The 127004-nt window shown below is 40.1% G+C and overlaps 3 protein-coding genes across 9 annotated transcripts; 2 read left to right on the forward strand and 1 right to left on the reverse strand.

The window, feature by feature from the left end:
• Positions 1–9950: 9950 nt before the first annotated feature.
• LOC102227880 (hippocalcin-like protein 1) lies at positions 9951–60201 on the forward strand. Its single transcript, XM_005809363.2, has 5 exons — positions 9951–10436; positions 47125–47298; positions 51016–51297; positions 55007–55112; positions 56827–60201. The coding sequence occupies exons 2-5, from the start codon at positions 47203–47205 to the stop codon at positions 56922–56924; spliced, it is 582 nt and encodes a 193-aa protein (XP_005809420.1). The 5' UTR covers positions 9951–10436; positions 47125–47202; the 3' UTR covers positions 56925–60201.
• Positions 51160–75291, reverse strand: LOC102229107 (keratinocyte-associated protein 3-like). Of its 5 annotated transcripts, none has more exons than XM_023345026.1 (7): positions 75184–75291; positions 73401–73597; positions 71715–71774; positions 68541–68732; positions 62606–62755; positions 62061–62502; positions 51160–51246 (listed from the first exon to the last, which is right to left on the reverse strand). In XM_023345026.1, the coding sequence occupies exons 1-7, from the start codon at positions 75194–75196 to the stop codon at positions 51233–51235; spliced, it is 1068 nt and encodes a 355-aa protein (XP_023200794.1). In that variant the 5' UTR covers positions 75197–75291; the 3' UTR covers positions 51160–51232. The 5 variants fall into 5 exon arrangements, with proteins under 5 accessions (XP_023200794.1, XP_023200795.1, XP_023200792.1 ...); XM_023345027.1 differs by lacking the exon at positions 51160–51246 and adding an exon at positions 58705–60406; XM_023345024.1 differs by lacking the exon at positions 51160–51246 and adding an exon at positions 60448–61864.
• Positions 75292–78371: 3080 nt separating this feature from the next.
• LOC102227625 (homeobox-containing protein 1-like) lies at positions 78372–96450 on the forward strand. 3 transcript variants are annotated; one of them, XM_023345211.1, is made up of 11 exons: positions 78372–79122; positions 81514–81961; positions 82135–82220; positions 85331–85441; positions 85681–85746; positions 86603–86830; positions 87459–87615; positions 90450–90532; positions 92600–92695; positions 93586–93704; positions 94706–96450. In XM_023345211.1, the coding sequence occupies exons 1-11, from the start codon at positions 79041–79043 to the stop codon at positions 94853–94855; spliced, it is 1626 nt and encodes a 541-aa protein (XP_023200979.1). In that variant the 5' UTR covers positions 78372–79040; the 3' UTR covers positions 94856–96450. The 3 variants fall into 3 exon arrangements, with proteins under 3 accessions (XP_023200979.1, XP_023200981.1, XP_023200980.1); XM_023345212.1 differs by lacking the exon at positions 85681–85746 and having other exon boundaries at positions 79041–79122; positions 94706–94855; XM_023345213.1 differs by lacking the exons at positions 85681–85746; positions 86603–86830 and having other exon boundaries at positions 78376–79122.
• The last annotated feature ends 30554 nt before the right edge of the window (positions 96451–127004 follow it).

Below are 127004 nucleotides of genomic sequence, written 5' to 3' on the forward strand. Positions count from 1 at the left end.
AAAAATGCAAATTTGCACAAACTGGTTAAATCTTATGCTGCACAGTCAGTTGTCTAAAACAATTTTGTTTTTTTAACTGTATGTTAATAAAGGCTTGCTGTTGGAAGGTAGGGATCAAAGCAGAACTGCAGCCACACTGGAGTTGCAGCTGAATGCAGGACAACGCCGCGGCTATTGTGATTTTTGAAAAGACAAATATCCCATTACATGTCCAGCTGGATACTGAGTTTCCCACTTCGTGGCTCCTGGGTCAAACGAAACCATTGAAAATACTCTGACACGTAACACTAATGTCTTTTTAATACTCCTGCCACTTGTAGAAGAATAACGGTCACTGCCTGATAGTGTTTTTTTTGTCTCTTGTTGCCTTTTTGTCAGTGATAAAAGCACGCAGCAGTAAACCCCAAGCTGTTACCTAGAAATGTGGTTGCAGCAACCCTAGGTCTGTTACCTGGATGCAGAGTCGTTGGGTTTGCTTGGCGTAGGGGCTTGCTGAAGACAACAGCAGCGCTGTGATAAAAGTTTGATTCTCGCAGGGCTGAATATTTAAATAATTAAAGACCAGACAGAATAATAATAAAAAAGAAACACATTTCATCTGCAACACTTTTAGAACTCTTCTTGACACAATTTCACAGCAGGATGTGTGATGTGGGGATTTTATCCAGGGAACAGCTAATAATAGAAATGCACATCTTCAAATTGAAGAAAATAATAGATTTATGGCTGGTTTACCATCTTGTTTAAATTGCCACACTGCTTGGTGTGTTGTGTTTGAAGGTACTGCTATTGTTAACACTCACTATGACAGAACAAAATAAGTTGTTTTTGTTGTTTGGTTTTTTTTTTTGCATGATCATCTGTTTTTTGTCTTGGTTGCTACAGTGCAGTTCCAATCATTTTCTATATTCCAAATGACATCATTCATATTCCACTAGAAAACACTAGAAAAGTCCCTGAGTTTTCTTTTAAAGAGGCAGTATTGTGTGTTTTCTAGACATGTAGTGCCATTTTACAGCAAAACCAAATAACTATGTCAATTTCAGTTATAAAGATGCTGAATATATCAAATATGACTTAAAAGAAATTTGACTTCTTAATCCAATGCCTTGAAATTGGGAATCCGTCTCTTTAAAAACTCCTGTTCTTTGTGAAACTCTGTTCTCAGGAAGTCATCACAACATGGTTCTGCTATTAACCCTTTAAGAATGTTTTTACCAGTGTTCACTGAGCAGTAGCTCCTTTATTGAGCTCAGCAGATGCACAGTTCCACCAGGTGTTTGCTAATTGCTGCTGGCTAGTCTGAAGGAGCTGAATGGGGGAGTAGTGGGACAGGGCACCTTTGTGAAGCAGAAGCTGGGAAACTGCAGCTCATAGGAGGAGCTTCATCCTCAAAGGTGGAGTTAGGTCCACCCCGGTGTTTTGCTCAGTTGAATGGTTGCCACGAGCGATTACAGGATTTCTTAAATATGCATTAAAGGATCAAAGCAACACTTTGATGCGGTAAAAGCATTATAACATGATGTAAGCCTCAAAAGAGTTAATGTTTTACATAATACCGCCCCTTTAAAGTGGACAAAGAATGAGTTTCATTAATATATTCTCATTGGTCCATAGTTTGAATTCCAGCATGTTTCCCTTTGGATCTGTGGCTTTCTCACCAACTCCAAATACATGCATGTTGGATTAATTTGCCCTCCTTTCTGAGATGGAAGGCAAAACCTCAGTTCGTAAGGTTTGCTGGTGACTTTTGAAATCTCCTGTGGTTTTTAGGCCGTTATCTTAGCAGAGAACCTTTTTAGACCAAAGGAGAGAAATACAAAGGAAGAGTATCGATTTAGGCGTTATTACCCTGTGCCTGACAGTACTCTGATTGATGGCCAAGCTCCTTTGGGTTGTTTTACAGTTGACTTTTTTCCCCCCTTTTTTAAGAGTTGACATTTTGCTCTTATTGTACCATATTTTAAGGCTACAGTTTGTACTATCTTTGTTTACAGTCGCTATGGCTGCAGACCATTTCCTATCCTTGTGGGGCAAGTGAAAATGTCACTCTCCACACGACTTTTCTGAGCAGATTCTCCTCAATTGTCATTTTTAAATTACAGCAGCATGCTAGATGTCATTCTAAATGTCTTTAACTGGCCCTGGTGTTGCTAATAGCGCTTTAAACAAATGTCATAATTCAAAACAAAAGTCAAGGTTTTGTTGTTAATTTGGCTCCTGGCAGTAAGGATGACCCCAAATACCCCATGCATATTCAGACTTGGGGTCACCAAATCCATATTACCTCAATGGGAAATATTTCTATCATTTCTATCAAAAAAGTCCTGACCCAAGATTGTGTTCTATAGCACCAAGATGTTAGCAGCCAATCCTATAAGTCCTTTAAGTTGTAAGGTAAGGCCTCCATTGGTCCAATTAATTTATCCAGCACGTCCCATAGATGCTGAATTGAATTCAGATCAAGAAAATATGGAGTGTTCCTGTTTAAAACCATGCTTGAACTATTTTCCTTAGTGACAAGGTGCATTAGCTTACTAAAACAAGCGACAATCATCAGCAGTACTTAGGTAGGTGGTAGTACCAAGTTAATATCCACATCATGCCAAGACCCAAAGTTGGCAGCCAAATGTTGTCCAAGCACATCACGACACTGGTGTGATGTAAAAGAAAACATGATTCATTAGAACACACCACCGACTTCCATTGCGCCTAACCTGGTTCTGATGTTCACTGATTGCTTTTGATAATTGACAAATGGGAAATATGGACGATCTCACTGGTCTGAGGCTATGCTACCCCATACAGTGGACCCCCATCTATTCCCGGTTCAGTATTCGCACTTTCGCCTATTTTCAAATTTTGCTGTGGGATCTCAACTTCAGTTATTCACTGAAAATCTGCCTTATGGATTGTTTTTGTGGAACATATCTAAAATATTCAAAATAAAGCGCAACTTGGGAAGATGAGGTACCTCAGCACAATTCTGCTTCACAAGCTATTGGCAGGTGTTTGCAAAGGAGCCAATTCATTTTCATTGGTGCTGATTGGCTGTACCACCAACACAGAGAAAAGAGAAATAGCAGATGCTAGCTTCGGCGGTACACCCAAGACTGTTTCTACCGTGAGTTACATGTGCACAATAAGATATAAAAGCAACAATCGGTAGTCATAAGCCTTTTTTATAAAGGGGTTGAAATAATTCCTGAATTTTAATACTCATGGATGGTTTTGGTGCCCTAACCATTACGAATACCAGGGTCCACTGTACACAGCAAGGTATTCTAATACCTTTCTCACAAATTCAGCAATAACTCTTTCAGCAATCTGAGCAACAACTTTTTGATTAAATCAGATCACACTTTCCAACATTTTCTATGCACGTCAAGGACCCATAGCCACAAGTCTTTGCTTGTCATTTTCTGTCCTTGGACCACTTTTGAGACCTCTGCGGACTGGAAATGCCCCACAAGGAGCTCCAGTTTTGGAGATACTCTGACCCAGTCGTCGAGACTTCACTTTTTTTTTCTGTTATTTTTTTAAACTTGCTCATTCCTTTACCTTTCTTTTTTTCTGCTTTTAACACATTACCTCAGAGGACGAAAAGTTTGTTTGCTTGTGTTGAGGTGGCATTATGAAGAGTCAGTTTTATTTACCTAGTGATGTTACACCTAACTTCTAGCAACATCTTGAGGTATTTCAGCAGATTTTTCAATGTTTTTTTATGACAAGTCGCAGAGCCGCAGTAAACAAACCTGGATGTGTAAAATTAGCTCCACTTTAATAATTCAGTTCATGGATTTATAGAATAAGGGCCGTGGGTTTTTTGTTTCATGCTGGTATAATTCTCTTATGAATTATTTATGCATGTTAAAGAATGAATATATGTTCTTAGACATCTTCAGATGATTACAAGCTGTACCTCTCATTCTGTGGGTGTGTTGATTGGATCTAGCTGTGAGGAAAAAATAGCCTTCTTTTCATCCTTTCAGTTGCTGTATTTAAGTACCGCATGGCTCTCTGTGGCGAAAGACAGTGAGAGAACAGCAGAAAGCTGAAACACCCATCAATAAATGATGAAATAAACTCATTGTTGCCAGAGTCATTCAAGAGCACCGGTCTTTGTCAAAAGCGAGGACCCGGCACTTTATCCTACTTTGGCTGAAGGTCAAACAGGTCCAATGGTGCTCTCCTGTTGGGAGCTGAGCTGTTTTTCTACAATCCTGGAATATGAAGGTCGGATTTCTGGGCCGCTGTTTCCCTCAGTGCCCATCCCGCCAGGGGAAGGAAGAGGAGATGGAGGATGCAACGCAACACGACCGCTGCGCCGTTACGCAAGGCCGGAGAAAGTGCAACAACAGCACTGAAACCTGGCTCAGGGTAGGGAAAGTGCAAATGGTAAAACATGCGGGAAGAAGGGGAGAATAGAAGGTGGAGGAGGTGGTGGTGTAATTCAATCACATCAGTGTCCTCATTTACAGGACAGAGCATCAGAGTTAAGAAGAACTAATGAAATAGGCAAAAAGCTGAGTCAGATGTTTGCCTCGTTCTCCCACCAAGGCGAAACCGCAGGGAGAGGGACGGAGGTGAGACCAGCGCCAAGTACCGTTCTGCAAACCTTCTTTGGGTTTTATAGGTTAAGAGGTCAGGGGCAGGGCAAAATGAATCATTCATCTCAGTTTCCATGAAAAGATTAAAATAGCCTGAAGAAAGTAGCTTGGTTAATCTGATGCAGGGGTTTCGTATTAGCTTTGCAAGTAGACACTAGATAAGGGCAAAAATGAGGGGAAAAAAAGAAAAGAAATTTCTGATTATTGTTTACCTGTTCTGATCTGCCTCCATCATTACTTAACTGAACTTGGCCCAAAATTGGTACAACTGTTTGTTTGCATAGTTTTTATTTTATTGTAAGGATGCATGGTAATGCATCTTATACCATTGACAAGTTTATTTCAGCGCAGATGGTGCAAGATTTGTTAGGAAACTGCATTTTGGGAGTTGTGGGGTAAAGAGGTGATCTCAAAGCCAAGAGTTATGAAAATGAGATTCTGCAGCTTGTGATGCTCCCATATCTCCTCTTTGAGGGTATTTTCACACCTAATAGTCCGGTAGGCTCGGTTCAATTAGGGACCAAAGTGGCCACATTTGTCTCGCTTTCACACTGCACTGTGTGAAATAAACTCAACCCTTTACAAAACCTATTTCCCACCTTGCCAGTGGTGCCACCGCACCAAGAAACAACAAGAAAACCAACAAAGACGACATGAGCGCACCATCCGTCTTCACAGGAGGTAAACAACAATGGAGTGGCATCAGACTTAAGAGGTTATACTATTTCTCTATTGTCAAAAGACCACAAGCTGTTTTTCGCATTTGTTTTGGTTGTATCTACCCAGAATGCCCAGCATTGCTTCCTGTTTTTGGGGCGGCATCTGCCTGGTATATGCATTCGAACCACACCAGAGTTCACTTAAACCGAAGCAAGATCTATCTATGTTTGGCAGACAAGAGGTAGCTTCTTTTGTCCTCATCGGAGCTTGATTACACATTCATACTTTCACTTTCTAGCCAAACAAGCTAGTTTGATTAAAGCAAACTAAACCACATTCACTGCCACTGACTACACTTCTACTTTTTGTGTAAAGTATGAACACATGTAGATCACCAAAAGTTGTTATTCGTCTGAAAATTACTTGACTTGTTTGCATTTTCTGTTCCTTGCCTTTATGTTTTCGCATCTGATTGATCAATCTTTGATGATCAGTGATCAAACTGAAACCAGGTGAAGACTTTATAATCATATTAATTACAGTTTTATTAAGCTTTCCATTCTCAAAGCCCTCCTCATGCAGTTTCAGTTCGTCTTTGTTGCTCCCAATTCCTGACATGCTTATTTCAGGAATGCATGAGGGTTTTTCTTTTTTCCCCCCTGAAAAGGTAGCGCTCATTATACAAGGCAGCTGAATCTTCAATGAGCAGCCAAATATTTCCGGCGATACCGCAGACTGTGACTCATCACTAACCGTTGGAGTTCATAAAACTTTCCTCCAGCTCTCTGATGCTCCGTGAGGTGTGACAAAGTTCCCCTGATGTCTGGATCAGATGCCATACCTCAGAATGGGCATCATGCGAATGTGTTTGTGTGGCACCCATTAAATAAAAAGTAGTTATACAGCTGGCAATGTGTTTACATCCCATCTGTCATGAGTTTTCAACTTTCAACATAAACATTAGAAAAGTAATAAAATGCCTTCAGAAACTGCTAAGTGTTTCATTTTACTGGCAGCAATAAAAATAGTAACAGCAGAGAACATCAACTCTAACAAGGAACCCGAGAAAGGCCATGTTTGGGGTGCTAGCAAAACAAGCTTGCTAACATGAGCACTCTAAATGTATTCTTTTCCCCTTTCATGTTACAGCTACAAGCGATTAGGAATGATAAAAACCTGTAGTGTTCGACATCAAGTCAGGTTTATTTATTTATTTATTATTAATTTTTTTTCCATTTTTTTTTCCGAAGAGTTTTTGCGGCGCTAGTGGCTCGTATTTTTTCTACAGTAGGCAGATAGGAAGGAGGGTGAGGAGAGGGGGGAAGACATGCGGCAACGGTCGCAGGGACCGGGAGTCGAACCGGCGACGTCCGCGTCGAGGACTAAGGCCTCCAAACGTGGGGCGTCACCACAGCACGCCCCAAGTCAGGTTTATTTTGATAGCAGTACATGATGAGCAGTACATCATGCTCATGTACTGCATGAGCAAGTACATGAACTCATGTACTCGCTCATGCAGCGAGTACATGAGCTTGATTGACAGCGCTAAGACCCTCCTCCTGGCTATGACTGGTTGTTGGTGCATTTCTTCAGACAACAATAATGTCTGAAGAACATCCTCCAATGGCTGTTTATTTGTTGTTTACTCAGTAAATAACCATGTTTGGTGTTGAGACAACCAATTAACACCTCAAGGCATGTGGAATTTGTATCCTATGATGAACCAGACTTGCCAAGAATTTTACAAAGTCATAATGTCTACATTTAGGCTTTCCCAAATTACTTAAAGCTGCAGTGTGTCACTTTTATAAACAATGTTTTTTATATATATATTTGTTAAAACTGTGACTATATCCTGACAATCTAATATGAGACATATTATATGCGAAAAATATTGAGCTCCTCCAATATGTCTGAAGAACATATTGGAGGAGCTCAGTATTTTTTTTCAAGATTGTGAATCTTTCCCCGTTGAAAGTCTACTTTAAAAACACCCATAACACTTCCCTGAATGATTAATCTGTTCACAGAATTACATGCCAGTATAAAGACCATGACTATGTTCAGCCATGGTACCGTTCAGTACCAATACAGGATTTCTACTCAACAAATAAACATGTTTTGTCTTGAAGATACTGACTGAAACCGACCAGAGTCCCACTGTGAAACCCTACTGACATGGCCTGTAAGACTAGATAGCAAGGAAGAAGCCATGACTCCAAAATCAACATTAAAATGATAGACTACAGTCTGCAAATACAGTCATGAAAACCAACTTTATTTATTTATCAAATTTTTTTTAATTTAAGATACATCCCTTGGGCTAATGTAATAAATATTGAAATGTTTGGCCATAATGACCCGATTAATTATTCTCAAATTTAGTAAATAGAGATTATTTTGATGACTCTAACTGATCTAAAATAAAGTGTATAGTCTGTAGATAATGTGTGTTTATATGCAGCCTAAGTAAATAACTAGTTTTAGCTGTACTAACCAACAACAAGCTGAGATTTGAGTTGCTAGCTAGCACACAAACATGTTAAACCAGCTTTAGCTTAACTAATGAGGCTAATTTAATGTTGTGAAAACTTTTAATACAAATATAACTACATATTTTATCCATGTATCTGAGAATTTTACCATTTGCCATAATCAGGACTAAATCATTTAAATGAATTTTAAAATGTGTTATATACTATTCATTACTGGACATATGCTATACTTTCAATGTTTTGTGTACTGAGCACCTACAGTGAAAATGTCTGTAGTGAGATCTTCACTCTAATATGTTTAGAACCACATAAGGAAACTCAAAATCGCAACAGGACAACTGAAATATATAACTAAACTACACACTAAAGGCCATTTCTGTGTTATGCACTTTCACAATCCTTTCAAGTACTCACACATCTCTCAACTCAGAGATGTGTGAGTACAACCTCGAAAATACTCCATCCTGTCATTTTTAGTCACTATAAAATACAGGAAAATGTTAAAGTTATTCCCGTGCGGCTAACGAAAAGAACTTAATTACCTGGTGTTCAGTAGGTGTGAACTCCTACAAAAGCAGACGTTTTTGACAGTTCACAGGTCTGGAGGATTCATCTTTGGAGCCAACGCGACATCATGAAGGAAGGGTATCAGGGTGATCTGAGACAACCAATTAGTGTGGTCAATCATTCAGGGAAGTGTTATGGGTATTTTTAAAGTCGACTTTCAACGGGGAAAGATTCACAATCTTCTCAGGAGTGGAAACACCAGCAAGTTGTGCTTCGGGGGAAAATGGAATCTGGCCTCAGTGTTTTTAAATGAATATTTTTGTTCCTTAAACTTCTTGACAGTATGATGAAATGTGTTTCCTGGGGTGATAGCGGCACCCCCTCCCCACCCCCTCTGTCAGTAAGTTTCTTTTTGTTTATACATTATAGCTTAAATAAATGTTGCAGGGTTTTTTTTTTTGTTTTGTTTTTTTTACTTTTGCGAGTAATCATTGAAAATGGAACCAATCTGCTCTCCTGTGAAAACATTGTTGTTTTCAGACAAAACCATGAACACAAAGTTCTTTTAGAGTTGACTGCAACTTAAACAACACACATTCTGTACAAGCTAAATTTTTAGGACAAAAATCCAAATGCATCACTCTTAAATGCATCATCCTAACATCCTGGTGGCAGCATCATGCTGTGGGGAAGCAGGTCAGAGTTGATAGGAAGATAGATGAAGCATAATATAGGGAAATGCTGGAAGAACAGATTTTAGAGACTGAAAATAGAGACTGGGGTTGAAGCGAATGCAAATGCATGATGCAGTTATTAAAGGGGCAGTATTATGTTGGGCTTTACATCACGTCATGTTATTCCCTCATCAATTACATACCCATGGTGTTGCTTTGATTCTTTCATGGATGTTTGAGAAATCCTTTAATCTCCCATGGCAACCACTTAGCTGTGCAAAATCCCTGGGTGGACGTAGCCCCGCCTTCCATGACAAAACTCCTCCTCTGCTCAATGCTGTTCAATGCTGGTAAAAACACTGTGAAAGGGTCACCATTTTGGATTATTTTAACTTGGACTGTCATAAAAATCCTAATAAAATACTAAGAAATTCACAACTGCATATTAGGGCCATTGTGACAGGAGTAGATTTTCACCAAAAAAAACCTCAGGAATGTTGAGATTAATCTAAAAAATTTTTTGAGGAAAACAAAAGTGAGTTTCTGAGTCTCAGAAATGTCCCTTTTATTTCTAGTAAAAATATTTTATTTCTGAGATGAATCTCAAAATACCAGCATTTCTTTAGCAAATTTTCGAATTCTAAAACAAATTTTTTCAGTTTAAAAAAAAAATAATTGTGCAGATTTACATTTTAAAACACCCCTTTCTTATCCCCCAGCTACAATTACTCTACGGATTTCTACGAAATTTGCTTTTTAATAGCTATGAATTCTTCTCCACTGATCCTACCTGACTAACCAGTCACTGGATCCCAGACTCATCTGGCAATAATAGACTTTATAGAGCAGGGGCGCTATTTTAACATCTGATCCACAATCAGGGACGAGAGACAGACGGAGTAAATAACAGTACAACAGACCCAGCGTGGCTTACTATCACTGTGCGCCGGTGCCACGCTCCCATCTGGAAAAGGAGACGCGGGTGGGAGGAGGAGGAGAAGGAGGGCTTTGCGCATCGTCGGTGCCAATAGGCGCAGCGCTATCTAATTAAACCCCTACCACGTAATCCCGGCCACACCGTCCCCAAGCCCCCCTCATTTTAAATCCACTCCGACGGCGCACATCACTCCAACCAACAGCGCTGCTGTCCTCCGCGTCCCGCTCCTCCGCGCTGTTGTCCCGGTATCTGCCTCTGGAGGAGAGCGAGCGCCCCAGCAGCTACAGCAGCACCATCACGGCTGCCTGCACGGTAACATGCTCTGCAGGCTTCGGCTGCTGTAGCTCCACAGACATATATACACCCTATATAGCTACTGGGACGTGTGTTGCAGTAGGGGTGTGTGTGTGTATGTGTGTGTGTGAGCGATAAGGAGATCTGGTTTTTATTATTATTATTATTCGGTCCCGGAGGAAAGCGTCCGGTGCGAGCCGAGCATCCCTCCACGCAGCAGGGGAGACCCTCCCGCTCCAGAGCCCCGTCGCTACAACCGGTAAGGAAAAGCGCTCAACATTAATCTGTACCGTTTTTGCAACTGTAATAACACCGGTGACCGGGACAGAAGGAGATCGGAGAGTGGAAACGGAGACGCTTTTGTTTTATCCGCGGAGGGGGGCAGAAATGTGCATTCCCGGGCTGCGTAAGGACAGAAAGAAGAAAAGAAAAAAATAGGGGGGGAGGTAGAAAAAAACAGTCCCGTACTGCCTCTCGGGGTCATCTCACCATATTAAAACACGTGCTTCGTGTTTCAGTGCGGCTTAGCGACAAATGCGGACAGCTCCTTTATTTGGCAGAGCCAATAACACGGGAGCAGAGTGGGCCTGCAGTTTTTATGAATGATCTGAACATGGGACAAGATGCTGCGGATCTGCCACCTTTCTCCACTAGAGCTGGATTCTATTTCATTTTAATAGAGAGAAAGAGATAGCATTTGTTTGTTGCAAATTAAAAACATATATATTTTCTGCAAGTTCAAATATCTATATGGTTAAATACAGGGCCAGATATAAAAGGATGAGGGCTACTGGGCTAGTGCCAGTTTTGGTGCCCTATTCTCCAAAAAAAAAAAAAAAAGAATAAAAAAATTAATAAATAATATATATATATTGTCTTAAGTTTCTTGTGTTTTCCTAAATCTTACCATTTGTTTACTAATCTCTGCCATGAAGTCTTTTGATCTGGTGGTTCTGATTGATTGTTATTTAGCCAGTATTTGCAAGGAGTACTCTGATTGGACGAAAAAGGCCTGCCTGTGATTGGCTGATGGTGTGGCTCCCTTATATGTGAAGTTGTAAACGCACAGGCCATACACTATTCTACATTCACAGATATGTGTGCTCATATTAGTGTCACTGCTCGTTCACGTTGCCGACACAAATTAGTGTCGTATGCAGAAGGTTGCTCTTACAACTATTCATGCTAGTTAGCATTCTGTCTCATGTAGCGACAGCTAGGCTTATGAATATCGGCTCGTTGATGCTCAATTCCCCTCAGTTGAATTCATAAAAATAAATTGTATGAACAGTTTTTATCAGTTATTTGTGACTTGTTGTTTTATTTGATGAAGTTTCTAGTTGTTTCTATACCTGTAGGTAGATACAGAGAGGTTATGGAGTACTGTGATTTAAAAAAAAAAAAAGAACAAGATAAAAGACACCTGAGCTCAGACTACCTTTGTGTTCACATACAACTCATAATATATCACCAGTGCAGTTTCAGTTGTTTCACAAAAAATGCTTTTTAACCCATCTTTGCTATACTTACTAGTGCATAAAAAACCTATTTAACCCTCCATAGCACAACACTCAGAAGGAGCGCAGCAGATATCACGGTCAGACGGTGGAGAAACGGTGGTGGTTTCTCCACCATCAGATCCCAAAATCACAAAAACAACAACAACCGTTGCTTACATCCATCATGTTGTGTTTCTGTTTCAGGATGTGCAGGGAAGATGGTTTTGGTGGTATTTGTTTGGCTATAATGCAGTGATAGTGACGCAGTGCTGGATCGGGAGGGTTAACTTGAGAAGAAAAGCAATGTCGGTGGTGTGCCAATTTTTGTCATGGTGTCAAAAGAGTAAGAAAATACTGTATATAGCCAATATCAGTAAGTATCAGTTACTTCAGCAATGGTAAGATAGGTTTTTGATATCAACCCAAATTTTCATATCGATGTATCGATACTCATAGAAGCTTCCCTGAGTCATTTTGCCTTTGTCATAGATAAGAAAAATGAGACTCTCCTAGTGATTGACAGCAGGTTTAAGAGCTAGGCAAACAAGATTAGAGTCAGGAGTCCCATACTCCCCACCTCATCTGAGACATACAACAGTGCATCCTTAGATTCTCAGCTGCCAGGGAAGCGCTCACGACCTGCGACTTAACAAGCCTGACTCTACCTCTGCCACGCTGCGTTGATAGCACAATACATTTGCCCCGCACATCTTCTTCTCCTAAATGCCACCCAGCTGTTGCACGCCTTCCGTGTATAATCCTCTGGGATTGAACAAGTTTCTGTCAGGCTTTGCGTCATGCGCAGGCAAGTGGAATTAGCGCTGAAAGTCATCTGTTTAGTCGTTTTAAAGAGGAGTCAGCCTTGTGTCACTGCCATCAGTCTCTACAGCAGGGTGATGGTGAAGTGAGCAGCCAATGCGTTTGACTCCAGGCTAATGGGAACATTGAGGTGTGGGGCCTTCCTCTCACAAAACCGACGTAGCGCGCTGCAGAGAGATGCTCAAACACGCTCGAATCAGGCAGGACTTTGCCGCCTATGCTTCGTTGGGTCGAGGCGTCGTTTAGGCCACATGTGCTTATGCTTGTCTAGTTGTTACATAAGAGGATAAATGTGCGCTGGAGCACTACTCTCTGTGTCACTTAGACTCATAAGTGCGCACACACAGGCAAAGCCTTCCTTCTGCTACACACCAGAGGAGATTTCAACAAGGAGGCATCATACCCCACAAACACAACAGATGTTGTGGTTAAGGTGCGTCAATGAGGGGCCCGGTTTGGCTTTTCTGCTGAGTGTACAATGCCTTTCTGTCTGTGTCCCGTTCTCTACGCTGTCACATTTACATGACCAATGCAGCTCTTCTCATATAAGCGACCTTGGTTTCATATGACGCTGCCAGAAATCTTGACACGCTGCCCCCTCTACTAGCATGCGTTGAATACATAAGTACCAAAGTGACTTTGAAACCAGGATTCATTCTTGTCACGTGACCACAGACAGAGGCACAACATCTCAGAGCTCCTTTTTCTAACCTACATTACACTGCTGTTGATTTACACAGGGGATAAGATTGTTGCTATGATTCCGGAAATCTCTGTTTTTCCATATTTTCAGGGGTTCAGAAACAACACAAGGGCCAAATCTTCTCCAGTGACAACTCTGAGGCTGTTTTAATTGGAAAATCATTAAACACTGGCAACAACAGTGCAACGGAATAAAATCTTACCCTGAAATTAATTTTATTGGGATTTGATGTGATTGACCAACACGAAGTAACGCATAATTGTAGAAGGAAAAGGCCGTATGGCTTTCAGTGTTTTTCTGCAACAAAAGTGACAAATATGGCATGTGTTTGTATGTAGTCCCACATAGTTTTTACGCAGTAAAATCACTTTCTATGGCTTTCTTTGAACATTAAACGTATTCCTGACACTCTTAGCATACAAGTCAGACTTTTGAGTCAACTATTAGTGTGACTAATTGTTGGGAGTATCAAATTCAAGAGGGAAGAATATAAAATTTGCATGCCATATGTTTCTGATTTTATTTATAACTGTGGTTCAGCAAGTAAAGTGGTCATCTTGCAATTGGGGGACTGTGGGTGCGATTTCAGCCCCCAAGTCATCTGTTGATGTGCCCCTGGGCAAGGCACTTAGCCCCAAGTTATGGTCCATGACTGTGTGCACACAAACAGCTTTTTGAGTGGTCAGTATGACTATGAACTCAGTCCATTTTAACATTTTCCTTTTTAGTTCATCAGTATGCACTGTTTTGTCTTTATGCATAAACACCCAATAAAACAGACTATAAGAAAAATACAAAAAGGTTTAAGACGTACAAACGACTGCAAAGTGCAGTAGATGTTTGGACCAATGGCGGCACAGAACAGAGGGGAAATGGAAGCTTTTCTTTTTCCACTGAGTTATATCACTTGTCAATTAGCAAACAGTGAGTAGTCACGCTCTCATCATCGTGATGCTGTGGTTTGCTTCCCATTTCCTGCCAATATCCAGTATTGACAATCCTCTTCACATCCTATGCCTTTTTCACTTCACTTTACTTGATATGTTTGTAAAACTAAGAGACAGAAAACACAGTTTGTCCTGTCATGAAACCAAATTGACAAAAGACTTTAATTGTGCACATTGAAGTCAAATGATTGACATTTTTCTCTTGAACACTGGCAATTTAAATATTGAGAGTGTATCTTGGCTTTAATTACTAAAAGCAAGAGAATGTCGTAGGGCGCCTCTACACATGTTTGAATTCACCATATAATTCGGAACTGATGTGAGTTTGGTAGCTAGCAAAAGTTCAGATTTTCCAACTCCAGCGTCAGCCAGGTTGGACATGCGTCGAATGCTCAAAATGCTGCAAACGCAAAATGCGCCATGAGACTTTGACATGCCCTAGACGCGCCTCCACATAAAAACTAAACCAGACGCCCCGACACTCAAATTGCGTTCGGTCTCAGCATTCGATTTACATAATCACATCAATCCAGTCAAATTTGCTGATTCAAATTTAATTGCATAAATTCACATATGATCTTGTCTGATAAAACGCAGTCAAATTCCATTTATAATCGCAGTTGGTTAAAGCTCAAAATGTTGCTTACAGCGACTGAAATGGAAAGCATTCATATTTATATTAATACAACCAAAATGATCAATCTCAGTATGGTGGTTTGTGTACCACATCATAAAATTGCGCCGTCTGCTCTTGTAATTTAGTAAAACACCGGATACTGTATAGTGCTTCTGTCTTGATCCTTTAAGTAATCTGGATTAATGTTGCAGTACTTTTAAAAAAAGAAAAGAATACAACGGGGAAGGTTGTGACATGCTGACTAGGACTGTGACGTCACTCCCAATTGTGTTTGACTTTTGGCTCCACATCTTTAAAAAGAGATTTAAAATTACCTGTCCATATTCTGAAGCCCCATCCATTTCCATAATGCAGAAAGAACATGCAAACATGCATGTAAAACATGTAATATGGTAGAATTTGTCTGAAATGGGTTTTTTTTTACTAGAAAAGGGCAATTTTGTTTACCGACACTTAACAATAATGTATTTTATTATGGTTTCAGTTGTGTTTTCTTTGTTTGTTTGTTTTGTTCATTGTTTTTGGCTGTTGTGTTTTATTTTCAATATTTAAAATGTCTTCCAGTTCCAGTGTTCTTTACTAAATTAAAATTTTTTGGACCGTGAGAGGCCGAATTTGTATTATTATGCCGTTGTCGATATATCACTTGAAAATGATTTAGAAACGACAACATTGTTGTTTATCGCAATACTCAAGCAATTTATCATCCAGCAAAATGTGCTATCGTGACAGGTCTGGTTATCAGAAATATTGTATTTTCAATATTTGAGTGCCGTGTGGCTGTCAGGGGTTCATCTGAGGTCTGTGTTTCGCAGTAATCTGGCCTGACCCTCCCTGCTGGGGGCGACTCCTGCCCTGTCAGACGCCCAGCCATCCCGGTGGTAGACTGAGAGAGCGACTGCTCTGCAGGGGGTGGATGATTCAGAGCGGAAAAGAACACTCCCAAGCCCAATTCTTCCAATCAGCCCGAGGTGAGGCTTGGATTGGGATTAGCTTGGAGCCAGCGGAGAATTTACGGGGCTGTAAAAACCATTTACCCTTCACAGAATTAGCTTTTTTATTTATTTTTCTTAATCAAACTTAAATTAAAATTTAGATCATGACACAAATTTTGATATCAGACACAGAGTTTTTATTTGGGGGGAAGCTATAAGAGAATCAAAAGACTGTCTATCTCAGGTTTGGGATAAACCTCAAAAATTGAAATTAAAAAAAAAAAGTTGCGAGGACTAATGACACAAAAATAGATTTATTTTTTGGAGCTTCGGAATAAGAACATGACCAGAGTCAAACATGGTGGTGCTTGCATCATGGTTTGGAGTCGCTTTGCTTCTCCGAAACTTGGACAACTTCCTGTAATGGATTTGTCGATTGTAATGAACCATGAAATTTTTGTGTTTTTATGACGTAAAGCATAAAAACATTATTGAAAAGCCTTGTTGCCTAAATGTGCCGTACAAGTAAGTTGGATTGACCTTCGCACTAAAGTGTTTAACAGTCAGAGACTGGAGCTAAATTCAGGAGCAAAATCCCATAAGAAGAAATTTTACGTTTCAACAAAAGGCAAAATTCGTTGAGAGCTTCTCATCGTAGCGAGATATAAAACTCACTTCTCGATAAAACAAGACTAGTTTTCTATGGCATGACAAGAAAGTATATCTCTTGAACAAAAAACGTTATGACTCGTTAAAAAGGCATTGCTATAACTCTCCTCATGACTCCGTTTCTTATAATTTAAAAATTCCAAGATGAGTTGCTTTTTTACCGTTACGCCTTTCCTGTTTGAGAGAGATGATATTTTAGTTTTAAAGAGATATAAATCTTGTTACACGTTTATAAAAGTCTTATGATAAAGTTTTCTTGTTTAAACAAGATTCTGCTCCTGAATGTACTTCCGAACAATTCCATACTTTCAGCTCCAGGGCATGTCAGTCGGAAAATGACTGGAAATACACCAGCAACTCCGACTCTGAATGGTTGAAAATAATAATGCAAATTGTTAGACAAGTTTATTTGTGAAGCACATTTCAGCAACAAGGCAGTTCAAAGTGCTTTACATCCCAAAAACATAACACACTAACCAACGTGTCACATACCATCAATCAATTATACATCAAATATATTGATCAATATTGCAGTTCTGAATCAAAGGTAACTCTAAGCAGGTGGGGGTTTAGCCTTGATTAAAAGGAACTCAAGTGTTTTGAAAGGTTTGCCGTTTTCTGGAAGTTTCTTTTGTGTTTTTGGTGCGTAGAAGCTAAATGCTGCTACAAAATTGACGCTCTTCTAAGGCCTAGTTAAAGTCTACAGTAATTGAGATGCAGTGGAATGTCCTTAAACGGAGTTCATTCTTAAATTCCTTTCAGTGCAGCTGAATTAAATTGTTCTGCAAGAAATTAAGGGGCCACATTTCCTCCATAACACTGTGAATAAATGACTCTCGATTGTTGTTTTTGATACCAACTGTGCTACAAACAGGCTAATTATTTTTTCCACTTGTGGCCAAGTTACCTTGGTTTGATATTCAACTCTCTTTGATGATCTGAAACATTCAAGTGTTAAAAAACAAAACAAACCAGGAAAAGCAGAAGATACCTGTGAGAGTGGAAATGCATTACCACAGAGAATTTGCTCTCAAGTGAATCATCCTGACAAAAACCAGGTATTAACATTCAGATCCCAGTTCACCAACAGACTGCAGCTGTCTGCTGTTCCACAAAGCAAATGAGACATGGAGGTTGAGCAGCACAGACCTCATCACGGGGAGGTCCAGCTTCCTCGTCTCCTGTGAATTCAGACGAAAAGACGAGAGTACGGAATAATCTGACCGGGCAATTGGTAGCGGCTCCAATCTTTTCTTCTTTTTCCCCCGCTTAAAACCCAAACACAGATTGAACAAGAAAGCACGGCCAAGGACGTTTGAAACAGAAGGGAATGAGGGGAAATCAAAAAGAAAGGAGGTAATGAGAAGTTTGGAGCAGAGGATTTAATAAGTAACAGTAATCGCGCTAGCTAGCCGCCGGTCTTCTCCTCCCGTAGCCATTAGGAGGCTGAGAGGGCAGCCAATTACTCCCAGAGCACTGCATGCTCCGCGGCTAATGATGCCGAGGGGTGTGTGTGTGTGTGTGTGTGCGTGTGCGTGTGTGTGTGTGTTCTGTTGTTGAATACACCTCTGCATTTGTTACAAAGGGCGTGGCTGAGAACACACTTCAACCAACACTTCTGCTGAGATCATAATTCTCCTGTACCATTAGCACTTGATCCTCACGTTTTCCCATACCTCTAAATGGTGGCTTTCTTCTTTTTTTTTCACTTGGTCTTTGAGGCAGTTTCAGAAAGAAAAAAGGGGCTCAATTAGTTCTGTTCCTTTAGATATAAAAGCATCTCCTGTCCCACTGACACTTTACTACTCAGGAAGATTTCTCTTGATCCAGATCTCTCTCACACTCCTAAAGAGTATACAAAAAATTCTGCAAATTCCTAGTAAAACTATTGACACCCCATCACTTTATATATCTATATATTTTTTTTTCCTGGAAATTTGGGAATTTTATTGATTATATAATCAGAAACCTGCATAGCATTTTCTTTCTCTCTCACCCCCAACATGTTAAAAGTTAACTTGAAATTAAAATTTTGTCTAGCGCTAGAGGGATAAATGGTTCGTCGTCTTTAGCCAACGACAAAAGAGAAATCCTACAACTGCTAAAATCTGATGCCACTCTATTTTTGTTTACATTTTGGTGAAGAAGGAAGTTGCACTCGTTTTTTCAGAGGTTTTTGTGTCATTTCCTTCGCCACAGGCGAGAAGGGGAACAGGTTTTTCAAAGAGTTTGGATCATTTGAAATTTTGGTCTTCAATCAAACGGAGTCTACCAGACAGCTTAAGGGTAGTAAGGGTGGATTTTATTAAGACGTATAAAGGTAAAGGGGGGGGGGGATAAAAATGCACATTATACTTTCCTCCTCCATCAATCAGTATCCTTCAGCTTTGCCAATGTGCATAATAAATATCCACAACATCCACCAGCTGTGACATATACATCCCAAGTGGATGCTGACCTCACATTTCCCATTTCTTTATGTCTGTATCCATCTCAAGATTGAGAAAGACCAGACAGAATGTTCCAGGTGGAAGAAAAAAAAATTAAACCAGTGACAGCATCAATTAGAGTCCGTTTTGCCTCCCTTGCCCACTCCCCGCTCCTCCCAGCCACTCCCCGCGCTGTCACCCTCTCAGGGTAATAACAGAGGGCCAATCAGAAATAGCAAAATCGATCTGGCGCCGGCTGGCTCGGATGCATTTACAAGCAGCCTTAATGACTGCAGACTCATTTCTCCGGGCCGCTGCTGCAATCGCACGGCGCAAGCTTCTTTTTTTCTTCCCCCTGCAGAGCCACAGGCAAAAAGAGCAGCGGAGTTTCCTCAATTGCAGTCTGCCTCTCAGGTCGCAGTGCAATAACGCTTCTGCGCTTTGGCCTTGCTTGTGAAAGAATTTTTTTTTCTTTCTTTCTCTTATTGAAAGCGAAACTGTAAATATGGCTCTCCAGCTTCTTTCATGCGTCCTGATTGAGAGCCTCATCAGTGGGATGTGATTGATGACTGCGTTATGTTTTTGCTTTGGATTCGGGGGTTCCTATCAATTGGTGGCGGGCGGAGCTGAACAACTGCGATTAAAACAAAAGGATAATGACGGAATTTAATTTCTTATAGCATTCATGTGAAGTGTAACTGGACCAGACAGTTTTTAGGATTTTATAATCGCTATGTGTATTTGCATAAATGTGAAAGCTACGTCTCGACTCAAAACTTCATTGGGGGATTTTAACAAAGACAAAAAAAAAAAAAAAAAAGATTTGTATTTATTTATTTGACGATAAATTGTCCCAGAAGTTATTGCGATAAATGATAATATTGTTGCTGTGAGACAATTTTTAAGTAATGGTAATGGCATAATGATGCCAGAACACATTCTCAAATATTAATAAACTTTAAATACTAATGAGCATTTAACTCCAGAACTGGAAGACATTTTAAATATCCAAAATAGATAAACAAAGCAACAGAAACAACGAACAGAATGAACTATGAAGTTTCTGTAAACAAACATGTCCTTCAAAAAAAATGGCCAGTTGAGACCAAAGAACCACACTGAAGACTTTTGGCATCTATGCGTTGGTAGAAGGAGGAAGAAAATGGAATGCAAATGGAAATTGAGCTCATTTTTATTTATCATGGGATTAATTGATTTATTGATTATTGTGAAACCCCTAGACCAGCGGTCCCCAACCTTTTTAGTCGCGCGGACCGGTCAGCCCTTGGCAATTTTGCTGCGGACCGGGGGAGGGGGGTGGGGTGCGCGTCGTAAGTATCGAGTCCGATGCCGTTGTTCTGGGGGGGCGGTGCGCCGCAGTACTCCGATGTTGTTTTGTTACTCATTCTGCTGCTAGTTGGCTCAATTTTGACGCGCAAGACGTAGCCGGTAAAATCCGGTTTAGGATTTTCAAAATAAAAGATCCGGAAGTAGTTCATTAGTTGTTGCGCGGACCGGTACCAAGTTTTTTTCCATTGGTAAACCTATAGTACACACCATTTAACATGGGGTCATGTGATGTAGCATATTAGCTAAGTGTGTTTTCTTAGAAATCTGGTTCTTTAAGAAAATAATACTTTGTGAAAATGCTAGCAAAGAGATAACAGCGGGTGTGTAAAAATGTTCCAACCCAAAGTGTTTGCATGTAAAGTTTTGCCTTCATTTATAAGTAGCAGAAGACAAGTGAAATGTTAATTGTGGGCCAGCTTCCTTAATTGTGATCAGAAATTATATTTTGTACCTTTCAAATACAGATTCAGGAAAGCACTTCAACTGTGCTCAAAATGTCACGAGCTGAAAGAATGATCACCTACACAGAAATGTAAGCAATTAGCCGGCTCCTTCAATTCAACAAAGCTTTTTAAGTCTTAGTATTTATATAAATATTCTGTATTTTTCACCAGGGAAGAGTTTGTTCTTTGCATGTAGAATGCACTTGGTAAATGCTTAAAACACTTAAGTCCGGGAGTCCTGTGGTTTCCAGCTGTATTCTACTCACAGATAATGGCTGTGGGGAAAAGCAGTGATTCTTTTACATTAGTTAGTGAAAAGCATAAGAAACAGTCAATGGAGCGGGTGCAATAAATACCAAGAAATGAAAAAAATGTCCAAATAAAATGAATGTTAAACTATAATCAATGGCTAAAAAGCAACAGCGGATACATCCATCCCTGAATTTGGTTCTTTTTTGGGGTTTTTTACCAATAAATAGCGATGCACAAACTGAGGATACTTTTGATTGTGATATTGTTAAATGTTGTCATGACAATATTTTGTTCACAACAAAACGTCTCGCTGACAATGACTACCACTGGTTCTGGCTGTCAAGTTGTCAACATAACACACTAAATCTCGAATGTACATGTGAAAGGGACGCAGTGCTTTGACACTAACTGAGAACATTGCAACATATAGATAGTAAGGGTATCACATTTCACAAGTCAGTGAAGAGTTTTTAAAAAACTTCTAAAAATATAGCGAGAGAGGGGGAAGTTGGTCTTGACTTTGGCAACCTTTACATGTAGATGTGCTGCAGAATTTGATGCGTTTCAGTTTAGCTAAAAAAAACAAAAGGCGACCCACACAGCAACTCTGACAGGGTATTAGTAGATCAGATGATTAAATTAGTTAATCAACCGCCGTTGTGCTCAGTTAAAATGAGCAAAATAAATATCAGCCATGGAAACACAATACTGTAACGGACTGAATGTTCTGTATATTGTATGGGAAATATTTACTTGTTTTTTGATGTTGAATTCTGATGCCCTGGTGCAGCTGTTGTCAGTCAGTTGCTACGGCAACAGGTGTACAATATAGCTGACACAGAGAGGCAGAAAAAAGAAGAGTGTTTTTGAGTTGTTCAACAATTTTTCTTTCTTTTGATAATACCTAGATCTCCAGGTTTAATTTTGTTAACAGAATTGCTGTACCCTGGCAGCGCTGCTATGGATGGCAAGTAAAAGAATTATCTTTTTGCCCTCCAGCTTTGTGCGTTATGCGTGAAATTTCCAGATGTAACCAATAACATGCAACGTGTCTATATGAGGTACACTTTGTGATTACTTGGTTTGAGCCTCGTTTACATTCAGAACTGGATTAATTATTTGTGGCAACAAGGCAACATTCCTCAGATGTGTCGGCGCAAATGGATACAGTATAATATTGTAACAAATCCTGCAGATTTCTCTGCTGCATATCTACGATGCAAATCTCCTGCTCCACCTCATCCCAAATGTATTTTATTGTATTCAGATCTGGTGATTGAGGATGCCATTGGGAGTACATTGCAACATTACAAATAATGCAAAAAAAGGGCCTGGTCCAAAGCCAGATAATTTCGGCCCCAAGCCGACTGCTCCCGAATTATGTAGCATTCAGTCAGTTTCTTCAACTAAGTTTCATCTTTTAATTGATGTGGCTGTTCCATTCTATTCTCAATATCAGAGAACAAATCGCAGCAATCAAATCACACAAATCTTAGCTTTCAAACAACCTGTTGATTGTAAAAACAACCATGCCCTGTGCAAAGCAGATGATCTGAGAAGCTTGATTTGTGCTCGACGAGTTTACAAAGTCTGCATGGAGCTACACGGTCAAATACATGATTTATGCAACGACCCCCGTTTGCATGACATTCATGGAGATCAAATATCTGCACTACACGCCTCTAAAAGTTTGGAGCTTTGGACAGTTCAGTTCAGTATGGAAAAACATGGCGGACAAGCAAGAGCTCCTCCCGGTGGAGGTTCGCAAACACAGACGTCCTAATGCCTTCACCCATAAATACCTCCTCCATACTTACGCCAAGTTGTTACTAACAACTGTTTTTTTTTTTTTTTTTACTTGTAAGCATGTTACAGTTACCATAGGTGCCCCACACTGCCTCCTAGAATCTAGCAGAAAATGGGCTACTGCGAGAAGGAGCTGCACAGGGTATAAGTCAGTGACGTGTTGACTTATCATGAAAAAATAATATATAATGATAAAATAATTTATATTGCTATTTTCACCCTGTGGTTTGAACTATAAAGTACCTATTTTTCATTTAGCTTAACCAACTTTGATAATTTTTTCTTCAAAATCGCTTTGCAACATGCAATGGGTCTATATTTGTAAATCTGATTATGATTAAGTCAGTGCCTCACCAGCTATGAACGTCACTGGTATAAATGCTGCAAATGTTTACGTAGAATGTACATGCATCAAGCACAAACCAAGCTTAAGGGGTCTAGACTATGATCATTTAAGTTTAGGTTCATATAGCAGAGATTTTGGTTATAAAGAACTTCATACTAAGATGCAGTATTTTTATCAAACACTCAATGGAAATGCCCTCACGGTGAAAACAGGAGAGTAAGAGTAGGCGCTAACCTGTGAGGAGATGACGTTATGCTCGGTAACAGCGGACTGATGTGTGAACAGAAATAACGTCAAGTGGCAGAACAAGAGAGCCTGAGAGCAAAAAGCAAAGAGCTGCTCGAGTGTGTGATCTCTGCATCAGAGCCCCAGAGCAAAATCTTCCACCACGATGCAAGCCACAGCGCTGCATTGTGGGATATCTCCATCGCTCCTCCGTCAGCTCAACACGGGGAGATGGCGAAGGGGAAATTCTGGCTGAGTTGGCTGAATCTCCGTGACCAAAGCCAGGGGGTAGTTTCACTGTTCATCATTTGTTCCCAAAGCTTCTTCGTCTGAGCCGAGGAAGCACACATGTGCACATGCACTGATCCGGAGAGGTTCTGCGGGAACAAGCAGTGGCGATCCGGCTTGTGAGAACACGAAGATGAGGCTAAATCCTCTTTATGTAAGCAATGTTCTTAGCTTTATTTTAAAATCATGACTTTCTGATGACAGCTTTCTCCTCACCCCACCCCTTCTGAACACACGGCATTCCTGCGACGCGGGAATGCAGATCAAAAGTCCAAATCGACGTAATCGCCAAGTGTGACACACCGAAGGGATTTGTGGATCTGCTGCTCGGGGCAGCTTTGCATTTCGTAACGATAACAGGATTTGATCTAAAGACATGCAGCGCATAGTGCAACAGTATTCATACAGATTTTTTTTTTTTAACCTTACAATCAAAGAAATTCATGGTATTTTATTAGGACTACATGTGAGAAAATAAAACAAAGTAGCACTTAAGTGTAAAGTGGAGGGAAAAGAATGTTTTGTTTTGATCAAATATGTTACAAATAAAAATTTGAAAAAGTGATTCATACCCCTAAGTAACTTCGTTGGAATCAGCTCAAAACAGTATTCCAAGATTTGATCGTTCCATCCCTCAACTTAAAATAGAATCACTCATACATTTACAAATCTACTGGCTTACTAAAAGCATTAAAGGGGCAGTATTATGTAAAATCAACATCATGGTGTGTTGTCTCCTCATCAAAACAATACCTGGACTGTTGCCTTAATTTTTTGATGCATGTTTGAGAAATCCTTGAGTCTCCCGTGGCAACCATTCCACTGGGCAAAGCATCTGGGTGGACCGAGCACCGCTTTTGAGGTGCACTTTTCAAGCTTCTGAGCTTCCGCCTCACAGAACAGCACCCCGAGTGATTCTCCCACTCAGCTCCTTCAAACTAGCCAGAAGCAATTAGCAAACACCTGGTGGAACTCACATCTGCTGTGCTCATTATAGGAGCTACTTGTCAGTGGTAAAAACATTGTTAAACGCTTGACAGAGGAATGATGTTGTGATGACTTCCTGAAAGTGGAGTTTCAGAACGAGCAGGAGTTTTTAAAGACAGAGACCCAATCTGAAGACTTTGAATCTAAAGTCATTTTTAAAATATACTCCATTTTTTATAACAACTGAAGGTGATAGTTACTTCATTGTAACTTTAAAATGACCAAGTGTCTGGAAAATACCTAATAATGCCCCTTTAATCAGAAATGTAGCCAAGTGACTCATGATGGAGGAGCTGATTATATTTTCGTCTTATGTGGGAGAATGTACAGACCCATTAAATAAATGGGGATATTATTGAAAAGTCAATTTATTTCAGAAACTTTATCACTGTGAAACACATAATAGAGTAATTATACACAGATGGATGTTTGAAAGCCTTTATTTCTGTCAACTATGATGGTTTTCTGCATATAGTTCATGAAGACGTGACAATTGTGTTACACCAGAAGAATAAAAAATTATATAGAAATGTGGGTTTAATTAGAAGTAAACTTAATACCTGCTTAAAGGTTATCAATTTCAAAAGGTGCTTTTAAACTGACAAATGAGACTCATCAGAATGCATGTTCTAATTTGTTTAATATGACTAATATTAGTTTAACACTTCAGAGTGACAAGACAAAAAAGGAATTTACGAACAATATGAAGCTAACTTTTCAGATTTCTATTTTTAAGAAATCTGAAAAGTTTCTTAAAAATACAAACTAACTTCTAACTTTTTCTTATTCCAGAAATGCACTTCTTTCCATTTAGTCTATGACATACAATATGAATAAAATTCATAAAAACCTCTGCGTGCAACACGACAAAATATAAGACTCAAGCTACATGCTAACGTCTGCAAAGCGCTGTATCTTTAGATGAAACGAAGCAATACGGCACACGCTCTGCGAGTCTAAGAACTGCCAGAAGCAGAGAGATTTTTCCATTTGATTCAGTCATTGCCTTCTCTTTTATGTGTCACACATTTCAGAAGGAGGTGTGATCACCATATGTCAGGGGCAGGGTGGAATACAGCCAAGACGTGCAATGGCAGCAAGGAAAATGAGATTGACAACCAGGGGTGCTTGGTTTGCTTTTGCTGGATCATTAGCAAAAAAAAAAAAAAAAACGCGAGATGCAAATAATGAGTGGGGGAAATGAAGTGGAAAAGCATGAGGGCAAGGATAATAACTGGAAGAGGAGTCATAACCTTGTGTTAGTGTTTGTGCCAGGAAGCAGCTGGAGAACGAGGAGGCTTCTGCCTCACCCATCTGCCTCCCACTCATCGGCACCGCCCAGTCAGTCGCTTTCTACTTCCACTATGGATTACTTTTTGCATATTTCAAACACGGGGCGGCACGAAGGCCCTGTACCATTTGGCTTACTTGTGGATAATTGTTTCAATGCAAACTCATTGGAAACATTTAAAATAATAAATAAATTTAAAAAACACACATATGCCAAGAAATGGCTTTGTGCCTCCTTCCTGACTGATAAATGTCAGTGTCAGCTGGAGATCTGGAGTTTTGTTTTAATTCCACCTTTTCCAAAACCTCACATTGTGGAAAAGATTCACAGTGCAAAAATAAAAAAACTTATTCTGGTTGTCTGCAAAATGCTGCAAATTTAAACTTAATGTAGCTAATTAATATGAAATGTACAGCAAATGTTTTCAGCCAAACTGTCATGTTAATTTCATGCACTTTTTCCCCTAATGGTTTCCATTTGGATGGGTTACCATACCAAATACAAATATTTTTCTTTTTTTGAATTCCATTGTAGCCTTATTTCTGAAATGGATTTCTTACTGAAGTCAAACATATTTGTGTTATCTTTAAATTAAACAAATGTGAAGTCCATTTGACATTAATGCACTGTAAATAAATTGTTGTGGTCCGAACACAGACCCCCGTGGTACACCACACAAAAAGACATAAAGTCCATATGCAACAATTTTTACAACGTGTTGAATTTTAGCAACATAATTCTTATCCAAATTAATTTCCTCATTTGTCTTCATCTAATATTGTTGAGAAATCCTTATTGTTAGAAATCTGAAAGCAGAGTAGAAAACAAAGGTTTGTGATTTGTTAAGTGTATTCTTTCTGACGATGTCAAGTACAAATGTTGGTAGCCGTGACTACAGAATCTGGGATAGCATCATCGTTCAGCCCAAATTAGATTTATTTCAAAGTACAACAAGGGAAGTGCCACATCTTGCCGAATGCGGTGACATCCACATGCACCGCTGTCTTTCTTTTCTCCGCTCCCATCACAGAACAATCCTTGACCTAAATAAGCCACTAATTGCCTCCAGCAACAAGAGAAGGAAGTTGATGCTGAGAGCATAATTACCATCTTCATTTTGAGTAGAGAGTTCTGCACATGGCTGTGACCGTGTCTTTGGGGTTCTTGCCCCCCTTGTGCCATTTGCTGTTCTGGGACACAAGCTAAAATTTGCTCTGGTGCCTAGAAAGCCCTTCACTCAGGAGGCCTCGTTCAGTAAAGGGATGCCCCCCTTTTCGAGAACCCTTGCAGAGCTGAAATGGAGTGCAGTAACCCTTTAAGTTCTCCGCGCCTGTGGGATAATTCACTTCCCGTGCAATGTGACACTGGCGGCAGGCTGAAAGGAGAGAGGTTTGATTGAGTGTCCTCTTTAACTTGCCCTTCGAATATCACTTACACTTACGAGCTTTTCTGCCCAGAGAGTCATAGACGTTTGTCTCAATGCAGGAAAGTTTGGATTTGGAATTTAAATTTAAAGCAGTTTTAAATGTCCTTGCTCACTTTTGACAATAGTGAAACGAGGGTACGCAACTTCTCCCCCACACAGCAATGAGCATATAAACCCACTTCTACAGAGTGAAAAAATGGTACTGGAAAGGCCATGCGTCGGCGTTCTGGTGGTCCGGCTGACACGAGCAGGACGAAAAGATCTAGAACAGCGATACCAAGGGAGCGCAGGCAGCAGCGAGTTTGGCCCAAGGCATTTAGCAAAGATCAGTGGCTTTTAGAAATGACAAATCGACATTGGGACTGGTTCAGGGAGGAAGGAAGGTGAACGGATGGATGGAGACGGGAGGAAGAGGGGGGGGAAAAGCAGGGTTAATGACAGGATTGGGAAAACGGGTGTTGTGTGTCAGCAGATCGATGGCTGCAAAGTATAGAAACTGTATCAGTATTCTCCTTCACCTCAGTGGCAGAAATAGCTGCTGTTGAGGCCCCCATGGGGAATCAGTGGATGCCATAGATTTGCTTGAACGACAGCATCACTGACGAAATAGCCAATGTATTTTATAGAAATCTTAGAATGCTGTTTTGAAAACCGCAGTTTCCAGTAATGTCAGGCTTACTGCGTTCTTAATGAGTCCACATGCATACCCTGCCACAGGGGTAATCACATTCTGTAATTTAATTGTCAAAGGTGTCCAGTAGTTTAGGTTCTAAGGAAGGAGACAAAGCCTGAATAGTGGCGTGGCTGGTAGTAGCATGTATGTCCTGGTTTCCACTCCTGGTCAGGGGTCTTTCTCCATGGAGTTTGCCATGTTCTCCTTGTGCATTGGCACTGTCTCTCCGACTTCCTCCGACATTCCAAAACCATGACTATTAGGTCAATTTGTCTCTCCAAGTTCCCCCAAGGTATGGGTGTGTGTGTTCGTCTATCCCTGTGTTGAAGTGTGATTAACAGACGACCAGTGGCGTTACTTTGTAACGCGTTACTGACGTAGGACCACTTTTTTCAGTAACGAGTAATCTAACACGTTGCTATTTCAAATCTAGTAGTCAGACTACAGTTACGTATCGAAATCACTTTGCGTTACTATTTTCTTTTGTAATTTAATTTTATTTCCTCTACGCGTCTTGGGGAGTGACCCCCGTTTCTATGCGACAGTATCAGCAGCGACAAAAACATAAACAATGGAGGGAGGAGGGAGATGTGCATTTTGTTGCTAGAAAAACGGGAACTATTATCAGTTTCTGTCGCCAAATCTGATTATTATAAGCAGCTTTGGGCTTCTTTTTTTTTCTAAAGTCGATTGCAGATTTAATGAGTCGCGGGTTGCACTCTTTCGGCTTGCAAATAAGCAGACATAAAACCCAGAATTTGTCTGACAACCAGTTAGTTTTAGTCAGACTCTCCCTGTCCATCATTTCCCGGATGATCCGTCCCACTGTGTCTTTGTTAATGTCAAGTTAATATATGACCTCTGAATTACGTCGCGCTTCACGTTGCGCTCCAGAAAACATCAAGACTAATATGAACAGCGCAATAAACGTGAAAATAGCCACAAGTGAACGAGTCCGTAAAGTTGTGCAACTATTAATATTAAGATAAGTGTCACAAATCTGTGCAGCCATCTGAGTTGTGAAGCCTCAGGAGGAGCTCTGTGCGCTCTGGCACCAAACGCAGGGCCGTAAAGCACAACCTGGACGCTGGGGGGGGAGGAAGGAGGGGGCCTAAAATCCTATTTATAGTTTTTCAGACAATACTGGACCACACAAAAACACGCACAAATTACTAAGATCAATGTAATTTCCACAGTTGGCAGAGCATTGTTGTTAACAGCTGCTAAAAGTAACTAAAAAAGTTACTTTTAATGTAACTTAGTTACTTTCCAAATCAAGTAATCAGTAATCTAACTAAGTTACTTTTTCAGGAAGTAATCAGTAATCCGATTAAAGTTACTTTTTCAAAGTAACTATGCCATCACTGCAGGCGACCTACTCAGGGCGTCCCCCACCCCTTACCCAATGACTGCTTCAGATAGGCAGCAGCAACCCCACCACTCTGTAAGAACCAGTGGCTACAGAGAACTAATGCTCCTCTTATATAAAACTCAAATTAATATAACATTTGTGGAGTGCAAGAATAATTGAGGTCACCAGCTCCTCCAGAGCCACCATGAACCTTTTAGGTACTTCTTTGAATAATGTTCTCAATGCATGGACTGTTAGTTTAGGTTGAAAACTACCGTTGGTAGGTTACCCATTGTGCCCTATTCTTTCCATTTTCAGATGTCTGGGTGTCTGAAAGTCTGGTTGTTAAAAAACAGCAGGGTTGTTAACCCAACTCTGCTTCCTTCCTGATCTTTTTGCTTTGCTTTCTTTTTGATTTGGCCTTCACATTGATGTTTGTTCACTGAAGTTCCTCCTCTGAGGTCTTTGCAGAACTGCTGTAATCTCAATGTGGTTAAGTTGCGAATATTTGTCATATAAATCCCCAATAAAAAACAAACGTTTATTGAAATCTGAAAATACTTTCGCAAGGCCTCCTTCCATTCTGAATGTGCAAGCTTTGCTCGGGGAAGGATTTTTAATAAGGGCCAGTCTTCTTGACAATGAGCCCACTTATAATGGAGTAATGTCTTAAATATTCCACAGGGCTAGGCTTAGCTGCTGAGGTTAATCTATCTCCAGCAGAAAGATGAGCAAACCTGTGGCTGTATGGACTTCTCACGGGAGCATGGCTGATGCCGATAAAATAGTGTGTCCAACAGGACGGGTGAGGGGGGGCTACAATTCAGCCAGTCAGCATCTGCAGCAGCTGAGCCTCGTGTCTGCAGTTTGCACAGCATGCAGCAAACCCTATGGATTTTCATATACCATTATCCTCTATGTGCTAGAATTACACACTTGCTAAAGGTCATAGAGCTGCACAGAGCAGATACTGAAAGAAACACAGAGGGAGGGGAAAAGGGCGAGGGGGGAGGAAGAGGAAAAAGTGGCACTAATTATCCGTCAATGTTTCTCTAGTTTTGCTTTATCTCTTTCATCTCCTTTCCCAAAATCCTCTGCATTTATGGCCCAAACTTTAACCCTGCAAATATTGCAATCCGCATCAGGTTTTAATTCCCTTTGGAGGGAATCGGTTCCTGGACTCCTCGAGTCCCTTCCCGCACAGACACATGGTGCACTACAGTCAAGATGCTGGCTGGAGTGCCCTTCCTCCCCTGCTGCGAGCGAACAGAACTTGAGCCGAACGCAGGTCTTTCCGAAACCAAGAGCTCAGAGCACTTAACCAAATGCTTGGATCCCTGCAACTCATTAAGAACAATTTGAGTTATAATGCGGCTGATATTTAAGCCATTATGTCAAACAAAACAAAAACAATACCAAAAACTAAATAAATAAAAAAGCCATAAGGCTATTAAAGCTTCCCACACTTTCCTGTTTGCGAGCACTCATCGTACTCTATTATGCCGCTCTTTCACAAATTGCTGGCGTAAACAGCGAGGGGATGCATTTAGAGGACTTTTTGGGTCTTGTTTGGTGTCAGAAGTGGGAACAGTAGAGCATTTACAGACTTTACAGACTTGGTCCTACATGACTTTTCTTTTGTGATTCATATCCCTCACATCTTGAATTCTTGTTCCAATACTACATGCAAATGTCCTGTGTAGTTCAGCATTTGCATACAGTGTCTCCAGCACACACAGAGAGGAGCAGCTACAACCGGTTAATGAATGCGCGCCTGCCACAGCACATTGAATTTGGTGTTACCGACCAGGGAGATGAGCTTCCCACTGTAAATATTTCATGAGGTGCAGTTCAAAGAAGGCTTTCCACAAGTCCGCCTCTTGAAAACTGTTAGATGAATATTATATACAAGATATCCCCCCTGTGCTCATATCTAGCATGCAAGGAAAGAGTGATCGTTCATTCTCGGATCCTGACAAAGACAGGGCTGTGAAAAGATATTTTTCCCACATTTCTTCTGCTTTTGTTGTTTTACATCATTCAGCAACTTTTAATGTCCGACAATGGCAGCGTCAGTAAACAAAAAGTGCAGTTTTCAAGCATTGATTTCATTCATTTAGGAGGGGGGGTGGGGGGGGAATATTCAAGCCATCCTAGTTGTATATGAAAACATATTTGTGCCCTTGTTAAATCATGAATGACTCTGATTTACTACATTTTTGGCATAGTTACAGCTAGACCTGTAGAATCAATTACTCATTAAAACAAAACCTGTCTGTAATCAGGAAGTAGGCTAACTAATCTGTAGGCAATCAATCGATATTATTTTTAAAGCACATTTCAGCAACAAGGCAAATGCAAGTGCTACATATATCATAAAAACATACAGCCAACAATTGAGAAATCAGTGACAAACATTGCATTTTGATGAGTGCCATCATAGAGATAATCAATACATGTCGAATATGTTGGTAAATTTTTCATACACACCATGCTCTGATGTAAAGAAATTCATGGATAGGTGACCGACATTGAGATCTGTTTGTCTGTAGAGGGTTACCACCCATTTATAAGGCTTCAAGACTCCAGTAAACCACAGCAAGGCGCGTTAATCACAAATGATTAACACAGAGAAACAGCGGTGAACCCTTCCAGGAGTGACTGACCTACTAAAATTACTCCAAGAGCACATCAATTTCCCATGCAGGAGGTCTGGAAATAACCCATTACATCTAAAGACCTGCCTCACTTAAGATTAGAGATCATGGTCCAAGCAATAAAAAAAAGAGACTGGGCAATAAATGAAGTCTGTGGAAGAGTGCCAAGGTGAAAACCATGAAGAACACAAAAGGCTGTCTCAGGTTTCCTACGAAACAATGATCTCTGTGTGTGGTGCTTGTGGTGGTCCACTGTGTGGTGGGGAAGCGAGACGTGCCGGTGTCATGGTTGGGGGTGGCTGATTGTGAGAAATCATGTGGGGTGGGAAGTTCATGGAGTTGGGATTGTAGTTTATTGAGAGGTTGAGACTGTTATTTTCCGGTGGTAACTCCAGTTGGCTGACTTGCTTGGACTATGTGGACTTCTTTTTGGCTCCATCTTTGGATGGAGTCCAGGTCCAGGGTCGTTGGACTTTGGGGTGGGTTGAGGACACGTCAGGCAGCACTTGCTGGATCCAGAGGCTGGGCTTCTTGGACCTGGGAGTAAAGTGTGTACAGGCAGTGCGATTGTGTGTAGGCGGTCCATTTATGTCAGGTTTAGGGGTGTGAGTGGGCGTGTGCGCAGGAGTGTGGGAACATGATTGTGTGTGCCTATTTATCTGTCAGGTTAGGTCTCCTGGATCATCTCAGGGCTCCCACCAAATGCGGGGCCTATTTTCCCCCCCGTCAAACTCCCTGTCAGTCGCTTGTGTCTCTGCCCACATGCCACAGCAATGGTGGTTCTCGGATTCCAGGGTTTGGTGCTCACATATGTGCTAACTCACTCCCGATGGCTGTTGGCTGGAAGAAACCTTATATACACAAGCATGCTCACCCACACCCACAGGTGTTTGGATTCAGGTGTTTACAGATACACACTATATACATATATAATTCGCCTGCGGTTGTCACTTAATGTATCTTGTATTAGTAACATGTACATTTTAGAGATGCAGTTGTTGTAATTGTTATAAATGATATGTTGTCGCTGTGGTCTCTCAGCTCTGTTTTATTTCTCCCTTTCTGCAGGTGTAGAAGCAGATTTCTAGGTGTTATCTTGTATGCTCTTTATCCTTCTCTCTGTTTTTGTTTCCCCTTCCCTTGCTGTCTTCAAATTTGAAATTAACCTAAATTTTTTAACTGTATATACACTGCTCAAAAAAATAAAGGGAACACTTAAACAACACAATATAACTCCAAGTAAATCAAACTTCTGTGAAATCAAACTGTCCACTTAGGAAGCAACACTGATTGACAATCAATGTCACCTGCTGTTGTGCAAATGGAACTTTGTACAGAACAAAGTATTCAATGAGAATATTTCTTTCATTCAGATCTAGGATGTGTTATTTGAGTGTTCCCTTTATTTTTTTGAGCAGTATATATAAATGGGGACCATATAAACATGGCTATATAGAGAACTTGAGAAAAACAACCTTATACCAACATTAAAACATGGCTGTTTTAATGAGTCGATCTGAGGCTGCTTTGCTTCCTCATGGTGACTTTTTTTAAATAATTGATAAATCCAATAATTCTGCTCTTTAGCAGAAAATTATGAAGGATCATGTCCGGCCATCTGTGAGATAACTGCTTCCTTTCCACAGTACAATTTGTAGTCCTGTGCACATTTGGTTTATTTTATGATTTTGCTAAAATCTATATCATCACTACGAGATGGGAAAGTTTAGAGATTTTCTTCATCTGAAAGCTGCATGCTGTTCCAGCCTGGATAGCTTTGTTGTGTTTATGTAACAAAGAAACCTTGTGTTACTCAGCTTGGTTTTTTTTTTTTTTTCTTCGCTCATAGCAAAAGGTCCTGATGCATCCTGATGAGTTCCGAGCAAAACATTGATCAGCGGAGGGTTGCTGTGAATCAAAAAAAATGAATGAAAATGGGGTGCTTGAAATCTTCGAGGCTCCTCAGCGGAGGACATTTATGTTTTGGCTGCGGGGTCCTTTATGGAAACAGAATTGTCCAAAAATGAATGCGCTGTTTGCAAAGTCTGGCCTCATCTCAAAAAGAGGTCTTCATGAAATTTTTATGCGTAAATAATAGGCCCCAAAAGAGATTTTCTTTAAAACTAAACAGATCAATATCAAGCAGCATGTACGTTTATAGAGATATACTGAACCAATATCCAATTTTCTTTGAGGTCTGACCTGCTAATTGACCAATTCCAATTTTTTTATTCTCGGTACTATAAGAGAACACAATGTTCTGGCTATTTCTCTCAAAGCAGTAGTAGTTTTAAATTCAACAGAAAATTAAATAGTTGAAAGACTAGTCCATAATGTACATTAAAAACTGCCACAGTGCATGTTGTTAGCTTCATATAAATGAAATGGAAATAGTTTTGATGTGTATTCTAATATACCTTTATTTCTACCAAAGCAGACATCGTTCATCGTAAACATGTCTTCTTCCCGACTGCTAAGCAGGTTTCTGGCAGAATTGGTTTGCAAGTTCTTCTGGTGCATTCCTTCCTCAAGAGATAAATGACCTTTTTGACTTTTTTTAGCCTGCATCATTCATATAATGATGAACAGGGAATAGATGCTTTCCTTTCTGTGCCATAAGTGATTTCCACGGATTGTTTTTATGCCTCTACTTCTGAGACCTTAAATGTTCCCCCATAATATTATTCTCCTCTTTCCTCTTATTTTTTTTATGTTCACTACTTTGACTGCAAGAAAGAAGATTGCACATCAAACAGACTGTGCTTGCACAGATTTATGCAAGGGGTAATAAATTGCTTTTTATTTAATAGCTATTTGAGTTACTATCAGGATTTGGATTTGCTCCAAAGACCCTCTGTGCACCAGAGGAGAGCGCCACACTAAGGACCCGCCCTCATTCTTATTTTTATCCCCGCCATTAATGTCTTTTCTTTCGCTAACTCTCTTGCCTTCATCTGTCTTCCCTCCTGTCTCCATCCTTCATTTCCTTGTGTTTTCTCAGTCACGGTTCTTCATCATTTTCCGCTGATGACTTGATTCTTATTGACCAGAAAGGACGAATCGAGAATGTAAAAAAATATGACAATTTCTCTTAAGGCTACATTTTCTGTAAGAAAAATAAATTAGTTTGCTAGCTAAAAAAATCTAATTAACATCATTTGTGTCAATACTAAAAAAAGACAAAAAGAAATTTTTCTACATGTGAAAAAGTAATTATCGCCTAAACTGAAACTTGTTGGAATGGCTGTGCTGATCAACACATATTATTATTATTATTATTGCAAAAGACATCAACCTTTGGCAATAACGGGCAGTGAGTCTTTTCTGGTCCACCCTTCTTTTGCTCTAGGCCATATTGTAGGGTGTTTGAGTTTGTTCAGTGACCACTCTGAAAAGTTCTTAGTTTTTTTTTTCTTTTTAAAAGTCCTTTAGATATGACCTTGGTGGTGCGCTTTGGATCATCGTCCTGCTTCATAACTACATGTGCTTAAGCTTCAGGTCTAAAATTAATTAGTACCGCTATTAAAAGGCTGCCTGGCAGTGGTCTTTACTTTGGCAGTCAGTCAATCAAGTTTATGTGCATAGCACATTTCAGCACCATGGCAGTTAAAAGGGCTTTGCATTGTAAAAACATAAAAAACAAATGCATTGTACGATCAACAGTTGTGAAAACCAATAATGGACATTACATTTGTCAAGAGCCATTGTTAAAATCATCAATCACCACATCAATAATGTTGATTAATGGTCCAGTTTCTATTAAAGGCAGCACTAAGTAGTTGGGTTTTTTGTCTTGATTTAAAGGCAGTGTTTCAGCAATTTTGCAGTTTTCTAGAAGTCTGTTCCAGATTTTGTGGTGCATAAAAGCTGAATGCTGCGTCTCCATGTTTGCATCTGGTTCTGGGTACTAAGACCAGAACCAGAAGACCTGAGGGGTCTGGAAGGTTGATACAAGAACAGCAGATCTTTTTTTACCCCTCCAGGGGGTCTTTTTTTGGGCTCTAGTGTCCCTTATATGACAGTAGGCTGACAGGAAACGGGGAAGGAGAAGGGGGAAGACATGCGGCAAATATTGTCGGGTCCGGGAGTCGAACCCGCGACGGCCGCGTCGAGGACTCAAGGCTTCCAAATATGGGTCGCGCTAACCCCTACGCCACCACGGCACGTCCTACAACAGCAGATCTTTAATGTATTGTGGAGCTAAGCTGTGATTTATAAACAATAGTATCTTAAACTCTATTCTCTGAGCTCCAGGGAGTGAGTGGAAGGACTTAAGAACTGGGTGATGTTCTTAATATTTCTGGTTTTAGTGAGAACGCCAGCAGCAGAGTTCTGGATCAGCTGCAGCTGGAGGATTGATTTGTTAGTCAGACCTGTGAAGATACTGCTGCAGTAATCAATGTGACTAAAGATAAACGCATGGATGAGTTTCTCTTGATCTTGCTGGAACATTGGTCATTTAATCCTGGAAATGTTTTTCAGGTGATAGAAGGCCGACTTTGTAACTCTCTTTATGTGACTGGTGGTTCAGGTCCAAGTCCATCACTATACCCAGATTTCAGGTCTGTTTGCTGGTTTCTCGCTGTAATGACTCACTCTGGATCGGGGGGCCCAAAGTCGGTCCTCGAGGGCCGGCATCCTGGCCCTCGAGGACCACCAGGAAGTTGCTACTTCCTGGTGGTAGTAACAACCTTTTCACCATGTCAATGTTCTTCTTAGGCCTTCTAACAGCCATCATTTTATCCAGGTGCGTTAAAACATGCAGGATGCCGGCCCCTGAGGACCGACTTTGGGCACCACTGCTCTAGATCATTCTTCTTTAGGTCCAAAGATAGGAGCCTGTCTCCCATTGATTCCATATGTGCTCTGCGTTATTGCAACTTTTCTTGAATTGCTTTATACTGGGGCAAGATTTGTGGTCAATTGACATAATTAAGTCTATTTTATATTGCCAGATTGATTCTAGCCAAGGCCTGGCTAATAAAACTGGACAAAAGCCATGTGGTTTGGGTATTTTTTCTTTTTACAACAGTAAGCAAAATTACACTCGCCCTTTGTATTTACTCAGATTATTTTTGCCTGATGTTAAATTATTTTTGATTATCTGAAATATTGAGTAATTTTCATGTCACTTCTCTTTCTGCATAGGACCTAGTCTGCCACTCAAACTTCAAACTAGAATTTAACAAGCAAGACTAATGAGGTTTTGAGTATGCCATTTGTCCTTTTATTGCCTACAGCAAACAGTTTCATTGCTCATTGGGTGTGAAAAGAGCAAATCAGACAAGAGACGCCTTCTGTTGAGTTCAGTTTTTTTTTTCAAAAGTTTTTTATTCCTTCAAATATATTCCTTTTCCATTTTTTATGGCAAAATGCACAAAAAGTCGGCAGTTCTGACAGTTTTAACATCCCAGAAACAGGAAAGAAAAAGCTGACGTGTTTCAGCAGTAAAACACGTCAGCTTTTTCCTTTTAAATAAAAACAACAAAAAAAGCTAACTGGTATTTGTTCTCCATCACGCTGTGTCTCATTTACAGTATAGAGTCTCCAACTACAAAAACGTCCTAATTGTGTCACAGTGAATGCAGATTCTATTTAGACGGGAAATCAAAGTTTAGAAGGCACTGTCATCTTTTTTGTCTTTAATTATTTGTGCAGTTTCTTGGTAAAGAAGATCATTCAGACTCCCTCAGCTAGTTGGTGTCATCAACAAAGTACATGGGTATTTTTAATTAAGCATCATAAAGGTACGCACTTCAAATTCCAATGATTTTAACAGTTTGTACAGAGACTGACATTTAAAAGATTATAATCTAACCCAAGATTTTAAACAGTCTGACCGCTGTCTTAATGGTTAGTCAGTTTTTGTGGCAACTGTCTCTGAATGAGGTTAAAGACTTTTTATATCTTTTTTTTTCCAACTACCAACAGTACACTGTTTTGGATCAGCCTTACTGCTCTTAATCATTTTATTAGACAGATTAGAGGGTTTTTTTAAAATAGTAATTGATTCTAGTTTTTGGGAAATTGCTGCAGCTGAAATTAAGTGCATGTCTGTTTTTATTCACATTATTTTATTACAAATTTATTAAGCAAACTTAATTTATTTCCCATTTTATCACACATCTATGATGTTGCAATTATTGTGAAGCACGATGGTCAGATGAGATTGCTGTTAATGCAATACATTTTGATTTGATTAGATTTTTTTAAGGTGTTATTGGCTCTAGTGGCCTTTATTTGATAGTTAATTGACAAGAAAGTGGGAGAAAGGGGAAGACAAAGGTCACCAGGCCGGGAATCGAACCTGCGACAGCCGCGTCGAGGACTAAGGCCTCTTTATGTGGGTTGTGCTTAACCCTTGCGCCACCACAGCACACCCAGTGATTATATATTTGTCTGAGAAAGCAGAGCCCTTAGCTTAAATAGCTGGAAGCAACAACTAGGGGTGGACATGTATTTGCCTCCCAACAAATTTTTGTAGAACAATCTAATTTTTATATTAGACAAAAATGTCCTGCAGAAACGGAAAAAAGCAATGTACACAATTTTCCAGATAATGATTTCAAGATGAAAAGTCTGCATTCGAATTCCAGATTGCGGGTTTTCTGCATGGAGTTGGCATGTTCTCTCTGGGTTCTCCGTCTACCTCCCACTATCCAGAAACATGACTGTTTGCTTAATTAGCCTCTCTGAAATGCCCTGAGGTATGAGAGTGTGTGTGCTTGGTTGTTTGTCCTGTGTGTTTCTGTATTGCCCCTGGCGACCCGTCTCTTGCCCAAAGGCAGCTGGAGATGTCCACCGGTCAGTTATTTGGGGCTGCTTTACGATTTGTCATAATTGACTGAATCACAAACTCTGCTCTCTGAGTGACAGTCCTTCAGGAAAAGGTCTGGCTTTAAGCTCAAACACAATTGGATTACATAGCAGGGCAGGAGCTGTGTTTCCATTACAAATAACAAACTTCCACAATTGCAGGATTTCCATTCAATAAGAAACCCAATTAAAATCCATCCATCCATTTTCTTACACCTTTATCCCATTGGGGTCGGGAGGGGTGCTGGTGCCTATATCCAGCTGTCAACGAGTGAGAGGCGGGGTCACCCTGGACGGGTCGCCAGTCCATCGCAGGTCATTAAAATCCCATGTGAATAAATTTGTTCACGTGATAAGTCTGTAACCCTGTCCGTGTGAGATGACCTCACTATTTCCGAAAGCTATGGGCTGTGTTTGAAGGGTTGTTGTCAGAGTGAAGGTTGAGGAGTCAGACACACGGTGTTTGAGGTCATGGTTGAGACTGTTACATTTATTCAGCATGCTAGACAGCAGCTTCACCTTCTGAACTTTAAGCAATCACTGCGTGTTAACATAACTCACATTAAGGCGGTTTTCCAAATACAGTATATATTAAAAAGAACAATATAAAATTAAATACTCGGTGATTAAACCTAAAAAATTATTACTGAGGTTATTAAGTCATTCAAGCAACCGGGAAGTACCAGCAAAGCTTACAGCTGATATTTATAAGACGGTCTTGGTGAGATGAACCAACATCTCACTAACTTCATAAATAAAAAAAATAAATACTCAATGCAAAATAATTGGCTATAGTGAGCAGCTAGCGATCATTGTATCTTACCTTATAACCATAATTTAACACCGATTGAAATCCTGCCAGCTCACGGTAGCAGAAGCCAAAGTACGGTGTTCAATAAAGGACAAACTACTACTTCAACTGCTGTAACCCAAAGAAAGAACAATTATGACACCTTGGTGGTTTCTGCTGACATATTTAAGCCACTGCCCTACAAGACATTATAAAGATGTTGGAAGATCAGGACCATGATCTTCTTACTACTTCCTGTTGTCTTCTTTGCCGTCTGTGCAAGTGGCAACATCCGGTTGTTGATCACGTGACTTGTGTGATACAAAAAAAAGTGTACCCATAGCAGCTTTGCAAAAAAAAAAAGAAACACCTCATCCTAGCACCCAAACTCTTGAAATTTAGAAATTCGGAGGTTTCCATTAAGCAGATTTGGTTACAAAATGTTAAATTTATGGTCTACTTTTCGTTGAAGGTAAACATAGAAAAATCGCCATCTGGCACTGTGTAGCGACCTGCCATGTGGCCTGTTAAGTCTGTTTGCGCCAGCCCCAATGCTTTCTCCTTCATGAAGGCTTTTTTGTGTGACCCAGTCGGTGAGAGTGTAACGGAACAAAGCAGAGGAAGATTTAATCTACCTGCAGAGGTGGCCGTAACAAGCGTATCAGCGAGCCGCAGAATGGGGCCAGTTACGCAGAAGAGGACCTGAAAAGGTCACGAAATCTTCAACAAATCCTCTCTGAGTGCACTCAGAGTGAGATAAGGCAGACAACCAGCGGCCATCCGTTCTGTCCCGTTTGACGGGGACAATCAGCAGGTCATCAGGAAGCTACGAAGGGAACAAAAGCAAATCTTTGGCCCAAAATTGTTTTAAAAAAGACAGGAAACTGTGAGGGAGCGAGATGGGGGTGGAAGAAAGAAATGGAAATAAAAAGGGATGAAACTCAAGAGCTGCCCTTCGTCTCAGGTGGGCTCTCAAAACGCCGGCCTTAACAGAGCGACAGGAGACAACAGGTTGAAAACACACAAAAAAAAGGATCGATAGCTCCCACTAGTTTGCTTGGACGAGTGCTTGCTGCTTTGCTCCAGCCATGCGTACCGCTTCCAGACCAACCCCCCCACTGCTGTCCGTTTTTTCTCCGGTCTTTTTCAGCTTTTTCCTTTCCCTTCTTTTCGTCTGCTTCTCCGTTATGCCTGAGTTGCTGGCAGGAGAAGTGGAGGCAGCGTTTTATCCTCCTATGAGCACATTAAACAGTTGACGGGGAGCGGCTTTCCAAAGTCTTAAACTGGACTTTTGAGTTAATCTCTTCTACCACTGCCTCCTCTCTTCAATCCCCAGTTCTGTACGCTGCACAATGCAATAAGTGGACTTTATTCTAAAACATGTATTCAAACTCATTACCTCAAAAAAAAAAAAGAAAGCAAATTTTCAAAAATTTTAAATGTTAGTACATGCAAGCTGTAAATCACAAGTTTAAACAACTCAACAAGCTTGGTAGTTGTGAGTTCGTTGTAATGACATGATATACATAACTCTACTGTAAAACCTAATTTGTTCTCCTTACTGAAAAAACATAAGTTTAAATTTGTTTAAACTAAAAATAATTAGAATAATAATAATTATAATGAGTGTAACTTCAGTAAACTTAATAAATTTGAAGATGTAATTATTTCAAACATCAAAAGCTTATGTAGCTGGTGATGGCAGTACTGTGGTAACGTTAGCGTCTCACTAACAAACAATTACTGGTAAACAGGAGAAACAAATACTAATCAGTTTTAACCTTTCATACCTATTTATTTTTTATTATGGCAGTGCCTCCAATGAACAAGAAAGATTTGAGCTGGTTTATTTTGAACTCACTAAGAGGAATGAATTGCCGCTTTTAAATCAAAATATATGTAGTAACAAAATTAGGACACAACTCACAGAGTTGAACATAAAAATAAATATTTAGAACATAAAAAAATATTACTAGGGCATATGATAAAAAATAATTGAAATTATGATGTGTTCCAACACAGTATTAATCCAAACTAATGAAATAAAAAAACACACAGAATACCACAGTCTGACAAAATGGTTCCCTTTAAGTTCAGTTCAGAACTTGACTACTCGAATAATGAACTCTTTTGAAAAAAAAAAGAAACCCGTTTGCAGGTCTGAGCCGCAGCTGGTGTTAGTTGGGACCACAAAAACACAAATGGTCGCTTCACTTGGAACCAAGAAGAAAATAAACATACCTGCTATAGTTTACTCACAGAGTTAGCTTAGGTGTGAGGCATGGATGAGGCCTTGTCCGTGACCAAGGGTTCAGTACCACTGAACAGCTGAGTTGAAAGGGGCCTCACAGCGCCGGCTACATGGAGAACACTGACCAAACTCAAAAATACAATTACTTGATTTAAACAGTTCCTCAACTTAAATAAATTAACTTATCAAGCATTTTTAATTTTTTTTATTCAAAAGTTCACACTGCTTGTTTTAGATGAGTACAAACAACAGGTTGATGAGAAGTTCTGTTCACTTGAAGCCTTTTATTAAAAAGAACATTCTGTTTTACGGTGTAGCTTTCTTTCTTCAAGATATTACATCCTAAGCTGGAATGATGCTCCATAGCAGACTTTTTTTTCTTCTTTTTTTATTAAAAATCTGATATTGGTCCAGCCACAGTCATCCACTTCTTCAACAATGGCAGTACCTCTCTCTTCACAGCTAGTCAATATGCTTAATGTTATTCTATTTCACAGCGCGGCCCAGAAAAATGACTTCAGCTGAATGTGGGAGGATTTCACTCAGCGGCCTGAATGACTTTCAATGAAACCTGCTTCAGTCCTGCTTAAGGAGCAGCTTATACAACTCCAGGAACTAAATTACTTTTCTTGTCCACTGTCGGGCTTTAGGCATCTCTGGAGGTTTCCCGGGCAATAAAGTGGTTTCATCCAAAAAATAAAATGAAATCTAATTATAAAGTTGGTGGAAAAAGTACCACAGCGACTTGTAGCGAAAGTAAAAAAGTAAACTGGTAAAGGTTTTTTTGTCAATGTAGTAAGATTGACTATTACTTGTCATGATAGTTATCCTGAATAACTATCAGGATAACTATCATTTCACCAATTATTTCACCATAACTGGTGAAATGTAAAGCTAAATAATTATATGTAATTATTTAACCTAGATATTTTTCACATTTTCAATGTGGTTCCCCTGTCTAGGTAAACAAATGGAGACAATTACAGAAAAAGTTACAGCCTGTAAACTTTCATTGGATTATGCGCTATTGTGACTCAAGAAAAGGTATATGTACGTTTTTAAACTCCTCTTCATTTCCTTTGATAATAAGTCAGTTTCTTCAATATATTGAAAACTTTTTAGAATTGAAGAAGAAAAGTTCTTTAGGTGGAGATCTAGTAGTAAGAGTGAGAGTCTTTCTGCATGGAGTTTGCATGTTCTCCCTGTGGGTTCTCTCCGGGTTCTCCAGCTTCCTCCCACAGTCCAAAAACATGACTGTCAGGTTAATTGGTCTCTCTAAATTCTTCCTAGGTGTGAGTGTGTGTGTACATGGTTGTTTGTCCTGTCTGTCTCTGTGTTGCCCTGCAACAGACTGGCGACCTGTCCAGGGTGACCCCGCCTCTCGCCCGGAATGTTAGCTGGAGATAGACACCGGCAACCCTCCCAACCCCTCTAGGTATAAGGGTGTTAGAAAATGGATGGATGGATGGCACCCGTACTCCAACAAAGTCCAAAATGGTGTGCTCGTTGCAGTGGCCCATGCACGGCTTGTGAAGAGATGTCAACGGAACTTTTTATGGCTTTTTTCTTGCCACTCTAGCATAAAAGCCAGACTTGTGGCCCACGACTGAAAAGGTAAATGGACTGAGTTTCTGTAGCTCTTTCCTGAGCGTAACGGCCACTCAAAGCACTTTGCACGACTGCCACATTCGCCCAGCTGCACTCACAAGCACACACATATTTATATGCCGATTTCCAGATTGGGAATTAGCATGAGGTCAAGTGCCTTGCCCATGAGCAGATCGACATGTGCCATCAACTGGACTCAAAGACACAACTTTTGGGTTGCAAGACTTTGAGTGTTTTTTTCCTTCTTACTTTTACTCACTTTTTAGTAATTATTACATTCGTTTAGCACAAATACTGCCACATGTGTTCTGATTTTAATTGGCCGTGAGTTCTTTGGTAGAAAATTGGACTAAGACATAATAGAATTTACTTTATTGATCCCCAAGGGGAAATAGCTTATTTGTTGAATAAGCTATTTGTTAAATATTAGCAAATACAACTATAACCATTGGCAATATAAAATGTATTTTAAAAAAGTAGACATAAGATTCATATTATAACTTTATTAATCTGATGTCTATAATATATTACCTTATCATCTCAATGGTTCATATGATTTTTTTTCTTGCAAGAAACTTGACAATTTTGCTCATTTTGCACTTGCTGTGCTAGCTAGCTAGCTTAAGAAGCGATGCAGCTTTATAAATTCGACAGGCAGCCAATCAGAAAGATGAACATGGCGACTTTCAGTAAGTTATTTTAACTTGTTTTTAATGTTGGAAAGGTCCAGCTGATTACATTACTGACTGTTTTAGAACTGAAATGAAAACTTGCTACCGTATTCGAAAAGCCGTGTCACGGTGGTTTTAAAATGTCCAAGCTAAACTGCAACTTTGCACCATTTCTCTCTGGTGGAAATGATTTACTCCCACCTTTACCGTCCTCACCCGTTCCACGGTCTTTTGTTCTTGCGTCGTCCATCCGTGCGTCCGGTTTCTCCCCTCTTCTCCGTCTCTTTCTCCTTTTTTCTCCTCTGCGCGAGAATCGTCAGCCGAGAGGTCACCGACCTGCTTAGCAGCAGCTGTGGAACACCATGACAGATGTTCGCGGAGTCTGCTTTTGGGTCGACTTACAGCAGGACGGAACACCAACAACAGGGCACTCAGACGGGGAAAGATGGATTAATGTTTTATGCCGCAGGATGCTGCTGAGGGCGTGCTGTGATTGCCAGACTCTGAGCTTCCATAGGTCAAAGCTAGTTTAAGAAAGATTTAAAGAAAAAAAACAATATCAAAACAGGGATGTAGTGGTGAGTCCATTGAAAAGGTCGCTGTGTTTGAACAGGATTTTGTTGTGCAGTTTTAGCTTTTGGACTTCTGGCAGTCTGCCAATCACTTTACACTCTGTTTCTTTCTGAAAATCTGTCTTTTGAGCTCCGTTAAATCTGTTACAGGGGTTTTGGAGAGAGAGAGTCTATTTAACGTGGGAAAAGGATGACATGGACAAGAGAAGCAAACAAAGGCGATTTTAGACGTAAAAGTTGAAGTGTGTTGAATGAGCCAGTGGTTTGAAAAGGGAAAGTTCATAGTACCTTCATCTTAAAAAGTATTACCTCAACATTAAACGCTGCTAAAATGTCTATTTACACTGTAAATTTCAGTACAAGTACAGTGACACGTTTTTACAGTTTCTTAAAGAGGCAATATGTAACTTGTCACTAGCCGCATTTTCATTACAAATGTGCACAAAACTTTGTCAATACCATGCTAATGTATAAAACACAATTTTGCAACTGTGGCGTTTCCATTAACTAAGAAACACAATTAAAATCCCACATGAATAAATTTGTTCATGCAATAAGTCATTAAGAAGCATGATGCTGCTATTTTCTGTTCTCTTCTTATTCGTGGTTTGCACCAGCAGCAACTTTTGATTGTTGGTCATGTGACTCATGTGATGTGAAAAAAGTTTTTCCATTGCAGTTTTGAGAAATAAACCAATTTTGATAGAGCAAAAAAAAAAAAAAACACCTCAATTTAGCGCCAAAATGTTTTATTAAAAAAAAACGTGTTATTTTGAAATTGCCATGTTTCCATTAAGCAAATTTATTTCTCAAATGTCAAATTGTCCAGTTATATCATCAAAGGAAAGGCAGTTACTCATGGGCCCATTCTACCAAATGGAGAACAGCAGGCTGTAAATTGGCATTACGTTCTATACATTTGTAGGTTCCACCAATGATTAGACTAGACCAAAATCTCTTGAGTATTGTTTCTAACACCAACGTGTTGTTTCCAAGCCGTTAAGAATTAATGCAGTTAGAAGGGTTGGATCCAACAGTTGCTGACAGTTCTGCCTGCAACAGCCTAGAAACGGGCTGCTGGCAGTCCTGTCAGTGCACCTGAGTTTAACTGTAATGCCTCTGGGATGAGCCATTTAATATGACACTAATTTTATTAACCGAGCGAAGAGGCGAGGGACGTGTGGGTTTTGTTTCTTTGTGCGCACGAAGCGTTCGCCAGTCATCAGTAAACACTGTTACCGCCCACACTGCAGCCCTTATGTGTTACACATGCTCTTTGACTCTTCTTCCAACACCCAGGGACCCTGTGCAGTCTGGAGAAGTCTGGAATCATTTCCATTGATTCAAACGTGTGGAGGAAAATTAGAGCAGACTTTTTTTTACTACAATATATTCCCTATCTGTCCATCCACCCATCCGTTTATCACTTGCCCGTCCATCCATCCATCCATCCATCCATCCATCCATCCATCCATCCATCCATCCATCCATCCATCCATCCATCCATCCATCCATCCATCCATCCATCCATCTCCACTCTGGTTTTTGCTCCTCATTGGAATCCTGTCCTCTGTTAGAAGATATGCAGTAAACTCACAGAGAATTTATAGTGTTTGCACCATTGTTCTCAAGTAGATGACATTTCTAGAAATTCTCACATGGAAAAGTGTAAAAGGTTTACAAAAAAAAACTTCCTGTACTGACTCTTTCACAGATTCAACGAAAACAACTTGATTTGGGTTTGTAAGACATCCCTCATTGCACTCTGATTAAAATAAACCCAGAACTGCTTTTGCAATGAAATACATCTGAAAGTTTCCCTCCGTCATCATGAGAGAAAAAAATAAAAACAGCAACAAAAAACAAAAAGACATTATGTTTAGCGGTGTCATTGCATAATTAAATCACTGAAATCGCATTTTGCCCAACAGGTTGTGCTGAGATAAGGATTAAGAGACGTGAACACAGCAGCGCTCGCGGCAGACAGCTGATTTCCCAAACTCAGCTGGCCGGATAAACCCTGTCCAAATGTGATCAGCGGGCTTGTGCCTGACGTCAGCGGCTGCGGGATTATTTAATGTTTTGTGCCGGCCAGGCCAGGCTGTGCTTCAACACTTGCTGACTTGCATAATATTGTGTGTCATGGAGGATTGGGACATTTTCCTGTGACAAGGCTTGCTTTGATTTCATTACAGTAGAAAGAATGGCGGTGTTTGATTCATGGCTGTGCTTTAATGGAGCAGAAATACATATTTTCTTCCATCCTTAATCTGCAAGAGCCTATTTTTAACCCTCCTGCGGTCTTAACTGATGGGTTTCATTTGACCCCACTAGCCGGGTAGCCGTGACCCCACGTACGCTTTTACCCCTGCCACTATGTTAAGTTCGCAAGAGAGTTAAAACCATCTCCAACTATGCTTGTTTACTAATTTATCACACAAATCTTTTCGTCTGTTCCTCGTGTTTGCGACTCCTGACCTCCCGTTTCCCTACTTCTGCCCAGCAGGTGTGGCACACAGCCTGGCTTCTGCGACAAGACAACGTTGTCATCAAGTGAAAGGACAACAAAAACTGTCCCGTTGCCATGGGGAAACAGAACAGCAAGCTGCGGCCCGAGATGCTGCAGGACCTCCGGGAGAACACAGAGTTCTCCGACCACGAGCTGCAGGAGTGGTACAAGGTACGCACGGCCATGACACTGAGTCGGCAGCAGGTAGCTGCTGCAGGTTTGGTTTAGTTTTCTTCTTGGTCTGTTCTGTATTTAGATCATTTCCCTTTTTTCTAATCAATCATAACCAGTTTTTATGTCCCTGCTAAAGAAAAGCATCACCCACCATATGATGATGATACCATCACCATGTGTACCATCTAAACTATGTAGACATGTACAAACCTCCCATTTTGTACATGAAAGAGAGTTTAAAATCATGGTGGAGGTGTCTTGTACGCCCTGTACTAATGATGGCATCATGGGTGTAGTGACTTGTGTCGCTATAGAGTGAGTGCGCTATGTACGTAAGCTTTAAGTCAGAGTAGTTGTCTGGGGTTCAATTCCCAACCTTGGGACCTTTGTTGCTCGTCTCCTCCCCTTCTATCTCTGACCATTTCCTGTTTGATTATTGTCAATAAAGGCCACTGGTGCCGCAATATATTAAAAATAATAGTAACTGCAAATACCCTTGCAATGAATTTATGCATTATAGTGATGTTTGAAGTATCATAGTCGTCTTAGAGACTTGAAACTCTTTTCATTAAATGTTTGAGTCTAGCTCTGTTGTATTTGGAATTTCTGCATAGGGAAACAGTTTATCTAAATGGATTTGCCTTTTTGTTCTTAAAGGCGACTGTCTTACTATCACCGTTACCTTCTTTTATAGCACTATTCAAGCAAAGCTGTGTTTTTGATGATGCCTCTTTAGATTCTGGTTTCTTTAGCAAACAGCAGTTCCACACGGTTTAAAACATGGGTTATTATCACCGCTATGGTGATACCAGAAGACCTGCCGGTGTTTATGAACATGGGCCCAAAATGCTGCTTATAGACTCAGCTTAAAATAGTGATTGTGAGTGCAGCTTCAAGCAGTGCTCTGACCTACATTTACCATGTACCAGGATAAAAGACTGCTGAAGTTCGTCCAGCACTAAAGCTCTAAAGATGATTGTTTTATTTTGTATTGCCTAAATTTTGTAAACCTAAAAGGTTTAAAAATGACACTCCCAAAAGAAGCGGTTGTTGGTCCCCATATGCTCATATCCAGCCCCTGATGAAAATAGTTCTTTCTTTGAGTTGGAATCTTTTCAATGCTGGAACCTAATTCTTTACTGGTGAAAAAGGGAAGCAACCAGTTAGTACTGGAACTATTTGGATGGAAAACCCCAGTATAGTAACTGCATTATTTTATGGTAAATACTCTGCTCTGTTCAAAACTAGTTAAAGTCACCCTCCAGTTTCCGTTTTCTCTTTCCAGGATCTCCGGAGCGGGAGCGAGCGCTGCTCAAAACAAATGAATCAAGTTTGAATTAAACTCTAATTTCTGTCATCTAAAATCCAAACCAACTATTCTTCTCTCACATGGTCAGCTCTATTCAGAGTGAGAAGGAGGAGGAGGGGAACAGTGCAAATTATAAAGGCACGGCAGGAAACCAAGTGATTTTGGTCTTTTAAAAAGTAAATTGTATGGAAAGTACAATTGGACCTGGTAACAAATTATGTATGGTTGAAGAGGCAGTGAGTATTCTACAGGGAGTGTGCCTGGATGGCCTTGCTTTTTCTGAAGAGCCATGTTTCATCAGCGATCTGGCGGCAGCCTTGACTTATTTGTCTCTGTCAGTGGCAGAGCAGCATCCTCTAGATTTACCCTTGGAATGACCAAGTGCAAGTCTAGCCAGGTTGATCCCATCAGTCGTCTCCTTTTATCCACATATTAGATTTATTTTCAAACATTATTTTAGGGTTTTCTCATATTATATACAAAAATTTATAAAAATTTGTATACTATTAGATGGACATCATCATCATCAAGTTATAGTAAAAGTAGAAATCAGTTAAATGTTCTCATAAGCCCCTTCTCCAGTGTCAAGTCTCAGTCTACTCAGGTCGGTTTTAGCCAAGTTGGCTAAAACTATTTGTAGGGTATATCTTACTATTTGGGCATGAATATGGGCAGGTACATGGGTGGGAATGTGGGAACGTGAGCGCACAGGATTTGTGGTATGATGATGGCGGCCAGTATTTGTTTGCTGCATCTTGCCCATTCCAGTTGACGCTGTTTGGATCGCAATTGATGAAAAGGGTTTGGGTCTCGAGGTTTGTCCGTGGCATTATCAGTTTGTAGCTCCCCATATCACTAACTGCTATGGTCTCGTTGCAGATTGAAAATGGTGTTTGAGCTGTTGTTATTGCTCGAGGAGTTTGCAAGTATCGCCTTGGCTCATCAATTGACCCTTCGCCAGTTAATGAATGCAGTTTGCTCCCAAACAAATCGATCACACGCAATACCCAGCTTGTACAAGCTCTGAGGTGGTTCCAACAATTCGGGAAGGAACCGTGCAGGAACCGCAAATAGAGATGCATCTGGCAGAGGCTGACTGGGGAAGAACTGGTTAAAGCCATGCCTGTAGAGAAGAGGCTGTAGACACCTGCAGGATCATTAGATTGGTTTGTTTTGTTTTTTGGAAGGTTATAGTGGAGTAATCATTAGTGTCGATGGGTTGGTAATGGTAACCTTGAGTAAAACTAACTTGTTCTTATGGTATCATAGTTCTAGTTTGAATAGCTTTCAGCTAACAGCTATTCAGAGTATTTCTACCATGTGAGCTCTAGAAGGTCCAGAGGTAAAAACAGCCATTTGGGTTATTTCTTGGAAGTTTCTGTTCACTCAAGTTCACTCTGAAAGCAGACCACATTTACCACATTTAGTGTGGTCTGAAAGCAGACCACTAAAGAAAGCAGACCACTAAATGTGGTCTGCTTTCAGAGTGAACTTGTCAGACCAAGGAATGTTGACAGTTGTTTTGAAATTCTTGTAGACCTCTTGAAATCCCTTACAAGACTTTGTGAGCTGCTATAATCGTCTTTCTGCAGGCCTCAGACAGCTCTTTGGGTTTGAGTCCCTTGAGTCCTGGCCCGTTGACCTTTGCCACATGTCTTCCCTCTCTCTCACAACCCATTTTCCTGTCTGAGCACTGCCTTAAAAAAATAACTTTAAAAAAACCCTTGCTACTAAATACCACTGTGTCAAAAGATGTTAGAGAGACCAGCTTTTTTCACACGACTGCTTATTCAACAGGATGTTGAAGAACTCTGACTTTTATGAAAAAGTGTCCAGGTCGTATTCTTTTGGAGGGGAAGCTCATGGGCTATAAATCGGAGCCTGTGGCCGGAAAGCCCGGGCAAACAACGGTGTTCTTTTATGACCCAAAAAATTTGCCAGACATGGGGGAATAAAAAAGATGGATTAACTGCACTGCCACAGGAACTCTCAGCCTTCAAGCAAAAGAATTTGTCTTATGATGTCCAGAACCTAATTCCTGGCTTCAAAATTGAGACGAGTTCATCACCTCTTTGGTTCTACTTTCAAGGTCTGTTAAAAGAACATCTCTAACAAAGCCTAAGACTGATGGGACTTTTACTTCCCTTTGCTTCCACAGCACAATCAGGCTTTATTAAATGTGTCTACTTCTTTGAAAAAAGATATAGCTTTTGCCCTCAGCTGTATAAGACCAAGCTCCTTTCCAACAGATCTACTGCAGTCCATTCACATTTCATAAAACCTTTACTGCACGAAGGCTACTTACACCAAAAAGCCTTTTTGAGTTCTTGTTTAAACTTAGAATATGTATCCAGTAAAATATCTGTTAAAAGTGCTAAAATAAAGTGTTAATCTCTTTATTCCAGGGTTTCTTGAAGGATTGCCCCAGCGGAACATTGAATGTGGAGGAGTTCAAAAAGATCTACGCCAATTTCTTTCCCTATGGAGATGCCTCCAAGTTCGCCGAGCACGTCTTCCGGACTTTCGACACCAACGGCGACGGGACGATAGACTTCCGGGAGTTCATCATCGCCTTGAGCGTCACGTCACGGGGGAAGCTGGAGCAGAAACTGAAATGGGCTTTCAGCATGTACGACCTGGATGGAAACGGATACATCAGCCGTGAGGAGATGCTGGAGATTGTTCAGGTGAGCAAAGTTTTGAAGTAGGAGTGATTCATGGTTCATGCACTCAGCTGTGGACTATCCCAGTTGTGCCACCAGAAATTTCAAGACACATTTTTTTCTGACTCATTATCAGACTTAAATAATTACTTTTTTTTTACTTTTCTACATTTGGTGTTCACTTTTGGTAAACAATATGAGCTTCCAAGCAAAGACCACTGTAATATCTGAGATCCTGTCCACAAAACAGATTATTTTTACATATTTTTTTTTGCTATTTTCTGTCGTTTCTCTAATACATATTTTTCTCAAAATATATATTTTGAAAAAACAATACAGTTGAAACCAGACATTTACAAAAAGACATACGATTTTATCTATTTAGATTTAAAAACAAATGTTTTTTTTTCTGTTTTAGGTCGGATTACGAAAATTATTTCTATCAGTCAGAATAATAACCAAGAATTTTTTCATAAACACTTCAACTCTGTAACTTGGAGCAAGACCCGTTAGCTGTCATACAAAAACACTTAAATCCAAGTCAATGGGATTTAAGTGGGTCCACAAGGACACCAGTGTCCTCATGATAGTTAAACGCTTAAACCTTTTGGGTCTCCTTCCACTAGCTTTTCATAATACCCATCCATCCATTCTTCCATTTTCTTACACCCTTGTCCCTAGTGGGGTCGGGAGGTGCTGGTGCCTATCTCCAGCACAGGTCGCCAGTCCATCGCAGGGTAACAGAGACAGACAGGACAAACAACCATGCATGCATTTACTCACACCTAGGGAGAATTTAGAGAGACCAATTAACCTGACAGTCATGTTTTTGGACCTGTGGGAGGAACCTGGAGTACCCAGAGAGAACCCACGCATGCACAGGGAAAACATGCAAACTCCATGCAGAAAGACCCCGGGTCGGGAATCGAACCCAGGATCTTCTTGTTGCAAGGCAACAGTGCTACCAACTGTTGTGCAGCCCTCCTCCGGACATAGTTAGTGAAATCAAGTCATGTTTCCAGGAAACATTCCTCTCACAAACACCTTTTCAGTTCTGCCACCAAATGAGATTTGACATCTGGGCTTGGTGATGCCCTCTCCAAAACACTGGCTTTATTGCTATTAATCCAGTCTCTCGATAATAGCACACTATGCTTTCAGTTATTGTTCGTTTAGAACACCTATTTGTAGGGTATTCTAAACCTACAAATAGGTGTTCTGTTTGTACAAGTTTTTACTTCCAGGCTGAAGTCTTGAAATCTTGCTTCAATATTTCCACGATACTTGCATCAATCTCTCCTGCAGCTAAACACTAACAAAATGATGTTGCCACCCCCATTCTTCACAGTCGGGGTGGTAGTCTTAGTTTTGCAAATCTTTGCATTAAATCCATTTTTCTAACTGGTAGCTGCAGCTTTAATTTCTTTAAAGCTGCAGTACTTCATTGCAAAGAGGAAACAGAGTGCTTGTTACAGAAACCTTCAGGTAGACCATGAAGCACCATGGTTCCTCAGAGATATGCATTAAGACAACGCGCTGAGGATCACTGCTGTGTGTTTTGTGCAAGTCTGTGTGGCTGTTTTATGGTTCTCTTGGATTAGCAAGTTAAATTTAACCAGCGTTTATCCCCGAGTGTGCAGAATAGCGGGATTATCCCTGAGCTCATAGAGGTTATGTTATACATAGAGGAGAAAAGAGGGGCCATTGTGTAATTGTGTGCCAGCAGAAGGAGAAAATGCTCCCATAAATCTGTTTGGCTGCTCACTAGCAGACTAACTTTACACACCCTAACCTGACACAGTGTGGTCAACTGAAGTATCCACAGAAATATGAACTAAACAATATTAAAGGAACATTATTTTTCTTTCAAGACTCTTTTCTACACACAAGACAAGCAGTATTGTTAAGACCATGACTGGATGCTTTGATTCTTGCTTACTATTTATTACTTGACAACATCAATCAGATCCTGATGGAGGGAAAGTCATTTCTGACTAGTCTGTCATGAGTCGTGGCAAGAATAGATCCCTGCTATAATCCCAAATTGTGAGACAGCGGAGAATTTATTAGGATAATTATCAGTCATATTTTGGTAGCAGTCCTGTCGTGATTGATAAGTATTGTAGCCAAGACTACGTAACCCAAGAACAAGTGAAAATCAAGGCCAGAGTCTAGCGAGACAGAGCCTAAACCAATACCTGTAGGGGCAGAGACCAAGTCGAGACCAAGACTCACATTACATGACACAATAAAATATGAAACATGATCAAAATTCTTCTCAAATTCATTTGAAAGATCCACATTCCCATAAAAACACCTAGATATTAAACACTCAGAGCCAAAATAGCCATAGCTTTAACGTGTACGGGAGCTGGACACAGCTAACATTAGCTAATATCGATATAATTCAAAATTTTGCTTCATGTGGCAAGTCTCATCCTTGTTTATTATGAGAAATTAATCAACTTCAGACCAAGTTGTCACCACATTGCTTGTCTCCTCAATCTCTCAAAGTTAACACAGCATTTGCTCACAACCCTCGGTATGCTATATTAGGTGACGTTAGTTTGCACACCAGGCTAGGTCTCAAACAGCTGACAAGAAACAAAAACTAGTTCCATAAAACATTCAGAATAGGCTGTACAGAATAGTAGCTAACTTAATCTGTATAGCTAATACACTGACAAATTTCTTGGGTAAAGAATTTTGGCAGGTTACTAATATAGCTAGCTTTGCTAACACATACACATTACTTACCTTTCTTTGTGCTTCGTTTCTAGTGAGAATAAAACTTTGACGCAGTCCCCATGTTTCTGAAAGAGTAAACACTGCAGAATTTAGAAGTAGCTGTATGCTATAAATTCCCTACTCGATTTTGTTTTACAAATATATTCTTTATAATTTATGTAGCTGAATTGTATTATACTGTAGATGTGGCAGACATCTTCTCTTGCCCCCAGACAAATCATCGCTCACTCTCTTTCGAGCAAAAGCGGGCGGTTTCGAGCAACCACAACCTTCAATGAGTTTGAAGGTTGTGGTTGTAACGTCGCACAACGTATGCTGCAAACACCCTAAGATTCTGTAGAATTTTACCCTACAGATTCTAGGCGCGGCAACATTTTTCACTTGTTCATTTTTTTCTTTGGAAATCTCGTACTTAAAAAATGTGTTTTCTTCTTCTCTGAAAACGCTGCGAGGTGTGATCTACGGTCGGTTTCACGCCCCCACCCTCCCGGAGGCGGAGAATTAATGGTGACATAAACTGATTCTAAATCCTTTTGCGAGCCTGGCTTACACTCTGGGCTTTCATGCTTCCGTACAGAGGTTAATTTAATGCCAACAGGGGACGGCAAGGCGCTGGTATCGGTCAACAGATAAAGATGTATCAGATCAATCCTCTAAAGCCCTGCTGGTAACCCCCCAGCCATTTCACAGACGCAGACGTACGCTTCATACTTGCACATGTGATTCATGTAATCCTCCTAGTATGATGGCACAAGCATTCTCCTGATTGTTGCCGAGGCCCCGGGAGTTACAAATGTTGTTGCAAGCGTGTAGCAGTCAGAGGAGGCTTATTAGCACCCAGAGATTCACAGTGACCCTGTTTGTCATCTCTGCTGTGCCTCGGCTAAGTCTCCGTAATGGCTCCCTGCTGGCTCAGATTCACTCTGTTTTCTCCTCTCTTGCCACCCCGTCTTTCTTCTCCTCCACTTTCATCCTGCACTTTCAGGCCATCTACAAGATGGTGTCATCCGTGATGAAGATGCCAGAGGATGAGTCCACGCCAGAGAAGAGAACGGATAAGATCTTCAGACAAATGGACCTCAATAATGACGGTGAGGCGGGGGGAACGGCACCGAGGCATGAATGATGAGGAAGGAGGGTTTCTTTTTTTTCATTTGGTTTGTGAAATTAGCTCATTTTATTTAGAGCAAGAGCTCGTGTAGCGGCGTATATTTTAGATTTTGGTCCACTATCCAACAGAGGTAACAATAAGCTAATTATTAGAATAGATAAAGGCACAACAAATTAGGAGAAAAAGGTGAAAAAAGGTTTTTTTTTTCTTCTTTAGCATTTTATCAAAAGACTAGTTTATTTTAAATAAGGTAAAACCCATATCAAACAAAAACGGAAGAATTTTTTATGACCAAATATTTATTTTACATTCTTCTTTTTCCATTATAAACACTGGATAGTACGACGTGGTCCTAGGGTTATTGTAGATAGAAAAAAGGAGAAGTTTAGAAGTTACTGCCCACAAAATCTGAAATTTTTTATAAAAAAACTTAGAAATGTGTGTCTGAGTTTGAAAAGTCACAATTTTGCTAGAAAAAAACTTGGAAATTTCCAAACCAGAAATTGTTGTCAAATACTTCTGAGATTAAACTCAAAGTTTCTTTTTTTTCCCAGCACATTTTTGACTTTCCAAACTCAGAAATGTACACGTTTTTCTTTTTTTTTTCTAGAAAAATGGTTTTTCCATTTGTAATGACTCTAATATAAAGTCGTTAAAAAAGGCTGTGTTCAAAAACGCAAATAAAATATCTAAGGAATAAAAATTCTGGATGCAAAGGTGAGAGGATTTTATTTAAAAAATTGCTAAACAATTTCTTTGTTTAGTAATGATTTTCTGTCTTTGATTCAACTCAAACACTTTGTTTCATAGATAAAGACAAGTAGCTTTCTGGTTTAATAATTTAGTAAAGTCAAATTCCACGGAAATCCTAACTAAACACATTTAAACGACTGAGTCAATGAGTTTCTCTAATTAAACGTTATGTGAATATTGAGCTTAACTAGAATTTTCTTTATAAGGTAATGATCTGACCTTACATGACCCTGGCACTCTGCAGCTCTCTCAAGTCGTTCGGGGTGTGAATGCTTGCTAAAAAATTAGAGACGCTTCTTACTTTCGGCTTTTATACAAAGTAGTTGCTGTACTGTAGGGAGATAAAGTGTAAATCCTCTGCTGATTTTGTAAGTTTCCTCACTACTGAAGCAATGAGCAGTGTCTAATTTTCTTAGTAGTTTCAATATATTGTAACTAAAGAAAATCTAGCTTTTTTTGGCTATTGATTAGCGCTCAATCTGGGCCTTCTCCGCCTTCTCAGCAAACAGAAGGAGACGTTGTGAACGGTGACGTCGATTTTCGCCGCTGTTTTAAGAGTTGTAGTCCGCATGCAGTTTTAGCAAAGGCAGCGGAGGGAGTGAACGAAGCTGTTTGGTCCGTTTTGGCCACGCTTCCAGTTAGCTTCTCAACATTAAACTAGTGCCTTACATGTGTCACGGACAAATGTTAGCGATTGGGTAAAATTCAACCCTAAGCAGAGACCGCGCCTCCTGGAAGTCACCTAAGAACCCAGACCATCTGAACGAAGTAAAGCATGCAGACTGTACGCTTCACAAGGGGCTGTTTTTTTAAATATTTTATCTCAGATGTAAACGCAGCAATTTTAACAACATAGATCTTTTTTTTTATTGTAAATTATACATAATAGCAGTATCAAGATCCTGGAAAATAATGTATTTTTGTTTCTCTTCTGTTTGCAGGCAAATTGTCGCTGGAGGAGTTTATCAAAGGTGCCAAAAGCGACCCCTCCATTGTCCGGCTACTCCAGTGCGACCCCAGCTCCGCCTCCCAGTTCTAAAGCCCCTCCCCCACATTCTGCTGCAAGCTTGTTTTTAACCCCCCACCGCCCTCTTCTCTATTTCTGTTGCTAATCAGAGCGTCCCTGACATCAATGCATGACGATTCACATCTCTCATATCTGTTTAGTTCTTGTGTGTAAGAATTTCATTTTACTTTTGGATTTTTTAGGGGGTTGGGGGGGAATGAAGGGACATGCTTACACACATAACGGTGTTGGGGTCCAGCAGGCGCCCACCGGAGTTCCCGACTGTCTGCATCAGGATGAGAACGGCGAGAGAGAGAGGCTCTGGAGTTCACCTCCGACGCGAGTGTATATTATCATGTACATAACTGTATGTCTATGTGTATCATAAGATGGATTCAGTTTGTCTTCACTCACTGTGTGGCACATACTACGAAAGGCAGTATTATGTAGCTTCCTGTTCCGATCTCAGTGGGAGCTGTTGGGATTTTATCGCTGTATGATCTTTCGCTGTGAAAAAGAAGGCCTAAGATTCCTTTTGATTTTTTTTGTAAATATCGACTGGTGTTTTTTTTTATGACCATTTTACTTCCCTCCCTTTCATTTGTACATATGTTTTTCCTTTTTTCATGTGATTTTATTTATTCATTTTTACTCTAAATGTGCTTTTACTTTGATATATTGTTTGAGATGACTGTATTCCAGTTTACAACGGCTGAGAGAGTGAACGGCGAATAATTCTTTTTTTAAATGGATTTTGGTCAAAATGAAGGATATTAATTCCCAGTGAAATAAGAGGATCTCATGATGCATCCGATCAACAGCACCAGTAGCACATATCGTTGTTTTACCACCATGTATTTACAGAGTATGGCTGTGCTTTCAATCTGAAGGGGTGTGTGTGTGTTGTGTGTGAATTCCGACTGTGTGCTTGAGGCTAACTTTTACAGTATTACCTTGTTGTGTTGTTTCTTATTAATACAGTATCTTGCAAGAAAGAAAATATCCGCACCCCTTTGAAGCTTTTCACATTTTCTCATGTTACAACACAAAAAAATGTCATGAATTTTGTTGGTGTTTTACGTGATGCACCCATCCATAATTTGGAGATTTTAAAAAAAATGAGCGTAATACTTATGTATAAGCTAAAAACATTAGTTTTTTGGGGGGCTTCTCTAGTCTTGCTGGCTAGATTTCTCCAATCTAGCCAGCCTCCAAAGTTACTTCCCTTGATCGATGCTCCTCATTTAACCGTCAGTTTAGGTGGATGGTGATGTGTTAGTAAAATTACGTAGTCTGGTACTCGAGCTGAGTGGGGAACATTGGTTCCATTTTCAGCTGGCTCTGTTTGCTTTCATACTGCACCGTCAAAGGAACCAAACGCTTTAAAAAACCTGTTCACCTCCTCGCCTGAGGTGGTGCTGCACCAAGAACCACTGGCGGAAACACACAAAAACTAGAGGTGAGCAATACTGCCTTTTTTAGCATTATCAAACGTCTGATTGCAAGAACATTTTTGTAGTTTTTCCTTTGAATTAGTTTCCTAAAAGCTAGGGCAGGATTTAGGCAAGTCTTTTTTATTTTTGCACTAAACAAAGGGCAAAAAAATTGTCATTTGAGAGCAAATCAAAACAAAATCTGTTTTCAGGTAGAGTTGAGAAACTACAATACAAGAAATGGAAAATTTCAAGTGGGGTTGTTAAACTACAGTTCTTGCCACGCTAGTATCAATGTGACACAGGTATTGATATTATCAATATTTTTAATAAATTCCCCCACCTAACAAAATCCTCTAAGTGCAACTTTAGAGAATGTAAACAAAAATAGGGTAGCATCTGATTTAAATGGTTGTAAAATTTCACTTTGGTTGTTGGTAAAAGACCAGAGGCAATTTCTCCTGCTAGCGTTCAACTCTTGCGTTTGCTTAAGTTGTATTTACCCAGGATGCCATGTGCTGTAATCTGCTTCCTGCTGTTGTAGTGGTCTCTGGTTTGCTTGCCGTTCACATATCCGTTCAAACCGCACCAGAGTTCACTTCAACCAAATCGATATCTAGGTTTTTAGATGGAGCAGAGTTCGATTGCCCATTCACTCCTCCTGAATCGAACCAGACTATACAGGCAAACGACGTAGAGTTCGATTTAAACAGACAACACAACGGTGATGATGGTAGGAAATTGTTGCCGTCCTACGGTTTTCTTCCACTTCACAAATATGCGCAACTTTTCTCTTGATCTGTCGCGTAAAATCCCAATAAAGTACATTGCAGTTTGTGGTTGTAATGTGTCAAAATCTTCACAAAAAAATGTTCATGAGGTACTAACCATTTTGCAAGTTACTGTAAGTATGCTAGAATTCCTTAATATCGAGCAGTAAACTTAAGATAGTTGTAACCTGTTACTATAATGCATGATCCCACAAGCAAGACACGGGCGACTTTCACAACCACAGTTTACGCAGAGCGATACCTTTTCGGAGCTCTGCATTTTTGAGGACTACGAGCTGTGGAGCAGCCCCCACTATCCTCCGCTCCCTCCATCCAATCTGTTTTGTTTTTTTCTCAGACAGAGAACTTACTAAGGGCTTGTTCATCACTCTTATGCTGAACGCTTTTCCAAGCGCCCAGATTGGTCTGCTTGAAGAGCAGTCGCACGAAAAGGCTCGTTTCAGGAGAAAAAGGATGCCGTTCGCTTGTTCTCGTCTGGGGATTTCAAGAGTGATTCAGTTTTCATGGGCAACTTTAAAGTCCATGTTTAGAGCACCTAATTGACAGCAAGAAAAAACACCTCAAAATGTGGGTTGTTCAAGTTTTAACAAGACATCGGTGAAACGTCTCAGTATAACCAGATTACTGTTGCCCTCTCAATGCAAAGAATGTATTTTACTCTGTCAAATCAATTTATCTTTAATGTTTTAGTTTTATCCGATATCTAATTGATTGCCACCGCGTTCAACTACTCCGACACGGATCTAAAAAAAGTCAGCTTGTACCAAATGTTTTGAACTGGAACTGCCTATCCAGCAGCATCTCTGCTTTGGGGATCCTTAAGTATCACTGCCTTCTGCTGGTAGGATAAGAAACAACAGTCAGAATTTCCTGACCCTCTACGGTTTATTCCTTTTTTTTTTGAGTTTCTATTATCACTGCCTCTCCTAACGAACTGGTATCTTGTCTTGAAGAAAATAAAATAAGCCCCTCCTCCTCTTTTATCCTTCCCCTATTCCTGCACTACTTTTCTGTTGCATGAAAACCTCGTACGAGGATGCAATGTTTGTTCTGTTGAACCTGACATTAAAAAGATATCAAAATATACCCTGTGTGTTTCGAAGCAGCATGTGTCGACCGCGTCCTCACTTCCGCACAGAAGAACGTCGTCGTCATCCCACGTTTCAAAAAGTATTAAAAGGGGCTTTATTAAGGCACACCAGACAGGTTTGAACGTAGCAACTGGCCAGTTTCTTTTTTTTTTTTACCCGTTTGGAGTTTAAACAGTCGTACCTGTCAGGTCACTGGCACACTGAAAGAAAACAATATTCAGACTGTAAACACATGCAAGGTGTACCTGAATACAAAATGATTTTAATTAAATAACAAACACAAAAAAACACTTTCTGTATTGACTGTAACAAAATTACATTTTCAACGCAAGAATAGTCAGTTACTTAAATCTCACGCAGTCGGTGAGAAACAAACTTTCCTAGAATGAACTCACAGATTAGGAATGTAGCGGTTCAGTACTTGTTTGTAAACTCAGATGTTGGGAGAGTGTGGGGGGGAATAATTAATAATTTTGGGGATGAGAATATTGGTGAGAAAATAAAAGCTGTTCACATTACACTCAACAAGGCAGTAAAACAACAGGTGAGTTAGCCAAACAGGTGAACACCACTAATTTAAACATTTATGCTTGTGACAACAGTAGTAAAATTCTAGAAAGCACTCAAATGTTCAAAAGTATCCAGTCAAGCTAAACCAAGTTGAGTCCAGCTCAGCTATCATATGTCAGGTATCAAAAATAATAAACACAACATGTCACTAGATAATGCTTCTGCGGCAACAAAAAAAAAAGAAAAAAGAAATTTAATCTGTGAAGACTTGCTTTAATGACTTGCTGGGACATTTTGAGTTTTGGCCTATACATGTTCTGCCTGGACAGAAAATGTGTTCCACCTCCCCCAGGCCACAATAACAAATTGACATTCTGTTCTTGTAGACACAGTTTGGGAGTTCTAGCAATTTGTCCTTGACATACAATGTGGTCTAAACTTGATTTTTGTGTCGTCTCCAAACACTGTCGTGGGATTGCTCAGAAATCTGGAGTGGGTTACGACACAACACCGACACCACATGTGGCAATGGGAGGGACCTTTGGAAAATTCCCCAAGAGTTTTCCACTTGAGTTCTTATGAAGTATTAAATGTCCTGATCAGACAGAACCACCTTAAGGAAAATAACTAAATACTCTGTTTTTGTGGCATATGTACAGGCCTTACCCTGACTAGCTTTTGGTGCATTAAGTCAAGCTAAACATAGTTGAGTCCAGCTCAGTCATCATTTCTTAGCAGCATTTGGTACAACTTTGAATTAAGAAAAACATTAAACAAACAAAACAAAGCATAAAAATATATATATATTTCCATGATGAAAAACAAACATATTGCTGGTTCTGGTCTTCTTTCGTGAAAGAACCAGCTTGCTAGCAGCTAAAGTTATCACTATCTCTGAAAGTGCTCTGGTAAATTTAGCTAACCTTATTTTTCAGCAAGGCATTTAAACTTTCAGTTCATAGCTGAAAATAAAACAGTCCTTCATGTCGTCAAGCCCATGGATACTGACACGTTCTCAGTTTAAAGTATTAAGTACAGTTTTCTCTAATATAATCTAACCATTACAAATAGAAAGATGAGCAATAACACACCCCGTATGCTGCATCTGGTACAAACTTCCTGTCCTTCCCAAACTTCCTGATGATGCCCTATGAAAATAAAAAATGTCTCCTTTCAATAAGGATACGGCTTTTGAAAGCCGATTTATCCCAGACACACAAAGGGAGTTCTGTCTGTGTGATGCTGGACACTTGAATACTACTGCAGCAACAAGTAAAGTGTATTTAAAGACAATTTGGCCTCACAAACACAACTATATCCAAATACTGGACCTGTCGGACGTACCTCTCCTCAGGTTGTGGTGCTCCCCCTGCCCTCTTTGTTGACTGCAGCTCCTCATTTCTTGGCGTTCTACATCCGACCAATCTCGGTGAGATTGCCGAAGAGGCTGCCTCTCAGAGGTGGGAAGACTTTGATTGTGGGAAGGAAGGGGCCTTTGAGGTGTGTGGCGCTCCAGTCTTGGAGGCGCAGTGGGATGCTTTGATGACTTGTTGTTGCTTCTTGGGGGGTCTTTATGATGCTTAGTTGGTTTACTGTGGTCTCCAGGAGGGTTGGTATAGAGTTGTGAACGTTCCTCGTGGCATATTGGTTGTTCTGTGTGACGTCTAGGTGATGTATTGTGGACACTAGGAGGTTCTGTGTAGACTCGTGAAGGGTCGTGTTGCCTTCTTGGGGGCTCGGTGTAGTGAGGTTGAGAAGTTTCCTTTGCCGACTTTGCCACATTGATCTAAACAAACAAATGGTAGGACAGTCATTTTCAATACTGCCGACAGAAGGATGACATTAACTTTGATGTTCACATATTTAAATTTGTATGGCTAAAGACTTACGGGTCTGGTATAGGGTTTTTTATGTCTCATGCTTTTGCGGCAACCAGACAGCCCCAAGAAGGAAACACAGGCAGCAAGGCAACGAGCAGAAAACACCATCTGAATGCTACATGATACAATCAGACCAACCCAGAGGATAATAGTGGTACTCTGGGGAAAAAATGGAAACACATTGGTTGGAAAAACACAATCTGGACCAAATCTAAAGCAAGAACAGGGGACACGGTCCGACATAAATGAGGATGCTGCTTGGATAATGGCGTGAAACAATGTTATCATATTATTCAGAGCTAGATGCCGAGGGGAGTAAAGAGCTTGGAAAGGCAAGTACGCATTGTGAATAAAAAAAATATGCCAGACAATGCATCTTCATAAAAGCAAAGCGAGGGAATTGAAAGCGTAAAAGCAGCCTTTTATTGTTAGGCTTGCTTTGTAAACGATAAAAAACATAAGAAGTTTATATCTGTGAGTCTGGAGGGTTTTATGAAAATCCATAATGAAATATACAGGAGTTGTTGGAGAAAACCCTTACATGACTATTACATCTACCCGCCGACAAACTGTGTGAATGAGAAACAAAAACTCCAACACACACTTTCTGAGACAGAATCTTCCCTCTGGAAGACATATAGGGGATCCCTTGGTAATGGGTGGCAACAATCTGCGGACTCAGCAGACAACGGAAAAGGTTAGTCACTTTTAAGGCGGCTTACGTCACATTTTATACAAAGATATAGCAGAAAGAATCAATTAACAGTACAAATAAGGTATTTTTTCAGAAAAGTCTTAGTTTTATGTTGAAATACAAAGATGCAAAGGCTGTCATAAATCTGAGCTATTACTACATGATTTCTCTCCAATCTTGGTTTGTAGTTTCATTTATGATAAATGATGGAAAACACAAAACCAAAAGTAGAAATCACAAGAATTGGCTGTAATATTTCATTATTTAAATCAAATTGTATTGGTGTATGCTGTTCCAGGCTAAACTGGCATGACACGTTCTTGACATCCTCTTTCCATTTACCTCAGATGTCTGTTATTACGCAATAGCCAGCCCCACCCATTCCTCACAACTCCCCTGGGCTGACTACTGACCAGTTCTCTGTCTAACAGGTCCGGAAAATCTCTGAGACCTGGGTATTACCCTAAAAGAGATCTATAAGAGATAATCTATTCAAACTGGTGGCGAAAGCGATTCGTCTAGCTCTAACTACCTCCGATCCAGAAGCTACGACCCTTTACAGTTAAGAAACAATCAGCTGAGTAGCCCTCGCAGCTGCATAATTCCAATAACCACTTCTGTTAACGGTAGCTCGCCTCCTAAAATATAACTCGCTCTTGGAACCAGCTAGATTAATTTTAGTGACTTGGATATAAGTCCCAGGGTCATTATTTACACTCACTAAAGGAAATTATGAAGCCACCTATTTACTAGAATCATGTACATTAGTTTTACCTCAATTAAAAGAACTGAAAAATAATTAAATGATTCAATTAATCCCAATGTCCACCAACCTCATTAGAATTTTATAGTATAAATTTATTAAGCATGCTTGAGCAGGGATATGTGACATACAAATCAATGATTAATTATATATAATTCAAGAGCAGTATAATAAAATCAACATGTATAACCATACTATCCTGTCTCTTTTCCCTAACCAATGTCGCAAATTCCGAGATGAACTTTTAGAGATCAGATTCAACTCACACCCAGTTGATGGTGGATCTTGGCAACAGATTCCAAAACTGGAATCCAGGACTGGAGTAACATCACACCCAACTTTATTTTCTGTGTAGTGCTGCAGCTTCCACGACCTTGTATGCAAGCGGCAGCAGTACTGACTTAGAGGTCAGGGATCATGAGAAGCCTCCATATTACCAAACTAATCCCAACTACTGGGGGCTTCCCACTTCAGTTTGATTTTAGATTACCAATACAATGCACCGTATCTGACTTTCAGTAGCAAGTTGGAAAGCTTGCTAAGTGTGATTTGCACATTTCCGTGCTCTGTCACTAGGTTAACTAGAGTTAGAAACGCAAACCAATAAAGTGTTTTTCCACTGATTATGCATGGCACTAATTTAATGAGATCATTAATGAGATTTAATGAGACCTCTAACGAGGCCATCTTGGGTTTTGAGGTCAGGGTTTCTGAGAACCTATAAAAAGGAGGAGTCAGTTGATTTGGTTTGGACTTGGAAGTCAGAGCAAACTGAATGTACCGGATGCAGCTAACATATATTAGCATAGGTATTGTTTGGTTTTAAGAAAATAATAAATAATAATCTTAATAATAATACAATAAAATTAAGCTAGTTTAATAAAATACAGATTTGGAGGTGGAAATATTTTGTAAACCTCACTGGAAGTTTAAGAAACAAAAGCAAAAATAATACTTTATTTGTGGAGGGGTTTTTTGTACAAACCTGCTTAACCATGTACATTTATTTTCTTTAAACACCGGATGTATGATGAGTCTGTATAGTTTAGCAGTACAAAAAGCCTCGGCACATGTCTCATTGTATTTTTATTACTTTGTTGACTTAGTGTGCCAAAACGCGGCTCTTACGTTTTAATTAAAAGGCCATGTCAGCAAATAAATGGTGCGTCGCATTAGTCACAGAGGAACAGGCTTGGATTTGGGAATGATGCCACACCCAAGTTGAGAGAATTAATAGTTAGGTTGAAAAACCAGAGAGATTTCCTCTTTGCTTTGGTGCCAACTAAGGGCAGCAACACAAGCCAAACCCTCTATTGTCACATTCACACTAAAGAAACGTGTTGCTAACACCAATTTGTACTACATTGTTTGTGCAGACGGTTTAATGATACTGTCATAGATGATGACTATCTCAGCTTTTACTGCGTTTTAGTGATATTGTGGCCATTTTGAATATTGTACTTGAAGGTGCTTAGTGACCTCCGAATTTAGTACAAAAAAAACCCCAGCAAAAGTGTTAATGTGTTATGGACTATATACACCATGTATGCAGAAATTATGTTTGACATACCAGAGGCTATAGTGTCAACACTAAACCTTAATTTTTCCTGTCAGAATATAATCTTTTAACTAGGAACGCACAATGTATTTTCAACAACATTCTATTGGTTGGTATTAGTCATTTTTAACATATTGATTTTGGACCAATGACAAAAATCAAGGCAATAGTAACATTTTTGCATCTTGTTGCTATTTATTTCTGGAAGACGTTGGTCATGTAATATTGGTTTGGTCATGTGAGAATGATAGTGATGCAGCAAAGGATTGTGGGGAGTTTAAGTGAAGCAGAGAAGCAGTGGTGAAGTTAGCGGTGCGGTTGTTTTCTTCAAATTGTCTAGAGGTAGTGAAATATATGTATTGATATCAGTAAGTATTGATTATTGGACAATATTTTCATATGGGTGCATGCCGACTTTAACCATACAAATAGTGACTTATCCAGGTATATGTGGTAGTGGCCCTTCAATATTCAATTGTCTTAAATTTTAATAGTAGTGGTATAGTCCAAATGCCATTCAAACCAAAAATGCAGTGAACTGATCAATGCTCATATGTTCTGAAAAAAAGTGTGTGAAAAATCTGAAACATAAATCTGACGTAAGGCAAGAATTTACAAAATTAAAAAAGAAAAGACAAGGAACACTGAGTATCATAATCAACTATTCAAAAAACACGTATCTCACCAATAAACACCAAACAACATCAGGTACACAAAAGAATGCACAGGAAATGTAACTATTACAGAATATCAACCAAGAGTCAATAGGTTGATCTTTCTCCAATCTATGAAAAACAAACTGCTTTTCGCTGAGCCTGTGAAGCTTTCATTTAATGCTCTGGAGAGTTAGATGGTCCAAAGTCAGTCAGAATTAAATTGTTTTTCAGCTCAAACTGCAGAGCAGCTTCTATTAATCTGTTTAAGATTTAAAATACAACCCAATTGGTTTAGACAGCTTCTTCCCTTAATAAAAGGAAAATAAAACAATTTTTTTTATGTACTCTGGTTACATTTGTTTGACGATCTGAAACATTTACTTGTGACAAAAGGGTAAGAGAGAAAGAAATCCGTAAGGTTGAAAATACTTTTTTCACAGCATTATATAGTAGCTTAAAGTTAAAGCTCAAAGGTTTCGGAATAAAAAAAGCAAATTAGGTCTGTGGAAGACATCTGTACACCACCCCACCTTTAAACAACCAGGAATATACTTCTACGCTATTACTGCACTTAACCTCAACTTTGAAGTTTCTACTCTACCCGGTCGATGAATGCCAGCTGTACAGTAAATACAGTGTTGACATGAGTATAGCAACTCAAAGTAGAAAAACACAATGGCTTTAGGGATTGTACATCTGTCCGGTTTCTGGCTTCGAGCTATTAGCAGCCGAAATCCGACTGAGCCACGAAATCCTGCGCACGTCTACAGCTGCTCTGCCATTAACCACCAGCACCAAGAATAAATCCAGCTTAAGACAAAGGTCCTATACTGAAAAAACAAAACAACTCAACAGTTGTTTTGATGTGTGTCAGCAGCTATGAGGCTAAACAGGGTTGACAGTCCATCAGTAGCACACAGGAACAGGAAGCAGCCTGGAGAGCACTGACCGGGTCAGGTCAGCGTTTCTGCCACCAGTCCATCAGCTGCAAAGCGTGACTGACTTTGTGACAGCGAGGATAGACGTCAAACCTCCTACTCATTGGCCAGTGCACTCGGACACAGAGAACAGTGTTAACTTTCCTGCTGGCGGTCTGGACTATCCAAAATTGTAATTGCTTCTCCATTAAATTATGAATTTTCTTTTGTTCAGTCTCACAAGACAGAACTAACGTGTATTACTAGACTGGTAGAAACCAGCCTCTTGTTCTACGCTTTGCTTCGTACAGAGGGTCTGGACCCTCAGCTTTTGAGAAACAGTGATTTGCTAAAAGCGACTCTTGAAGTTTAATTGCTCAATATTTGGAAGGGTGGCCAACACGGACTGAATGATGTTGTTCACTTCCTCCACTACCATTGAAAAAACTACAACCCTACATAGGTAGACTGCAATTCAAAACCAATGCAAATAATTGGCATAATCGTTCCGTTGGCTTGTTCTGAAAGAACAAGCTGTTCGTTCGACTGAAATTCTGCCATTGATTCGCGCTCAATGACAGAAATAGAAGACAGAACACCAAAGGGAGATGAAAATCAAGATAAGCTATTTAGGAAGACCCACCAAATCAAGAAAAACACTTAACCCAAACTTGTCTCATGACACGAGGTAGGCAAAGAGATCTCAAGAAGCAAAATTTTTCACCCCAATTACTTTAAGAAATTAAAGATAGGTGAGAAACTATCTAGTCTATCAGTCTTGAAAGGCTTTGGGCCTCCAATAAACCACAATTAGATCCATCTAAGTTCTAAACTTTTTCTGCAAGGCGTGGTGTTACCTTAAACGGGCCATTCATGCACAGAAAGCCTCAGAAAGTGGTTAAATTACTGAGAAGAACAGTTGGTATAAATTCCTCCACAGCAATGTAAAAAAAGGCCATCAGTTATGTTAACTTCTGATAGTTATTGACAAAGTGTGAATCTATTAAGTCGGGAGGCTAATTACTTTTTCAGAAAAAGCAAGGTAAGATTGGATCATTTCCCCCCCAAAATAAATAAAGTTATCATTTGAAAACTGCATCCTATATAAACTGGTTTGATTTTAAAATGGATTTGATAATCTGAAACATTTAAGTGTCTGACAAGACTGAAATACTTTTTCATTTCAGACACTGTACATTTCCACACCTTACATAAAGAAAAAACTGTTTTATAAAAACAAAATGCCCACTGATAACTGATTTTAATGTGGGCTCTTTATACAATAGACAAAGGTCATCTGACCAATGGCCCAGCTGCTGCTTTAATCTCTTGAGTCTGACAGAGCAACACACTCACATAGACACGGGTGGGGTCAAAAGGACACTCGTTGGTAATGCTGGAGTAGCCAATGACATTGGGAAAGCGGCAGTGAGTCAGGAGTACCCGCCTGCCGTTGACGATGGTCTTCACTAGAGACACGAAGAGCCCAATGGTGGAACCTCCAGCCATGAGCGATGAAACCAGACTGATGGAGAATAAGGACCATGTCTACGGAAGGAGAACATAGGTTTAGCTCTAGTATCCAACATTAGAACTCAGTGGGTTTATGTAAAATAACGCTAAAGACACAGTTGTAATCAGAACCGCCTGGTGTTCTAGCATACATGAAATCTACAAGGCTGCTTTATCAAAACAACATACCGACGTTTGCGATGGGTGTTACACTGAACACTATTTCAGTGCATCTAAATGAAACAAAATGATAAACTTCAAATTATTAATTTATTTTGTTTATAGAATGGTTGGTTGCCAGAGCTAGCCAGTTTGGGCTACTATGAAGAGTACGTAAAGAAAATGTGCCAACAGCAAGTCCTCTATCTAAACAACTGAACAATAACTGATAGGTGCAAAATAAAACCCCTGATTCGAAGTAAACCTTTGAAAGTACGTTATATTGACAAAAGAATAATTATTTAAAAAAAAATTATATTGACAAAAAAATATATAGAACAATAAACAATTATTTAAAACTTCACTAGCTGTTTTTTTTTAGATCATTCCTCCTGTCAGTGTTTTAAAGCAGTTTATCCTTCAGCATATCTATGATTACAGGTTTTTGTGTTATATCTCGCATTAATTTCACAACAAAGATCGGTATGCTGTTTTGATAAAGTATAGCCTGCAGACCTCTGGTATGCTATTCTGACAAGGAGTGCCAAAACGACAGAACACCCCTTTATTCTGATATCTGAAGGTCCCCTAAATGCTTATATGGAGTCTGTGTTTGTTATGCAATCTCAGTATAAATCTAGTTGTTGTGTGAACACGACAGAAGTTTGTTAGAGAATATTCAAGAACAAACATCAACTTGAAGACTAAGGAACACAGCAGATAGATCAGGGAGAAAGTTGCCTAGAGATTCAAAGCAGGGTTAGGTTATAAAACATTATCCCAGCCCTTGAATGAGTCAAACATCAGGAAGGTTTTTATTGGTTAAAACAAGTTAAATCCAATAAATCAAAACCAAATGAGTCCATTTCTTCTTCCACTTCACACATATGCACAACCTTGTGTTGGTCTGCAACGTAACATCCCAATAAAATACATGGGAAAGTGTGGGTGTCGCAGGACAAAATGCTACAAGTATTTTTTTTTTACAACAAGCTGCATCGGGTTACAGGAAACCTGTCGATATGTCATGGAAATTAAAATGGGTGCGTTACTGATGGCTCGTCAATGCTGACTCACTGTTGTGGCTCTCTGAAGACCAACTGAAACTGTGCTATCATCATCCGTCATCTTTTGTTTGCAGTGACAGCGTCATGTCATTACTAATCAGCATAAACGAGACATGCAGTATGATTAAAACAGTAGGTGGAACAGGAAGGCACCAGCAAGAGCTTGGAAGGATGGTTTGGACTTTTGTTAAATAAAAATAGAAAACAAGTAGAACTAGAAAGATGCACATAACCACCGTCATATTGCCCATTTCTAAAGGAAAACGTGTAGCCTTTGGCTACCAGGATGTTGGTTTTCTAAACCAAGTGTGATGTTTTCAAGCTAATTTCAACTTAAAGTTCTAAATTAGAAATGTTGGACAAGTTTTTATTTTTATTGCAAAGATGTTTTAGAAAAAACAATGAATTAAAGAACAATCAGCTGTTTATGCTTGTAGAGAAAAAGAACATCGATTACATAAAATGAGAACATATGAAAATAGGAAATAAAGACACGAGTACGCAATGCAGACAACAATGCAGTAATGAGCAATGTTGACAAGGGGAGCTATTTGACAAAAAGACAAAATCCGTGAGTAAGCAGAGCTTTAGAAAGACCAGAGATTAAGCACTAATTTTAAAAGATCCAAATCAGAACCAGGAAAGACTGGAGTGAGCACTTTTACTTTCCCAAAAAATTCTCAATGCAGGAAAAGTGGGTGAGCTTTCTTGAAAATAAGTAGGTTAAAACTAACAAAGTGGTTTTTGTTGTTGTTTCTAAACACGTTTTGTCCTTGCGTTATAAAGCAAACTAAAATCAGTGGAAGAAGCAAACAGTAATTAACTGTAGCAGCATTTTTCTCAATGTCTGAGCCAAACAAACTGTGAATATTTTATCTTCCTTTCTAACCGTCACGTGTAGCATTAACTCAAAGTGACTTTTAGGGTCAATTGACATGTTGAATAGTGAGCGGTTGAAAGAAGAAAGAAAATTGTGGCTTTTTATTTGTACTGGCTTTGAAACACGAGTGGCAGATTTTTTTTAAGATTGCCCCTCCTTTATAAAACATATTTTTCATGCAATATTTAAGAGTTCAAGGGTTTTTATATTGACTATAAAAATAAATGACACTGTCTAGGTGAGCTCATATGCTTTATAAAAAGAAAAAAAGAAGCCATTAGCTCTTTAAAAATGACTGAAATGACTCACCAGTCAAATCAAAGGTTAACGACAGATCAGATGATTTATAGTGAGGAACATATATCTTAAAGCAACCACAGCGCTGTAAGAGGAGCACTTTCATTCAGCTCTTGAGACGCTTAATGACTACTTGACATGAGATGGTTGAGGAGCCAAACGGATGCATGTTAACCTATCCCCACTCTCGCCAACAAAAGGAAACAGGGAGTTGGTTTAATCACGCTGAGGCCGACTCTGTTCAGCTGGTTGGCTCGTCAGGCTTGTTTGAGCTGCCGGACAGCTGACTGAGTAAACAGAGCAAAAAGCACTGCATGCACAGAGAGAGAGAGATGGAAAAACAAAAAACAAAAACAGACTCTTCCAGCTCCGCAGGGCCAGACTGAAACAACTTGCTTTAAATTATAAGTCATAAAGGGAGGAAAGCTGAGAAAATAAAGCGGTGCTATGAAATATCAATTTGTGCATGCACACGGCAGGACACGAGCACCGTATCAGAAATTAGATTTTTCATAAAAGGTAAATCAGAGCAGAAAGCAGGAGAGAAGATATGAAAACATCAGGGAGGGTGAAAGCATACCTGCAGGATCAAATAAAAGCTGAGGGAATACTAACCAGAGGTTTCCTCTTCTTGTTTTTTGACAGGATAATAGCTAGGATCCCAACGATGACACCCTGCAGGAGACAGACTGATGAGATTAAAAGAAAATTACCAAGAGCGCGTGTCTGCCAAAGACAAGTGATGGATTTGTCACATTTAACAAAAGTGATGCTAATGTATCCCAAAATTTAATTTCGCAAGCTCCAGCTCTCCTTTGGGTTCATCAAAATTCACAGAAGGATAACTTTGTAGCATGTAGATACTGCCATTGGAGTTTTCAATTGAGGCAGTATTAAGTACCAGAAGATAAGAACAAAAGCAACAACGTCATGTGGCTCAGTCATGTACTAAAATTCTTCAAATTATGAGTTTCTGTAGGCGTCACTAACTCAAATTCAGCAGGTGTCTAATAGCAGCTAGTTAGCGGTAGCAGAGAATGCCATGAAGATGTCGGCGTGCAACTCAAACTTTTGACACAATAGTCGCGAGAAATAAAAAACACATGCAATATGCAATATTAAATACTCCTGTTAAAAGAAAATTTACATGTGATTAACATATTAAAAGGACAACTTACTTTTTAAAGTGAATTTAAGATATTTTATGACCTTAATTTTAGATACGTGAATGCGACGGCTCCCTGAAATCCAAATACATTTTAGCAAACATTTACAAAGACTAAAAGAGTAAACAAAGAATTTTTTGACTAAACAATGAAGATGACATAATTACCTCAAATCATCACTTCTCCGCATGACAGAATTTTATTTTAAAAATATATGTTTTTTATATATGTTATAATGATCATTATTAGACCGTAAAAAATATTAGCTATATAAATACGCCACTCAGCCAGAACCAACCAATCAGAGCCAGGAGGGGGGTCTTAGCGCTGTTAATCACTGTCATGTACTTGCTGCTCACATATTCCCCACTTGCTCTTTCCTACGTTGTAGCTGGTTCACCACAATATAGCCTGCCACGAATGCTGAAACTAGTTAGCATTGCCATCAGTGACGCTGGAAAAAAAAATAAAAAATTCCGGACGGTAAGTTGTTTCACCACCATTAGCCTATTTAGCAGCAGTACACAAGGATGACTGACAGCACTAAGACCCGTCACCTGGCTCTGAGTTGGGTTGTTTTTGACCTAGAGCAGTGAACTTCTTAAGACGGCAACAGAAACTCAAGAAAGAGGCGGAGGAGCTTGATTTTTTCACCGACTGTCTCATGGTGACAGCTTTGACAAACATGGAAAAACAGATTTTCGTAAAAGTTACATACAGCAGCTCTAACTGACACTGAACAGGTTTAAGATGTTTTTTCTTCACACATCAGTTGTAGAATTTCAACTTGTGTATTAGAACATGTTTTTAAGAGAGAACAAAAACAAAAATGTGTCTATATCTTCATTAAAAAAAACAAACAAAAAAAACACGTATTAATCTTCTTTAGGATTTCAAAATAAAACTGTCCTTGCGAGACTTTTGTGGGAGGGGGGGTTGGGGGGGGCGTATAAAAAAAATTTATCCCAGTGTGTTGAAGACCATAAAGGCAAATAAGGAAAGCAAAAACAAACAATTCTGGTTCAGAAATTTTAACCTAGTAATTACAATTATTATCCAACAAACAAAGAAGAAAAACAAAAACGGGAAAAAACAATAATTCACTGCTTCTCCGCAGAGTCCGCCCAGCACTCACCAACATGCCGGAGAAGAGCGTGACCACGCTGGAGATGGCGTAGCCCATGCCTCGCACCTTCTCGTGCAGGTTGATTTGCTGGAGCACGATGCCGTGCACCACCGCCCCCAGCAGGAAGTTGACGTGACCGACAAGGATCAGGCTCAGACCCATCTTCATCAGGGCCGGCGGCTCCTCCAGGTTGTCGCAACACGTGCCTGGACGTGGAGAGCTCGGGGTTACACACCGAGTGACAGGAATCCCCGACAACGTTACGTCAGGCATAGACCTTGTCGTATTGATCAGCAGCTGGGTCAAACGCACCGCGGATGTCACCTGTGTTAATGATTGGCTGCTGAGCACATAACTACAGCACAGCTTGTGCACACAGAGACAGACCCAAACCAGACTACAGAACGCTCTGATGAGCTTTCCTAAAGGAACACGTTTTGGTTTGGACCACGGAAGACTGGTGCACATTGGTGGCACTTATGAAGGCTCTGAAAGCGTCGAATCTATTAGATATTAATTTGAAATTTTAATGTTCAGTCATGGTTAATGGTTTTGGCAAGAAATCCTACCTAAATATTAGATATGCATTTGACCGAAGTTGTTGGTCCAGGCTATTTTTAGACTCTTTCATAATGTTTGGTGAGGACGATGTCTTATGGGTTGAATTATGAATGAATAGATTATTTAAATTCATACTCAGTTTATGTTCATCTAGTTATAGCACTAATAGTAAAATCAAACTTGTTGGCAAGCTGAAGATTCAGTTTTCTACTAATACTAAACATAATTTCTTACTCTATATTGAAAGTGTTTTGTTTGGTATCACAGATTTCAAGACAAAAGACTCATATTTCTGATCAATCATGTGTTTCTTGCCAAGTTTCATATTCACACAAGTAAAACAATGTAGAACAAACCGCTTTTTTTTTTTGCCCTGTTTGTAATGGATGTAAAAACTGTATTCATACAATCTCAGATTCCAACAACAAAAAGGTTATAAAAGCAATAAGTATTTGTAATGCATACAACTGAATTCTGTAACTCGCATTAATTTTTTAAAGTTCTCTTTTAGTTGTGTTATGTCATTTGTTTAGTTTTAGGTTCTATGTTTTGGTTTTCTTCTTCTTTGTGTCCCTTGTTCTTGGATATGAAATATATTTTTTCAGAACTGCTGCACTACTTTTAAGAGAACTTCTAAATAAAGTTGTAAAAAAAGAAAAACATTATTTGAAGTTTAATTTCTTTCCACATTTTTCTGCTCACAATTCTACTCAGACATATTGACTAATATCTTTTTTAAGTGCTCATATGAAGTGTTTGCACATTGATAAACCCGTTTAATTGGTTACATTTCTTTTATCTGTGTAACCAAACCGAGTCTGATTTAAACCTTTACCCTGGCTACTGTTCCAATCTTTACATGTGAGGAATTCCACACTGACATTCCGTAACGACCTAAGACATCTCATGTCCCGAGGCAACCACCTGAGTTTGGCAGAGCAGTCCGACGTGATATTTAACTAATAAAGCTGCATATTCCTAACAGACCAGTCGTCTCTAAGTCAGAGTTTGAAACGAAGGCTAACAGCGCGGAGGCAAAAACGGTTAAAACAGCTGTAAAAAAAAAAAAGAAAGAAAAAGAAAGAAAAAAAAGCGTCATTATTATCGTTAAGATGTATTTTGAAAGAGGTTTATCAAAAATATAAACTCCTTGTGCCAAACCCAAAACTTAAACAAATACGGTGAAAGTGTTCCACACGCGGTGAAGGCGGACAGGTGAGTCTATAGTTACCTGCGAAGCCCATCTCTGTTAGGTCACCATGCGGTGCGTCTGGCGGCGGGTCTCAGCGCGTGCTCCCGCTCCTCTCAGGCCCGGACGCCTCCTCCTCAGTCCGGTCAGACAGCCGCAGTGACACCTGTGATTCTCTGGCTTTTCAAAATAAGAGATACACCCGCGGGAGTGCTGAGGTTCTCTCACTCTAAGAGACGGAGTGGCGTTGTTGTTGCGGGAAATTGAGAAAACAGCGACGGCGTTTCATTTCAAGGCGCGTTCAGTGTTGACTGAGCTGTTTGGCGAAGCGCCTCTCTCTTATTTTGAAAGTCCGTCTGCTAATTAGCAGTCCTCTGTGACAGCTTTTGTTAAGGTGTCGACACTTTCAAATCGTTTAGTGTGGCCTTTATCACAGTTCTTCTTGTACACATAAGCGAACTTTATGTAGCTGCTAAGATAATAACTGTTGGAGTTTACGAAAATTAAACAAGTTACATACATTTCATTATGGCAGATTTTAATTAAAGGAAATTCTGCAGGTTTAAGAGCAGTACTAAATGTATTTGATCAACAAAATTAGTTTCAATCTAACTAAAAATGAATATGATTTTATTTAAAGGGGCAGCATTATGTGTTTTCCAGGCACATAGTTCCATTTTATAGCACAGTCAAGTAACAATTACCATTTAAGTTTTTATAAAAATGCTGTATAAACCAAATATGACTAATAAGAAATTTGATTTTGCAATTTCACACATTTTGGGCCTCTGTCTCTTTCCTGCTCTTCCTGAAACTCTGCCTTCAGGAAGTTATCATAACATGGCTCTCTATTAACCGTTATACAACATTTTTACCAGTGTTGCAAGGAAAAGTAGCTCCTATAATGAGCTCAGCAGATGCCTGCTAATTGCCACTGGCTAGTCTGAAGGAGCTGAGTTGGGGATAATGAGGAAAAATGTTAAACAAGGTAATAATTAAACTTTTTGGCCTACATTTGATGGAAATTAGTGCTCATAGATGCCCTCCAAATTGAGACCTGTTAAAGCCTGGGAAGAGTCCTTTTACTGTAAATAGCAGTCTAGTTTCTGAAAGAAAATCAAATTCTCCTAAAAGGAACCCGAAACCTAATTTACACTATAAAATCCAGGGCAACTGGAATAAATGCTTTGAAATATGTGTAGGAAGCTTACACTGTGTTTGATACCTCTCAGGGATCAAATATTTATGACATTTCTGCCACCAAGTGGAGAAATAATGCTATGAGAGAAAGAGTGAAGTAGATCATTAGCGTCAGAAAATATTTATATGTTGTCTTAAGCACCTTTATCTTTATCTTGCATAATCATGTAGCTGGTTAGGTTCAAGAGACACTTTTTATAGGCTTTCTTCTGTAACTCATTAAGATGTTTATGTATTCAAAACCTTGCACTGATGTAAAAGATGACTTGCAGCCATCGAAAACGAGTCACTTTCTTGACCAGTTGTTCCAGACATTAGCTATTTTCTATTTGCTACCATGAAAGCTGACAAATCAAAATACATAATTTAAAAACTGCAAATGGGGAGCACAAACAAAATTTTGTTTGTCCTGGGAGAAAAATGTTCACTACAACTTTAGATGTTAGGAATTCATGCAGCATCTATGGGGTAGCAGCCAGTGCTCAGTCACCATGGTAACCGACTGTTGTATTAGCTAGTTGGTAGTGGTAGTCTATTGGTAAAAAAAATTAAATAAAATAAAACCAGCGATCTCTTCCAGTTGAAACCAGACGTTTATATGCATTTTTTAAAAGACACAACAGTTTCTGTCTCTCTATATGAAAGCGGATTAGACCAAACGTCTCATGTTTTAGGTTAGTTAGAGTTAAAATTATTTCTATTTGCTAACTGTCAAGAATAACGAGAGAAAGAATCTTTCAGAGATTTATTAATTAATGTCTTAAACCTTTATTTTTGAAGACATGTCCTGTGGTCTGTCACAGACTATTGTCACATTTGCAGAAAAAAGGAGTAACCTTGTAAGAATAGTAGCAGAATCCTGATGTGATGGACTGGAATGTGTTCATCATTAATCGGAGGTATATTTACTCTTTCTTCTCATATCTGTATATTGATATGCAGATGTATGTATATATCTGTATACATTGCAGACTTAAATATTAATGTTACATTTATGAAAAGTCTCCCAGCAGTTTCGACCATCAGGGGGAGTCTAGCGCTGCCCGTACTGTTGTAAGTTGTTTTTCTGCAAAGGCTTGTGAATACGTTTTGTTGCTAACTACATTTATACTTCTTGTTAGTAGATGAAGTCAGTAGCTCACATCAGACGATGCTAACGTTGCATATATTTTCAGAAATAAGTTAATGCATTGTTGAGTAAACATAGTTTTGGGCTTTGGAAAATTTGTTATTCAGAAATATTTGTTATAACAGCAAATTAAATAATTTTGCATCTGCTATTTGTTACCTTCATGTTCGTGTAAAGACCTCTTATAAACAATTGCTTGTAAGAAAACCATGTGATTGTTTAAAGTTTGGAGTCATCGTTCTGTGTGTATGCATGTACGCAACAATAACTCATTCAATACACACTATAGCAAATATATATTATCATAAAAAGTTGTTATAAAAACTTACTGTAGCCATCCACTGTAGCCACAGGCCACCTGTAATATTTATACTTGTCTTCTACCCTCAATCATAGGGTAGAAGACAAGTATAAGATTTCACACAGAGGGTTTTATTCAAAGAACTAACGTTGTTAGAGGTAGAGGATCTCAGAAATATGTATATAAAAAATGATACATATAGCACCAAGGGGTGCTGTATCTCATGCCCCCAAACGGCATAGGAAGTTGGCTTTTTTAATATACTCCATTAATTGCATGGAGACCTACTCTTCAATAACTTTAGAGACAAGGTAAGAGTTCTAATTACTGATATCAGCCTTATCTACACAAAATAAACAGTCTTTCTAGAAGTTTACGTTTTGTTGCATAAATGCAACAAAGAAATAATAAACCAAACATAATTTTTTTTGTAGTCATTATAACTTAATTTTATTGTTTATTATCCAATGCGCAGATGTGAATATAACTTCCCTGTGCGCATCGCCAACGTCAGAGCGCATCTACGTCAGAGCGTTTTGGCCAATCTGCAACAACGTCTTGTATGAACCGGAAAGGGTTTTCGGACTGTGGGGCCTGGCAGTGGTGTTGGGTCTTGAGAGTGGTGTTGGTGGGGCAGTTACGGTCCCCGTTGCTAGTAGTTAACAAGCTAAGTCGCTAAGTTGACTGCGTTTAAGTTTTTCGGTAAAACACAACCTATAGTTGCTTACAGCTAAGCATAAAAATATAGATATTTGTTGCTATTACATTTTCTAAATTGTTTGTTTTATCACTTTACCCACAGGGTGCAAGTCTTGGTAGATAGCTGAAATAAGTCAGCGTCAAGCTGTTCATAGACCAAATTGAGATTTCCGTTGCTCTACAAAATAAAAGCATACCGTCAGACCATTCATGTTTTGATCACAAAATGCTTCACAGCGTTAACACAAAGCTGGGAACAATGTAAACGCAACGCAAATTGAATCCGTATCTAAAAGTTATATCTTCTGGCCCAGTCCAGATACGACATGTATCATTTTCGCTTTTCTTTTTTTTTCTTCTTCTTTTTGAACAACTCGAAATCTCTAACAGGATTGTTTTTGTCGCTCAGGGGAACCAACCGGAGTTCATGTCGCTAGCTTGGCTAACCCAGCCTGCTAGCGAGTGATTTGCCAGCATGCTAATGGGGACAGTTTAACCGCAGCACACTGCAGTGAGTCTCTCCTGTCTTGAGTCCGTAGAGGTTCCAGCCGATCTGAAGTCCGCCGAGCCATGCGACAGTGGTCCGTCCCCACTGCGACCCTTCGCGCTGAGCCACTCCCGGGGTGCCTGTCCGTGTCACCCCCTCCGTCGGGTAAGTGGGGGAAACATCGGGAAGGATGAGAGGGGCTGTTGTTGTTTTGTTTTTTTAAAGGCAAAACTCAAGACAGTCGCTTACAGTTTTCCAGTGAAATAACATATTTACAGAGTAATGCGTTGATAATAACCAGTCGCCCAATTCTACCTTGTTTATTCACAAAGTTTATATATATATATATATATATATATATATATATATATATATATATATATATATATATATATATATATATATATATATATTATCCTGAAGTGCGTAAAAAAAAAGAATGTAGTTAGTTATGAATAATAAGAGACCGTGTCAAATTTCCTGTTGTACTCCAAACGACTGGCCATGATGTTGAAGAAAGCGTATGTTAATTTATGCATGCTGCGAGGATTTTACTTTAATTCTTCCCTGGGCAAACTGACCAAGGTTAGTCTCAAGTGTCTGTGCCAAGTGTTTGAAAGCTTGCCAGAACTTTGAGTGACCCACTGGTTCTACAGAGGTGAATGCAGTGTTTTATGTGCAATTTTATAAACCAGTGTTCTCTAACGCAACCTCCAGAGCCTTGGAAAAATATCCCAGCCCTTTGAGCTGTTTCTCTCACCCCCTCCCTCCCACCTCATTGGTAGTCATGTCACAGTCACAAACTTGAATGCATTTTTCCTGAAGTTTTCTGAAATAAAACTGCTGTTTAGCTGCATGTGGAGTACTTCTCTACATGCTTTTACACCTGCAGGCCAAAATATTGGCCAACTCTTCTTTGCCAAATCTCAATTTCAATTTGATCCAGCATTGCAAACATCCAATGCCTCAATAAGAAAATAAAAAATAAAAAAATCCACCATTAGTGAAACAATTCTAAAATATATATGCTGTAGTATCACAAGTTCAGTCCAACTAGTCTGGACAGTGTTTGTGATCACCAGTTTTCCAGTATTGAGAAAAATTTAGAATTGGCCTTTGACTGGGCCAATCTGATTCCTAAATTTGCTGTCTTTCAAACACATTCAATTATAGCTCCAGCTGGATGTTTAGAGTCATTATCCTGCTTGAAAGTGGGGCCTAATAAGGAGTGATATCTCCCCAGCATGATGCTGCCACCACCATGTCACGCTGCTACACGGAGCTGGTTTTGGCTAACACTTCGGCTGTGTGGTAAACTCCAAACAAGACGACCTATGACTTCCGCTACATAACTTATAATTTTTTCTGTTGTTTTTTTTTCCATAAATATCTGCTTCAGAAAATTTGTTGTAATTTGTAAAGAACCCCCGTCTTCTAACTGTTTTTAGGTATTCAAATAAGGAAAAACGTAAAACTTTAACAGAAAATTTTGTATAAGTTTGGATACGTTCCTTTCTGTTGAAATTAATAGATAATAAAAAAGCAAAAATGGAAAAAAGTAGTTTCCAACGTAATGACAGAACATACCCCCCATCTAAAACATGGGAGTGTTTAGATACAGTTACGCTGGTATTTTTCAGTGTAACTCTTCATGAAAAATCTATTTGTTCCATAAAAAACATTTATTATTAAATTTATGTTTAAATCATTAGTTTATTCTTGATCATATTAAGGATGAGTTTTAAAGCACCGGTGCGTTCCATAGAGCTGTAGGTTGCAGACGGCTGCTCTAAATAACACATAAATACACTTTATTTACCTATTAGTGACCCTCTGAAGGCAAGTATTTACAATGGATTTTATTTGGACGTGTCGGGATAAAGAGGCTCAACGCAGATACATTCCAAAGTTTTCCGATTTTTACAGAAAAGAAGTCAAAAACCACAAAATATTTTGGTCCACTTCACAGCGTTTTATAATTCTGCACTATTTTTCTCTTTCACATAAAATCCCAGTAAAATATTTAGAACCTTCTGTTTGTAATGTGAAATAAGGAGAATATACGTCTGATTATAAATATTTATCGCAAATATGATATTTTTATTTCAAATAATGGCACACTATTTTCACTTATAGTCTTGTACAGTTTATTATTATTATTATTATTATTATTATTATTATTATTATTATTATTATTATTATTATTATTATCATCACTGTTGTTAGTTTTACTCTGGTATTTTATTTGTTTTTTTTATACTTTTAAGAACTTTTTTGAGTGAATCTTTACCACTGAATTTTCCCTTTAACATAAACAATGAAGTCTGATTCTACCAGTGAATCATTCCATTTGAATACTTTTATGCCTGTTTTGCTTTTTAAGCTAACAGTTGGACACCCACAAAGACAGGGAGGTGTTTGATTTCGAATTAGCATGCCTTATCTTATCTGTTTCATCTATTAATAATCCTTTGGTCGATTATCAGTGTGGAGGGGATAAATATAGCGGCGTGTGCTGTTGGTAACGGTTTAGAACGCCTCGCGTTGTGTCTGCAGACCCCAGTATGGAGGCGTGCGAGGTGGAGCCGCGCTACACCATCGAGCAGATCGACCTCCTGCAGCGCCTGCGCCTCTCCGGCATGACCAAACCCCAGATCCTCCATGCACTGGAGTCCCTGGAGAGGCTGGACCCGGACCATCGCCCACCGCCACCCCCGTTGCCGCCACGCTGCGACTCCCACCCGGCCCCGCCCAGCAGCGCCACACCCGCCGCCGCCCCCGCCCCGTCCTCGTCGTCCTCCTCGTCGTCCTCCTCGCTCTCTCTGGCCTCGGCCACCACCCAGACCTCGGGCCTCGAGGGCGCGGCGCTGTCGCCCAGCAACAGCTACGAGGCTTCGCCGCCACCCTTGTACCCCCCCAGCGTGGTGGTGCAGCGGGCGTTCAGCTACGATATGATGGGCGAGGAGGAGTGGGACCTGGAGGAGAAGGTGGAGGAGTACATGAGGTGAGAGGACGACAGGCTCATTATCCACAAGCTGTATCCGAGTTAATTCAGGTCAGGCGTTCAGGGACGGCTGGGAAAAGTGAATCCTCAGCGAGGAAAGTTAGTTACCCACTGGGTAATTGATTTTTTTCTTTTCTGTTAACTTGATGAGTTTTTCTCTCTTTTTTTTGCAGAAGAGACAGCAACCTTGTGAAAGAGGAGATCAAGACGTTCCTGAACAACCGGCGGATCTCTCAGGCCATCGTAGGCCAGGTCACAGGTACTCCTCCTTCATCCACATTGAAACGATTAATCGTGTTAGTCGCGATGAATCGATTATTGGAGTATTCGCCAAGTAAATTAGTCGTTGATTAATCATTAACTGGAGCATACAAAAAAGACCTGCTGGGAAAAAAAACAGCACCGTAGAAAACAACTGTACAAAATATAAATATGTTTTTATCTGTAAATATGTTTTTGGCATCGTTTTAGCTCCAGGCGATTCAAATTCACTACAGGAATACTATGTTATTACATTTTAGGCCATACAATGGTTATGTTCTTTTTTAAAGAAGGAATTGAATTATTTGATTTCTTTTGCATCAAAAGAAATCAAATAAGTTTATATTCTTATGTTGTATATAACCTTTCTTTTATACAACATAAGAAAGGTTAAAGAGGTGAACAAAAAATCTACAGAATGTGTCATGTTTTTTATCTGATTAACCAATTAATCGTCAGAATAACTAATTACTTAAATAATCGTTAGTTGCAGCAGCAACATTAAAAAACAACATCAATGAAGCCAAAACTACTATAAAATACATACACATTTTCCCTTTAAGATAAAAAACCCCACCTGTGTCTGTAAATTGTGTTTCACCCACAACTCCTCGTTGGCATTATTTTAGCTTGACCCAGTTCAAATCCAGTAAAAGAGTACTGTTATTGCATTTTAGGCAATATAATATTTATGTTATTGTTTAAAAAAGGAATCAATTATTTGGTTTCTTTTGCAGCTTTTAATGTATTTCTAATATTGTCTATGGTTTAAGAGGTGAACGAAAAATCTGCAGAATGTGTTTAAAAAAAAAAAAGATTAAACAGTTGTCATAATAATCAGATGCTTTCCTTGTCTGAACATGTTTTTAAGCTGTGCCACATGTTTTCGACTGGATTCTGACTTTGACTGGGCCACTTTGATTTAAAGCAGTCTATTTCAGCTCCAGATGTTTGGGATCCACCTCAATTTTTTGCAGCCTCTTTGATTTTCTTGCAGTATACAGTACTGTGAAACATAAATCCCAACAGATTTCTGCTCATTTTTTGCTTTTGTCTCGCACTTAAATGTTTCAGATAATCAAACTTATGCCAATGTTGAATAAAGATAACTCACATAAACACGGAAAGCAGTTTTCAAAAACTGATTTTATTAATTTATGGGAAAAAGCTATCCTGTATCTCCAGCCATCTTCTCACCAACTGATGATGGTAGGTTTTAATACGCACCTTGCCCTGTAACTCCATGTTCTCCCCCCCCCCAAAATTGCTATAACTTCATAATTTTCAAATACATGAGTATTGTTCATATTCATAAACATCACCAAACATTATTAAAATTCACATGAGTTGGGCTTATGACTCTTACAAAAAGTACAATGTCTGCAAAACAATCAAACAAAAGAACAAATATCAACTCTTGAAATAACTCATTTTGATGTAACAGGATGACACCGAACTTTTTTCAGACTTTTGAAAACCAAACTGACAGTTTGACATTTATTTTTTTAGAACCAGTTCTAGGACCAATACTGGTGTCGCACTGGAACTACTTTGAGTGGAAGCCTCTTATTTTAATGGCGATGAAAAGGGGTGATGGTGCTTTGTTTAGCAGTCAGGACCAAAAAACATTTATGCTGCAACTGGCATATGAGAAACTGCTCAATATTTCCAGTCAGAGCTGGTTTTATGTTTTCTAGCAGGTCTCTTAACTTATGGCAGGGCCTCATGAACTCTTCTCCACCTTCTTTATTCTGACCAACATGATGTAATCGGAATAAAAACAGCTCATGAATTCAAAGTTGGTGATGCAAAGAACAATTTGACCCTTCGCCTCCTGTCACCAAATTTTCTGTCGAGTCTGTCCTTCTGCTGTCATTGAGCCTAAATTACAGCTAGGTACAATTAGATAAAGCCTGTTTGCAGACTGATCGAGCAACGACGTTTCTCTCCTTGTCCTTCGGTTGTTAGCGTGTGGAACTTAAAGCTTTTCATAGATAAGATTTGTCCTACTTATTCGTAGTATTTAGAGGTATTCATAACACTTAAAAACTCTTTCACATCTTTTCATGTTTTCATATTTAATTGGGATGATAAACCAACAGAAATCAGTGCTTCATTGTGAAGTCAAAGGATTAAAGATCCATCGTTTGACTTTTATCCTTTAAGCGCTCAACATACGTCAAAGGACAAAAGTCACTTCCGACATCACTTCCTCTCTAATCGTTTCCTGTGGAACTTGAAGTCTTATTTGATATATATAGAATTTTTTTAACAACTGAAGTTAACATGGCTACCTGTTTGTGCTATAAAATGGCACTTGGGCTTGAAACGCGTAATACTGGCCCTTTAAATTTGATTTGATAGGTAAAGGTAATTTTATTTATATAGCACATTTTCAGCAACAAGGCAATACAAAGTGCTTTACGGGAATTAAAAGGAAATACAAACAAAATAACAAACCAAAGGAAAGCGCAAAAGAAGAAAAAGAATCTAATGTTGATCTAAAATATGTAAACTAGGTGCTCCTGTTCAGGGTTACTAAGTATCCTCTGGTTGATACCCTGACGATGAACCTGAATATGTGGCTTTAGAAACAGACCCACTTAATTTGAGATTCTGTGGCAAGACGTGCAAAAGATTGAGGAAGTTTGAAGTGTTTTACAAAGAAAAAATGCTGTATTTCCCATATTTACAATTCCTCGTAAGTGTAGTTTGGTATAATATTAGGTAACACTCAATAGAATAGAAAAAACATCCAGAAAGAAAGCTGGCAGACAAAGTGAGAAAACATTCCTGTGGCATCTGTCTGTGTTTTAGCTTTGATAATGTTCCATACAACAACCTCTCAGTTTTTTTTTAAAAGTCTATTAATACGAACCCTAATAATAGATGTGAGAATGTAGAAGATGGGTCTTGTTTGTGTCGTTGTGGCATATTAAAACGGAGCACCGCGTGTCTCACGATGCCACACACGTCCTTTAATAAAACACCGGCGTCGACGCGCCTTCATTAAATTAACAGGGAGACCGTTGATCTGCGCCCAGATGTAATAAAAACGGACAAAGGAAATGATTTGTTGAAACGATTCGTTTGTCCTCCGCTGCGCAGGCATCAGCCAGAGCTACATCTCCCAGTGGCTGCTGCAGCAAGGCCTGGAGATGAGCGACTCCAAGCGCAGAGCCTTCTACCGCTGGTACCTGCTGGAGAGGAACAACCCAGGTGAGGAGACGGAAAACCACATGGGAGTTCTATCAATGCCAGCCGCAGACCAACTAGCAAACATGAGGGTAATGGGGGTAAATTAAACGGATGATGATACTGATTGTGTTTTTGTGAATTTTGATCCACCGCCTGCTCACCTTCACCCACCCCCAACCCCAAAACCCCTACATCACTCCCTCTCCTCATCCCTCCTGCATGGCTATTCTTTTCTGCTAACGCCCAAACCGCTCCTCAAGGTCTGCGAGGTCAAGGAAGGACTCGGGACACATCTATGGTTTCAGAGGGAAGACAAAATGATAAAGGTAGCCCCGTCACAGGAGATTCTAATCGATAAACCCCACCCCACCCTCCTCTAGTTAGGAAGTGAAGGTGGTTTTGTCTGCGCCGGCTACAGTAACAGCTTGAATCGGTTCTGACCTCTTCGTGTCCTACAAAGCAGCTACTTAAACACACACACACTGAAAAAAAAAACTGTATTCAAGATGCTCCCGGCTCTTCTTTGTGTTGGGTTTAACAGCATGTTACCACGGTAAATCATGTGACTTTTTTTATTTGAGTACTGAAAAGTAGAAACAAGTTGTCTGACACAGCATCTGCTGTCAGACTTCGTGTTACTGCTTTTTTTTTTTTTTTTTTAATCACCCAAGCAAAGCTTTGCTTCAGCTCCTCCACTGTTCCCAGCCCTGATCCTATAGGTACTCCAGTGCTGGTTTTCATCCCTACATGGCTAACGGTCTTTAGATGGAATACTAACAAGAATGATTCCGCCGTGTTTCCTAGCCGAATACGGCTGCTGTCCTTTTGCTTCTCACATAAACTCCTTTTGACCTGCCCGTCATTAAGAAAAACCCTCCAAACTTCAGATCAAAGAGTATTTATTTTAGATAAATTGACCCTTTGCAACTATGTCACGTTGAGGCGCCACGTCCGTAAGTGAGGGATGGGAGGATTGCACAAACGGCTGCCATTGTTTTTGCCGTTATGGCTTCTGCTTGTCCAAGTCGAGATAATTTGTCTGTGCAAAGAGTCAATACAGAACGTCTTACGGCAGGTCTACAGGAGTGTGCCAAAGAAAACATCCAATTCGCCTCCACCGTCTGGTGTGTAACCCAACCCCGCGGCCTGCCTCAATGACTTATTGGTTTTGTCCCAATGAAGGCCTGAGGTGGAGTGAAAGCCAGCACAGCGTGAGTCCCATGGCCAGGGCCAGGGCAGGGGACAGAGATGGGACGGTAGCAGGGGCGAGTGGCACCCTCCCCAACATCTTCCCCAACCCCAACACCAACCTGATGCCCAACCACAACCCGTCCTGGAGCAGGCAGAGAGAGCTGCTGGTGCACCTGCTGCCGTGGTACACAGCCGCCGCAGCGGCTGCCGCCCAGCCAGGTAACCGCGGTCTCGGCGGCGAGCTGCGGAGGACGCCTTCGTCTCCTTGACAGCTGTAGTCCTGAAAACTACCGTCGTTGTTTGTGACAGGAAATGGCTAAAACGGGGTTTATGTGCTTCTGACTCTTTTTATGAGTAGATTGTGGCCATAGAGTTGTTGAGAATTTTTTTTATTTTTTTACATACTTTACTGCTTCTGAGTTTTAGGATCTTTGTTTCTGTGATATACAAAAATTCAGTAGAGAGGCTTCCGTTGAATTTCAAATTGGACTGGGCGGTATGGCCTGGATAGAAGATCTCAGATTTTTGTCATATCAGATCTGATTTGACAAAATTAGAAATCAAAATCAAAAATGCAACCTGGAATTTCCCAAACTCCTAGTAGAAGCGGAGCATTTCCACATTCCAGTTGTTGACAGGGATCTTTATCACGTAAAAATGTACAGGATGTCAGAAGATATAGTGAGGTAAAACTTTATTAACATAAAGCCAATGGACAGGCCCCTGATTTAAAGTTGATGTTTCACTTCTGCCCTTTGGGAGAAGGATGGAAATTTGGTCGAAACCTGACTTTACCCAGCAGGTCTCTTACATTTTGCACGGTTCAATTGGATCCTATGTTCCTCAGGTGCGACCTTGTCGATGCGCTCTTTGGTGAAGGAGGAACCCGACTGGAGAACGGGTATCATCGCCAGCGACAGAGCAGGGATCGTAGGCGGTCCTCTGAGGCTGCGCAGAGGAAGCAGGTTCACCTGGAGAAAGGAGTGCCAGTCCATCATGGAGAGGTGAGCGTCTTTTAAAGACAACAGCTTATTTTAATACAGAACTGTCCGCAAACGCATTTGGAAAGAATTTACATTGTGTAAGTTGAATGAGAACTTTTGAACCCATTTACAGTATTATTATTTTTTTGCTTGGTTTTCATTATGGAGCATGGGAATTGTGATAACTTGGTTCTAGTGTGTGCATTAGGGATTGAATGGCGATTCTCCCAGTGGTTTTTGGAAATCAAACCTGTGTCAGTTTGAGTTTTCCAGTCTTCTATTTTGCAAAATTTCCTTTCTGTCTTTTCTTCCTTTCTCGTATTCATCTACCCTTCTTTATGTGTCCCTCTATTCGTTCATTCCTTCCTTCCTAGATTAAATCCTTCCTGTTTTTGTTCCTTCCTTTCTCTCTTTCTAGCCCAAATCTTTCCTTGGTTACTTCCATTCTTCTATCCTCTGTTCCTTGTGTCCTATCTTCCATATTTCCTATCTCAGATCATTCTATGTTCTCTTTATTCTATATTCTATATATATATATATATATATATATATATATATATATAAGATATTCTTCCTTTCAGTCTCAAATCTTTCCATGTTTCTTTCCTTCTACTCTGCTTTCTTTACTGTCAGTCTTCCTCCGCATCTCTTTATCTCTAGTTCAAACCTCTATGTGTCCTTCTGTTCTTTTCATTACCTTTGTTTCTTTTTCCAACTCCCTCATTGTTTCCCCTCTTTTCTCTGTCTTCTTTTCTTGTTATTCATTCCTTACCTAGCTCCTTTCTTCCTTACACACTTTCATGTTTCCTTCTCTTTGCTATCTCAGATTCCCTCTTCCTTCCTTTCTACATTTTTCTTCTCTCATTGTTTGTTCTGTCCTAACTCCCTGCCATTCTTGGTCTTTTTGTCTTTTTTTTTTGCTGCTTCCATATTCAAATCCTGTAGAAAGTCTGTCATAGTGTTATAGTGAACCTCCTGTCGTTCACTAGACAAATATATGCGATGAATATGGGCGCCGCAAAGTGGCCGTAAAATAAAAATGATCTTTGAAAGAATGGAGTTGGAGGCATAATAAATGATACAACGCAACAGTAGGAACATTTAAATTGGAAGCTCTAATCTTTGAATTCTGGCCCAGGAGCCAGTTGTGGCCCTTGAAATGATTTTGTTTGTCCCCTGATCACAGGTCAAGAATGGTAAAGAATTTGGCAAACAAACTACAAAACAATAATTACCCAAATAATTTGGAAATCGTCAGATTTTCTCCTAACAAGTCAACAGTCCGAAGTACGGGTGGACATTCATCATGATAAATGATATAATTTATTATTTATTTATCATTTATTTATCAATTATTACGAAAAATTTCTTATAAGAGTTTTGATTTATCATTGTCTCATTACATTTCTATCATTGATTTTAAATATAAAACAAAACTGACCATATTATTGGAAATATTTTGTATTTTTCACGATAGTCTCAATATATATCCGTAAAATCAAAAATATGATATAATGCAGGGTCTGGATGCAGCATAGTGATAAAAATCTAACTTTCTTTTCAGTAAGTAGTGTCCTGAAGAAACCTATTTCAAATGGAAATGTTTGTCGATAACAATATTTCTGTTTGTGGCGCCATAAATGCTGAGTCATGCAGTCACAGCATACCTAAAAACAAGTTTTTTTTATCATCATAATCTTTATTGTTACCATAGTAGTACCACAAAATATTGAGATAAAATTTTAAGTTCCTGGCGCCGGCCCCTGGTACAAAGTCCTTTTTATGTTTTGGACCTTTAATGATTTACAGATTTCATAAAAAAATTTGTTTTTTGTTGAGAAGGTAAAACTTAAAAAAAAAATAAAAAATCAATATATACAGATTTTTGCATTTTCCATTTAGTTTAATTTGCCAGTTTTGGACATCACTGTCATCTCACAAAATTATAAGTTGCCTGAAATGAATCATTGTGATAATAATGAGTAAAGCTAGAAAAAAAGTTCATATGCCTTATTTTAAGCCAGAATTGTATTTCTAAGTTTTATATCGTAAAGTTAATACATCTAAAACCAAAAGTATACCTGAGGTATTTATTAATAATAATAATAATAATAATCTTTAATAAGTATCAAACATTGTTTCCTGTTTGTTCTGCATGTCGTTGCCCTCTGGATAGCAGCTCTTTCCCTTCATCCCTTTCCCATTACACATCCATTCACCCTGCTTTGCCCCCCACACACACACGCAAGCACTCACACAGATGCTGACAGAAAGGAGCAAAGCACCCGCTGTGTTCAATTGATTTCTCTATTACATCGGTCGGTGTAAGTGTAGTGCAGTCTGGGCTCTCTCAGTAATAAGAGCAACACAGACAAGTCTCAGCAGCCAGCAGCGCCTCCAGATTACGCAACTCTGCTGCAGTGCTGCTCCTTACGAGCTGGTTTAGACCCAAGGACGACACAGCAGAGGTGAAGATGATGTGTGTGTGTGTGTGTGTGAGGGAGGATGTAGAGGAATTGATCCCTGTGTGTTTTGTAACGTGAGATAATGATTTAGCCCATGCAGCGACAAAAAAAGGACAATGACTTCAGAGAGACAGGAACGCTTTGAGCGTTAATGTTCAGCTTTTTTATATATATATGTATGCATATGTTAAAACAGAAACACGATTTGTTTTAAACGTTATCCAGCTGTAAAAGCATTGGCTTCCAGTGAGGAGCCTTCCTTATGTTCACACTGTGGAGGAAGTAGACGGAAAAAGTGACGCGGCACAAACAGGCAGAAATGGTGTCATATCTGCAATATGCAGAATAATTGTGAAGTATTTCTGGAAGCACTGTGACGCTCTCTTACAGCTTCTTCATGGAGAATCAGTATCCAGATGAGGCGAAGCGCGAGGAGATCGCCAGCGCCTGTAATTCTGTCATCCAGAAACCAGGTTGGAAGGCCATCATTTTTCACCCAGATTATTTTCTCATTTTGATTTTTTTTTTGGGGGGGGGTTCCCGCCTTTTTCCGACAGACCAGGAGATTCACACACCTCCAACCATATTATTGAGCTACTGAGAATAAACGCAAACATCGCTTTGATTAGATTTTTTCCCCTTTTACCTACAGAGACTTTTGCTTCCTCTTATTGGATAGAAAATGCACTTCCTCCTCATAACTTCGGTCTGTAATTGCTTTAATCTCTGGAAGGGATTCAGGTACTTTTCCAAGCATCATTTTGAGATAACTTGCTTATCACGACGCAAAATTCATTTGGTCTTTACCAGATTGTTCTTAGTGTAGTAGATAATAATATTTCAGGAAAATCTTCCATATGCAGGTACAAGAACTTAACTTGGTACAGATGTTCCCAGGGAATTTGGGGGGGGGCTGTTAGCCACAGAAAAAAAATCAAGATGACCACAAACCCAGTGGTCGTGAAGGAAAATTTATTGTTGCACTAGATATGCTGATATTTATCATGGATGAACACTTTTAGTGTCAAATCATACATAATTGGAACCATAGAAATCATATTTAATGACGCTTTATTGAAAACCGAAAGAACGAGATCGCGGACACAAGCGGCTGAAATGGGTTTTCTCCATAGGGTGTCTGGGCTCTCTCTTAGAGATAGGGTGAGAAGCTCGGTCATCCGGGAGGGACTCAGAGTAGAGCAGCTGCTCCTTCACGTCGAGAGGAGAGGACCAGTTGAGGTGGCTCGGGCATCTGGTCAGGATGCCTCCTGGACGCCTCACTGGTGAGGTGTTCCAGGCAGGACCCACCGGGAGGAGGCCCCGGGGAAGAACCAGGACACGCTGGGGGGACTACGTCTCTCGGCTGGCGTGGGAACGCCTTGGGATTCCTCCTGAGGAATGGGAACAAGTGGCTGGGGAGAGGGAAGTCTGGGCCTCCCTTCTTAGGGTGGTACATCCGCAACCTGACCCCGGATAAGCGGAAGAAAATAGATGGATAGATGGATGGTGCTTTATTGACATTTTTATAAAAGATGGCCACCATGGCTGTTATAGAAAAATATTTTTTGCACTAAATTTACCAATTAGACGAGTGTTTGGTGTTAAATCAAATGTAACTCTGCTAATGCTAAATTGCTAAATACTTACAATTTTCAGAAGCTAATGCTAAATCGCCAATCAGACACATAAAAATGGCTGGTGTGAGACTCGCAAACATCCTCAGTTTCGAATTTTGCTACCTGTTATTGCTTGAAAGTTGTATGAATAAGAGAACCAAAGTCAAAAACATATGATGTGACATAAAGTTAATCCAAGTCACGAAAATGGGGAACGTTTTATGGTAAGAACTGTTTTAGCTGACGGTCATCTCGAACAGTGAGTCCTGATCCTGAAATTCAAGTGGCTAATGAGAAATATGAAATACATGCGACCTGACTGGGGAGCATACTCATTTTTAAGCTTGTATCCACAGCTTGTATCATAATTTATGAAATAAGGATAAAACCAAAAACCTGTGTGAGAAATGGAAACCTACGGCTTTCCTTTTGTCATGTAAATGGACAAAAGGAGATTAAATATTTTGTTTGGAAGGATTTTTTTTAATGATATGCATTTAAATTGAAATAATTTTACACCCTCTAAAAGGCTAGGTCATTTTATCATGTCTTGATTTCTAAATAACCCAAGAGTTAAAAAAGGGTGTGTTTGACAGGTTAGTGTCGACCACTAGATGGCACTTCATCCCCAAAAAACAAAACAACCCTTCAGTCGTATTTTCCATAAATACAGATCTTTTCTTTATCTTTTCTTCCATTGGTGTCTCTTTATGCTTTTGGATTATTTGTGAAACTCAGCTTAATGATTGCAGAGTCTTGGAGGAACGAATATTAGACCTTCTGTTCTTTTTTTTTTTTACAACACTTACTGAGTTTCTTTATTATTATAAAAAGTTAATTTTGCCATTAAATAGAATAAAATGGATCCTACTTCAGTACTGTATGAACAGATCCAGTGTGTTACTCATTCCTCTCCTGCTTCAGGCTGTAAGCTGTCAGAGTTTGAGCGGGTGACTGCGTTGAAGGTGTACAACTGGTTCGCCAACCGTCGGAAGGAGATGAAGAGAAGAGCAAACATAGGTGAGAGCGGCTGACCTGACAAGAGCCGGCCAACAGTTCACACACACGCACACACACACACCCACACCCATACAAGGCCTTTTCCACCCAAGGCCACCGTTCCGGTTCCCAAATTTGTTTTCAAATCGTTGTCGCACGTTTCCACAGAAAATAACGAGGCTCCACAGCACAAACTGTGGTTCAACTCAGGCACATCTCTCTGTGATGTGCAGTAAGAGTGAACACTCTACTGATTGAACAGCAGGATTACAATTGAAAGGTCAAAGGACTGTTAAATTAGCAACAAAAAAACAAAAAAAAAGCTGGTCTTTTTTGTAGATGAACTACTTTTCAGGAAACTGAAGGTTTGTGGCTTTCGATTAGAGTTTAGATGGGGCCTAAAAAAATCCAAATTTTGGGGCGGGCTATAGGAAAAATCTATAATCTATAAATTTCTATCGTGGAAACGGTGACAATTCAACCTTGTTTTTCCTAAACTAAGTGTCTAAAACTTCCTCAAGCTTAAAAACTACAGTACTTAAGCTCTTAAATATGGACTATGTTATTTTACAAGCAAAGTCTTTCAAACTTTTTGGGGGGATTTATGGAATCTGAACTTACAATCGAAAGCCGACTTCAACTTTCTCTGTGTTTTTATTCACCGCGTTGCTTGTTGTAGTCCATGAAAACCATTGAACCCTACATCTTGCTACTGCGCTCTCCTACCGCGTTGTGTAATGCCCGCTGTTTTCAACGCATGCTCGGCTCCACAAACTGGTGGAAACGGCGTCGGCTCTCAACAAGGCACCGAAGTTTGAAGGCAGCAGAACCAGCTCAAAGATGAGCGTTCCTTCAGTGGAAACGGGTTATGAGTGGTCAATCTCTGCTCCGTCCTGTTTTGTCTCAACCAGAAGCCGCCATCTTGGAAAGCCATGGGATCGAGGTGCCAAGTCCGAGCTGCCACTCGAACGGCGAAGAGGGAGAGCTGCAAGAGTTTGTAGATCAAGTGAACCATCGGTTCTCAGAGCAGGTACATGAGCGAACGTGGAGCCACTTGGTGTACATTGTGTAGTGAACGGTCACAAACACAGAATCACCAGCATAGCCTTTTACCTACACTGTCATCCAAAACTATTGATTTCCTCCCTACATTTTTACAGACACAGACTTGTTCCTTATTTGGGTTAGTCTCTAGCCAGATTCAATAAATTTTTTTTCAGTGATTTCAGAAAATGAAGATCTTACATTTTGTAGATTCATCACACATATGTTGAAATATTTCAAGGTTTTTTCTTGTACTTTTGATGCTCGTGGCTCACAGATAAATCAGCCAAAACATTCAGTGTCTCTGAAAAGTAAAATACTAACTTCAATTTAACATTCGATTAAAAAAATGTATATTATAAATAGAAGTGCCCCATTCTGAACATTTTTTTAACCATTTTCTTTGATTCAGTACTTGTAGCTTTTTACAAGTACGGTACCTGAAAATCTGTTCGACTTGAACGTTGATTGGAGTTTCCCTTTCCAGTAGACCAATGACCCTGACCATACATCTAGAGTTAAAATGTATGTTTTCGAATGGGCTAGTCAAAGTCCAGAGCTAAATTAGGTTGTAAATTGTTTTAATATAAGGTTTCCTCCTCCTTCCTCATGTCAGTTATCTTGGTCTTTGAGTTTGTCACGTAAAATTGGCCAAAGTGATCCACTGAAGTTTTTGTTTGACACATAAAATGCAAGAAAGTTGATTTCTATTGTGTTGTCGGATGTTGCGTGTAAATCTTTAGAGCTACACCTGAGCTCCCTCATATGTTAACACTGTTGGACCTCACTGCCCTTTGTGTTAGCAGTGAACTGCTCTGTGGGAGTCGATGTGCAGCAGCAGCAGCAGAACGAGCTAACAGCAGGCAGCACAAACACACTCTGGAAATCTTAAAGCCGCCGCTTTGATGGCTTTAACAAGCCAACCGAAACTTTCTGAGCTGCTGTGTAGGCAGAACGGCCATCTTATTACCCCTCTGCCTCTCACAGGAGGACGCCACTTCCCAGAAAATCGTTGACCAACAAGATGGCTCCGCGCTGATCACTGGGGAGGCGATGGCGGCCCCGCTGAGCCCCGACCCTCAGGGGGCAGAACAGAAGGACGGGGATTCAAAAAGGGAGTCTGTGGACGAGGAGTGACTAAACCCAGCCAGACTTTCAATCGTCATGTCTGAATATTATTCAGTATAAAACAGAACAGTAAAATGCCTCCTGCTCCACCCGCGGGTGGAACCTTCTGGGCCAATGGAAGGATGGGGTTGGGGGTTGGTTGAAGCCCTTTGAGGTGCCTCAGGTGAGGAGGCCACTGCATTTATCAACAGTAATCCTGCTTATAATAATGGCAATATACAGTCTACGTATAGGTATATAAGGTCTGTGATATATAAATCAATATATAGTGCATTCCAAGATGGTATCAAAATGCCTAAATCCTGTGAGGGGAGCATTATGTAAAGGACGCCTCACCATTTGAACATAAGCTGTTTTTCTTGTTTATCTTTTGCTACATGTCTGGTTTACTCCAGCTGCTGAGTGGAACAAGCTGAGCCTGCAGGTCAGGTTTTGATTGGCTGTTGTAGAGAGTGCGGCTTCTGTCTTTTGATGAAACAGAAAAGACAACAAAAAACAAAAAATCGCCGTCTTGTTGCTGGGTTGTCTTTGTCTGGTTTATAAAGCGATTGATAGGTTTTAATCAATCAGCACGTGTCGTTGACACTAAATCTGTACAACCTGGAGGGATAACTCAGGTAATCCCAAAGTGACAAATTGCACCACCTTTCCTTTTATTCTGTCTGTGTATTATTTTTATTTTTTTTAATCAAAATTGTGCTAAAAGAAAACAGTGTTATTTATACTTTTTTGATTTCATGGTGTCCCGGACTAGAGATGCTCCGAGAAGTCAACTGCTGACTCTAATCAGACAATTTTCAACAATCAGTCCAAAACAACCACCACTACATGTAACCAATAGCAGGTAGAGCATACAGCCACACTCTTCTGTGTGGATGTTGTTACTGTGGGAAGAACACTTGATTATTTTCGGTTTTAGTCATAAAGTTAGTTTTCTATGAAATGTTGAGACATATCTGCATATTAATCAGGCCGCGTGAGAGAGCAACACTTTTAGCAGATAACAGGAAGGCTGAATAGACTGGTGTACACCAAAACAAACAAAAAAAAAACACCTGGGCATCCTGCTGTCTTGTCTCCCAAGTCAGCTTTATAGAAATTCAACTTTTAGACATTTGACCCAAACAACTTACTTGCATTGGATGGAAATTGCAAAGCCTATGCCCACAGAGGACTCTGTTTACGGAAAGGTGCGGCGGTCTCTCCGTGACCGTTATGTTACGCTTCGGGGTGTGACGTGTCGTATACTGAAGCGCGAGAGTTGTCCACAGGTTGGCGTGTAGGAAGGCGTGTGCGAATACGTACGTCCAGCAGCTACGTGACCGCGCTCGACTATTCAACTCAGGGCGAGGAGTGGGAGAGCCTTTAAGGTAAGAATTTACATATCACGGAAAACACACAGGCTGCTGTTTCAGTAATGCTAGCGAACTTACCGCTAATATAAGATGCTACAAGTAGTTTAGAAAGGTAAACTTTGGGATAATTCCGCCTTCTGATATTGTAATGAAACAGTTTTACACAACTGGCCTTTCACACAGAAACAGAATATATACAGTACAGACCAAAAGTTTGGACACACCTTTTAATTCAATGAGTTTCCTTTATTTTCATGACTATTGACATTGTAGATTCACACTGAAGGCATCAAAACTATGAATAACACATGTGAAAATATGCACTAAACAAAAAAGTGTAAAACAACTGAAAATACCCCTTATATTCTAGTTTCTTCAAAGTAGCAACATATTGCTGTGATTACTGCTTTGCACACACTCTGCATTTTCTTGATGAGCTTCAAGAGGTCGTCACCTGAAATGGTTTTCACTTCATAGGTGTGCCCTGTCAGGTTAATAAGTGGGATTTCTTGCCTTATAAATAGTCATGAAAATAAAGAAAACCCATTGAATTAGAAGGTGTGTCCAAACTTTTGGTCTGTACTGTACGTCTGTAATTTAATGGGTTTCAAAGCCGGTTTGAAATTGGCCACAGAATCCTGATGGGTGCATCTCTAGGCCTTACACACCTACAACCTAAAGTGTGGTTGTTTTTGTTTTTTTGTTAAACTCATTGGTGCTGTTTAATCTCATGTCAGAGTCTAGCCAAAGAGGCTAGCTTGGTTACATAATAATGTAATCGTTCTTATTTTGATGTATCCATATATGTATATCGTTTCAGAAACGCTAAAACTCGCTTGTTGCGTCTCCAGGAAGGCATCAGGCACCTTTTCCTCTCTTGCTGGGATAAGCTAAAGCTTCTAAGCTCCTGTACGTTTTGTGCAAAGCTGCACTTCAAAGTGAACCTCACTCTTAACTAATCCCTCAAAACCTCACAGAGGGTGTGTATTCTTTTAGTTATACTGTCATATTTCCATACCCAAGGCTGCAGGAGTCGAGTCTAATTGTTCATGAAATGAACAATCAATACTTTATTGTCAAAGGAAGCCACCATTGTTGCCTCCTAATGCCAAAGCTATGCCAGATAGAGCTAATCTACAGATGCCCAGAGCAGAGAGTAGGTTTATTTGCTCCGTTCAACACTAGCCACCTCAAGCTTACCTCAGAATGACTGTTTTTAGGAGGGATTTCCTGGCTGACAGCAGCCGGTGAATGGAACTGTTTCTCTTCTGAACGGTGTTGTGTGTCATGTAGCATTTACGGCATTGGGCTTCGTCCTGTGTTCTCAGTGTCCAGTCACCTCCTCAGACAGTTCTGCTGTCCAGCTTAGGACAGGAATCCCCCAAAGCTGCAGCGGTTTCTTATTGCTGCGCTCCTCTGCATAAGCTTTTATCTAACAAGGGAAGACAATAATAAAAGTGTACACAATCTTTGTCGAGTTTCTCTTGATCATTCTTGCGCAAGTTAAGGTTTGGCCAAGATGAAGAAGCTTGTATGATTCAGGTAAGGAATTACAATCTATAAATGGCAGATCCCACAAATTCTTTCATTTGAGCTCTTGACAGTTAGGTTTTTACTGTTAAAGAGGATGTATTATGCAAAATTAACATTTGGCATGTTTTTGTACTTTCATTTGGGTTTCTACTGCTTCTTGGTGTCTGGAATGTGAGGTGTTTCAAAAACGTTATGAATGTAACGTCACAAATCAGCAGGAACCTCCCCTTACCTAGCAACCCCAGCAAAGCTCAGAACGTTGCCTAGCAACCCAAGTGGAGTTCTAGCACATTTGGTTGGCTAGTATTACAGCTGTATGCGCTGTACAATGCTGCCGGAAAATAAGTGTTTTACTGTTGACTTACCATCCAGAAACCACTTGCTGCATTCTTGGTTGTTCTGCTTTTCAATGATGTACGGTTATATAATTGCACATCTGTTTGCAACCGTTTTCACATGCAAGTGTAAACGTTGAGTTGGGGGGGGCATGGCCAGCAGCAGCTTATATGGATTTAAAATGACAAGAGGCCATAAAACAGTTCAAAATTGGCAGAACTAACCAGACTAACATCTCATTATCTAAGAACTATTTTGTGCAAAAAACAAAAAAATGTAATGAATTGTTCAACTTTAGTATTAAACTCTCAAGACAAACACGCTGCTCAGTGTGTTCAGTGGTCATGAATGTCACCTGATGTGTTGTGGAACAGGTCTGTAGAACGTTCCTGCTGCCGTTTTTGTAGTGGCCCTAATCCTAACCGTAGCAGCCCGCCTGGTGGTCGGGCCAGAGGGCCCGGCCTAGCCCTAAACTTTGACATGAGTTTTATGCTAATGTCGTAAAACTTGAATTATACGCTTGTATTATATGTTTATCTTCAAGGAAAGTTGTGCAAGAATCATCACTTTGCATTTAAATGGCACAAGTAAGGTCATCATCATCTGCTTGCAGAGTGAGTCAGCATTTTGGACTGTTGCCTTTAGATGATAAAGACGGTTAAGTGGGCGTTTCAGTGCAAGATGAAAATCAAAGACAAAACTGAGACACTGCAGGTGTAACGTTTTTTGAGGCTATTGAGAGGAGAACATTTGAGCTTTACCACGTGTCCTGACAGTGAAGTGTTCTCACAGTCTTAATCTACTCTTGAGACTGCTTTGTTTTGGTGGCATTTTGTATCCACTTAAATTTGTCTGATCTTAAAACTTTGTTTTATCTAAAATATTTAAGTGTGATATGATTTAAAATACTTTTGAAAGGTTTTGTTTTATTCAGAACACATGGTTTTTGGAGCAGAATGTTTAAACAAAAGTCACGTATTTAAGTGTTTCAAAAGTTTTAGTGTTGGAAAAAAGCCAAATTATGTAAACCTAATGAAACTTGTGATGCACTTCCTTTAACTGTCATTCCTGCTACAAACCACAAGAGGGAGACATTGTCTGCTGTTGATTCGTTAGGTCTTGAACGACATACTTTTAAAAGTCCTGTGGTGTTTATCTAAAGCAAATTAAAAGCAAAACATAATACTCTGCATGCTATGCTGACAGATGACATGGAATGAATAATTATTTTTAGCAACTTTAAGCAGTGTCTTTAATTAATCCAAAGGGTTTTTTCCAGAATAAAACATGATAAATGTCACTCTGATGTATTTGTAAGTACAATTTTTGAAGGTTCTTCGACGGGGGGGGGGGTATCTCTGTTTTCTGGCATTTCCTGAATAATCGGCTCGCATCAGGCTCACTGCCATCTGGTACCCTGAGCAGACTGAGGAGCCTCTGCATCTCCATGTGCAATTAACTTGGAGAAAACCGGTCAGAAGCTTTCGCTGCATTTTCTTTCTTGATTTCATTAAGCTAATTGGCGCGATAAAAAGGTTTAAAACCGCCATTCAGACCAGATTCATAATGACACAAATCAAAACCACTAATGAGCTGCATTAAGATGACTGTTATGACAGTGTATTGGGGTCATTGTAAATTTCCACCAAAAAAATATCTCAAAGTTTCTAGAAAAAAAAAAGAAGGAAATTTTCAAGTTTGAAAACTCAAAAATTTGCTAGAAAATAATTAGAAATTTTTAGATTAATCTCAGAAATTTTCTAGTAAAAAACGTGGAAATTTGTTTCGAAAGTTGTAAATTTGCTAAAAAAACAACAACAAACAAACAAACAAAAAAAAACACTCAGAAGACTTAGAAGAAAAACGGTCAAAATTTCAGCATTTTGAGTAAAAAATTACCAAGTTCTATTTTTTTGTAGAAAATTTCTGAGATTAATCTCAAAATTTGAGTTTTCTGGCAGAAATTTACTCCTTTTCTTTTTTTATATAGTGTATATCTACAATTGAACTAGCGCGCCATCGTAGATCTAAACTAGGATTTTATTTCCTAGGGGCGTGGCCACATACCGGTTATTCTTGAAATCTGATTGGCCACCCCCAACTTTCATTTCATATCGTACGTAGATTAACGTTTTGTTCAGAAAGTGCCTTTTGTTCGTGATAGTTTCACATTTACTTCTTTTTAAAATGTTACATCACACATTAAAAAGCTTTTACATGTAAATGCAGAACATTATAGGCAAGCTGCTATTTTTCATCTCTTGCCCCATTGACAGGTTGATGCATATTATGTTTAACTAGAAAATTTCTGAAGAAATTTAAACGGGGCCTGCCAAAGTGTGCCTGTCGGTTGGCACACTTTGTGGGCGTTCTGATGCTACAAATTAGCATCAATGCTAAAGTAAGCTACAATGTACTCAATAGCATGTGGAGATTGACAAACAATAGCTATTGAGTAGCTATTGAGTAGCTATTGCTACTCAATAGCGGCTACTCAATAGCATGTGGAGATTGACAAGCATAAGTCCATGTTGAGTAACATGTACTTATGCCATTCAGTATGTTGAAATTAGTGTACAAGTTAAAATGAGCCAAACTGCTAACATTAGCGAAAATGCTGTCAGTAGCACGTGGAGCATCACTCCATTCAGTGTACTAAGCATGGCTAATAAATAAGAAAAATAGCTAAAAGCTTCTTTTAGGGAAAAGGCTAAAGCTAATGGGGGCAGTGAAATGCAAAGGTTTGTGCTAAGGTTAATTCACTGTCTTGCGCAGCAGGGCAGTGCAATAACCTGAGAGAAAAAAGATAGTAAAGGCTAATATTAGTTAGCACTACCCTGAGAGGAATATTTAGGCTTTTATTTTGAAATTCCTTAAATTCAAAACTTAAGGCGGTGTCACTGTTGCTCCCCGTGATTAAGCTCATAATTACAATCCTCTGTACTGAATAGCTCTCTGATAGCAGACGGTGTCCATAAACAAGTTTACTAAATATTGTACAATAACTGAAAACAGAGATGTAACTTCTATCATGAATATAGATTAGCCAAAAACCCTCCAAATTACAATGAAATACTTCTACTTCTGGTGGGCGACGGAAGTAACACCCTTAATCATTTCCCCAGTAAGCCTCCCAGGAATAAGGTTGATAGAATGTTCAATTCCAATGGTATCAATGACATCAGCGGTTATGACGTCACTCTATGATACCACAAAGGAGTCTCTCTCTTGAATGTAGCTGCAGACAGCGTTTTCTCAGACCTGTTCCTCAGTTCTATCGCGACAAATCACTCTTCAGAGCACGTTCGAAATTAATTGAAAGAAGCGGGATATCGATTCCAGATATTACATGCCTTTCAGAGAAGCAAGAAATTACCAGAACATCGACATGAAGCAACAACAGATTGCTTGTGAACATGAAGCTTTTCCAGCTGAGCTTTCATGGGTCGACATTATGGACCTCAACATCCAAGTCGACTACGACGCTGTCATTTCTTTTGAAGAAGACATAGACAGCCCCATTAAACCGGAAGATGAATCAGCAGAGATCCAGGGGGAATCGGGTCCTTCCGGCGACTCCGAGAGTCCAACATCATTGGAAGTCAAGCAGGAAACAACTCCCTCTGCTGGCTTCGAGATTACCCCCTCAGTGGAAGTCGTGGAGGAAACTAGCCAACACGTCATTGATCTGACAAAGCAGGTAGACGATCTTAATAAAGAATTGCAGAGTAAGATTTTGGATCTCCATGAGGAAAGAGACCGAAGGATTTCATATCAGGCTGAAGTCAAATCACAGCAGGAGGAGATTGAGAAACTGCAAAAAATGGTAGTAAAAGAACATCACCTGCGAGTCCAACGTGAACATGGAAGAAACGTGCCAGAGATGAAAGATGTAGCAAAGGTTTCTTGCTCTTCTAAAGTTACAGCCGACAAGACCATTCTTCAACAGCTGGAGTACTTCAAGAGGGAGGCTGAAATATATGCCTTCCGCAATAAAGGCCTGATAGAAGTCATGGTTGAAGAATACAGAGTGAGACTTAAATATGAGGAGCAGCTCAAAAGTCACACTGAGCAAGCTTCCAAATTCAAAGCACAGGAGGAAACGGTGAAATCTCTGCAGGGTCAGGTTGCAGACCTGAAGGTGAAGTTAAAACTTGCTCTGGAAAACAACCATCCTAGAGTCTCCACCCAACCAGAGGCCCCCCTGCAGACAGAAGGCTCCCTACAAACAGAGGAGTCCAAGGAAAGACAGACCTCCAATCTATCAGGGAGGTCTAACGAAAGACACACCACCAATCAACCAGGGGTCTCCATGCATAGCGTGGCTCGGCCTTTGCACCGACCCACACCCAGGCTGCAATCAGAGGAGTCCACGCAAAGCCAAACCTCCACACAAACATGGAGGTCCGAGGAAAGACAGACATCCATGCGACCAACCTCCACTGGTTGCATGAAGGGGCTTCATGTTGGCGTTGGCATGAAGGTCAATCTATGCCCGGCTCGGCCTTTACGCCGACCCACACCCAGGTGGCACTAACCTAGGTCACTATCCAAACCTAGGTTTTGCTAACACTCGGCATTAATTGATTGATTAATTGATCTCTCTAAATTGTCCTAAGGTGTGAAGGGGTGTGTGCAAGGATAAGTGTGTTAGATGATGGATGAATATTTGTTAAAATGTCTGACGGTAGAATATGAAACAGAGAATCTGTGAAAATGCATCTAGCTCTGCTACTGTCCAGAAACATCCAATCAGAACCAAAAGGCAAACCTTTGGTTCTGATTGGTTTCTAATCAATCAGACACAAAAAACCCTCTTTATAATGGAGAAAAGGGGGGTATTTAAATAGGTGTTTGTAATGTGTGGTTCATTTGAAATGGTTCAATAATTTTCATATACATTTGAAAAGTTTAATAGAGTTAGCATAACGGTACTAGAAAGAGAGATGTATGTATATACATGGCTACCTCCACACACACTACTAGTGTACTGCAGCTACACAATTGGCAGAAAAACACCCTAATATTATATCATCATTGTTTATAATGATTTAGAAAACAAAATGCTGTACAGGTTTGTCAAAACTATTTCGACCCATATTAGAACTTAGCATTGATTTCCTTCATTTTAGTAGCTGCGATTTTGCCTAATCCACACATTTTCAATAACCCTACATAATACTAGCCTATTCCTAACCCTAACCCTATCTAAAATTTAATTAGCATCTTACCTCTAAATGTTACCCCTGACCCAAAGCAATGAGTCCATGATATTAGGACCAGGCTTTGGTCCTAATATGACGGAACTAATGCAGTGTTTCTCAATTCTGGTCCTCAGGCCCCCCTGCCTTGCATGTTTTAGGTGTTCCCCTTCTGCCACACACCTGGATTGAATCGGTGGGTGATTAACATGCTACTGCAGTACTTGATGACTGCAGAAGAGGTCATGCTGTTCTGGAACAGCTGTTCTGAAACAGAGACACATCTAAAACATGCAGAGCAGGGGGTTTAAGGACTGGAACTGAGGAGCACTGACCTAATGTGACACTGGACATATAATGGTGCGTTCACACCAAATGCGTTTTGAGCATCAGGCGCAGCTGGTTTGCATTCAAAGTCTATGTGGAGGCGCGTCGAGGGCTATTGCATCGCGCTTCAAGCCTCTAGCGCGGCGCAATTTGAACCGTTTGGAGCATTAGACACATCTAGCACATCCAACGCTTCACATAGACTTTGAATATAAACCAGACTCGCCTGACACTCAAAACGTGTTTGATGTTAATGCATCAGTAGAATGTTCAGTACCACTGGTAACAATGACATCAGCAGTGATGACATCACTCTTTGACGCATCAAATGAATTTCTTTTGAGTGTAGCACACAGTCTGTTTTTCAGACCTGTTCCTGTTTCAGAGTTATAAGTTATAAGTTATGAATCTTCTCCAGGAGTATTGTTAAAATGATTTGAAGGCACAGAATCAGCCCAGTACAAGTTCACATTCTCAGGTTAGAGAGACTCACCGGGTATAAAGTTAATTTTTTGGTACTGGAATCACACCAAAGATAAATTAGTTTAATCAAAGTATGTCATGAATATGTGTGCATGTACTCCATCTTAAGTCCAGAGCACACTAGATTTTTGTTGCTTTTGCCACCACTTGATGATATGCATATAAGATATAACATAACAGCAACATTCAGAGATGCAATGAGTTTATAGCAGTTGTTCCACCATGTCTGTAGTTCTGACGTTCTGCCATCACTGTGGTTCTAAAGAGCAGCTCAGAGAGGCAGACTAAATTCTGTCTATTTTGAGTCTAACTTACACTGTTTTGTGTCAGTTAGACTTTTGTTTTGAGTTAAATTTGGCTCGTTTTTTGTTAATTATGCTGCCACAGTTACTCGAAATGCCAACAAAAGTAATAGCTCCCCTCACGGGATTGAGCCGCACGTTTTGATATATATATTGTGAGGGGGCATGCAGCGGTACGAGCCGCATTAACGGTAGTAGGAGGCAGCAGTTATTTTGAGGTGTAGAATAGGGGCCTGCCCATAGCCCCAATAAAGAGAGCCATAAGGCTACTACACACAAAAAAACCCTCTTCATAATGGAGAAAAGGGGGGTATTTAAATAGGTGTTTGTAATGTGTGGTTCATTTGTAATGGTTCAATAATTTTCATATAAATTTGAAAAGTTTAATAGAGTTGGCATAACGGTACTAGAAAGAGAGATGTATGTATATACATGGCTACGCTACGCTATGCTAAACAGGCTAATTTTGTAGCTATAAAAGTTAGCATGTGGCATAAGATGCCACATGCTAACTGCTGAGTAGTTTTCACACCCTGAGCAGATCCGTGTGTTTGGTTTGGGTGAATAAATAGTTGTTCATGTTTTGACCCCACTGGTCATTGTAATCTAAGCCTGCAGTGCATTTAGATAAAATTCCCAATTTAGTTTTCCATCGTTCTACAGTTTGCTAGACACGCCCCTGCCACTAGTGCAGACAGTGACGAGAGCCGCTCCGTCTTTCTCACACACACACCCACACACACACACACGCGCGCGCGCGCACTCACGCCCACAAACCAGGTATCCAGCGATGTGTTTCGGCAGCGTCAGGCTTTAACACCATCATTGCTCTTCTATCAGAAGCGCTTTTCATCCTTGTCTTTTTTAGCAGCCACTTGCAAAACAAAATTCATGACCTGCCACCATTTTTTTTTTATTTTTTTTATTTTTTGCTGACTGCACACACAGAATCCTCTGACCCCCAACCCCCCACTGCCCCCCAGCTATTTTAGCTGCCTCACAAAACACTTGATGACGCAAGTGACACGAGGAGAACGCGACTCAATTTGTCAGCAATCGTTACCGTGCGGCGCAGCAGACGCTTCCAGAAAGGTGTTGATTGTGGGCATTTTTGTGTCGAGCCTCCGACCTGTTCCTCAAGGAAAAAAAAAAGACAGAAAAGCAGAACCAAGGTGTTTACTTCTTTCCTCTCGGCAAGCCATTAAACGCCCCCCCGCCCCTCAGTCTTGTCTGATTAGATTTCATCTCGTCGCCAGGCATCACCTTTCAGCCGGCTGTCCTTTTATTTGGCGAAAAGAAAGGAGGTGAGAGGAACGAAGAGAGACGAGAGGGGCCACACAGATGAAGATAAAGGAGACGAAGGGAAAGGTTACCTTCAGACCGAGAGGAAAATCCTGGTTACTCCTGATTGTTTCTGCAGCACGATGCTGCGGGAGCCTGTCTGATCAAATAAAGCCCCCCCTCCCCGAACACATTATTTGGCCTTTTTATGGAACGACACAAGAGCAGATGAAGAGAAATCTTCAGTTTTCTTTCCTCTTTTTTTTTTTTACCATGTCCTATTTCACAGGACAAATGAAAGGAAAACAATGTCATGCCGTGCCCTGAATCTGTCATGGCCCTGGTTTCCCTTCCACAAGTCAGATAAGAATTCCTCAAAGGTCTTGTCACAGTCGCACCGAGCTGCTTTTTTAAAATTATTATTTTTTTCTTTCCCCATGCTGACTTTTTCCGTCTAGAGCTCTTCTCACATAAACACAAGCAGGTTCAGATCAGGGCTTTGCAGAGACCTTTGGAGGGGCAGGGCCTCAAAGTTAAAAAAGGGGCACATTGAACAAGATCTTAAACACCGTACAACAACATAGCAACAACCCATATTGATCAAGAATTTAATTGGATCATATTATATCATTTCCATCATGCAGGGACAATGCAAAGCAAATATAGTCTATATTTTCCCCAACAGGTATAAAGTTGCTGTTTCTGCTACTGACAGTCCTGGAGGGCTGAGCTGATCTGAGCTGATCTGAGACTGTAGCTGTTAAACGGATCAGAGGAGAGAAGGTCAAAGGTTATAAAGTTATGAAATAAGCAAATTTGCTGCCATTTTACTAATTAAGCCCTAATAATATCTATTTAACCTCTAGAACAACCTGACTGCAGACTGATTTATAGATCAAAAAAGCTCAAAAGGGTTAACTCTATATAATTGTTTGGTGTTAAACCTCTAGATCTAGAATTATAAGACTGGAATATCAAGGCAAAGAAAACTCAGTAGCTGCTGGTAGGGGCCATTCAGGGGCCTCCAGACACCCAGGGGCCCCTAGAAATGGTCTAATTATAACACAGACCATAGATCTAAACCTGTAACATCATTTATAGAGAATAACAATGTTATTAAATTTTATTTAATGCATTCAGCTGAGAAAAAAAATTGCATTTAGGATTTAATTACGAAGTTTACTTTGTAAAAGTTTAAAGAATCATCTTGATAGTTTGATTGTTGTGTTACCATGGCTACAATATGGTGTAATCTTTGTGTTTGAATTGGGTTTGTTCACAAATACATCACAGCAAATAACCAATAATCAGTGATTGATTTTAAACTCGGCCAATAAACCTGGTCTCCCTCTCACAGATTCACCTTATCTATATTTAAACATGTTAGCGATGCTGAGGTTCTTAGTAGGACAGGTTTCGGGGACCTGGGGGAGGATTCTGTCTAAGGCCCCATATTACCTTGGACCGGCCCTGCATGAAGAGCTGCTGCGATGCGCATCTCTGGAATCTACCTGGAATCCACCTTTAATCCCCCAGTGACCCCTGTCAGTCCTCCAATGCTTTGGGGACATTTTGATTCATTTCATTGCGGCATATTTGGCTTTATGCTGCGGTTCTAATTATTGCTACATTATTTTCTCTGATGTTTATTTTGTGAACTCTAAATGGGCCGAATCTTCCTTTAACACTTGAGGTTCTGCAATAACGTCTATTTACAGCCGCGAACCTCCAGCCCAGATCCCGTCAGCAGCGGCTTTAACCCGCCTGGTAGAAACGTTAAGTATAAGCAGAGAGAACAGAGAGCAGGTAGTACCAGGTGGTACCAGGTGGTACCAGGTGGTACCAGGTGGTACCGGGGCTTTGAGCTGTGTTGCGACTCGCAGTGACAGTCGGTACCGTGTCTTATATCAGGACATCTGATATAAAGACAGATATTCTTTCTGTCTGTCAGTGGACCAACTCAAGCTGCCTGTAGTGAACTGGGCTTTTAGCAGAATGATGAAGTTAAAGTCAGAAGTTTTCTCTACAGCTGAAACATTTCTGTGTTTAGTGGCGAGGCGGGTTTTGTCCCACTATTGCGAGGACTATTATGAAAATATAAATAGAAACAGTTTTTCTAACGTTTTTTGTTTTTACGTTTTTATTCACAAACCAGTGTATAAAAAATATTCTTGTCCATAATTTGATAGTTAGAGGTACAGATCCGCCCTCCTCCTCCTCACCATGGACCCGGAGTCTGAACAACTTGAGAGACTATATAGACACCCTTATGTCAAGATGGAATCGATGGAGTGATTTATGACCTTAATGATTAATTGCCTTTAATTTCCAGTGATAGAAGATGTAACTAAGTCTCCATGAGAAAGGGTATTTAAGAAATACACACAGATTCACTGATTGAATTTGTATTTGATATGCAGCATATATTTGAATTTGCGCAATAAACACCAAAAGAAACAAAAAACTATACAAAACGTGAATGGCCATTCAATTTGATACATATTTAGACAGACCATCATTTGATAGAATCGATAGAAATCCAACTGCACATATCAAAACATCAAATCTAAATAAATAACACTAACTGTATTAAATATTGTAATACATAATGATGCTTCACATTGATCATTTCTAAGCTTTAGTAATGGAACCCTCAACAGCTACAAGTGTATTATATTTTGTTACTGAACAAACTTAAGACAAGTGTGTAAGTTACTGGATGGAATTAAAGCATCATTAGAACCAAGGAACAAAAGCTGTAGATAATTTTACAGGTATCAAAACATTTCACCATGTTGTGAGCAACTCTTGGAGCGTGGTTGTTTAGTGAGTATGTCATTTTTAGGTAAGCTTAACCAATGTTATTATAAGTCAGACTAGTTGTCAGAAGATGTAAGTAAATCTTTGTGAGAGGGGATATTTAAGGAAAAAAAAAACACAGATTCACTTTTAATCAGATTTTATTTTGGGGGAAAAAGTGAAAGTTAAATATGAATAGCCTCACCAAGGCCTGCTTGGTGCCTGTAACATATTTTTAAGAAATACAGTACAGACCAAAAGTTTGGACACACCTTCTCATTGAATTCAATGAGAAGGTGTGTCCAAACTTTTGGACATCTCCACAGGGCTGTGTGCTGAGCTCCCTGCTCTATTGTCTGTACACATACGACTGCACCTTTGCCCACCACAGCAACACCATCATCAAGTTTGCTGATGACACCACAGTGGTGGGGCTCATCTAAGGAGGCGACGAGTTTGCCTACAGGGGTGAGGTGGAGCGGCTGGTGGTTTGGTGCAGGGAGAACAATCTGCTCCTCAACAACTCAAAGACAAAAGAACTCATAATAGATTACAGGAGGAAAAAAACAGACATTACACCACTAACCATTGGGGGAAAATGTGTGGAGAGGGTAGCTGACTTCTGTTTCCTGGGGGTCCACATTGAGCAGGGCCTCACATGGAACATGAACACCTTCCAGCTGACAAAAAAGGCCCAGCAAAGACTGTACTTCCTGAGGGTTCTCAGGAGGAACAACATCAAGGAGAAGCTGCTGGTGTCCTTCTACAAGTGCTCCATAGAGAGCATACTGACTTACTGTATCTGCGTATGGTATAACAGCAGCACTGCGGCTCAAAGGAAAGCTCTCCAAAGGGTTGTGAATACAGCCCAAAAAATCATTGGCTGCCCTCTCCCCTCACTGGAGGACCTGCACAGCGACCACTAAGAAAAGCACAACACCTATACTGTAATTCAATTAACGAGGATTTGTACATGATAATGGAAGAGGAATAAGAACATTTAGAGAGGCTTCAATGTACAGATGCACTAAAAAACATTTTCAAGAAAAAGCATAATGGACAAAGATGTAAGAATCAACATATTTTTGTGTACAGTAAGAGTAATCATGGGGTAAAGATACGGGTTGGAATCAAAACATATCTGGAATGTTGCTTTGATTCTTTCATGCATGTTTGAGAAATACTTTAATCTCCATGGCAACCATTCAGCTGTGCCAAATGCTTGGTGGGCCCAAGCCTCGCCTCCTCACAGCTGCTGTTTCCAAGCTTCTGCTTCACAGAGCAGTCCTCTCCTGCAACTCTCCCACTCAGCTCCTTCAGACTAGCCAGCAGCAATTAGCAAACACCTGGTTGAACTATGGATCTGCTGAGCTCATCATATGAGCTACTTCTTAGTGAAACGCTGGTAAAAAAAAAAAAAACCCCGTTGCTATAGGGTTAATAGAGGAGCCATTTTGTAATAAAGGCGGGGTTTATCACAACGTGATACACTCATGTTTATCATGAGTTTATGATGATAAACATAAATATTATTGCTGAGGGGCACAAGTAGGCCTTCTGACAGACTTTCTTTTGACGTTGGCCTTTGACTTTCTTTTAAGCCAGAAGCAGAAGCTTCTTAAAGAGACAGACTCCCCATTTGAAGTAGCTAAATTACAAAGTCAGATTTCTTTTAAGTTATATTTGATATTTACAGCATTTTTATAGGAACTGAAGGTAACCCAGTTACTTGATTGTGCTATAAAATGGCACAAGGTGCCTGGAAAACACATAAAGTCATTAATTTTGTGTTAAATTTGGAAAAAAAAAAGTTTCATTGTGATGATCTTTTCAAATTGTGGTTTGTTTATTGTAAACAGGTGCTTCATGTTTGTAAATCTCATCCGCAGTTGGAGTTGAATAATTTAAGGTGCCACTGTGCGCGTTTGGCAATTTCACTTCCCTCGCCGGCTCCTGTAAGGCTCCTTTCTGCTTCGATCGTCCCGCTTCTCTGCAGGGATAGGAGTGGAGGAAAGGCGTGAAAGAAAAAAGGCCTTCATGTTGAAAGACATCCAACACATTACCGAACCAGCAGCTGTCATTCCGGGTTTATTTTTTCTTTTTTTTGGTTCTTTTTACCGTGGCCTCTTTTTCGTTAAAAAGAAATCTTCTCCGCACACTCCACAGCAGGATTAACCCTCCCATGGCTGTGCTTCTCCAACGCCGGCCGCTAAATAGATTAAACGGGAACCTTGAACAGCGACGCCTCACTCTACAGCTCACCGTTTTACGCGCTTTCTGCCGGGTTTAACATTCTCCGACTCTTTTCCGTTTGGAGATTTCGACCGAAGAACGCCACATTTATCTGCTGCTGGTTGTCTATTATTTATGCGGTCTTTTGGCAGCGTTCACAAAACTGTACCATAAAACATCGTGTGCAGGCACGAATGTTCTGCAGAAAGGGGCTTGCTGGTCTATTCAGTGTGGGTGTGTTGCTGTTTTAGGCTTACAGATAATGAAAACTCCAACATTTACATAGGACCTATAGACGGGCTGAAACTTGACGTCGCGCGCGTTGCACCCCAGCAACAGACTGCTCACTGACGATGACTACCACTGGTTTTAGCTGTACAGTTGTCAGCATAATGTTCCAAATCTTAAATGTATGCTTAATATATAAAAGGAAAAGGGACGCAGTGCTTTGTTACCAATTGTCAACGCCACAAGTGGATAACAAGGTGCAAGGGTATCGTATTTTACTAGCTATTAAATAGTTTTAGTTAACAAAAATTTCTTTAACTAAAACTGTTAAATAGCTGTTTAAAATAGAATCAAGTGAGGGCTAGTGAGGTAGCTATGCTAGCATGACTTTGACAACCTTAACATCTAGATGTGCTGTGGAATTTGGTGTGCTTTGGTTCAGTTAAAAAAAAAATAAATCTGATGATCCACGCACCGACTGACAGATCATCAGTACAGCAGGTGTTCAAATGAGCTAAATTAGTTTAAATTAAACATCAAGCCTGGAAAACTAATTGTGTAACAGACTGAATGCTCTGTTCTTTCTGTGGGAAATGTCTGTTGTTGAATCCTGATACACTGGTGGAACCGTTGTCAGTTGCCATGGCAGCAGGTGTGTGTGTAGCGCAGCCGACACAGATCGAGAAAAAGAACTAGAGTACGAGTTGTTCACAACTTTTTCCTGCGTTACTTTCCCTTTCTTTTGGCGCGCTGCACTAAATTAGTTCTAACACTTAACATCTCCAGGTTTTATTTTGTTAAGTGAACTGTTGGACCGCGGCAGCCTGGTTATGGACGGCAAGTAAAAGAATCGTCTTTTTACCCCCCAGCGTTGTGCGCATGTGAGAAATTTCCCGATGTAAACAGTAGCATGCAACGTGTCTATAAAAAAAATAACATTTTAAATAGAAATGTGAGTATTACGGAAAATACATTCATTTTTTATTTTACACTCAGTCTGGAGGCCTTTTGTGACCTTTTGACCAATTCTGTGTGGCCTCCAAACTGCAGTTCAATACTGATTCAAATTTGCCCCATCGTGGACAGGTGGTTGATGCAGATGGAAACTTTTTATTCGAGTATAAGGATTACAAACATCATTCTCTTACAGTGGAAAATGTTAAGTACGACATTAAGTATTCACAGAGCCACGTTTACTGCGAGACTTTTAATGGAAAGTCAACATTACAGCGCCTAAATCAGCTTTTATAGAATTTATTTATCAAACGTGACTCGAAGTTTGTTCTCATAATTGTTCAATCGAGCCCAAAAGAATTAGAAAACCAGACGACGTTCTTTTAATACAGCAAATGTGCCAAATTTTACGTTTTGGATCTTCAATGCATAACATTCTGCTCCGACAAAACAAAACCAAACCCCAGAAAAAAATAAGAAAATGAATACAAGTAAATGCAGAAAATAATGAAACATAGTGACAAAATGGATGTACAAACCCAGAATTCAATTCATTAAAAAAAAGTGATCAAGAGTTTCTCACACAGAAAGAACCTAAACGAAGCTGTGAAAATGTTGAATAAAGTCGAACTAGTCTGAAAATAGAAATAACATTTCCCCTGTGCAGCTCTTACACCTGCGTAAAGTGTGATTAGATCCGCTCCTGCTTTAGTTGGGTGAAATATTTGACACGGTTTTCTTCCGAAAAGAAAAGCAGAACCGGAACAGGAGGAGAGGGAATCAAATATCACGGCGGAGCGATCGCTCAGAGCAGAACGAGCCTCCGCCGCACCTTCACAATGACACATTACACACATCAAATATGTCTCCTGATCTAAAAATACTGACTGTCGTACATGCTGCCATAATTTATCTGCTTTTCCCATTTACTTTTTTTTGTTTTGTTTGTTTCTCCTTAAGGGCATTTGATTATACGAGTTCATCTTTTGCCTCCGCCTTTTAATATTTAATGTATAAAACAAATAGCCCTTCCTTGTACATTTGTGTAACGGTCCAAAACGCTTCTCTATTTAATCAAACTCAAAAGATTTGTGAAGCTCCTCTTCAAGTCTAAAAACAAAGTTCACCCCCTCTCAATTGCTTGGATTCTGTTTTTTCCGGGCTTAAATGAGCTAAAAAAAATTCCAAATCCCCTCCGCCATCTATCAAACTCACAGCCATTTCTCAAAAGTGCCGGCACTTCTTCCCTCCTTCCCCCCCCACCCCCCCCAGTCCCATCCCAGTTTTGACGAATGATTCAGATTTGTTGAACTGGTAGTGCAAAAAAAATAAAAAACACAAATTCCTTCATTTATCATCGACTGCACCAGGTCCTCATTTATGTAGGAAGGCGAAGCTCGCTGTTTTCAAGGAAGATTTCCCAGATTCTGAGCGGAGGCTTCGGGTTCTGAAGTGGAAACCAGAGACTTTTGGGAGTTTGCAGTGTTTCTTCAGCACCAGGCCATTATAAGTTCTTTTTATACCGTCTTATTGATCATTTCTGCTTTTATTAGTTGCTTTTCCTTCCCGAGCAGAGCTTGCCGTTTTGGGCTTGGACGTTACCCAAAACTATTTTTCGCCTTCTCCGTTCTTCCGCCTTCGTCGCGTCCTTATGACACTTCCAAATGAACGACGAGGACAGAATCAAAATGGGGCACATTTCATTTCATTCTTCGCTGCACAAAAACTATAGCCATTTTTGAGAAAAGCAAGTAGAAATACGAGTCAAAATTGGACCTTGAGTTAGTTGATGACCCAGAACAGGTTTGTTAGTTTTCCTTCTTGTAACGCTCTGCAGGTTCAATGAGAAAGTTTCGATTCCCTTCATGTTTGTCTTCATTGCATGCATGGGAAAAAAAGGCCTTCTACTACTATTACAGCTCAGTCACTCTGCACACAGTTGTACTGTAGGGTCTTTTGGGAAAGTATGGAAAGATGATTTCAGGGTGAGAAATGGTAAAATAGGGTATGCAAAAATATTTATGTTTTTAGCCTTTATTCAGCATCTGATTTTTAGGTTTATTAGTTTTATTCTATAATGTTGCGCCTGACATTTGAAGTAAAAGCATCTTGGTCTGTTATTTACTGTATGAGGAACCAAACACCAATGCTACTAAAGTTCACCGAGGTTCCCAGCAGTTACAGCTTTGAAACTGTTGAAATTTCTCATTTCAACACTACAAAATCCTTCTAATGCGATGCAAGAGAACCTTTCCTTTCTTGTTTTTTTAGTGCGCTCCCTTGGTCACTACATGTTTTTCTTGTTTTTAAAAGACAGACGGTAAACTGTGGGCAAACAGAAAGAGTACTCCTCATCACTGAGGTTACGCTTAGCGCGCCTAGGTTAGCAGAAGACTTAAGACTAGCTAACTTATCCAGCTTATTATCAGCTAGTTTGACTTCCGGAGTTCTTCTGTAAAGAACAGAAAGTCAAGAAATATCTAACAGATCAAGCATTTGGATGCTGCTGAAGTTATTAGGGAAACAAATTCTCAATTAGAGTGAAAATCTTAACAAATAGGTACTTTGGAGTACCTGAAGGATGTGTGTCTGGTCCTCTGTTGTTTAGTTTGTATGTTAAGGAACATCCAAAGGTATCTAAAGCAGATTTTATTTATTTTTTATTGGTGGATTATTAGAGATATTGGAAATATTAAATATACGGACAACAGGACAAATAATCACCAGAAGACCTGATTAAAATTCGACTGAAAACAAACCTTAATCTGGCTCACTTTGTTCATTTAGAGATTTATTCAAGAGTAAAAGGAGAGAAAGAAAACTGGAGTCGATCTGTTTTTTATTTCATTTTTTAAAATTATTTGCATCAGTTTATAACACGCAACTGCTAATTTGCTCTGTTAGCCTGGAGGCACATCAACCACAGAAACCAGGAGAAGAACTCCAGCAGACAAACTGGTCAACTCTGAAAACAATTAGTGTGACTGTTCAATTATGCCAGCTGAACCCTATCAAAGGCTCAACGAGAATTGCATTTGAGAAAAAAAGAAGACAAAACCAATAGACGTCGCACCTCCACTAATCACAGTTTAAAGCCTCAAATACGTCGTGAACATGCAGAGATTACCGGCCCGCCTTTTGTTTTTTATGGATTCACTTGCTCTCAGGGTACGCCAAAAAATACATCAGCTGCATGAGGACACTTTAGAGGGTTCTTCTCTGGCCAACATAAAGATAAGTCGCCCTTTCCTGCAGCTTCCTTCGACGTGAGCTCAGCTCTGGGTGTAAAAGATTGAAATGGAAGATTTCTCAGTAAATTTCAAAGCAGCAAACAGGATCAAGAGCTTAGGCGACTTTCACTTCTCAGCAAACTTCCACATGTCTGATGTCTGTTTGTGTGCTTTCTTTCATAATGGGGTGTGTGTGTGTGGATAAGACTGGGTGATCTAGTGTGGGAATTTATTCAGTCTGTGTACTGGTGTGTAAAAGATGCCAGATTTCTGTCTCTCAGTTCGCTGATGATGTGCAGAAAGTGAGAAAAAGCCGTCACGCATGCAGACGCAGCCACCATAACTCCTGGCCTTTTACTATCACATGCTTTCCAACAATCACATAAATATCCCCCCTCCACAGCCTCCCTGTACATTATTACTATAAAAAGCCTATTACATTCTGTCTTTTTTTATTTTATTTTATGACCGCAGCTCAGTCGTGTGAATGCAAATGAGAGCGGGAGGATCCAAAGAAGGCCGAGAGCAAAGACACTCAAAGCCAAAAAGCCTGGCAGGCACGTGCTTCTCCTTCCTGCTACTAATTCCTCTGTGTCTGCATTGTTTGCTTGATAAAGTTGGAGCGGCTCAGGCGCTTTGCGGCTTCGTGAGGGATCGACGCGGCTTGCTTGGACGCTCGATGTTTGTGCAGGATGTTCCTCTGAAAGCGCTAAATTCCTCCTTTTTCTCGGCGGAGGCCAAAACCGGATCGATGTGAGGGCGTGCTGAAGGGGGGAGGAGGAGGGGAAAGCATGCGTGGCCTCAATCCCAAATCAAATTAACCTGTGGACAAACTACGAGCCAGGCGTCAACTCGGAACACATTGTGTCGACAAAGAGCCACGCTGCCACGGAGCTAACCACCCGGAAGGCTCTCACAAACAACTTTTATGGAATGGACTTTTCCGCAGCTGAAGAAGTTCTTAACGTGCCTGTCCTCAAATCCTAAAGAAATTATTTTTAAAAAATGATTTTCTCCTTTATAGTTAGAGAGTGTTGGCTACTCTTCCAAATATTGAATTAACATTAGCAGCCGCCTTGTTCAGCTCGGTGTTTTCCTCTCTTTGCAGTGGAGGATGCTTGTTTACAGCGCAAGTGATTTCCGTTAAGCTTCATAGCAGGCGCGCGTTACGTCACGGACAAACGTTAGCGACTGGGTAAAATTGAAAACTTCACTACGTCCAGCTTGCAACCTTTTTCCTCAACAACCGAAAGTCCAGACCGTCTGTAGGAAGCGAAGTGGAGAACAAGGGGCTGGTTTCTAGGGATGCATCGATAAACTCGTCTCACTTCCGATACCGATATCTGAGCCTTAGAATCGGCCGATACCGATCCGATACACAACAGCTGAGTTGACTTAAAACGTTTCCTTTTTTTTAAACACAGGCATGAATTACAAATTGATTTGATAACTCTGCACCAGTACAGCACATTTAATTCCACCAACAGCTTCATGAGCTTGGTCAGACATGTAAAAACAACAACTTTCATTTGTCTGGTCAGTACAATTGAGAGTAGAACAGCTAATGCAAAAGAAATAATGAAGAAACTGAAAAAAGAGTCAGTCAGTATGACCCTGACAGCAGAGTGGAAACAATGGAATATCCATGATATAATTCTTGTTAATTGAAAAAATAAATAAATAAATACTTTGTACGAAATGACCAAAACTTTCCATAAGAAGAGACCAGCACTTCCCTAACATAGCTACCATTCGTAGTGTTAAGAAAAATTATTATTTTTTTGGTGCTTAATACAGTTAATCGACGACATGTGTAACAGTTATATACAATACTCTTATTTGGAACAGGTTTCGTCTGAGATGCGGTAAGCAGACAAAGCAGGGCCCTTTTTTCCTCCCCCGCTGACACCACAGCAATAAAATTTACAGTCCGAAGGGGCAAGAGACTTTTTGGCGTCAGGGATCTGCCCGTACCAGACGGAGATGAGCACGGAGTGGTCCGCCCTTTTACTTAGATAAAAACCAGACACCTTTGCCATAAATGAGGGGAGTTTCCAAGTGTCTCTCAGGGCTGAGGGAGTTTCCAGTTGGTCAAAGAACGGAACGCCTTCTTTGCATATATTAAATAGGGAAACACCTCTTTAGTTAAAATTCCAGGTCAGCACGCCGAGAGTTTGAGTTTTTTCCATCTTTTCTCCACGTGGGCGCCTTTGTCTGTCTTATGTGTTTCGTGTGTGTCTGTTTCCCCTTGTGTGTGTTTTTTATTTTTATGAGAAAATGCATATCTCTGTTCCTCTGCAGCTTTGTTGTCGATTGCTTTGTCTGAGATTAAACTCTGTGATCTGTGACGTCAACACGCTTTGTTGTTTCGTTTTAGCAGCACGTGGTCGCTGCACGTCGCCCACGGAGAACGTCACTCGCCGATCCCGGGCAAAATTAAAAGAGGAAGAAGGAGCCAAACGTTTTGACCAAAGCTAGCATTAAAATGATCCTCTTTTTTTAATAGTAGTTCCTTCCCAACCTGTGCGTAGGATAACCTGAGGTGTAGAATATGATTTAGTAAAGGAAAATTAATTGGTTAAATGTTACACAGCCTATAGAATTTAATGATCTCAGCAGCATCGGCTGCATCCGTAGGAGACGACCGCACTACAGAATTAGAAAATCTGCCGTCTGCTTGACTCGTCTGTTGGCTCTTTGCTGCTCCTGTGAGCTGGCCTGCGTTGACCTCTTCTTCACACCGCGCGCACTGAGCCACCGCTTCTCGCTCTTCCGACATCGGTCGAGTCAGCCGGAGATCTCTCTCTGTTGAAAATCACCTCTGCCCCGGCATGCTCGGAGCGCCGGCCGCACACACCTCCAGACGTGTCCAAGATATTGCATTATTGCACAGCGTGTGGAGGTGCGACCGACAGGTGTGTGTCCCGAGATGTGGTCCGGCAAAAAAAAAACATGATTTTTTTATTTTTATTTTTACACTTCCTCACTTGAAAACCCCAGGAACCCAGCAGAGGAGCGAGCGTACTTCCTGTGAGAATTCGACTCTCCGCGTCCTGAGTCGTCCTATCTGACATTGGGATATTCTAATTATTCTCATTATGGAGAGCCTTTAGAGACTTCCAGCAGGAGGTAGTGTGCTCACAGAAAGACCTCGGCTGACCTTGGAGGACGTGGCTGGAGGGAGGTGGGTGGTGGTGGGGGGTGGAGGTGTTGAATCGCGGCTCGTTTAAAACGGCACATTGATGATGGGGATGCGTGGGAGGGAGATCGAGCTCCGGGTTCTCTCTGGGAGCTGGTTTTGCCTTCCACACAGGTATTACGCTTATTAACTCCTCGGCTCATATCGCGCTCGGAACCGCGAGCAGAGAAGAACGGCAGGGGTGGAATACCTTAATGGACTTTTGAGTCTTTTTTTTTTTTTTTTTTTGCTCACAAGGTTGATGGTCGAAACTGGAGGGGAGAAAAAAAAAAAGTTTAAAGGTGATTGAATTCACGTACTTTGTGGCGGCGTGTTCCTGGCAGCGGGGGGTACACCGATACTGCTTCAGTATCGGTGTAATAAAGTGTGTGTGGTTGCCAGAAGGTAACTTATAAATGACCTGCGACGTACAGGCTGGTGAGAGGAAGCAGAAGTTGCCAATAAATTTAAAGGGGTTGTGTTATGTAACATCGACTTTTTTGAGCTTTACATCATGTTGTATTATTATTCCCTCATTAGAAACATATTTGGAGTGTTGCTTTGATTCTTTCACAAATGTTTAAGAGATCCTTTAGTCTCCCGTGGCAACCATTCAACTGTGCGAAACGCCTAGGTGGACCTAGCTCCGCCTTCGAGACCCAACTCCTCCTTGATTCTGCTACAAAATGGCTCTGATTTAATGACGAATGAATGCAACGAGTGCTTTAAATATGGACACATGTGAATGCTTGAGTACTTACTAGCTTGAGAGAAGTCGTGTTGAATGTGAACCCTGGCAGAGAAACATTCAAGGTAAATGAATTGACAGCATTTAACCCAGTTTAAGAAAATGTTCTGATTCTGATTTGTCCATATCAGATGTTCATTCTGACGCCCCGTTAGCGATGCTGCCCAATTTTTCATGAAAACATTAGCGGCGTTTTCATCACAAATGTGCTCAAATTTTTGCAGGTTTTCCACTAATGTCGAAAAAAAAATCAAATTTCCCATTCGCGGTGTTCCCGTTAAATAAGAAACACAATTAAAATCACACGGAAAATAATAAACGTATTTACACAATAAGTCATTGAGTCATTTGACAGACGTAAACAGTTACATGAGATTACATTCACATTTCAGCGCTCAGCCATCGTTGGAGACGTCGGCGTCTCATTCAGGCGTTGGAGCGACAAACTGCTTGTACTTGGGAGCTGATACGTATGCGGCGTACTGGGGAAATTGTAGTCTGCCATTTTACAGAAGAGCAAAGGATTCGACACGTTGGAATGATGCACAATTTTTTATGAACATTGTCTGAAAAACACAAAGTCAAACCATCATCCTCCTATCACTTATCTTTTTTTTTTTTGACATTTTCGAGAGTAGCAACAACCAGCTGTTAGTCACACGACTCGTGAGATCCGCAGTTTTGCGAAACACACGTGTTTTGATACGATCAAATAAACACCTCATCCTAGTGCAAAGACTTTTTGTTGGGAAAACGTGAGTTTTTCCAAGCCCAGCATGTTTCCGTTGAGCTAACTTATTTTCTTAATTTCAATTTGCCCATTTCTATGGCCAATGGAAACACAGCTGCTGTTCTGCACGAGACGTGGTCACATTATGTCACTTCCAGCAACCCATTCGAATTTATCGCGCTTTCATTCTGTAATAAATCAGAACCCTGGGAGACGACTGTAGCAAAAAGCACTTTTTTTTTTACTGATAATCCAGCTTGGTTTCAGAGGTCGGACGTTGCAGCCTGACCCCTGTGCCGCAGGCTACACTTCAGGTGGCTGAGCAATGGAATGGACGATGCAGACACACATCACGCCTCATCAGGCCGGCTGTCGGGATGCAGGTGTTGCTCGAGTCGAGAGTGGCTGCCCCCCGCCCTGCGCTTCGCCCACAGCTCGGGTTTGAGCTCGTTTTTAATTCGGCTTCTCTTGGGCAGTGTTTGGGAGTGTTTGAGCGTGGAGGCTTTCAACAAAAAAGCCACGTTGGACAAATCTGACCCAACAGCCAATAAGGAGCTGGTGACCTTGACCTTGACGTGAGCGGGTGGGGGGTTAGGGGGGGTCGAGCCTGACCCAACTGAGCAGAGCTTTGTGGTGCAGGAGAGGTCGAGACGACAGAAAAACACCCTGACTTTTATGATAGGTTTTTGATGTTGTTGTTCTTTGTGTTGGTTTTACTTCTAAAATAAAATGGAAAATATTAAGCAGCAGGTGAAGATCCAGAAAGAGGATACCTGGTTTTCAAAGTTCGATGCGACGTCACAGCAACGTGAAAAGATGTTCAATATTATTTAACTTTAAGAAGTAGCCTACTCATCGAATGCAGAGACAGATATTCATTCAGATTTCTGCCTCAGGTTTTCCTCTTATGTATTTGCTGCATGTTCCACAAATCACAGAACTAGCTGGGACTACTTATAGCTGCAACTAATGATTATTTCAGCAATTGATTATTCTGACAATCGATTAATTGGACAGAAAAATTTGGCACAGACTTTTCATTTGCCCACTTCAGTATACTTTATACAAATAAGAAATACATTAAAAGGTGTAAATTAACAATTTGCTTCCTTTTTTTACATGAGGAAAAAAACCCATTTTATTTAACAAAATTCAATACCGTAAAATCCCTGTGGCGTACGCTTGATCATCTGTAGCAAGACGTGCATCTGCAGCTACAAAATATTTCTAACATCGACATCTGAAAAGCTCAGCCCGTCCTGCGTGACTTGTCAGTACAGTTTGGATCAACTGATTAGTAATTGGATAGAAAAAAAGAGTGCTCTAGATGTTTTTATTTCACAGAATTCTAACTAAATTTGAACTAAAACTTTGAATTACTGCTTTAAGTATGTTGTTATCGATTACTGAATTCGCTGACGATTATTTCAGATTAATCGTGATTAATCTGAGTTACCGTTCCAGTTACCGGGAACCAGTTACTGGGAACCAACTGGGAACCAGTTACCGGAAACAGTCTTCTTTTAATGTATGTTACCTGAGGGAAAGGTAATGAAGCAGGAGTGGATGAGACGGGTGGGGAGGGGGGCCGTAGGTAGGGTTTCCTCCTACCCAGCCCCCAAGTTTGCTTTGAAATTCTGTCTGATGGAGTGAAAAGCTAAAGTTTGTCATTTTCACACACACATACAATCTCGAGGTCTGCTTTTGATCTCAAATCTTTGGCTCTGAAGAACATGCTGTTTTTGCTTATTGTGCATATGAGCACATGTTTTATGACACACACAGATGCACATGTATGTGTGTGTTTGGACGCGCGCGTGCCCGTCCCTCGATCAAAGGCGACCCTGAAAACCGGCTCAAAGGTGGGTATTCTTCTTCCCTCTTCTACCCCCATCCAATTTACCTTTAAAGAACAGAGGCTTTGAAAAAAGCCTGTGAAGAGAGGCAGATAATTTCCGATCATTAAAAAGTGAATTTTGGATGAATTATGACTTTATTCAGCTAAGTGGCCTTAAAGGTAGGCATCAGGTGAAAGGGACTAGGTAGAAAAAAAACCCTCCTCGGCTGTTGATTTTTTTTTTCTCCCTCGAAGCTTTGAAAGCAAAGAAAGGCCAACGGTCTCAATCGGCAGAGGGCCTTTGAAGGTCTAAATGCGATTCGGATTATTATAAGGCAAAAGGCAAACGCTAAATCCTGCTTTGGTTTGGGAGATTATTTCGAGTATTTGTACTATCTGCGCGCCGTTCGGCTGGAAAGCGACTGGAAGGACAAGAGCTGGACAAACGAAACGGGCTGTTAGCTGAGCTTGATGCTGCCGTATCACAGAGACAGCAGAGGAGATGAGCTCTGACTGTGACGGACCACCTGTCGCAGAGGACAGAAGAGAAAGACAAGAGAGAAGCCAGAACTTTGATTGCTTGATTTAGAAGTGTGGGGCTGGTGAGGTTTGGAAACTGAACGTGCATAAAAGGAAAGAAAAGAAATGGAAATTGTGTTGCGACTCTCCGAGATAGGGTATTTTGACACCTGATAGTCCGATAGACTGTTTGATTGTGGACTAAAATTGCAACATTTGTTAAATTTTTAGCTTCCGTGTCAAATGGACAAATCTGCTCCCCTCCTCACCTGTTGGGGGCAGTGTACCAAAAACCACTGAAGTGACACAAAAAACCCCTCCAAAAACACTTAAAACACAAATTATGATAAAATACAAGCTCTGAGCGCATAAAATGTAAACAAAAATGGAGTGACATCAGATTTTACCGGATGTTGTATTTCTCTTCAGAGCTAGTCTCTCGTGTTTGTTTTGGTTGTATTTACCCAGAATGCTTAATGGTTCGCTTCCTGTTTGTGGAGCAGTTTCCAGTCCACTAGGCATCCTCACAAATGTTCAAACCGCACCAGAACTCACATCAGCCGAACCGAGACCTGGATCTTTAGGAGGCGTTCCATTGCGCATCCACACCTTAGCAAACAAACCAGACGGTTTAGATGAGTGAACTAAACTTTTTAGGCAACCAAACTAGACTCGTATGAAACCGGAAACTGTTGATGAAAGCGCCGAGAGTTTCCTAGTTTTCTTTAAGTTGGAATTTCTGCTTTCACTTGCGTTATTACGAAGTCTTGCTTTCTAAAAACGCCAAAGTATTAAAGGGCAAATCCGACTTGTGAACCGCAGTTTTACAATTTGGTTCAGTCAGGTAAGAATGCATTAAATATTGGAGCTTTTCGTTCCCAAATTGTTCATCAAAAAAGTATAGATGGTACAGAGAGGGTACAAAATAAAACTTGACACACACTTTAAGTCAAATGCTATTACCCTTCCTTTCAGAAGATGAAGTTGATAGGTTTTTTTAAGACTCCGGAATATATGCAGTTTTAATGTAATGCTGCTCAATTATAAATAAGGTTTGAGATGGATTTTTTTTTCACAGGCACAAGGGATTTGTTGCTTCCAAGTGAATATTTATGTTGGATCTTTCATATTCTATTTTGTATTTTAGCAGAATCTGCACAGATTGGGGCTGTAATTGAGTCTACGTCTCATAGAGGGGATTGGACGTACGATATTGTCCATTTGTCACTTTTTATGTTTCTCATTTACATAAATTTAACAAATTTTGGCAAAAGGTGAGCACTTTTTGTAGGTAATAGGCACCGAAAGCAAATTAGTGTAATCTCTAATTTAGCAATGAGGTAAAGTGATATTTTAACTGCCGTCAGTTTTTGTGCCTTTCTGATTTTGCGGTACCGAGTCTTCTCACAGACCGTCAATATAATGATCACCCAAAAGGACAGGAAGTGAAAAGGTCTGTGAGGCACTGAGGCAGGCGTTGGGAGAACAGGAGAGGTGTGGGTGACCAAGGAGGAGGGGGGAGTGCTGGTCAAGTCCTAAGCAGGTGTGACAGTTCTGAAAGCTTTCAAGGGGAATAAAAGGTTTTCCTGGTCTTGTAGCAATGCTAAACTGAGCGTGTCCCTCAGACAGAGCCCAGCCACCTTCTCCTGCTAATTTTCTCTCGCCCTCTTGCCTAAACCTCTCCGGCAAAGGAAAAGCCTCTGCTGACACAGCGTGGAAAAGAAGATTTAAGCTTACAAATTCCTGTTTTCCTTCTATTTGTCCCACCACTGGTTCCACTTTATCTCTATTTCCAGGCTGCCGTTGACCGAGTGAAATATACTGCAGGAGATAAAAACCTTCTCTTTAAAGTTGACTATCATGAAAGGTGTCATTGTTTCCTATTGGGATACGTTCTGCCAATATATGTTCGGGAAAGCCAATCAAAGTCCCTGTCTGCTGACCGATTGACTGCCGGCTTCCCAAACGTGTTCATGTCAAATTGAAAAGACTGTAATACTTTGTGCAAATGTTCCTGCTCTCTATCCATGGGCCACTGTCGCACCATGCATAACACAGAAAGTCCAACTTCTTTCAGTATCTCTGTTTTCCACTTAAACGAAGCTGGACTTCATATAGAGAGTGTTAAGATTTAAGACTGGCAGTGTTCATCTTCACAACAGCCCGTCTTAACTGTTGACTACAATGAGCAGTTTTATCTTACCTTCTTTCTTTATCAGAGAGAAGGTAAAGTCTTAGATGATTTACATAAAATGATGAGTGGCTTGTTATGGAGCAGGGGTTGTATATAATGTTGGTGCTGTTATTATAAGGGTAAGATAATTGGGAAAAAAATATACACATTACTCTTTTAGTGTGGTTTAAAAAGAAGAGGGCGGCCTCAACTTATGTGGCACTGCACTTGTTACACAACACTGACAATGAAGATTTAAGCGAAGAGCTAATGTCCACAGAGAAATATAGCATTGTTTTTCAATAAATTCTTGGTTGTACTGCTGGTAGACAGGCCTTACTGACATGTAATGCAGTTTGCTTGGACAGGAAGGCTGGATTTGTTAGCTTCAGGACTTCGAACCGACCTTCAGTGGCAGCTGTCATTCTTCTGTCAACATTACAAAGTGGTGGTTCGGTTGCCACATGTCAAGATGTTGTGGCACAAATGAGCAACTACTACCCACTGTCTGTGGAGACAGAAAAGAGACTGCTGGATGGGCATTACTGCTGATCAAGACATTGTATGGAATACCGATTATTCCTTCTGTCACAGCACCTATTACATTAAGAAAAGTACTGTTCGATGTACTTACATCTTAAGCAAAACTCTACTTCGTCCTCTGAATATTGTATATTTTGTGTAGCACAGTTGTAAGCAGCGTTGCTATGAATCCTTGCCAGGGCCTTCTTGAATATAGTTTACATGATCTCCTTGCACTTTCATGGGTGGGCCATCTCCAGGAACTCTGGCTTAATTCTACCACCCCCCCAAAAAATCTATTTTAGGTTACATGATCTCTTTGAACGTCCCTTAGTGTGTGTGCATGGCGTTTTTGTTTCTTTTGCCATATGAATTACTGATGACCTGCCCAGTGAGTGGGTACACCTCTCATCCACCTGCCAGTGCAAAAAAGACCCCCTCCCCCAAGCCTGTTTCCTGACACCAAGTCCTCTACATTTGCAGTTTGTGAAAACTGCCCGTCACAAATGCCATATGAACCCATTAAGATTTTATTATTTGTACTTCAGAGGGAGTTTCGTACTCCCTTGATGCTCCAAATGCCGCTCTAATGAGGGCGAGCTCTATAGACGCGTTGAGTTCTTGCCTTTTTGTTGGAATCTATGGGGCATGAGGAATGGTAATAAAGATCTGGAGTGGAGGCGGCTGCCTACAAATGGAACCCCAGTGGTTAGCTCCCTCCATCTGCCCTTGTTTACCCCAGACTGTGAACCTATATGTTGGGGGACAGCAAAGATCCACACAGGCAGAAGACAAGAGTGGAAGCTATCGGGTCGGAACCTTTGCACCTGCCAAGAAAAGTAAGTCTTCGTTTTATGAGCCAATTGAAATTCAGCTCACAGGCAATTCGTTCTGTCAATGACAAGAGGAGCTAGAACAACCTTGCAACCCCCCCCCAACACTAATAACACAGTAATGGTCAGAGATAGATCAAGCTGAGCACTGATGGTTAGAATAGGTCTTCGCTCTCCTGTAAGTGTTTATTGCAGACAATTTTTGCCTTCATTTGTTTCGAGCAGATGCACGCCCTGGTACACCTGCGGTCGATTGTAATAGTTTTCACTCTGGCAGCGGACTGACAAATGACCTGCAGGCTTTCAGCTGTTTGTTCAGGGAGCAACCATCTGCACTTAATGCATGCCCCTGTTTATACCAGAGGCCCAACATGGAGGGAAGACCTTTGCTTGCTTTGTATGCAAGGGCCAGCTCCAACCTCTGACCCGGTGTGCTTCACTGAACAGGCAGGCAGGTTCATTACAGGTACCTGAGTGGAAGAAATCAATCCTTGAAATGCTTCTCCTAGTAATTCTTCTCAAAAAGCTCTTTGCTCACAGGTAAGCATATTTTAATCAATACGGTGAGAGGAGAGGAAAATGGATGATTAGGTTAAGAAAAGGACTGCCTCTGCTTAGGGGGAGAACCTTCGGTTGCATCCTTTTTGTCGTTGTGCTCACTGACGACCACTAAGGGGCAGTAGAGAGCCTCAGTCAAAAGTGATGCACAATCCATATAGACGGTTATCTGGAGTTAAACTCAGTAATTGATAGCGTGTTTGTCATCATCTGGCATGTTTTTCACACTTCTTTAATCCTATAAAGGCCACATACAACAATACATGCGTTTCAATGAATATGAAAATCAATTTCGACTAATCACACTAGAAATTTCTAGTAATTGTATTTATGGAACACAAATATCAATAAAGATACTAAGAAAAAAAACTACTTTTTGAACTATTCTTCGTTGATGTGTTGGTTCGCAGTGTTTTATTGTGCTATGAGACATATATTAAAAATGGCTCATTGTGAAAACAAAATTGGACAGAGGTAAAAAAAATTATGAATAAACTTACACTTTGTTTTAAAGATTAATTTCCAAAAAAATATGTTCAACACTTAACACACATATTATGATAAAATACAAGCTTGGAAACCTATGTTGTTGTTTTTTTTGTTTAAATGATTGTATCATATTTACATTGAAGCATAACAGTTTTATGTCAGAACAAATTTTGTTATCTGGAAGAGCTTGTATCAGATTTGAAGTGATACCAGGATGAAAATCTAGGTCAAAAGCTAAGAGAGTTACACTATTTTAGAAACGTATATGCAAACAAGTCAGGTGATTTTTGGAATATAATTCTTAAAATGC

This window comes from Xiphophorus maculatus, chromosome 13 (genome assembly GCF_002775205.1).
Source record: "Xiphophorus maculatus strain JP 163 A chromosome 13, X_maculatus-5.0-male, whole genome shotgun sequence".
Lineage (NCBI taxonomy): Eukaryota > Metazoa > Chordata > Actinopteri > Cyprinodontiformes > Poeciliidae > Xiphophorus > Xiphophorus maculatus.

Coding starts and splice junctions, on each gene's coding strand:
- LOC102227880 (XM_005809363.2), top strand. CDS start 47,203: ATGGGGAAACAGAACAGCAAGCTGCGGCCCGAGATGCTGCAGGACCTC. Junction 47,299..51,015: donor AGCTGCAGGAGTGGTACAAG/GTACGCACGGCC, acceptor TCTTTATTCCAG/GGTTTCTTGAAGGATTGCCC. Junction 51,298..55,006: donor AGATGCTGGAGATTGTTCAG/GTGAGCAAAGTT, acceptor CTGCACTTTCAG/GCCATCTACAAGATGGTGTC.
- LOC102229107 (XM_023345024.1), bottom strand. Junction 71,775..73,400: donor CGCTCTTCTCCGGCATGTTG/GTGAGTGCTGGG, acceptor TGTCTCCTGCAG/GGTGTCATCGTTGGGATCCT. Junction 61,865..62,060: donor GCACCACAACCTGAGGAGAG/GTACGTCCGACA, acceptor TTATTTTCATAG/GGCATCATCAGGAAGTTTGG.
- LOC102227625 (XM_023345211.1), top strand. CDS start 79,041: ATGCGACAGTGGTCCGTCCCCACTGCGACCCTTCGCGCTGAGCCACTC. Junction 79,123..81,513: donor CGTGTCACCCCCTCCGTCGG/GTAAGTGGGGGA, acceptor TTGTGTCTGCAG/ACCCCAGTATGGAGGCGTGC. Junction 93,705..94,705: donor ACCATCGGTTCTCAGAGCAG/GTACATGAGCGA, acceptor TGCCTCTCACAG/GAGGACGCCACTTCCCAGAA.